Raw genomic sequence first — 143,812 nt, forward strand, 5'->3', positions numbered from 1 at the left:
TTCCCCTCGGCTAGAAACATCCCAGCTTTGGAGTTGAAGCAAAGGACTGTTAGAGAAGTAGGGAGGTTTAACAAGTTGAAGGAAACTGTTTGCAAAGCGAGTAAGAGTGAAAGCAAAGTAAGCTTCCAAATAACTGAGCTAAAGAGCTCACGCCTTCTGCCTTCTGACGTGCCCGGATGCCACAGTGAGGACCATCGCGGAGAGTGTTCTGCAGAATGCTGTCAAGAAGCGAATTGCCAGGACCCCCTCCAACCAAGATGTCGCCACCACCCTGAGCAGCAAACTGGAAGGTGAATTTGGAAGAGACTGGGGAGACTTTGCTTCACTCTGGACTCGTGCCCGCAATGCTACGCAATGACTGGAGAAGCGTATCGGTTGCCACTGGACGTGGTGCGAGGAACGCCAGGAGCTAGGAGTCCTGATGCCACAGGTGAAGAATACAGATCACATTATCATCACTCCAAGGGCTAGAACCATGCTGGAGAAGACCTTGAAGGATGCCATCCACTGCCAATACATGGAAAACCTGAAATGGAAGCCAGATCAGGGCAAGGCGTTCGAGATGACGTGCCAGCAACCACTTCCTCCCTGGGGGAAGCATCACCCGATTTGCCGACTGGAGGTTCATCCAACTACGTCCCACTGAACGGAGCCATCCGCCAAGGGAATCAGGACAAGTGATGCAGGAAGTGCAGCTATGTCAATGAGACGCTACCCTATGTCCTGTGTAGCTGCAAGCCCCATTCAAGAGCTTGGCAGCTGCGACACAATACCATCCAAGATCGCCTGGTCAGAGCCATCCCGCCACCTGTGGGGAAGGTAGCCATGAACTTCGCCATCCCCGGAACCAACAGCCAATTGCGACCGGACATCGTCATCACCAATGAGGACCGGAAGAAGATCATCATGGTGGACGTCACGTCATCATGGTGGATGCCTTCTGAGAAGACAGAAGGAAGCGAGTAAGAGTGAAAGCAAAGTTTTCCCGGTTCTATCTGAAACTGACATTCCCTGAGGTTTGCAGAGCACAACAGGAAGCATGTTTCCTCTCAGCATTATAGCACTCCAACTCAGAGCAAGGCCAGGAAAATCAGAGCTGAACAGCTGCTCATGATGCTTGATCAACTCCTACTTCATCTCTCTTTTTGCACTTGGTGTTAGCAGTCCAGGGGGTTCTTGTCTTGATGGAAACTTGGGAAAAAATGGATAAGATCTACGGGTATTTAGTAAGCCATTCATGACCCCAGACCTGTTTCTGATCTCATACTGACTTCTTTTGGAGTTCCTCCTGATTTACAGGAGTAAATCAGTGTATGTGAGAGGAGATTCAGCACTGTGGATGTTGGTGTAGAGGTCTGCAGACTGTTCACAGAATGGGCCATAGGAAGGGATGCATCAATTTTGACTGCTGAAGGTACAAGTTGTATGGGGATATGGGGTGACAACAAAGGGTCACTAGCCTCCTACTACAAAATTGCACCTACAAGCAATCACACAGTCCAGGAAGTATGACTAGAACAGATCCCCAAGTTATCTGCTTCAAATAATTGAAACTGGAATAAATTAGTGAAGCTCTATGTTTTGTGTGACACGGGAGGTCAGGCCAGATGATCACAATGGCCTTGGAATGTAGGAATCTATGAATCTGGGGAGAGCCACCGCTTCATGCCTCACCTGGATGCTATGGTCATCAGAAAACCAGACTAACCCCCTCACTTGTATGTTACTGGGTCTGGAGTCACATGGAGTTAATTTCTTAGGACCAAATTTCCAAAGTGGCCTCTATTCAGCTCTCAATTTTGGGTGTTCACATATTTTGAGTATCCAACATTTTAGTGCCTAAGCTTTGGGCTGCCACAAAATTTATGTGTCCAAAGTTAAGTGCCTACATTCAAAGCCAGTTTATAGAGCATTTGATCCATTACATGAGTGACACCCTGGCACCCCAATATTCACCACTATCATGTAATTAGGATATGTTTTGTACAAAATATGCCTTGTGAGGTATCATTCTAGAAGTCTTGATCTGCTAGACATTAATATCTTGTTGGATTGTATATGCTATCGTCGTATGTAAGTTATGGAGTTTGGCTGTATATGTGTTACTGAAACATGTTGTGAGGTTGAATACACCCACAAGCAGCCTTTCAGGTACAATAGTAAAAAGGCCAAACAATGTTAATGGCTTATTGAGGAAATGCACACAAGCACAAGGATTACCCCAGGAACTGTGTGCAACAGAAACCTCTCAGAGATAGCACTACACAATGGGAACTGTTTGACCCAGGTCACAGCAAAAGAGCTTTTCAGCAAGTGGGAAGCAAATATAAAAGGGAGACAATTACATAATGATGGTACCTCACTCTCAGAGGTGAAAGTAAGCTGGTACGCCCCGGTACGGTGTACCAGCAAGAGCCGGTGCACTGTACCGGGGCGGCCCGGCTTCCCCAGGCAGCAATTTAAAGGGCCTGGGGCTCCCAGCAGTGGCTGGAGCCCCAGGCCCTTTAAATTGCCGCCAGAGTCCCACTGCTGGAGCCTTGGGGTAACGGCAGCGGGGCTCCGGGGGTTATTTAAAGGGCCAGGGCTCCTGCTGCCTCTACTGCCCTGGGCCCTTTAAATAGCTGCCGGAGCCCCGCCGCCGCTACCCCAGGGCTCCGGGAGCTATTTAAAGCGCCGAGGTGGTAGAAGCAGGGGAGTCCCAGGCCCTTTAAATAGCCCCCTGAGCCCTGGAGTAATGGCAGGGCTGCGGGGGCTATTTAAAGGGCCCGGGGCTCCCGTTGCCTCTACAGCCCCAGCCCTTTAAATAGCTGCTGGAGCCCCGCCGCCGCTCCGCCAGGCTCCGGCGGCTATTTAAAGGGCCCAGGGCTGTAGAAGCAGGGGAGCCCCAGGCCCTTTAAATAGCCCCCGGAGCCCTGCTGCCAGAGCCCTGAGGTAGCAGCGGCAGCCGGGGGCTCTAGCAGTGGTTTAAAGGGCCTGGGGTGATAGCGGCGGCCAAGCCCTGAGCCCTTTAAACTGCTGCCGGAGCCCCCGGCTGCCACTGCTACCCCAGCGGGGGAAGGGGGAGGGCACTTACCAGTACAGGGTAGGCCGGGGCTGGCTCTGACACCCCCAGCCCCACCCCTTCCTCCCCGAGGCCCCGTTCCTTCCAGGCGCCAGAGCTGGCCCCAACCCAGTTCCATACTGGTAAGTTCCTGTTTCTACTTTCACCCCTGCTCACTCTCCCTACAACAACACACCTGGAAACACCTGAGGAACAAAGACTGAACTGTGGCAAGCAATGGTCCCAGGCTAGAGGGATTTTTAGCCTGTGTATGAAAACCTGGGAAAGCCAAGGTAGCTTGTGCCTTAAGAATCTGCCAGCCTGTTTATCACTCAGTGTGAAAATTTTCTAATTCATATCCTACCTATCTAGAGCGTTAAGCTCAGTTTGCAGTTTTGTTTATTTACTACAGTAATCTGCTTTGATCTGTTTGCTATCCCTTATAATCACTTAAAATCTTATCTTTTGTAGTTAATAAACTTGTTTTTGTTTTGTCTAAAACCAGTGTGTGGAAATTATAACTTGGGGCAGAAAGCTGTTGCATATCTCTCTCCATGTTGAGGGAGGGGGCGAATTTCATGAGCTTACACTGTACAGTTCTCTGTGCAGCGCAAGATGGTACAATTTTGGGTTTACCCTCCAAAGGGGGGTGCGTGCCTTAGGAACTGGGAGGTGCCTTAGCTGCCTTCCCATGCAAAGCTGATCTCAACATGTGTGTGTGTGTAGTGCAGCAGCTGGGTGTGTCCCTATCTGTGTGTATGCTGGTGAAAGAGCAAGCTTGGAGAGCTTAGCAACCTGTTACAGCAGCACAGTGTGAGAGGGAGCCCAGGCTGGTGGGTCAATGGGGATCAGTGATACCCCGGGTCCAGGTGGCACCCTGGCAAGGGAGGGAACCCATCACAACGTGTTTCAGAAAAAAAGACCCAGATGTTATGATTTTACAAATGTTATTGGCCATTCAATCAAAGGGCATAGGAAACATATAAGAGACAAACCAAATTACCACTCAAAATCAAAGCATACCACTTCCTTACAGCTGGGTAAAACTGCTATAGGGAAACAAGGAGAGAGAATGCAGTGTCCAGGAGTAATATAGCCAGTGCTATTAGGGTTCAAGCATCCCTTCAAATTCTCCTTTGAAACAACACCCCCTTATGCTAGCAGCACAGTAAGGCGCACAGCAAGCAGGAAGTCAGCCAGCATAACAATTCCAGCCATCAGCCTGGTCCTGCCTTACACGAAACCAAACAGCTTCAGAGGACTAAAAAGGACAAAATAGCAACCAGAACTTGTCCTGCTACTACACACAGAGAATGGCTCCCACTCACAGCTTTGTCATTGTAGTTTGGAAGTGCCATATTTCACCTTTCTAAACCCAGACCTTTGGGCTACAGAACTGTCAAAGAAACACCAGAAGATATTTTTGCTATACTAGAGGCTAGGTCTACACTACCCACCTGAATTGGCGGGTAGAAATCGACCTCTCGGGGATCGATTTATCGCGTCCCATCGGGACGCGACAATCGATCCCCGAATCGACGCTCTTACTCCACCAGCGGAGGTGGGAGTAAGCGCTGTCGACAGAAAGCCGCAGAAGTCGATTTTGCCGCCGTCCTCACAGCGGGGTAAGTCGGCTGCGATACGTTGAATTCAGTTACGCTATTCACATAGCTGAATTTGTGTATCTTAAATCGACTCCCCCCTGTAGTGTAGATGTACCCTTAGAAAGCAAAAGCATATACAATATATTGTTTCACACCCCTCCTATTCAAAAATGATGAAACCATTTTTGCTAAGTGTTCCCCTCCCAAAATCCACCTTTAGACAAAGGTCAAGCATGGAAAATTTCAGCCTAACAGGTGAAAGTTACGAGTGACTGAAAACAGAGAGTTGAAATGAAAATGCTCCTGCACCTTTAACTACAACAGTCTCTAGTCATTGGCATAGCAATGTAAATACATAGGTAACCAGAGAATGAAGCTCAGATACTATGGAAATGGGGGTTTGTGTAAGTACTAAAGATTAGATAGACAAGGTGGTTGAAGCAATATCTTTAATTTGACTAATTTCTGCTCTTGAAAGCTCGTCTCTTTCATCAACAGAAGTTGCTCTAATAAAAGATATTACCCACCTTGTCTCTCTAGTATCCTGGTACCAACACGGTGACAACAACACTGCAAACTAAGATTAGATAGATAGGTCTAGCCCCCACAGAGCCTTCCCAAAAGTGGAAGAGCCAGGGGCCCCACTCCCCTCCATGGCCCCACCCCTTCCATACCATCCCCCCAATGCCCTGCCCCCAGCCAGGCCGGAAGCTGGAGCGGGCTGGGAGCCACAGATCCTCCCCCTGCCTGGGGTGAGGTGGCCGAGAGCAGCCCCCGGCCCATGTCCTCGGCATGCCGGATCCCCTACCCAGGGCAGGTAGAGGGTTCACAGCTCCCCACAGCTGCCTGGCCACGGAGCTCTTACCCCAACCTGGCTCCAGCCGAGGGACGGGGCCTCAGAGCCGCAGCATGGCCATAGAAAGAGCCGCACAGTCAGGCAGCTATGAGGAGCCACAGATCCTCCATCTGCCCTGGGCAGGGGGCCTGCAGGGTGGGGACATGGGCTGGGGGCTCCTCTCGGCCCTCCCACCCCTGGCAGATGGAGGGTCCACAGCACAGTGCCCCCTGCTGCCTGGGCTCTCTGGCTGGGCTCCAGCTGCCAGCCTGGCCGGAGGGGCAGGACCTTGGGGGGTAGAGGAAAGGCGGGGGGCAGTGGCAAAAAATGGGCCCCTAGCCCACCCCATTCTGGCACCGATGGATAGATCTTGCTTTTCTATAGATCCCAAAGAATCTCAAAGCACTTACCAAACTATCATACAAACTATATACAGGGATGGCTTCACCTAGCACTGAAACATAGCTTCTGTTGGCATGAAATTTAGCAGCTGTTTAATACCACAAAGCAACATGGCCCATGGTTTAGGACAGGAAGTGAAGATTCTGTATCACAGTGAATCTGCAGGGAAGAATTTAGAGAGGCAGAATGGAGGTGACATTGAAGCAGACATTCAGAAGGGGTTAACTGACTCCTCTTGTCACCGTTCATACTTTAAACTGCTTTTACTTCAGTTATTGTTTTAAAATGCACAGGCTGGTAAACTCTGTCTCTCACACACACTTTGTTTTTTAACTATTGACAGTTATTTTTCTTCTATGGTTATTTAGATAGACTCAGCCTCCTGGTGACCAGATGGGGAAACTGCAGTCAAACATCCAGGCTGAGTGGGAAGGTAGCGAGCAGCATTGGTGTTTGCACGGCAGTATATATTTTTATTATTATTAATGATGACATTGCCAAACAGGCTGCAGCCCTTTTCAGGATCCCTAAAGCTGCTGCTTATGTTTCTGGGAATGGAGATGCCCTAAATCAAAGAGTTAATGAAATCTACCCAAACTGAAACTATCTGTGTCTTTGGCTGTATAGGCAACTGGTCCTCTGCAGACTCTCCTACTTCACCATGGTGAGAGGCTCGGGCTGGGTGTGTGGAGAAGATATGGGATATTTCTTTTGCTTTTTCCTCAAGGCAACAGCTGTTACTCTGCCATCCAAGTTAGGAGAGAGCCACACATGGGCAGTAGGGGAGGAGCCGTGATGCTTCCAAAGACCTGTTCAGGGCTATGACCTCCCAGCTCCACCATGGTTGTCCCAGTGAAGAGGAGAAGCCCTCTGTCTCCTTTTGCACTGGGCAGAGAGAGTATCCCCTCAAGCGGGGATTTCCCTGTGCCTATCCCAGACAGAGCTTAAAAACTGCAGAACTTAATGCACAGATATGCAGGATCTATACGATAACATTCTGTGGCTGGATCTTTTTAAAGGTTGGATAACTTTGTGATCAGGCTAAAACATGGTAATTAAAGCTCATTCTTCAGGAAATCAGCAGATCACATGCAGGGGCAGGAAGGAATTTACTCCCATATATATAGCGTTACCCTGCTGCCCAACTGCCTTCTGTGGTATGGGCGGGAGGCACCTTCCTCAGCCTATTACTAGATCCCTGAAGCAGCCAATTGATGAATAATTGCAATAGACCATCCCACCAGGAAGAATAAACCTTACCCTCTTCAGCACAGTTAGTCCTCCACACTAGGATGCCTGTCGACTGCTTCTCTGTATAGTCTCTTAGCCTTACTTCCCGTCTCCCTGATGCCGCTGGCATTTCAGGGCATCTTCCAGGACCCCAGGTGGGCTATGCACCTTCCCCCAGAAGCCATCATGCCCACAGCAGAGACCTCCATCTGCAATGCAGACGGGCTTCAGAAGAGGGGATCCCCTTTAGAACTTGCCTAAACCCCCAGAGGCCAGAGGCGCCTAATGCTATTGGAGGTCAATGGAGCTGTGGGAGGAGTTACCCCATTCATACAACTCACCTGGGACTAACTCAATGGGGGTCACTCCACTGGAATCAATAGGAGCCGAACCTCCTTATGGCAAGCCTGAATTTGGGCCCCTGGCTCTCTGCCCCCGCAGCCCAGCCCACCCCACCCCCACAACTGAGCCAGGCAGCCAGTAAGTATTGGGACTTGGGGTATCTCCACAAGGGAGAAGGGAGTGCTTCTGTCCCTGTGCCCTGCAGTCCCTTGCCCCAAGATGGGCCTGGCCAGGGCAGGGCGCTGAGCTGTGTCAGGACCCTGCCTTGACAGAGGTGTCTCTAGGGCTTTGGGGGTGGCTCTCAAACAGGTTGTGACAGGGCCACAGTCCCGAAAAGGTGAATGTGAGCCTGAGGACCAATGGCTGTGTTTGTTTATCAAACCAACAACAGCGCAACAAAAGGTCAAACCCTGTTGCCGTGGGAGATGATTTTTGAAGCCTCCTACAGTCCTCCCAGTGTCCAGCTGAGACTGCCCTGCTTGTCATTTTGAGTTACGTATGGTATTTATTTGTACTGGACACCCCAGATCCAAACACCGCCAACCTTTGGGGGAGTGCTCATCTAGATCCAAGCTCCACAGCTGGAGCTGTTTCTGTCGCAGACAGAACAAAATCCCTGATCCAAACACCCCCAAATTTCAGGGAAGTTCTGAGCTAGATACAAAAGCCATAGCTTGGTACAACAATCCAAACTCCAGATACAACCTGAGTCCATCTCAGTAAAGGACAGAACTCGAGACTCCAGATTCAAACATCCCCAGACTTTGGGGAAGTTCTGATCCAGACTCATGCACCACAGCTTGAATCCATCTCAGCACTGGACAGAACCAGGCCCACCTGTAGATTCAACTTTGGGGAAGTTCTGATCCAGATCCATACTCCCCGGCTTTAGCCCATCTCTGCAATAGAGAGAACCAAAACTGCTACATCCTAAATCCCCCAGTGTTTGGGGAAATTCTGATCCAGACATTTCAGATTGGACCCAGCTGATTCTTCTGGGTACAGGAACAGTCACAAGGGTGGATTCATGACAGTCATGAGTCTTTTCCTTGTTTGAGCTGAGCAAATGTACAACACTTTCACTAGGGGGCTGAAACGGCTCAGGTAAAGGTCCCCCCACTACATTCTTGAAACCAAACCTGAGCCCATGCCCTAGAAGTCTGATTGATTTGGGCCATTGGTTGTCTCTGATCTGCTAGTTTCCAGCCGGGATGGAAAACAGAAGGGCAACCATAATGCCAAACAGGGTATACACCTGGTCTTTGGAGAGCAGCTGGAAGTGGAGAAGCATGGTCTAGTAGTTGTTGCAGCATAAATCCAGGCATAAGGAGAACTGGCTTCTATTCCTGTCTTTGCCACCATCTTGCCATGTAACCTTGAGTAGGGTATTCCGTTAGAGCAAATCCTGCCTTTACCAGTCGGAGCCATGATGGAGGGGGTGGAGGAGAACAGACCTGCTTGTTAATACAAGAGTCATCCAGCAAGATGGAAGCATGAGATAGACTGGGCACTGGAGGGGCACCGAGCTGCTTCATTGACAATAATAATGCGTAGCAGCTTCTCATTCATTGATCTCAAAGCGCCTCGCAGAGTTGGGAAAGAATCACTATCCCCTATTTTATAGATGGGAAGCCTGAGGCACAGGGCTGGAAAGTGACTGGCCCAAGGTCACACAGTGAATCAGCAGCAGAGTCAGTAAAAGGACCCAGGAGTCCTGACTCCCCCAGCCATGTACTCAGTCTACCAGGGCACACCTGCCCCCCATGAGAAGGAGCAGCAAGCCTTCCGGCTACGGATGACAGCCCCTTTCCTAGCATTCTCTTGAGAGCTAGGTAAGAACCCTGTGCTGGTGCTGAGCACCCTATGCCCTCTTCTCCCACCAGCACAGCCCAGGGCAGGATTTGGTCTTTAACCTCCTGTGCCTCAGTCTCCCCATCTGTAAAATGGGGGTGATAATCCTGCCCTGCTGCAAAAGTTAACTCACTAATGTGTGCAAAGTGCTTTGAGATCCTCAGAGGAAGGTGCAAGTGATGGGACGATCCCTATTTCCCTGCCTCCTGGCCCTGCTCCCTACAGGTGTGGCACCCCCATTAGTGTGCTGCATTGCCTTTCCCAATGGGCCCGCTCTGCTTCCAAAGGCCCAGCCCTAGTTGGGTTTGGCAGCCCAGTCGTGTTGACACAGGCACAGTGAGTGGCTGAGTCGAGCCAAGTTCGGTTGCTAACAACAAAAGCAGCTCACAGCCCAGCTCATCCCTTCCTGCGAGACCTGCGCTGCAGGGAGGTGGGAAGCAACAAGGGAGCAACAAGCCAGTGGGAGGAAAAGCTCTCCACGCACACAGCAGAACAAAGGTATATGCAATGTATTTCCTCGGCTTTCCGTGGGCTGTGTTTTTGTGCCTTTGTTTAGGCCAAAATGGTCCCGTCTGGGTATCTACAGTCTGGCACCTCAATCAATAGTTAGGCCTCAAAATTAGGCCTGCATTTTGATGCTTCTGAAAAGGGATTCAGCTATGGAATTGTAAGCAGAGTCAGGATGAGCTCTACCCTGACATCTGGTGGTGAATTATGGGGAGTGTGGAAAAGAACTCCAGGGGCTGATCTTGTTTGCATAGGCACACCCACTCGCCTGGCAGGAAACAACAGCAACTCAAAGTGGTTACTTTGGCTGGTGTGGGATCCCCAGTTTCTCTGTTATTGGGGCAGGAAGAATAAAGTTTTGTTACCCTGATTCTGTGAATCAAGGCCAGTGGAACTGGTGTATGACAGAAGGACTGAGTGGGTCATTCACCATTACCTAAGTAGCATTTGCTTGTCAAGGGGCATGGGTTACAAAACCCAGTGAATTGAGAGAGGTTGGGGGCAGGTATTGGTACCTGGTGGTGTGGGTCCCTTTTGTGGGCCTGAAACACCAATTGCACCTCCTCCTCTCTCCACTGTTGAATGTCAGAGCTAACTTTGATTCCCTTAGGAGTCTAGTTACAGACTGCTGACCTGAATTCACTCTGGGCCAATAGTGCACCAGCACTGGGGCTCCCCTACTACTAGCTGAAATCACTAAGAGCTGAAATTGCAAAAGAGCTAAAGCTATTTAAGAGCTGAGATCACTGAGGCTGTGTTAACTAGTGGGGGAGCCTGAAGCTATATTGCTAAGCTAACTTAGCTTAGCGGGGGCAAGCGGAATGGCTCACAGGTTGGTGAGCGGAGCGGCTGGAGGAGCAGCTAGCAGAGCCTTGTGGGAGCGGCCCAAGGGACGGCTGGAGCGGAGCAGTGCGGCTCACAGGTCGGTGAGCGGAGCGGCCTGGCTCACAGGTCGGTGAGCGGAGCGGCGCGGCTCACAGGTCGGGGAGCGGAGCAGCTGCCAGAGCAGTTGTGGGACGGCAGGAGTGGGACTGCAGGTGGAGTGGAGCAGTTCATGGTAAGGCTGCGGTGGAACCCCATGGAGAAGCAGCCGGTTGGCCTCGGATCACGTAAGGTGCCCCTTAACACCCTGCTCACACCCCCCCCCTTTTGAACTCTGGGGCTGCACTGATCAGGGACAGAGACTTTGGGGGGTTGTCGGACTTTTGGGACTGTTGTGATTCTTGGGTTGCTGGACTCAAGAGACTTTGGGATCGGTGGACTTTTGGGACTTTGGTGATTCTTGGGTCGCTGGTTTCAAGAACCAACGGGAGAGGACACGGCCCAATTTGCTGGGGTGGGTCTTCGCTCATGGTTTGGTCTATGAACTCTAGTTGTGGTGTTTTCCCAATTTAATGCTATGTCGTTTACCTCATGTTATTAAACATTTTCTGCTACACCGAGGCTCTGTGCTTGCGAGAGGGGAAATATTGCCTCTTCGAGGCGCCTAGGGGTTTGTGTAAGATTTTCCCAGGTCACTGGGTGGGGGCTCGAGCTGGTTCTGTGTCACGCTGTTGGGAAGGGACCCCTATGTACTGAACCCGGCCCTTGCTGCTATCAACTTGGCCTGGCAGAAGGGTTACAGAATCAACTGTCCACGTTTAGCTAAGCAAGCTGGAAACCATTGACCGAAGTTGCTGTCTCAATAAGTGCCCAAGCTTGGATGTCACAACAAAGCTCTGGTTGTAATATGCTTATTGCTGTGATGACTGCTGACTCTGACAATCTTTGAGACAGGAGCAGGAGGGATAGCTCAGTGGGTTGAGCATTGGCCTGCTAAACCCAGGATTGTGAGTTCAATCCTTGAGCAGGCCATCTAGGGATTGGTCCTGCTTTGAGCAGGGGGTTAGACTAGGGTTACCATATTTTGAGCCTCCAAAAAGAGGACAGTCCACGGGGCCCCAGCCCCGCCCACGCCCCAACTCCACCCCTTCCCCAAAGTCTCTGCCCCCTCCCCTGCTTCCAGCGAACATTTGATTCGCGGGAAGCCTGAAGCAGGCAGCAGGTAAGAAAGGGGGAGGGGAGGAGGCGCGGCCCAGTCTACCCCCCCCAACTGAGCGGCTCCCCCCCGGCCCCGGCGTCTCCAGCCTGGCTTGGCTTGGGCCCTGGGGTGCCATGCCGGCCCGGCCCAGCACCCCCGGCCCCGCATGTCCCTATTTTCCCGGACATGTTCGGCTTTTTGGGATTTCCCCCCGGACGGGGATTTGAGGCCCAAAAAGCCGGACATGTCCAGGAAAATCCGGACGTATGGTAACCCTAGGTTAGACTAAATGATCTCCTGAGGTCTCTTCCAACCCTGATATTCTATGAAAGGTGTATATTGTATGAGCCTATGCTGTACACCTATGGGTGTGTGTATTTCTGTGTGGCCAAGGAGTTAGAATGCTGGACTTGAGTCCTGGATGCACTAGGACAGGAGTAGGTAACCTTATGGCACAGGTACCAAAGGCAGCACACATGCTGATTTTCAGTGGCACTCATACTGGCCACTGGTCTGGGGGACTCTGCAATTTAATTTTAAATTAAGCTTCTTAAACATTTTAAAAACCTTATTTACTTTACATACAACAATAGTTTAGTTATATATTAAAGACTTGTAGAAAGAGACCTTCTAAAAACGTTAAAATATATTACCGGCATGGGAAACCTTAAATTAGAGTGAATAAATGAAGACTCGACACAGCATTTCTGAAAAGTTGCTGACCCCTGCACTAGGACAAGGCACTTTATCTCTCTGTCTCCATTCCTTTATACCCAAAATGGGGGTAATGCCACTGACCTCCTTTGTAAAGTGCTTTGAGATCTACTAACCAAAAGGTGGTTATTATTGGCACCGTGAGCGAGCAGGGGGGCCAAGCTCCAAGGTGCACTGGTCACTGCATGGTGCTGCAATGTAGTTGAGCTGAGTGAATGGAAATTAGATGGAGAAGAAATCTGCAGCACTGCATTCCCAACCCCCAGATCCAAAGAACAACTGGGTTCGACCGTATTTGTGCCTATGTTTTTGTTGTTCCACAAACTGTTGCACAAATGGGATTTTTGTCTGCATGGCTGTATAGGGAATGGCTGGTTTTCATAGACATTCCCGTATTTGCATGCAAATAAGGGAAATTACACTCCAAGATGGATACTTGCACCTGAAGCCTTCCCCTCCTGCATTTGTTTGGAAAGTTTTACTCATCTAGTCAAGAAGCAGTGACAACATCATGTGCTGATGACCAGTCACATGCTACAAAGAACATAGTACAAGATCTAGCCAAAGTAATTGTTCATAAACAACCACTAACAGCTAAAATGGGTTCTCATTGAAAAAGTACAAATATGCAGAAATCAGAGTCTGTTCATGGAAATACAGGGACTTTTAAAAAGGCTACTTCTCTCAGATAAACTCTTCACTGGGCGTGTTAACTTGGCTCTAGTCGCTCAGCCTCACAGTGTGTCAGTTTCCTCTTATTTAAAATGGTCATGCAGTGAGTTTGTGTAATGTAGCCCTTTAGGTTACTATGGGAACCGTGGCCCTGATCCTGCAATGGAGTCAGCCTGTGTGGAACCGTAGGACTGGGGCCCATATCTTTAAATTTCCTGAGTTTTGTGCATTTAATTTCCTAATTGTCTTATTTTTTGAAGAGGTGAAGGAGAGAAAATTCCCAACCCCTATGTCTGATATCAGGTTCAAATAAAATTGTAACAACACCCTTGGCTGACTTGTCTGAATGTGGAACCTCTGGCTTTCAAATTAGGAGGCACTTCTGCTTTAGTTAAAGGAGCAGCTACAGTAGTTTAAGGGCAGCAGTAGCAGACATAAACCTCTCTAGAGGAAGACATAGAACCCCACTGTGTTAACATTGGTTACAATAGTATTACATATCTTTGAATGTCTGATTTTTTAAATAAATACACAGGCATTTATTTCAGAGTGCAAGTCACCAGATAAATCTCACACAGACGCTGTGTGCTTTTTCCATGCCTTCTGACTCTTTAAAGACTACTTTTTTTCACACTTGGCAAAGCTGCAGACTACATCTGAAACTGAAAACAAAACTGGTGTTGAGCAAACAGGGCAAACCCACATCTGAACAATCTGCCTAATTCTTTAAGGCCAGTGGTGCCCAAACTTTTCCTGTCGCACCTCCCCACCCCACCCCTTACCAGTAATGGAATCGGTCCACAACCCCTTCCATTACTGCATAGTTGGCTCAGCAGAGGAGCTTGGGCTGAAGGTGGAGCTGGGGGAGAACTGGGGATGGGGGAGGAGCTGGCCTGGGGATGGAGAGGGAATGAGGGCAGAGCTGGGCTGAGGGCGGAGCAGCAGAGCTGCAGCTGGGGCTGATGGAGCTGGGCTGAGAGTGGAGTGGAGCTGCAGCTGGGGCTGGAGCTGGGCTGGGGGCAGAGCAGGGCTGAGTGGCGCTCCCTCCCCAACCCCCTTAGTGTCTGGCCCGCGCCCCACCACACACCATCCCGAACATTCCTCTGAGCCCCACAGTTTTTGGGATCACTGGTTTAGGCAAATATTGAATGTTGCTTCAATAAATAGAGTTACAGAAAAAAATGAATTAAGTGATGCTGGGGCCAGCCCACTAACACAAAGAGTACCAGATGCAGAGCTGGTGATCCTATAGGCTAGCCTGCGCTGACACCACTGTGAATTATAAAAACCCTGCGCCAGATCCTCAGCTAGTGTAATCTTCACTGATGTCAATGGACCTATGCCAGTTTACACAAGCTGAGAATGTGGCCCTGTTTCTTAGGAAATACCAGAGTCTTGGATGGGTAACCCCATCCCTGTTTGCCTTTATTTCTTATATATATATATTTGTATAAGAGGTCAGAATCTGGTCTTAAATACATGGGTCCACTGAAGACAATGGAACTGTTCTGGATTTACACTAGTGTATCTGCAATCAGACTCTGCCCTCAGATGATATTGCTCAGTGGGGACTGAAATGATTGTATCACTTTTTCCAAACAGGAAGAGAGATTAGCCATGGACTATACTCTGGAGGCCACCCGGCGGAAAGAGAAACTTCTGAAGACTGTTTACACGCTCCAAATGAAATCAGACACTACACTCCAGAAGGCAAGCCCACTTCTGAGCAACCATCATGGGATGGGCATGGTGACAGAACATCAAGTCCACCAGCTGGTTGAGAAGGCCAAAGTCATCTGCCATGACCTGGACAACATCAGAAACCACCTCCACTACCGACAAAATGACCTGGTTCAGCAGATCCCCAACCCCAATGGCTGCCGCTATGGCGGACCAAGCGGAATCCATTGCTCGCTGGATGGCTCTATCTATGTGACTAGTGAGAATGCACCCTGGGTCCACATCCTCACTCTCTCGGGTCAGACTTTGCAGTCCTTGCCATGTGTGGTAAAGGGAAGGAAAAGTGAATCCTTTTTGCCAGAAGATGTGACTGTGACTCGGGCAGGGATGGTGGCTGTAACCGACATGATGAATGGAATCATCCACATCTTCAACCATCACTCCAAATTCTCCAAAGGGGAATGGATCAAAATCGGGAAGGTTGATTCTCCCAGGGGTATTGGAGTGGACTCCACAGGAAGGATCCTGGTAGCAGACTACACTCAGGGCAAAGTCCACAGTTTTGCTCTGGACCACACCTTCAAGATACAGAGTACCCACTCTGTTTCCAACCTGCGTGGACCCCGCTATGTCTGCTTGGCACGTGATGGTGGGTTCATTGTGAGCGAGGAATGTGGTGACGTCAAGCTCTTCAATAGCAGCCATAAGCTGGTGGGCTCCCTTGGCTGCAGATACGGGCACCGGTTTGGCAACCCAGCTGGGGTCTGTGCCGACGTAGAAGGCAACATCATTGTGGCAGATGAACAGCACCGAGCAGTCCACCTGTTCCCCAAGAGCGGGTCTCCCATCTGCCTGGTGTCTAAGGGGCTGCGGAAGCCTGCAGGAGTGGCTTGTTCCAATTCTGGGCTGCTTTTAGTAGCAGACTCTGGGGATAATTGTGTCAATGTCTTTAAATACCGTGTGAGGCCCCCCTATAGTCCCGATAATCCTTGGGCGGCCAGTGACAGTCCAAACCCAACTCCTAGATAGGGCTCAAGAGTTCTGCATTGAAACCATTTATTTCAGTTACTTAGGGAACCCAGTGCCCCGTGTGATTGCCTTACAGTGACATCTGCTGGCGGAGACAAGAACTGGGACCCCAGAATTCTACCTGAGTTATTTGGATTGGGTCACCTCCACTACAGTAGTTTAAGATGTGTCATGATTACTTAGAATTCCCTCTCATCCCTCCTGCACGTAAATGCTATTCCGTTCCAGATGCTAGTATAGCTACCTGTCATGAACACATACCAATCTCAAACTGACTGGGTCTTCACATTTATGGCATCAAGGAAGATGGTGTGAATTGAGAATCAAGTCTAGGTCAGAAACAGGGTAGCATTGTTCATTGTGTGTAGTTCACAATAGCCGTCATCAGGATGGAGTTAAACATTAAAGATAACTGATTATTTGTGGGTCAGATGGTTTTGTTTGGCCTTTATGTTTTAGACAGTATCAAGGGCATTGAGTACACTGCACATCCCAGGGCTGGAAAAATATTCACAGAAAGCAAGGAGTTCAGAATAGAGACACTAAAAAGATTACCATCTGAGATCACCAAATTTCTATAGTGATCATGACATACACGCACACACAACCAGGACTGAGCACCCCACATTTGTGCAGCAAGCATTCCACACACATACAATAACACACACATACACAACTGCACCATGGGGACTGAGTGTCTCACACTTTTGCAATGAGCATCACACACACACACACACAAAACTGTCATTGACTACCCCATAGTCCTGTAGTGAATGTTGCACAGACACACTCCACAACTGGCACTGAGTGCCCTACACTTGGTAGTGAGCATTGCAAACCCCGCAGCTGGGGTTGAGCCCCACACCTTTCTGTCATGCCACAATTGTCTGCCACCTTGGACAGCCAAGAGCAGGAGTCTGTGAAGGCACACATGAACCTTATCAGCAAAGGGCAACATGCTGCAGAAGTGGTGTGGGAGGGAAGGAAGAGGGTGTCCCACCCAGGAGGGGTTGTGTGGGTTACAGTCATTTCACAGCCCTCCCCAGGCTTTGTAACTGACGCACTGGTAGCTGGAGTAAGCTGTTCAGACGCCACTCACTCCCACATCACCCAGGCCATGGTGGAGTTACACCAGGCGCTAGATTTGACTCCGTCCGGCTGATTTAAGAGAACAGCCGATGCTTCTTTCACCCCAGGTGAATCATGGAGAGGACTTTCCCTCCGGCACAGCCAGGGCACCCACCAAGCTGCCATACTTTGGATCAGATCCCAGGCCCCCTCCCGATACGAGGACAGGATCAAAGAAGATGGGGAGATGGCCCAGGAAGAGCTAGGCAGGTAGCTAGGTGACACAATATGGGGAGGAAGAGATTATGAATGCCCCCCCTCACCACCTCCACATATTATTATTATTAATCATATTTATTACAGCAGTGCCTAAGGGCCATCCAATAATGGGATTCCATTGTGCTAGGCACTGCACAGTCCCTGTCCCAAAGAGCTCACCATATAACTAGACAAGACAGATCCAGGGCAGGGGACAGCATAGAATACACCAGCAGAGTGAACAATGTGCTGGCAGCAAATAGCAAGTTACCAGTAGTGCCATGGATTTTTTCTGGGTGGGCTTAGATAGGAGGAGACCCTCTAGAGGGAAAGGAAAGCGAAGGGAGAGGGGATATGGAAGGGAAGGGGAGCGAGGGGACAAGGTGGGGGAGAAGAGGGTAAGGGAGCAGGGGAGTGAAGCTGAGGTGATGAGGCCATGAAGGAGAGGGAGGTTTGGAGCAAACAGCCATTCATGTAGGGCAGAGAAAGTCCACTCAGAACTGTAGCGAGTTCTCTGAGATCCCTGCTTTGGGCTGCTTTTGCTCCTACCAGCTGGAATATCTGGCTGGCTCCTCTCTGCAAGCTTTTCCCCAAAGCCACTTGAGAGGTGGGGCAAAAGGGAAGGCAACACCTGGGTCCTCGTTTCCCCCAGAGTGTGTTGGAGAGTCTCCCTTGCACAGTTCTGGATCTAGGGGAGACCTGAGGGGAGGAGGTCCTCAGTGCTTAATTTGTAATGAAAGAGGTGCCAGGGATCAAGCAATTTTTTTTTACTTTCATAACTGACGCAGCAAGCCAGAGGTGCCGGGGCTCTGAACTGCCAAGCCTAGAAGTGCCAGGGCTCAGCTCTGGCAAGCCCTGGCAGAAATTAAGCACTGGTGGCCCTGACTAAGCCCATTTTACCCTCTCCCCCACAATGCAGCACACGTTCTCCCTAAAAACATGTTCTCCCATCCACTCCCCAGTTACATATTCCCCGCACCATATCCTTCCATTCCCCAGAGATCTGAACCCCAGCATAAGATCTTCCCTGTTCCCAAACACCTAGCTATTTTTCCCTTTACTCCCCAGTTATCCAAAAGCCCTGGGTATTCTCCACAGTCCCTAAGCCAGGCCAGCCTTCAGAAAAGAGTCTTGGTCTGGGATTCCAAAGACATGATCACTTTTTGAATGCGTGTACCAGTCCAAATCAGTCTGAGGAAGTGGGGATGGGGGTGGACTATGTGTATATGAGACAGAAGGGGTGTGAGTACATGGAAAAAGCTAGTTGGCCAAATTTGCCCCTGAGATGACTCCATTATCATTAATAGACTTACACCAGTGGCCCTATTCACCCACCACAAGGTGAGAGCAGCTCCCTTGAGGTCAATGGGAGTTACTCAGACCTTTTTGGGGGAGGGGAAGAAGTTGGCCCACTAGCTTTTTCAGGGATTCAGACATTGTTACACCAGTTGGGTCCAGCATTTGAAGAGTTAAGCCAGGCAGCTTGTCCTTATCAGTAGGTTCAGCCTGCTGTAGCAGAGCAGTTACATTTTGAATGTATGATGTAGTGCACTCACTGCTCTCAGGTATCCCGAGGCCTAGGAAAGAAGCAGGCAAGGGGGTAAGTTCTCTCACAGCTGTCCCTGCCTGAGTTTCTCTTTGCAGGGCTTGATACACTCATTTCAGTGGAAGTTAGAAGCCTAATACCTTTGAGGATCTCCACCCAGATGCTCAGGTGGATGTGGCTGCTAGGGCATCCCTCTCAGTTTGCTGCTCCTCTTAGTTGCTAAAATATGGGGGAAGAAGGAATCGAGAGATGCTGATAGAAAAGGAAAGAACAAGACTGGTCCAGTGTCTTGGGGCGGGATTCCACCTTACTATGCGGGAGAGACCTAGGTTTGGCACTGGGACTCCTGCTAACATGACTGGGGTGGGAAGTGCTGTCGTGGCAACATGCATGACAAGCTGAGAGGAATGCACAGAGGTAGAGGGGCTGGGTCACAGGACAGTGGGCTGTGCTAACAGCATTGGACACAGCAAGCAGAGCTGGTTAGAAAACTGACATTTTCCCTGCAAGAGAGATAAGATAGGTGAGGTTTTTATTGGACCAACTTCTGTTGGTGAGAGAGACAAACTTTTGAGCTTACACAGAGAGAGTGCCTCTCCCACCTTGTCTCTCTAATATCCTGGGACCAACACAGCTACAACAATCCTGCATTTCCCTGCAAGAAATTTTTAGTGACCAATCTTCATTCTAAATGTTTTGGTTGATTGTTTTCGGTTTGAATCAACACTTTCCCATGAAAAAATTCAGCATTTATAAAACCATATTTTGGGTCAGGAAAACTTTATGCACAAAAAATACTGACAGCTGTAACTGTGGGATACCTGCTCCCTAAGACAGATCTCCCTATGTGCTTGCCTCCAGAACCACAATCAGCCTTATTACTGTAACAGTGTAGCCTGCCCCTTTAAGAGCCATGGAGCCTGTGGCTAGCCAGCCCTATTCAATTATCAGACCCAGCTGTTGTAAAGGCTGAGCGTGCTCAACTACCAGGAGCTGCTGGAGGGAGATGTGCTCCTGCAGTAGGTTCTGGAGCGGGGGGGGGGGGTAGGGTGACCAGATAGCAAGTGTGAAAAATCAGGACAGGGGGTAGGGGGTAATAGGAACCTATATAAGAAAAAGACCCAAAAATCAGGACATTTGGTCACCCTGGGGGGTGGTGGTTTGAAGGGAAGGATGTATTGTTCTTTCAGCCTTGGGAGAGGCTGGGGGAAAACTCTGGGAGCTTTATGCTAGGGTTGGCAAAGGAACTGCTCTGTTTTGCCTATTTTGTGTTTGAGTTAATAAACTGAGCCCTGCAGGAAGGGCCTGAAAGAGACTTCTGTGTGGCAGTGAGAGCGTGTCCTGGGCTGGGGAGATAGGCCAGCAGCCTACAAGCCTGTATCCAGGGAGCTGCTACTTTGGAGAGTTTGAGACTGTACAGATTTGGGCACTGGGAAAACATGATGTTCACATTGGAACATTTAACATCATGCTGTGTCAGCAAATCACATTTTAATGTGAAGCTGGCATGACACAGTTTTGCCAGATCCTAGCATTCAAAAGTAATGTTAGCCCCTCCACCCCCCAAAAAACATAAGACTTGCTCTAAAATCGTGAGTTTTTAAATACAAAAATACCTCTTGAGGGTTTTTTTTTATTTGCCTTCTGGTTTTTGGGACTTCAGGGTGAAACTGAGTCACATTTTCAGGCTTTTCTCTGCAAGCATCATGGCTAGAAACTTTTTTTTTTTTAAATAAAAGGTGAGATTTGTACAGTTTTATAGACTATAAGGCCAGAAGGGACAACTGTGATTTCCTAGTTTGACCTCATAAAACAGGCCAGAGGACTTCCTTGAATTAATTCCTGTTTGAGCTAAGGCAGATCTTTTTAAAAAACATCCAGTCTTATTTAAAAATTGCCAGTGATGGAGAATCCACTGTGACCTTTGGTGGTTAATTACCCTTACCTAAAAATTTGCACTTTCTTTCTAGTCTGAATTTGTCTAGCCTCAGTGTCCGGTCATTGGACCTTGTTATACCTTTGTCTACAAGACTAGAGTGTCAGATATTTGTTCTCCAAGAAAGTAATTAAGCTGTGATCAAGTCACCTCTTAACCTTCTCTGTGTTGAGCTCCATGAGTCTATGATCAAGGACCCCAACTTATTATTTTAAAGCCAAGCTCTTGACTTTTGTGGCCTGACTCACAGTTTATGGTCATTGGGGGTGAGTGATGCTGGTGTCATCAGGCCTCTGGCACCTTCTCTTTGGCTGGGTGCCGACAGGCACCCCGGTCAGGGACAATGTATCTGTTGCCTATAGAGGGGCTTTGGGGGTGAAAGATGGCCCTGGGGGCAGAAGTGAAGTGCTGCAGGGTGCCTGTTCCCCTTGCCAAGGCATCATGAGTGGGAGCGAGTGGAAGCTGCTGGCCCTATATTAACCCCACACTCCCACCCCACGCACAGCTCAGGCCCCTCCTTCTATTCAGGGTTGCCGGGGTCGGGCACCGTATGCCTGGGGAGCTGGATAGCTCCCCACCCGCCCCACTGTGAGAGGGGTGGAGCGCTGCAGGCTGCGGAACCTTAGAGCCACGGCTTCCAGTGCCTGCCCGGGACGCATTGGGGAACGGAAGACACGGAGTTCTCCGAGCGGCAGACCGCGTCTCCTAGCAACTCGCCAGCAACACCCGGAAGTGGCTTGAATGTCACGAGGGTCCGGCCCGCTGTCTGTTTGACTGGGGTAGGAGAGGGTCACTCCCTGCGGAGGGGGTAATTTTGGGGGGGTGAAGGCGTGGACTGCAGGGAGGGGGGCTCGGGTGGAGACTGGGAGGAAGTCATGGTGGCGAGGCTGCAAGGGAAGGAGCAGGAAAGGTCACAATAGGGAATTATGAGAGGGAGAGGGTACGCTGGGGGGTTGTGGGAGGAGGCAATGGGGGGTCACGCTGTGACAATGTGAGAGGGAGGGAGCAGTGGGGGGGTCACGCTGGGGGAATGTGAGAGGGAGGGGGCATGCTGGGAAGAGGTCACGCTAGAGGATTGGGGGCAGTGGGGAGAGGTGGTGTTGTGAGGGCAGGCAAAGGGTGGCACTGTGTGGTGTGAACTATGGAGAGAGGTAGGGTGGGCTCACAGTGATGGTGGGGGCTGCAAGAGACAGTACAGTAACTTCTCACTTAACGTTGTAGTTGTGTTCCTGAAAAATGAAACTTTAAGTGAAACAATGTTGAACAAATCCAATTTTCCCATAAGATTTAATGTAAATGCGGGGGGTTAGGTTCCAAGGAAAAAAATTTGGGGCAGACAAAAGGCATTATATACTGTACAGTACTGTGGTTGGGACGTGCCCCTGGATTCCCTCCCCCCCCGGCACAGCCCGCTGCAGGCAAGGGTGCTAGGAAGCACCTTCGCAGCAGCAGCGGCAGCTTCGCCGAGAAGAACGGGTACCGACTTTGCTGGGAATGCTCCAGGTCAGCCTCTTCCTGTCCCCGCTCCACTCCAGGCCCACCTCTTCCTACCCCCACTCCACCTCCTCTCCGGAGCACGCCACATCCCCGCTCCTTCCCCCTCACCCTCAAAGTCCTAAGCACCACCAAACAGCTGTTTGGCAGCACTTAGAACTTTCTGGGAGGGAGGGGGAGGAGCGGAGACGTGGCGCTTCTCCTCTCATCCCCCTCCCTCCCAGCGTTTCCCTGCCGCCAAACAGCTGTTTGGGAGGTGCTGGGAGAGATGGAGAAGAGGAATTTGTGCAATGCTCCCTTGTAAAGTCTCTGCTCTTCCACAGAATCTTACAAGAGGTGGGCAGAGCAGGCAACCAAATGATGTTATAAGGGAGCATTGCACAACTTTAAATGAGCATGTTTCCTAATTGATCAGTGACGTAACTTTGAAACAACGTTAAGCGGGAGGACATTAAGTGAGGAGTTACAGTATGTGGAGTATATTAGTTGGGGAAAGGTTATTGTAATCTGCTCACCTGTGTTTCATTGCTCTGATGAAGGGCATGTCTCTCTCTCGGGTCCTTGCACCGTATCCTCCATTTCCTGATGCTGGCAGCTCCCCTGTATGCTCTGGCTACCTGGATGGGATCAGCGACACTGAGCACCCACAGTCAGGCTCCTTCATCCCCTGTGCTTCAGTCCTTTCTTAATCTGCACAGATCCCAGGGTCTGGTGCTTCCCCTACCTCTGGCAAGCTAAAGCCATCTGAGCTTGTGACAAGAACCCATTAAAACAAAGGGGCTGAAATGTGCCCCAAGTGATTTCCGCACCAGAATGAAATACTCTGGCAAGAGCCATGCAGTACATATATAGCCATGAAGGAGTTAAAATGAAGCCCAGTGAGTGAGCCTAGTTATTTCTGCCAGCCTGAAGGAAATTGCAGTGTACACCAGTTCTGTGCTTGTACATATTCCTTCTCCAGGCTGGCACTCTGCTTTAGATGCTAGCTAGAGAGTTTCCTCTGCCAATGGCTCCACAGCTTGTATGCCAGTTCTGGAGGCAGAGAACTCTCCTGCCTGTTGTAAGCTAGGAGGCAGCTTGGTGGCAGCCAGCTCACAGAGCAGTATTTGAACAAGGATCTCTCTTGCGGGGTTAGAAGTGGGGTTTGTGCTCTTGTATGGTTCTAGCCTGGCACCCCTGTGGACTGAAGTTCTTGTATTCATCTCCAGAGTGGGTACAATCTGCCAATGTTTCTCGCTCCTGTCCTGGACAAACCATGTCTCGGGATGAGAAGGGAGTTCAGGCTCATTTGGTCTTTGGCCTCTCGACTGAGAGAGATGACAAGATGGTTAAGTGATGCCAGTTGTTGAGGTGATTTTGTGATGTGGCCAGAAGTAATGCTAGGGAGGCAGAAGGAGGTCACAACATATTTCATAGAGGCAACTGAACATCCAATGACAGTAGCAGCTTTCACTCACTTCCAACCAGTACTGGATTTGAGCTGGCAACACGGTAATGGACATAGAGCATTACAAGTACTCTGACCCAGCCAGTCCTCTGGGAATGCTTTCTCTGAAGCTTAGATCCCTTAGGAAAGAGTCAGATTTGAAAAGCAGAAAATGATACCTTAAAATATCAAGGTTTTTAATGAGTTGAGTATGAATTATAGAATGAGTACTTTAACTTTTGTTTATTTTTATATTAATGCATTTATTATATGGTGTCCCCACATTTTCCATTTCCAGTATTCCAAAGATTTTCATAGTGGCAATGTATAACTGCATTGGAAAAGTTTGGGGGGTGGGGGAAGGTGGGGACACCTGAGTAGCAGGCATCTATGAGGGAGTGATAGGCAGTTTGGGATTTTGGTAAAATAAGTACATTTGGTGGATGTTTCTGCTAAAATGATCAGCAATGAAATACTAGGTCAGGGGTGGCCAACCTGAGCCTGAGAAAGAGCCAGAATTTACCAATGTACATTGCCATAGAGCCACAATAATATGTCAGCAGCCCCCATATCAGCTCACCCACCCCACTCCCAGCGCCTCCCACCCACCAGCTGCCCCACCAATCAGCGTCTCCTCCTCCCTCCCTGCACCTCCTGATCAGCTGTTTCATGGCATGCAAGAGGCTCTGTGGGGGAGGAGTGAGGGCACTGCAGGCTGAGGGGAGGGGCGGGAAGGGGTGGAGTGGGAGCGCCAGGTCTCTGTTCCTCCCCCTCCCTCCCAGAAAGTCCTAAGTGCAGAGCCAGGGGTTGAGCAGTGAGCACCCCCTGGCACATTGGAAAGTTGGCACCTGTAGCTCCAGTCCCAGAGTTGGTGTCTATACAAGGAGCCGCATATTAACTTCTGAAGAGCCGCATGTGGCTCCGGAGCCAAAGGTTGGCCACCCCTGTACTAGGTTGTGGTGACATTTAAAATCTTTAGTTTTCAGATATAACCTATTGAAATGAATGAGGCAGTTTACACTACAAGTCACTGGCAGAGTTGGAAATAAGTCCAGGTCTCATGAGTTTCCAGGTTGCTTCCCTGATTACCAAAATATGTTGTAGTAACATATTAACATGATACAATTTATTTTCCTGCTGTAGAGATATTACATGTCTCCTTAAAAGTAGTATCTGAGCTCCCTCTGCTCGATTTCCAGCAGTTAACAAACACACACATTCAGAGCTGTGTTGTTATTTATATTGATGCACAATTAAGGTAGTAAATAACTCCAGGTTAATTCTGGGTGGCAGGAGGAGAGAGGAGAGAAATACAATCAATATTTCCCAAATAGAGAAGGGAAAAATAGAGACATTTTACCTTCATTCTTCTTAGTGGGGGTTATAAAAAGTTGAGAACAAAATGAATGCTAAAGCTACATGAAACAGCAATCTGTTTCTAAAATGATGGTTGAATTGGCAAGGACTCTGTGGAGGGAGAGTAGCAGAGGACACTGGAAATCTCTTGCTATAATAGCACTTTTAAAACTGCTGACACTACCTGGAAAATTTAAAAATAGAAATTCAGCTTTAAAGATACACTGGCAGGATAAGTGTCACCATTTGAAGAAAAAAATATATATATATATAATCCTTCCAATCCTACCTATGTCATGTTACTAAAAATACCTTAGACTATTAAAACGGAAACATCTACAATCTTATTCACCTTTCACTAATAATTATTTGAGGTTCTTCTAAGATTCCACTTCCTCAAAGGCTCTACATAGCAGAAATTATCCCTCTGGCCCAAGAGAGAAGGATGTAACTCCCTCTGTGGCTTGTGAATGCTGCTCTTGCAGTCAGCCCAAGGGGACTGTCAGACAGCAAGGCAAGGAGCTCACTCCCCTCAGGAGCTAAGGGGACTGTCTGCTCTTAGCAACATTCAGAGTTCTGCACCTATGTTGCTACACTAAAAATCCCCAAAAACACGCATATGCACCCTGTTCAGTGCAGGTATTGAGGTGGCCTCAGCTGTTGTGAAATGACGGGGAAAATTCAGACCCGAGAGATATTTGCCTTTGATAGCAGCAATTGTGGTGCTTGCCCCACTGCCAACACATGCCAAGAAAACTTCACCTTTCTGCCTCAAGGGGCTGAAAGGAATTCATCCATGAGCAGTCAGTTCCTACCATTGCATTTGGCAGGCTGGGGGTTATGTGACTTGTCAAGTGACTTGACTTAATTGTTCCCCATCACCCTCCCCATCACAGACAAGTGTATCTTTTCATAGCAAATTGCAAGGTGCATAGATTCAGTAGATCAGTTAAACTTTATTAAATAGAGAGAAAAACACACACACCAGGGACTTCCCTGTTCTGTGTACTCTCAACATGTTATAAATATACTGTGTATTTCTCTTTCCAATTGACTGCTCCCATCACAAAGATGCCAGCCTGAGGGATTCATGGAGTTTTCACATCCCTAGCACAGCACTGAAGGACAGAAAAGGACAACAGTCACCGGATGCTGATTATTCTGAGGAAGCACCGTCCTTAATGCAATTATATTTCTATTAGATGCTTCAGCATTATGTAAAGAGACATTGTCAGCTAGTTCAAGGCTCAAAATGTATTTATTTATTGTTAAGGTGATTTATAAAACCATAGAAATGTGTTCTCCCTGAATTGGAGGAAAAAAACTACTTTAGATTGCAGGGTGGTCAGGGACTGCTGGCAAAACAGGGATAATAAGTGAATATAATATTTGCCCTTCTTTAGGACCTTCTATCAAAGGAATTAAATCAGACTTTAATCAGTTAAGCCTTCCAATCCTCTTGTGAAGTAGATCAACAGTTATCATTTTACAGGTGGAGAAGCTGGGACACAGAGAAGTTAAGTGACGTGATCAAAGTTACACAGTGAGTCTGTGGCAGAGCATATCTCCTGCTCCAATGATATAAGTGAGGATATAAGTCCTCGTGTTTCAGGGCATAAGTCAACTTCTAATTGAAGGAGTTAGGGAGAAACATTACCGTATCGGCAGGTTATTATACAACTATCCATGTCAAAGTTTCTGCTCCTTTCTTTGGGCCATGTACTGCTGGCTGCTGTCAGAGACAAGATACTGGACTAGATGGACCCTTGGTTGGAGCCTGTCCAGCAATTTGCATGGATTTTAGTGCAGAGTTATGAGAGGTGATTCCAACACTCGCAAAATGCCCTTGTGTTGGAAGCTCCACTACAAGGGCATTTGAAGAGCTTGTGTTTATCAGAAATGTGCCAAGTCCCTCTTTCACCTATTATTTTAAATGCCACTTGGCTAATAGTACCAATGTCAGCTTCTTAATCTAAGATGCAGAGGCAGGTCTCAGCTCGCTCTTGAATTTGGTGTTTTGGAACTTTACTGGATCTCCTAAGCAATGGCTTTCATTAAACTAAGGTTTTTTTTCTTTGCCTTTACCCACAGTCTCTTAAGTTTTATTTTTGTATTTATTGGCAGGTATTACATTCTTCCAGGATTGCTGTCATGGTTCTTAAGGTCTTTTTCCCCTCTTGCTGTGCCACAGCAGAAAGTGGCCTTTTGGTTGGCCGTTGGATCCCAGAACAGAACTCTGCTGTTGTCCTCGCTGTGGTCCACTTCCCTTTTATTCCTGGCCAGGTGAAGCAATATCTCTCTGAAGTCCAGCGGGTGACTCAGATCAATATGTGTGTGCTGGGCTCATGGAGTAACAGCAAACAGGAGAAGGAAGAGGTCCTGGACAAGTTCCTGGAAGATCTCAGCACAATCTTTTCCCATGAGCCCTGGATACAGCTCAGCAAAGAGAGAGACAGCAAGTTTTGGAGCTGCTGTATCTTTCAGAAATACCCTAGCAGCCCCAAGGAAGATGAATTCATCTTAGTATATTATGACCAGCGCAAAGTAATGCTTTCACAGCTGCATCCCACCGACAACCTGACCACATCTGCTGATCATAAGGGAAATGATGCCTCAAAACTAGGTGCTGTGTTTGACACCGTTGCAAAGAGCAAGGTACTGTTCATGACAGACAGATACGATGATGGGCCCATCAAGCTGACTCACTGGCAGTCAGAAGGAGTGGAAGCCAGTATAATCGTGGAACTGATGAAGCAGGCTTCTGTGCCTGTGTGTATGCTGCTGACATTCCTGCTTTCGCTTGTCTCCAGTGTCTGTAAAAGCAGGTATGTGATGCAAGATGGGGCAGCTTGTATGCTACATTGAAACGTAGTCCAACCCAAGACTATCAGTAGGGCACAAGTTTCCTGCTCAATCCCAGCAAGCAATGTGCATTGTGTTAAAATATCTCAGCCTAGGTGGGGGTGAGATAGTCTGAGTGGCCATCAGGGACCTGTTAGCCAACTCAGAGTCAATTTCCCCACAGTGAGTAAAGACCATACTGTATCTGTCTCAAAACAGCAATTCCAACCCTGAGGAGCTGCTACTGATAGTAGCCCTATCCTATTTAAGTGGAAGGGCAGGGACCTGCTGTCTGTGATAGTCTCCCTAACACCCGTGGGCCAGCCCAGTACAAGTTAATGCTGAATGAATGATTAGCCTGTGTTGGGTGGGATTTGAGCTGGTACTGATGCAAGGTACAATGTTGCCATATAGATAGTAACAGTTCCCTCAAACTCCAGGAGGTTTCTGGGCGAGCCGTGAGGTTTTGCAAGCTGAACTTCTTCCCTTTTTCACTGGGGGAAAACCCTCTGCCTCAGCTTCATGAGTTGAACCATGGGTTCTTCCAGCCACTGCTTGAATGACAGGATGATGTAAAGAGAGCTAACAGTTTGGTGTTTCACCCCAGTAGCTCTGTAACCAGGATGCCCTAATCTCTGTTTGCTGTGAAGTGCCTCTGTAGCTGAGGAACACTGAAATGTTGGCAAACTGGGCATCTAATTCCAACTTTTGACATCAAATGGCACTGCTGCAGCCCTGGGACTGGATAGCAGGAGGTTAATAGGAGCACACTGGATCAAATACATCCTTGCTGGAACTTTGTTAACTTTACTTACCTCATGTACTGAAATGGAGTTTCACAAAGATGAATATGATGCCTCCAGTGTAACATTCTGCAAGTGCTGGCACCAAAGGGGAAATCTGAACAGACCTGAAGGAAAAAAACTCTTGTATATAAAGCTTAGTACCACAGCTGGGAAAGCCGTCTAGTGAGATTGTGTTGTGTTGCCAAAAAGGGGATTGGTGTTCAGTGTTCAAGCTGGAAGAGGACAGTTTGATTAATCAGATTTGGATAACAGCTACTAAAGCATTCATGGACAAATCTTTTCAAGTATAGCCTTAAGCTATGGGGAATGGAATCTTTTATCAGGTTTCCAATTGTGTAATACTGTCATGAAAAATCACGGTGAACCATTTCATACAGAATGGTTTGTTGGATTTTCCTACTTGATGTGTAAAGCTGAAACTGTTATAATTTTTTCTAATTATCTGTTAGTCATTTTAGGGTCAAACTCAGACTTGGTGTAAGTAGATGGAACTCCATTGGCTCCAATGGAATTTCACTATTGTAGTGGCTCTGAATTTGGCCCCTTGATTATACTCATGGAATCATTATCTAGTTGGGTAGAGCACTCAACTAGGAATCATGTTCCAAGTTCTTTTTCCAGCTCTCCAATGATTCACTGTGTGGCCCTGGAAAAATCACTTTGTCTCTCTCTGCCTCAGTTTCATTATCTGTAAAATGGGCAGAACACCTATCTAGCAAAGGTATTTGAAGGTATTAGGCTGGAACTTAAGAAATTTGGGTTCAGTTCTTGGTTCTGCCACAAACTTCCTTTATGACCTTTACATATCACTACTCCTTGGGAAATTCTGCGCCACTGTGCATGTGCAGAATGTATGTCCCCCGCAGATTTATTTGCTTCCCCACAGAAAAATGACTTTCTGATGGGAAGCCACAAGAGCGGTCATGTGACACCCCCCCGGCAATATGTTTCAGGTGTCCGGAGCAGCCAGTAGAGAGGTAAATCACTGTGTGGGGGGAGGCTGGACTGGGAAGACCTGGCTGGTGACTCCTACCCTTTGCCGAGCTCAGCTGCTAGTCCCAGCTGGGCTGTGGAGGACGGGACTTTCTCTTCCCCTGCACGGCATCCGGAGCTGTGTCAGACCCACCCCCAGATTTCTCCCCGAGCTGTAAGAAGCTCTGCAACCTCTTCCTCCCACCCCAGCCCCCCCGTGCTTTCTGCATCCATCGCTTCTCAGATGCAGGGGGAGGGATCTCTGTACAGGGAGCTGCTCTCACATCCGCCCAATCCCCGTGCATCCAGACCCCCCCCCCCTATACCCAGACCCTCCCGCTAAGCCTCATCCACCCCCTTGCACTCAGAACCTCCCTGATGAGCCCCACTCTCCCTGCACTTGGACCACCCTGACAAGCCAACCGGATCCCCACCATACCAAGCCCCAACCAGTTGCACCTGGATCCCCACCCCACTGCGTCCCACTCCCCCAGCATCTGGACCCCCCCCCCGAGCCCCCCCCCACCCAGACACCCCTCCCATGCTCTATCCCCCCCACACCCAGACACCCCTTCTGCTGAGCCCCAACTACCTTCACCAGGACCCCCCTGCAGAGTCCCATTACTGTTGCACCCAGAAACCCCCAATAAGCCCCTGTGTGTCCAGATCTCCCCCCGCACCTGGATCCCCTACTGAGCTGCCCACACCCAGATTGCCCCACGCAGAACCCTTTCAACCCACACCTGGATCCCCCCACATTAATCCCCTCCATACTTGGATCCTGCCTTGCTGAGCCTGCCTGCCCACACCTGGTGCACCTGGCACAGAGGGGCAGGGGTCTGGGGTGTTTCTGGTGCAGGCCCGGTCCTTGCACTGTGTCAGGGTTGGGTGCAGCCTCACCACTGAGTCCGTGACCCCGGGGAAAGCTGCACAGTGATCTCCCACCTCTGTGCAGCCAGTGGCCTGTGTTCCCCAGTGCCATGCTGGAGCCTCGAGGTTTATTTGACAAATAAAATTTGCAGAATTTTAAAATATTGTGTGCAGATTTGTAAAAATTTTTGGTGCACAATGCCCTCAGGAGTAATATCACTTAATCTCACTGGGCATCTCATTGCTTAAGACTCCTTTGTGTCAGCCTACTTGGTGCAAGGGTCATAGGGCAATTGTAAGGCTTCTCTCCTCCCCACCCCCGGAATACTTCCAGTCCTGGGCGGGGGGCATCTATATCTGACATAGAACTGGCTCCACCAGGTCTGTGCTGCCTCCAGTCACTGAGGGCATTCCAGGGCTTGGAGCAGGGGCAGGCCAGAGGAGGGGAGGACCTGCAGCCTGGTGATTCTGCGTCTCTACGAAGCCTACTAAGAATCATTGAAGTCTGCCCCGCGAGCCCTTGCAGAGAGGAAGGGGGTGGTGGTGGTGGTGGTTCCGATTTTGTACAATTTGACTTCAGAGAAGCTGGATATGGCAATGACTTTTGGCAGTCACTATTGTCCCTGGGGTAATTCTTTTTGATAATCCCTGTCGTGATAGAATTGTATTTGGTGAAGACATATGTGGTGTCTTCTCTGCCTGAGCTGCTGCAAGTGTACCTCACTGAGGTTGAAAGGTGCTTGGGAAGTTTCAGTCTGCACTTTACATATTGGATGCTAGTTCCTTCCAGCCTGTTAAAATCAAACCATGAGGTGATGAGTCTGTTATTGAAGGTGTTGGTTTTGATCTATAAAGGTCAAATGATTTGGATCCTGGCTACCTTAAATATTGCAGCTAAGGGTACCTTAGTTACAGTCTTGTACCATAGTAGATGAGATCACCTGGGGTGCTTGAGCTAACAGTTCTCTGGTTTAATAAGAAGGGGCTTCTGGCAGGGTGATTTCGTGAAGGGACCTCAGTTCTGGAACTCGTGTCCTCGCCTTGTGCTGACAGAGACCAAGTTTGATGCTTTTTGGGGCATGCTGCAAGGCTTATCTGTCTTTCCAAGCTTTTGTGCAGTGAGTGGGTTAGAAGGGGTTATTAGTCTTGATGGGCTGGAGGATTTGATTACTGAAATCCACCCAAACTCAGGGCTTTTTGTATGATTCTTTACGAAACTATACCTGCACATGCAGATAGGATGGCACATGTAAAAATCTCATAAATGAGATTTCCCTGGCAACAACATAGGCTGCATACAGTGATTCAATGATTCAGACTTACAAAATGCCCACACATTCTGTAGCAGGTACATTGATCTGAAACATAGACATCTCTTCAGCACCACCCTGTGCCTAGCAGTTGTAATTGCAGCTTAATTTTTAGGGTTTGTGTGCAGAACTACCATTAACGCTGAAAGGTCTCCAGTGCATTATTAAGAGCATTAGAATAATTTAATATTGGGGCAGTAAATGCCACGTGTTCCTCTTTTTAAAAATAAGCTGCTTAATGGCTTCCTATTGATACTATCTGACTCAGAGTCGTCACCCAGTAGGGAGGCTTTGTTCCTGGAATTGTAGCACAGAGCAACAAGGCAGCCAAGAGGTTCTAGTTAATGGAGCTTTCACATTTGTGTGCAGTCCAGATTCAAATATATTGCTTTTCATCTAGAATCTGCGGTATCCATCCACAGTCTTGGAACAAATTATCTGAACTGAAAAATCGACTCTCTGTGCAAAGTACGTTAAATTATTCGCATTTGAAAACACCCCCGATATCCACACTCATTGCTCAGAACTTTTCCATTTAAACAGTGTAACGATATAAAAGCCAGTCATTCTGCTCCATATTAGAATTTTCTGATACATTTGTAAGAAACCAGTCTGCATCCTATAAGGCTGAAAAACAAACAGGAGCATTTGCGGCAACTTTCCTTACATTGCAGGGGTAACATAAAATCCTGGAAGTATTTTCGCTTTTCTTGCTTGGATATTATTACAAATGGAAATTTCCATAGCTGATCCTACAATCGCTTTATTGGTCTCTTTCTCTGTGTGTCTGGATTAGATATATTTTCAAGATTACTGCTTTTTCTTTCTCATTTCTTTTGGCTGGGAGTGAGGAGTGGAGGCTGGTTTTGATGAAGTTTAGTACTAAGAAAAGAGAGAGAATCAGGCATAGTACAGACACGCATTGCACAGACTTCCTCAAAACAACATTTTAAACATCCTCTGTTATTCCAGTGCTGGGCTTCTCTTGAACAGCGTCTGCAGGATGTAGTGGTTTTGTGATTTGGACAAGCATCCAAAATATAGTAGTATTCCTATCACCTCTCTTTGCTGCTGCATTGGGTACAGGATTAGATGTGACATTGATCTCTCACAAAGTTCAGTCACAGAACCCCCCTTGGAAGCTGCCAACTGATGTGCCAAGACTGCTTCTGCCCCTGCCTTCCTACCTTGTCAGCTTAGGACTTCAGTGCCCTGCCTGGTTTGAGCCAGACTTGCTAGCCTGCTGCAAACCCAGACCCAGGTCTGAATCATGTCCCATAACAGCTGTAGGCTTACCTAAAAGTAGCTAACAGAGGTGTTCTTGTCTTTAACACTCAGATGCCCAACTCCCAATGGGGTCTAAACCGAAATAAATCCGTTTTACCCTGTATAAAGCTTATGCAGGGTAAACTCATAAATTGTTCGCCCTCTATAACCCTGATAGAGAGAGATGCACAGCTGTTTGCCCACCCAGGTATTAACACATACTCCGAGTTAATTAATAAGTAAAAAGTGATTTTATTAAGTACAGAAAGTAGGATTTAAGTGGTTCCAAGTAGTAACAGACAGAACAAAGTGAATTACCAAGTAAAATAAAATAAAACACGCAAATCTAAACCTAATACAGTAATATAATTGAATACAGGTTAAAATCTCACCCTTAGAGATGTTTCAATAAGTTTCTTTTCTCAGACTGGACTCCTTTCTAGTCTGGGCACAATCCTTTCTCCTGGTACAGCTCTTGTTCCAGCTCAGGTGGTAGCTAGGGGATTTCTCATGATGGCTGCCCCTTTGTTCTGTTCCACCCACTTATATATCTTTTGCGTAAGACGGGAATCCTTTGTCCCTCTGGGTTCCCACCCCTCCTCACTGGAAAAACACCAGGTTAAAGATGGATTCCAGTTCAGGTGACATGATCACATGTCACTGTAAGACCCCAAGCCTTCATTCCTCCCAGCCTGACTCACAGGAAGGCCTGCCTGCAAACAGAGCCATCCACAGTCAATTGTCCTGGTTGATGGGAGCCATAAAGATTCCAAACCACCATTAATTGCCCACACTTTGCATAATTACAATAGGCCCTCAGAGTTATATTTCATATTTCTAGTTTCAGATACAAGAGTGATACCGTCATACAAATAGGATGACCACACTTAGTAGACAATAAGCTTTGTAATGATACCTTACAAGAGACCTTTTGCATGAAGCATATTCCAGTTACATTATATTCACTCATTAGCATATTTTTATAAAATCATATAGACTGCAACATCACAGTATTCTTATCACCTCTCTGCTGCTGCATTGGGTCCAGGATTAGATGTGGCATTGATCTCTCACAAAGTTCAGTTGTGACCGTGTCTCATAACAAAGGTCCATGGAGATGTCAAAGACATTGATGTCAATATCAACTGTCAAAGACATTGGAGCACCAATCTAGTTTCAAAATGGCTTGTTTCTCACATTTCTTACCGGTGTTCAAAGTAAGGGGTGAGGCAAGGGAGATTTCCAACCCCCAAATCAGTTATCTCCTGGGAGGAGCTTGCAGATGTTGACTGGAACAGTGGGTTCTTAAATTTTGGCCGCCTGTGGACAACCTCATTGGAAAGGGGAAGAAGATCTCTCCCTTTCTCCTGCATTTGTAGCAGGATTCTTTGCCTCAGCAAATGTTTTGTAGGCCTTAATTTTTGAACCATGGGGTTAGAACATGATCAGAAAAGAAAACTCATCTCCACTTGTGCCTCATTGCATCTGTGAAGTCAGGTCTGCGAGATCAGTGGCCAGTGTAATAACCTACTGTGCTTTTCCTCCTCCACCTGTTCTTTCCTCTGTCTCTTTGGATGTTACACCCTGACAGGCCAGTTGAACAGTGCATTAATTTGGCTGTGAGATGGATGGCTGTACTGAAGAGCAGAATTATTCAGATTCCCTGAATCGAGGAGAATGATTCAGAGTACACTGCATAGGATTCAAAGCCAGTGCATCTTACACAGGGGTAGGCAATCTATGGCACGTGCGCCAAAGGCGGCACGCGAGCTGATTTTCAGTGGCACTCACGCTGCCCGGGTCCTGGCCACCAGTCCAGGGGCTCTGCATTTTAATTTAATTTTAAATGCAGCTTCTTAAACATTTTAAAAAACGTATTTACTTTACATACAACAATAGTTTAGTTATATATTATAGACTTATAGAAAGAGACCTTCTGAAAACGTTAAAATGTATTACTGCCATGCAAAACCTTACATTAGAGTGAATAAATGAAGACTTGGCACACCACATCTGAAAGGTTGTCGACCCCTGATCTAACATCAAAATTGGCGGGGGAGGGAGGGATTAATCCCTCCAAGGCTCTGGGTTTTAAACTGACAAACCCGCTGTGGAGTGCAACTGAAAAGGACCAGAGGTGCACCTTCACTGAATCCTGCAAAGTTCTCAGCCAGCCACCCAGTTACTGTTTGTGGGTTGGATTACTCTCCTTGTGGTTGAATAGCTAGAATGATGTATGAATTGCAGCACAAGGCCCAGTTGATATGTTATGCTGTCCACTTTTAAACACATGCTCCTGCTGCTAGACCCCAGGCTAAATTCAGCCAACAGTATTTTCGAGAAAGCAGGTGTAAGCCCCATGGAAATCCAGATCCAGCAGTGATGTAAATTCAAGAGCAAAGTAGGGTAACTTGCACAGATTTGGCATTCAGTGGGGGTGCAGACTGAGTGAAGCTTACATGAACATACCAAGGAACTGGAACGGAGGGGTGATGTCCTTGAAAAGGCAACTAATAGGTGGGCATAGAGAAAGAAGCTCACTTACCCTTAATGTAATGTATGCTGCAGCCTCCCCAATACTCCCATGGCCAAACTAAGCTCCGATAGAAATGGGTGCAACACCTATTGACTTCAGTAAAGAACTGACCCCCACTGGATAATTTTTCCTGCTTAGCCATGCTGCAGTCAGACACTTTAGTAGACAGTCATGATAACTAAGTCTGGGATTTTCAAAGGCGCCCAGTTTTCAGTGAAATTCAGTAAGGGTTGGGTGTGAATAATCCCAACTTTAAAAGGTAGTTAATGCAAAAAGGCCATATTGTACCATTGCTCACTATGCAAACCTCCCATTAGTAGGAGATCTGCTGTGGATTGAGGGTTGTGTGCAGTCCTACACATACACCCTGACCCACAAGCCATTATTAAAAAATGGAATTCAGCCCTCTCTGAAGAATGAATTTGACACAAGGGAAGCTGGTAGACTGTCATCTTTATGGGGGCAGAGTTAAGGTAATTTGGGTGTCTTGTTTTGAAGGGCATTGCTTAGTTTTCTAATGGTAGAAGGTTTTTAAATCTCTAATTTTAAAAAAATTATTCTGCACCCAAACCACTTGTGTGTGCACAACTATAAATTGACCTGAAGTAATTGTTTGGTGTGGAAATTTGTACAAGCATCATATCACCTGTTTCACTGACAAAAGTATTAGAGAGGATTCCCCTTGTGTTTCTGCAGAGTGCTGAAGTTTTGGCCTTTGTCTTTCATCTGGAGTAAACTCTCAACTTGTGAACAGTTGGGGCACCGACTGGAGCACCTCCAGATCATCAGCAGCAACAGGAAGGCTCAGAACCAGACCCAGCTAATGAGGTATGCTGTGTATGTTCTGACAGCCCACTGAGTCCTTGACCCCTGAGGTTGCCACCCAGTTGTTTTCCTGCACTGAATGGTTGGCTTGTTTTTTATTGGAGAAGCATCTTGTTTTGTAGCAGTAATATGATTTTACAGGAATATGTGGGGGTGGCTTTACTTTTTTGTGGAGTTGCCGTGTGAGAGAGACTTTTACTATCCCATTAGTCTCTTCCTCATATAATCCCTTTCCCCCTGCCCCACAACACATACTTGTGCCTGCAGAACATCTCTGCTATTCTAAGAAACATTTAAGTTCCATCCAGAAACTTAGTGTCACTGAAGCTAGCCTGGGAAACAGGACAGGGATGCACTGGCCGAGCTGCACAGGGAAAACTTGCTCTGCAGTTCTGTAGAGCATAGGGTCTCAACCTTTTTCTTTCTGAGCCCCCCGACCCCCAACATGCTATAAAAACTCCACTGCCCACTTGTGCCACAACAACTGATTTTCTGCATACAAAAGCCAGGGGTAGCAAGCTGGGCAGTTGCCTGGGGCCCCATGCCACGGGGGCCCCTGCAAAGCGACGTTGCTCAGGCTTCAGCCCCGGGTGGCAGGGCTCAGGGCCCTGGGCTTCAGCCCCATGCAGTGAGGCTTCAGCTTTCTGCCCTGGGCCCCAGTGAGTCTAATGCTGGTCCTGCTTGGAGGCCCCCCTGAAACCTGCTCATGGCCGCCCTGGGGGCCCCGAACCCCTGGGTGAGAACCACTGCTGTAGAGCCTTTGCTTTCACAGGCATTGAATTAATCAGATGGGATATAAAATCAAGGTTCCATGGCACTTGCCACAAGAGTAAGAGTATCAATCCCCACCCCCTTATCCCAGTGTTCTGGAAGATCCATCCTCTGGTAACTGAAGACAAGGAGTGGCAATAAACATCCAAGTAACAGAAAAACCAAGCAAACACAAAACCCCACAGTGAGTAGAGGAGGAAGAGGCAAAGATCAGAGATGGATATAGACTCCTTAAGGCAGTCACTGTGCAAATCTTACTCTATGTGGTGCTCAGATATTATAGTCATTGACTCTGAGGGAATACTTAAAATACACTAATAGATTTTAAGGCCGAAAGTAATACTATGATTATTTAGTCTGATTTTGTGCGTAAGTCAAGCCATACAATTTCATCCAGAAACTCTTGCAGTGAGGGGGGAGTTATTCTACCCTACAGTGTAAGTAAACGTTATTTAGCTCAATGACTAGTGGTTGAACTGAAGCATACCTTTTAGAAAGGCCTCTGATCTCGAATTAAATACTCCAAGTGATGGTGAATTTATCATAGCTGAACCCCAACTTGAGTGCTTACCTAACATTCCTCTTGGAATTTCAATCCAACTATTCAGTCCCCCTGCGAAAACCTGTTGTGTAGTGTTCTGGCTTAGCATGGATGCTGTGTTTGACCCTAGAGACAGCAGTATATTAGTGATAGGAAAGCAGTCCCTATTCTGTGTATACCGGGGGGGCCAAACTCACTGACCCACCAAGCAATCTTCAGAAGCTCGAGAGCTGGAGCACACGAGCTGGGTCTCAGGGCTTCAGCTCCATTCCTGCTGAAGCCCCAAGCCCTGGCAGGTGTATCCCAGAGGGCTGAAGTCCTGAGACTCTCCTCCCCGCTGGACAGAAGCTCCTACCCAACCACCCGGTCCTAAGCTTCCCTCCCCCTCAGTCTGGTAGGTGGAGAGGGCTTGCACTTTAATAGTAAAAGAGGCTCGCGAGCCACAGTTTGGCCACTCCTGGTGTATATCTTCAGTAAAGAGTCTTGATGGCCTTCAGAAATGAAAAGCACTATGTAAATGAAGCTGGTGATGATTGTTATCCAAACACGAAACAGCCTTCTTCCTGTGCTCTAATTTTGTTGTTCTTTCTCCTGAATGCAGGAAAGCCAATATCTTTGTTTCTCTCCTCATTGACATGGCTCTGGGAATACTGCTAATGTCCTGGCTGTACAGAGAGAATCGGATTGGTCAGCTTGCCGACACTCTCATCCCAGTGGCTGATGTAAGTCTGCCTGGAATCGTTTGTACTTAATTTCTAGTGTAGAAAGTGAAGAGCAGTTTATGCTTGTGGTAATTGTAGAGAGGCAGGGCCTGTGTGTGAGGATTTCATGCAGAGAAGAAAAGCATTGACTGAAGTCACAAAAATTAGGTCTCCTTAAAAGCGATTAAATCTTCAAGCCAAACCTGTTGAGACTAATCAAATGTAACATTGCTCTCCTCTGAGTATCCAATGAATACAAATTAGATGTTTTCTGGAGGGCACTTCCTGCTCACAAGGTAACAATTACATCATGAGCACAGTAAATAACTCTAAGGCTGGAGAATGGTGTGCTTATCCGCCCAGGACACTTTTATTACGGAGTTAACAGGAAGTGCCCTCAAGCTGTTGTTCTAGTTGGGTATCTGGGAGGGGAGGAAGTTAGCCCAATTAGGTCTCAGAAATCATTAAACTGGGAACAAAATAGGAGAAGCTGAGGCAGCTATGTTTGGTGAGAGCATGTTGGTGGTGAGTTCTGAGGGCAGTAGCTAGTCAGGGTAGTTAACACTGAAATTCTCTCTCAAGTGTGCTAATGATAGATTGGGGAATTCACCTTCTCCTGTGCCATTCTCCAACCTCAGGCCCTCAATGGCCAGTATAAATTACCTAAGAACGAGCATGACACTTTTTACAGATTCAGACTAACACTGCTACCCTTCTGATACTTGACATAGCATCCTGTTTTTCTGTCACTAAGGACTTATCTACAAGGCTAATTAGTTCATGGCAGGGCTAGTGCACTGTATGTTCACACCCCAGCTTGCTGTGCACTAACTAGCCATGTAGACGAGCCCCTAATTTCTTATATTTTGAATGTGTAACTTGAACATATGTGCGGCCTTCGCTCCAATTTAACCTTTTATTATTTTTTTTCCTTTTTTTTTTGTCCTGAGAACATACTGTGTTTGTGTGTAAATTATTATCTAAGTAGAACTTACCTTTAATAGGTAAAGGACCATTTTGTCATTCAGTGGAGCTACAAAAAAACATAAAATGTGTGCATCCTGCTCTTGAATTGCAACATTTGTGTCATGATGTTGTGTCAATATGTGCTGGTGTTCCATCATTTTGTGACTCAGCATTGTCACATACTGATGAATACCGTGATAAGGCTGCACAACAGCATCCCTTCTCTGTCCCTTCCCTTTGGTTTCTGGGAAAGAGGGACAGATCTTTCCTTTTGTCTTACAGTGCCTCTGCTGCAGGAGTCCTCACTTTACTGTCTCCAGCTTCTGGATGGGAAGGGACTCCTAGTCCAACTTATGAGGAATTCCATCATCAACTTATTTTCTCTTCTTCATCCACTTACTGGGAGGAACTCACAGCTGCCCTGCTGTTGATCCCTTTGCTCAGTGCTTCCTCAACTAATAACATATTGGGCAAAACTAGTAGCACTCCTGTGATCATCTTTCTGCATGCGACGCAGACACAGCAAGCAAAGTGTCTATCATGCACTTACCACACAAGAGCTTAAAGCAGGGGTCTCAAACTCAATATACGTTAGGGCCAGTGACAGTCCTCAAATCCTCCCAGCGGGCCAATGTCACTCGTGCTGCCCAGAACCCACCCCCCCAAAACTCCGCCCCCCCCCCCACCTACCTACGGCTCTGGGATGAAGTTTGGGTTGGGGAGGAAGTCTGGGGTAGGGGATTCGGGTGCAGGCTCTGGGAGGGAGTTTGGGTGCAGAAGGGGTGAGAGGTTGGGCTCTGGGAGGGAGTTTGGGTGGGGGGGTCTGGGGTGCAGGCTCTGGGAGGGAGTTTGGGGGCTGGGGGAGTGTGGGGAGGGGGTGCAGGCTCTGGGAGGGAGTTTGGGGGCAGGAGGAGGTGTGGGGAGGGGGTGCAGGCTCTGGGAGGGAGTTTGGGGGCAGGAGGAGGTATGTGGGGAGGGGGTGGGGGTGCAAGCTCTGGGAGGGGGTTGGGGGTGTGGCGCTTACCTGGGGCTCTGGGGCGGGCCAGGGGGCCTCCATGTGCTTCTGCCCCCAGGCACCGCCCCTGCACCGCCCCATTGGTCGCAGGGGCGATCAAGGCGGGGGCAGCGTGCAGAGGCACAGCCCCGCCCTGCCCCTAGTCCGAAGAGACGGGCTGGCAGCCACTGGAGTGAACAGGCAGATGCCGCTCAGCTCCGCTGCACTGCCGGGGCCCCTGAGGGGGCAGCGCCTGAGGCAGGTGGGGCCAAAGGAGAGACCCAGCCCCAAAACTGCTGGAGCCCCGTGGGCCATATTGGGGAGGCTCGCAGGCTGCAGATGGCCCACAGGCCGGGCGTTTGAGACCCCTGGCTTAAAGTGTCTCATTGCTATTGTCTAGTCGAACTTTCAAGGGTGGGCCCAGTTTCAGCTGATCAATGTTGTGGGGAAAGGGGAAAGAGAGGGTGATGGTTGGAATACAAATCTCCCCTTCTAATATTTGATCCAGTGGTAGGATTAATATGAGGCATAAACTCTCAACCTTTTTATACATTATTATTCTGAAGTCTGTTCCCATGTGGAGATGTTTCAGCTGGAAGATCACCTGCCCTCTAATGCTCTCTGCAGTCTGCTTTCTTAGCAAGTGTGAGATGACAATGGCTTTGGCTCAGTTCCCATGTGCACAGGTGGACTCAAGTGTCAATGGCAGATGGACACTTTCATGCTCAAAGTGCATTGGACCACACCAGCATGCCTATTCAGGACAGGTGTAGGAGTTTCTCATTTTCTCCTCTTCAATCATGCAGATAAATCATTCACTCCCACTTGGATGTTGCAATATCCATTACTTCCTTCTGGCCCCTTACCTAAGTAGCCTATGATGTCTCAGAAATACAGAGAGGTGTGCACTCAAGAGCTTACTTCCCTGGAGATTTGAACTACCCCCTTGCTGAATATTCTTCTCAGTTTGCCCCTCACTGTTTGTCTAAGGTCTTGCTTTACTGGTACATCCATGATTATCGGTGAGGTTTCATGCCATTTACAATTTCTCCTTGCTTCAGGAACGTGGTTTCTTCACTGTGGGCTCCATGGGCACATAAAGTGCCTCTAAAGTCACTGGGAGCTCTTTCATAGACTTCAGAGGGCACGGATCAGATGTCAAATACACATAAAAGAGGCGGACCTGAGCCATCCAGAAATATCACCCTGATGACTTCAGCACATGTGGTGCAAGACAGCACCATTTTGTTTTCCAATATGACAGCAAAATCTCCTCTGATCCATCCTGCAGTGAGTTTCTGCTAGCTGCTGCATTTCTATCCGGCATTCATTATCCCCCACACTGGAGCTCTGTCAGGCTGGCTAAAAATTGCCAAGTTTGGTAATAAAAACTTTCCCAATGTTTTGGATTATTATAACTTTTCCCAGTGCACCATGCTATTCTAGTTCTGATATATACCGTGGGTCAGCTAATGTCATTGGTCTCTGGGCTTCTTGTATCAGTAGGTCTGACAGTAAAAATAAGACGACTTAATCTGTTACCACAGTTCCTGGCCTTGAGAGAAGAGAATTGTCTCAGCTGATTTTATCCATGCAAGCTTTTAACTGTGTGGGAAGAAGTGCAGTGGTTAGTTTCCCTTGCTTTCTCCTATTAATCCCATTCACAACAAGCCTCTTCTCTCTTGCTTCTCTCACTTCTATTGCATGCTAATTGGAATCCATCCAGCATACTGTAGATTTGACTTGCCAAACCTTCCATCCCTCCTTTGATTGGATACACCCTTGTATTCACATCCAAAACACTACTGTAATGACCTTTGTACAAGGCACACGTTGGGAGGCATCATTTGAAATCTCATAACATATTGTGGTAAAATGCTTGTGGAAACATTATGTGTGAAGTTGTTAACATAAGCTGACATCATGTCTGACGTGTGTTTCCCAAATCAGTTTGGGAAGTGGCTAAACCAGTTTCTCTAAGACAGAGGGCAAGCTGATGCCCCAGCCAGGTGTCAACAAAGCTGATGGGTCATTGTCAAGGCTGCTTCCCCACTCTGAACTTTAGGGTACAGATGTGGGGGCCTGCATGAAAACTTCTAAGTTTAACTACCAGCTTAAATCTGGTCCGCTGCCACCACTCCCAGTGTGCTAATTCCCTTCCCTGGGTAGCCTTGAGAGACTCTTCACCAATTCCCTGGTGAATACAGATCCAAACCACTTGGATCTTAAAACAAGGAGAAATTAACCATCCCTCCTCCTTTCTCCCACCAACTCCTGGTGGATCAAGATCCAACCCCCTTGGATCTAAAAACAAGGAAAATCAGTCAGGTTCTTAAAAAGAAGGCTTTTAATTAAAGAAAAAGGTAAAAATCATCTCTGTAAAATCAGGATGGAAAATAACTTTACAGGGTAATCAAACTTAAAGAGCCCAGAGGACCCTCCTCTAGCCTTAGGTTCAAAGTTACAGCAAACAGAGGTAAACACCCTAGTAAAAGGTACATTTACAAGTTGAGAAAACAAAGATAAAACTAACACGCCTTGCCTGGCTGTTTACTTACAAGTTTGAAATATGAGAGACTTGTTCAGAAAGATTTGGAGAGCCTGGATTGATGTCTGGTCCCTCTTAGTCCCAAGAGCGAACAACCACCAAAACAAAGAGCACAAACAAAAGCCTTCCCCCCACCAAGATTTGAAAGTATCTTGTCCCCTTATTGGTCCTTTGGTTCAGGTGTCAGCCAGGTTACCTGAGCTTCTTAACCCTTTACAGGTAAAAGGATTTTGGAGTCTCTGGCCAGGAGGGATTTTATAGTATTGTACACAGGAGGGCTGTTACCCTTCCCTTTATAGTTATGACAGTCATCATCTATCAAGTGACCATTGTTTGGCAAGAAAGAGGGGCAGGGACAAAGAGATCTGCATCTTAGGAAAGAAACAGCATGAGGTCTCCTTCGTCCACCAGCCCCTGTCTCTTGGTTCTCAGCTGGAAATGCTTTTCAGAGAGGGACTGACACTATAAAAAGAAGGGGCAAACACCCCAAGAGACCCCTCCTCTCTCTCCCTGTCCATCTCACTCTTTGCACCTGAGAAGACAAAAGAAGCAGCCGTTGGACTCTGGGGGAGGGGTCCTGACCTGAAGAGTTTAGTCAGTAATACTGTTGGAAGCACGTGGTGAGAAACTTTGTTTTCAATCTAATATAGTTTGTCAGGCACTAGAATGAATTTTATCTTTATTTTTCTTGTAGCCATTTCTGACTCCTGTACCTCATTGCTTGTACTCACTTAAAATCTCTCTCTTTGTAGTCAATAAACTTGTTTTGTTGTTTTATCTAATCTAGTGTGTTTAAGCTAAAGTGTCTGGATAACTCCATTTAGGGTGGCAAGTTGTGTGTATATTATTCTCTTAAAGAAATAATGGACTTAATATATTTGGACTGTCCAGGAGAGGCCTGAGCAGTATAAAGCATACATTTCTGGAGGAAAATCCGGGACTGGGGGTGTGTTGGGGCACCCTGCTGTATAACAAAGGCTGGTGAGAGTCAGGGTGTGACTGGCAGGCTGCAGTTACACAAACACATTTGGGAGGGACCTGCATGCTGGCAGGCTGTCTGTGAGCAGTCCAGATTGGAAGCTACAAAGTAAGGCATTGCAAGGCACCCCAGGTTGCATGGCAAGGGTGACATATCCCTCCCCTCCCCCACCCCCCACTGGTGTGGATTGCACTCTGGTATGTTACACCTTCCCACTAGCCCTGTCTATGGAGACAAAAAATAATAGGTATGTCACTTTCTCCTTTTCCAACTGCCAGCACTTTAAGCCCAACCTGCTGTGTGGAAATCAAGCTGTGCTCCTCCCCCATCATTCATTATCCCCAGCGATAATGATTCAGCACTTAGCTGACAATTGTCGATAATGCACAAGACATCATCCACTCCAGCTCCCTCTTTCACAGCTTGACTAGCTGTGCAGTGCTGACTATAATAACAAGTTGCTTTTGTCAGTAAATGAAGCAGATGTGATTCAGAGACATCTAAGGAATAGCTCTGTGCAGCATAAAAGGCCAGTTTTGGAGTCAGCTGTCTGAATGTATAGAGGAAAATAACCTTTCTTAGTTCCATGTCTGACCTCACCTCCTCCTACACACCTTCCCACTTTCTCTGTTCAACCCAAGCTTCCCTGCTGGCAGCTCCTGACTCTGCCTTCTTCCAAGCTGCCCCTTCTCCCAAAAGCCTCACAATGGATCTTCCCTGTCTGAAAAAGAAACAAAACCTTCTAACTCCCTATCTTGTCTATGAAGTGTTGTGGTTATAAAGGCCAATCCCCCACCCCATGCTGTCTGTGTTCTGTATTAGTTTTGCTCATGCATTTAAACTCTTTGGGGCAGACACCTGTTTATTATCTGTCACAGATCATGCCCCAATTAAACCATGCTGAATATTTCTGATCCTATACTGGTGATAATTGAATGCATCTCAAGTCAGACTTTAAAACAAGTCCCTTGTCAGTCATATTCTGCCAATCCATAAATAAAACAAGGAGAAAAGATGTTAATTTCATTATTATTCTTAGTTTATAGTCCAGTAGTGCCTAGAAGCCAGGGCCTGTTGTGCTAGGCACTGTACAAACATATCAGAAAGACAGTTCTTTAGCTTTTTAACAGCTATGGTTTGCTCTGAGTTTTATGAGACCACCCATTAAGAGCTCTTCCTTGCCTGTGCTTGTGCCCCGCTACCTATCCTGAACGGGCCTGTCATTCTCCTTTGATGCCACACCACCGTCAAAGTCTCTATTGAGAAGAACAGGTGCACTGCAGTTAAACAAGAAAATCATTCCAGACTGAGCTGATCTAAACCACTTTAGCTGTGTTCTCAAGGTTGGTGATGCTCCCACAGCACCTTAATGAAATGACTTCCATGTAATGCACTACATTTAATCTATTAATATCTGACACATTCAGTATTAACAATTGCAGCTAGAGGATCGGACTCTTAAAGTCATGTATTTTAGTCTATTTCTTCTTGCTGTCAATTGGCTCTAAAGCATCCAACAGCAAAAAAACCCCACAAGAGGCTACACCCCAGGGCCTACAAAGCAACGACAGCCAAGACACCATGCAGGAATGCTTAGCAATAGTCAGGATTTAACTACAAATTGAAGTCATCTAAGGACTTCAGTAATTTTCCATACCAGAAAACAACCTTGCAGAAGGACTGCTCTCAAACATTTAAATATTTAATTAAAATCCTTTTGCTAAGTTACAGCTGCAACACTTTAAATATTAACAAAGTTCTATTTATAAAGTATCTGGCACTTCTTTCTCAATGAGGGCCAGATTCATTGGTACAAGCCAGCCCTGGCTTGCAATGAGTGTTTTAAGAGATGTGAGGACAAAGGAGAGTGGATGAGATGAACAGACAATCCTGTTGGCAAGGAAAACTGTGTTCACGTTGAAAATGTACTGCTACTAAACTAAAAGTATGTGTATCTGTTATGTTTATAAATTCAGCAATGTCTGTGTGACTCTAGGTTGAAAAGACGTTATGCACATGCATCATTGGGAAATTAGGTCCATAATCCATCAATTTTGGGTACTAAATCTAGATTCTCCTGCATAATCCACCATTGTAGGCCTTTGTTTGATTTTGGTTATGTATGTGATTTGGGCACCTAACTCCCTTAGGCTTTCTCTTCACTGACACAAAGATGTTTTTTTAGATCGAGGTAACTAACGTGATAGTTATCTTGTTGTACAAAGTGGAGACAAGGCACTTGTAGTGTTACTGCCCTATGCCCCCCTCCCATGGCTGACCTCACCTAATTTATCTCGTGGGAAACACTACAAGTGCCTTGTCTCTCTACCGTGTTTTTACAGCAGGATAACCACACACCTTATTGTCAATGAAGACATAGCCTCAAGCTCTTCTGAAAATCCCAGCCTATTTGTGCAGCAATCTTCCTCTGACAGATTTCTCCACCCATCTTAACTATTTGATCATCTCTAATATATGTTACTTTGGGTAACCTGTTTACTCAGCTCTCAAGAGTTATCATTACCTCATGAGAGCCTTCTGTGAAAATCACTCAGGTTGCTCTTTTCCCTGCAAAAGAGTTGTCAGAAGCACAATCTGTGATCTAATTTCTGACAAGGCTTCTAAGGAGATCCTGCTCTTAGGTGGTGGTATCTTAAGATTCAGAAAGAGGTTCGCTGGCTAATCGTGAGGTATATGCTATTTCTAGTGTAACTCCTATAGTATTTTTTGTGCCTCTGAGGCAGTTTTCCCCCAAAGGTTTTAACTTCGGAAAAATCTCACCATTCCTCTATCAGTGCACGTGGGGAGTGTTGTGAACGTACAGTGTAATTGCTTTCCAGTAACTAACATTGCTTGTCTCCTTACGTTGTAGCATATAGCCAAAGAGCTCCAGGACCTGCTTCAGTGGCTAATGGGAGTGCCAGCCGGTTTAAAAATGAACCGGGCTTTGGACCAGGTGTTGGGCCGGTTCTTCCTTTACCACATTCATCTGTGGATTAGTAAGTGCAATTGTTTAACCTTTCGTCTTTCCCTCTCACTTCTCCCTCCCTAGTGTTTAAGATTGTCCTAGTGATGTATGATGAATCCAAATTTGTATTGCAAGGACATACTGGTCTGTGAATCTTTCTGGTCTGGGAACATGAGCCAAATTTGGATTCATGGAATCGACACAGGGAAATTATGCAAATAAGTACAGTGCTCACCTAGTTACTTTGCATGGTGGTGGGGATATTTTATTTGAGGGTTGAAGTACAGGACCTGTCCTGTAACTGACTTCTGTTTACTAACTGTCTCATGTTTGCATTCTTCCCCCCCACTTTGAAACAGAATCTCACTGGTCATAAAGATATTTTTTATGTTGGAAAATAGTCATGTTGGACACAGAATCTGTGACTGTCTCCTTCTGTTAATGAATGAAGCAGAGCTCTGGTTTTCCAAGGTTTCACCCTACCTTGATGATGATCAGAGAAGCTTTATGCCACTAAAAATGTTGCACAAACCATTTTCACAACTCCTTTGCGATGGTTTCTGTTGGAGTAGGAGATTTTGGTGAAAATGTATCGGTAATTGATTAGTATGTTTCTGAAAAATGTACCCCAGAGGATTAAAGGAATAACAAGATGACCTTGTCTGGACAGGGTGAGCAGGTGTTCGTGTGTCTCACTAAAACTGCCACACCTGGGCTGAGAAGATCGGGAAGGAAATGAGTGGTATTTGCCAGTCATTGTAGTTATACGATGGCAGCCTAACAGAATTTGCTGTTTTTACATTCATATGATCTTGATTCTGATCTCTGCAACAACATTCTGTGAGGGATGGGGGAGAGAGACGCTGAGGCCATCAAGAGTTTCATCTGAGGCTCCAGAGAGCAAATAATTACCCTTTGTACAGTGTTACTCTTCCAACTTCCACCAGGCTATATCCACCTGATGTCTCCATTCATTGAGATGATCCTTTGGTATGTTGGCCTGTCAGCCTGTCTGGGCCTGACTGTAGCGCTTTCCATCCTCTCTGACATCATTGCACTCCTGACCTTCCATATCTACTGCTTCTATGTCTATGGAGCCAGGTGGGTGTATTGACCTGTTTGTTTCTCAAGTATATCTGGTCCAAACATCATAGTTGATCCCTGGTTTGACCCCATTTATTTAACAGGTTTAAAGCAGAAATTAGTTTGGCCGGTTATGTTATGTCCAAATGATTGAGTCTCAGCATTGAGCTATAAGCATCCTAAGTGTCTTAGATATAAGTGTCTTCTCCCTTTCGACAGTGGCGGTTGGAAAAGTAAAACTATGCTGAGGAGTGGAATGAGAGAGATCAGTTTGCCCAAGAGTCCTAGATTTGAGGGGCTAATTTGTGTTTAAGGCTGCTCCAGAAGTGACCTTTCCGGGCGTAGGGTTGCCAACCCTCCGGGATTGTCCCAGAGTCTCCAGGAATTAAAGATTAATCTTTAATTAAAGGTTATGTCATGTGATGAAACCTCCAGAAATACATTCAACCAAAACTGGGACCCCTACCTCCTACCTTACTTCAGAGGATTGCATCCATATGGAGTAACCTGTCTGGATTTTCAACTGCAATATTCAGATTGCCCGATTTTATGGTTAAATTGCTGCTGTATTATTCCCTCTGCCCCACTAGAGGGCCATGTGCACTTTACAGTCACAGGGAAATGAGTATGAACTAGGAAGGCCAAGGATATGTGTGTAAATGGCTGATGCTCATTCTGCCTTTCATGTCACATTCTGTACTAGGTATGTCAGAGCTATTCTTGCAGTAAGAAATCAAAACAAAATATGTTCTGCTGATGATCTACATTAACGTGGGGGCATCCTTTAAATCACAAACTGCGATAGCGAATAGCAGCCTTATAGAGAAAACAAAAGAGCTGAGGGGATAAATAGGGAAGCTCCTGCCTAATAAGTATAGAGACAGCATTCTCCCAGCAGGACGGTGGGGAGGTTAGAGGTAGAGAGATGTCTAATTTAAGAATCTTACTGTTATAATTAGAGAGCTTAGGACTAATAGCAATATTGCCTAGTAGGAAACTCATCCACAGAGCTCTTTTACTTGAAGTCTCTCCTTCTGGCTGTAGAGAGTGCACGAGGGGCTCTGTTCCTCAGAGGGCTGGTCTACACTGGGGGGGGGGCACGGGATCGACGGCCGCGGGCCCCCTCATCAAGTCCGCTCCCGCCGCTCGCTCCAGTGGAGTTCCGGAGTTGACTGGGAGCATGTTGGGGATTGATATATCGATCCCTGATAAATCGATCGCTACCCGCCAATACAGCGGGTAGTCTGGACGTACCCTTAGGGACGAATCAGGGTGGGTGGGGCGAAAAAGGCAGAAGCTCTGTCCATTCCTAGCTCTTCTGTCTTGTGAGCTTTGACGTGCCAGTCTGCACAGTTCTGTATCCTTGTTAGAAGAATAGCTACACAAGACACTTCATCGTGAGGCCTGCATCAAGCTAACTCAGCTATTGAGAATGACCCCTGGTGCGGAGGGAGAACCAGGCAGTGAGCTCAAAGTACCCAAATAATAAAATTACCACAAAATCCTGGAATTTGAGCAACTGGGAGGAGAATTTCTGCAACAAATGAACGCTGTTTAAGTGGCAAATTCACTGGCCAAGGAAATATGGAGTTCTTGGGGGTCTGTTTCCAAGGTAGCCACATGGTGAATAAATGACACCACGCATACATATACAGATAGACACAGAAGGTGTGGCAATATCAGACAGGCAGGTCATTGACACTTGACATTAAGTCATTGATTGCTTGGGACTGGGCATGTGCAGTATTAGTCAAAGGAATGAGACGTGTGCACCAATCAGAGGAATTTGGTGCACAAAGGTTGAGTTGTCTTGGGAACATTGTAGCCTATGGATTACTGTGCTGTTCTGAGTATTACCAGCTTGTTAGTAGCATTATACTAGTCTCTTTAGGCTTTATGCTCCTTTCAGCTGTTTTCCTTTGTTTTATAAGATTTACCCACTTCCACTTTCACAATAGTGGTTTAGTGTTTTAACTTACTGTATATTTTAATTGCACTCACAAAACTATGCTAAAAGAACAGTAGGTTTGCAAAGTCAAGCACTCCAAAGTTAGGAAATGCGAGAACTAAGGTGGTCTGTGGAATTCTTGTGCATATGCATTAGGATAAACTCTTTACATAGGAATTATTATTAATTATTATAATTATTATCTCTTTTATATAGTGCTTTTTGTCAGCAGATATCAGTAGATTGCATTTTACAATCTTTAATGTATTTATCCTCACAATATCCCTGTGAGGTAAGTAACTAGAATTATCTCCATTGTACAGATGGGAACTCAGGCACAGGAAAGCTAAGGGTCTTGCCCAAGGTCACCCAGGAAGTCTGTGGCAGAGCAGAAAATTGATCCCAGGTCTCCCAAGTCCTAGGCTAGTGCGCTAACACTATTTTTCCCTGGCTCATTCAGTGCGCAGGCTGGACACTGCTCACTGAACGAGCAGCTATTCAATATTTTGTTTTATCTCTTTGGTCAGTGTGTTTTGTCTCCTTGAATTTGTGTGACTTCATTAGGTTCACATCCTGCCCCTGCTGAACTGAGAGTGTGTGTGTGTAGCAATGGCAGTTGCTTTGTGGTATAGCTGGGGATCTCTTGGTTCTAATTTGTGGTGCTTCTCCCCTTTGCACAGGCTCTACTGCCTGAAGATCTATGGCTTGTCATCTCTCTGGCGCCTGTTCCGCGGGAAGAAGTGGAATGTCCTGAGACAGCGGGTGGATTCCTGCTCCTATGACTTGGATCAGGTAGTGGCAGAGCATCAAGGAGGTGCTGTGCTACACTCTGGTCACAAACTCCTGCAGCATGACCTGATCTTGCCTCATTTAATATTGGGGTGTAGACCACCAACTGCTCCATTATATCCAAATTGAGTACAGTTCTTGGCAAGTTGTCTACATGGCTCCTCTCTGCTGTACCCCAGAGTCATCATTCCTCCCCAGATTCAAGGGAACTGATCCTGTGAGGTGCTGAGCAGTTGTAGCAATGTCAGTGAGAGTTGCAGATGCTCACCACCTCTCAGGGTAAGGGTAGAGGAGTGGATATGTGGGAGCGAAAAATAATTATAGTGGTGCCCAGCAGTGTTGCCATAGTAACATGCTTCTTAGTGTTTCTATTAAAAGACCCTATTTAATTCACATTGGGTTGCAGCTTGGCCCACACGTTTTCACCAGCATGTAGAAAACATTTTTCTGGAATAGTGTAAATCTGCCTTTTAAACTCTAAAATGTCACAGAAACAACATGAAAGTTGGTCAGAGCCAGGCTCCTCTGGCCTGATTTAAAAAGAATAATTTAAATGGTGCTGAGTAAAAAATCTTCTTGGCACACTATTTTGTATTTTCACTTACCTTGAGCTTGAGAATAATTGCGGGTACAATGATGAATACACTGAGAGAGTGGCTAGCTTCATTGCAGCTTCCGACCGTGCGTTCGTAATCTCTGCTGAAGTGCTATTTAGTAACTTCCGGGACCAATGCATCTCAGTGAATTGCAACAGATAATCTTAAGCCTCTTACACAATACTAGAGGAGCTATTTTTCCTCTTTTCCCCAATGACAGGAAAGTAAGAACGTCAGTGTCAGAAAGGCTGTGTGTGCTACTGCAGGTTTCTATCCCATTGTATATTGATGATAATGGGTTTGGCACTAAGAGCCTCATCCTGCTGACATTGAAGCCAGTGGGAGTTTTGTCATTGGCTTCTGTGGGAACAGGCTTTCAAAGCACAGACGTGAAAAGACTTTCTGAAATGCTAATACATGATGATTTTGCTAAATAAAGGTGGGGGATGAGAGATGAGCCTTTATTTGAAAAAAAAAAACAGCTGTAAACTAGAAGTTGGCCAGGAGTGAGTGATAGTGTATTTCTGGTTATGTGCTTAAATCCATGATGTTGATCTGCCTCTGGGGAAGGACCCTCTGGGTACTATACTGAAAAAATGATGATGCATTATTATTCTGTATCCTCTCTGTTATGGAAAATGGAATCCAAAGCTAAAGAGTCAGGTTGGAGCTATGTTGATTTATGCCAGGCATTTATTGACGGCAGGATCACTGGAAGTATTCAGAGTAATAAAGTATTATTCACCAACTAGATGGGCTCAGAAGCAGTAGCATGGGGAGAGAGGTATTGAGAATCTTCCACATGCCCACAGTCTAACCCAGGGGTCGGCAACCTTTCAGAAATGGTGTGCCGAGTCTTCATTTATTCACTCTAATTTAAGGTTTCGTGTGCCAATAATACATTTTAATGTTTTTAGAAGGTCTCTCTCTATAAGTCTATAATATATAACTAAACTATTGTTGTATGTAAGGTAAATAAGGTTTTTAAAATGTTTAAGAAGCTTCATTTAAAATTAAATTGAAATGCAGAGGCCCTCTCCTCCCCCCACCCCACCCCGGCCGGTGGCCAGGACCTGGGCAGTGTGAGTGCCACTGAAAATCAGCTCGCGTGTCGCAGGTTGCCTACCCCTGGTCTAACCACTTAATGCTGTCTAAATTTCTTGTGCCAGTACTCTACTAACAATAGTTTATTGTGTCTTTTTTTTCCCAGTTATTCATTGGCACTTTGTTATTTACAATCCTGCTATTTCTTCTGCCCACGACTGCACTGTATTACTTGGTGTTTACCTTGGTAAGATTCAACCCTTAGAGATGGTCACATCTCATCTATGTATGTGAGTGAAGTAAAAATAAGATTCCTAGTCATTTTCCCCCATCCCCATACAAATATATTCCTATGACTGTCCCAGGAAGGGTTCTTGCCCGCAAGCAATGTGAACCAAGCAGATGGAATTCAGGATACACACTTGTGTTTCTCTGAAGGGAATTCCCAGAAAATCAAAGTCATCAGGACAAACTGCTCCACTGTCTTTCCCTGGAGCCATGTTTAATCTTTCCCTCCCATTTCCTGGGGTGGCTGCACCTCTGGTTTGACCCAGAACTTTTCCATCTGGAAATTAACCTTTTCCATTAAAATCTACTTGGCAAGACTTTTGGGGAGGGAATCGGACTCTTTGTCCAATCTGACCAGTCTGATTTGGGACATGGATGCACATTTTTCCACTAAAAGCTGGAACCTTCACATTATTTTAGCCCCTCTTGTGAAAGGGAGAAGGTAAAAATAGTACAGGACTCAAATGAGTTTGACAGAAAAAATGATCGATAGTATGACAAAAGAAGGTGCTCAAATCAGCGATGGCGAGGCACTGTGTGAGGATACTAAGCAGAGAACTCATTTCTAACTGGCGTGCTCCTGCTTAAATGCTCTATAAAGGGATTCTTCAGTCACAAACAAGCTATTTCTAGAGACAAGGGTTTGCACCTATTTGCCAGCAGCTGCTAGACAGAGCGATGGATGCTACTGGAAACAGAAGCCTGAACTCCCCACATCAGCCTTTGATATGCTGGCCCATTATCTGAAAGTAGAGTATACCACATGCTTTTGCCACTGGCACCAAGGTTACTGTTATAGACTTAAGGCAAGAGTCTTAAGGAGCCTGACTCTGACAGGGTGGGTGCTTAGCACTTTCTGAAAATCTGACCCATTGAAGATGCCTTGTGGTGAGCATCCACAACTTGAAGACCCCCAAATCACTAGTCCCTTCTGATATTGTTAGCCCAACTGCTTACCTCAGTCCTGCCTGTTTACATCACTAACTGTTTCTTTTTAGCTCCGTCTGCTGGTGGTGGTTGTGCAGGGCCTGATCCATCTGCTCGTGGACCTCATTGACTCTCTGCCCCTTTATTCAGTTATCCTTCGGCTCTGCAGATCCTACAGACTTGCAGGTTGGTCCTACACCACTGCACTGGCAAAAGCACAGGCTTCTGCATTCACAGTGGTATTGTGAATGGGCGTGATCTAATACACAGGTAGCTTATTGCACTGAAAGAGGCAGGGTGCCTGAAAAGTACTCAGGTTCCTAATGCAAAATCCATGCACTTGTCAATACTATTAACCAGTTATCCTGCGAAGCCTGATGATAAAGTCAGTGGAAATTAATGTGACACTAAAGCTGAGTCATAAGCAACATTATACAGAACATTAAAACAAAAGGTGCCATTCTACTATACAGCTTTTAAATCAGTTCAGCTTATTCATAGCAGAATAGGCCAGCTGGGTCAAGTAAACAGGGACTGGTCCAAACCTCAAATCCTCTGATATTCAGATAAGTTGTTAACTTGTGCTTTTCTCTTTAATTTTCACCCATCCCTATGTGGCTGGGAACCAAGGTATAGATATACTTCAAGAGAATCTGTTCTTCAGAAAACTTAGACCCTCAGGTTGCATTGACTTCTATGGAGTTATACTGATTTGCATTAGCTAAGGATCTGACCTGTAGTTGCTAGCTTAATTTCAGAGCCCAAGAACTCTGGGTAACTTTCAGATAAGCATCCACCTTTCTGAGGTTAACCTGTCGCCATTTCAAAGTTACTTTCTGCCAAGCCACTGTTTGACAGCCATTTTTGGGACCAGGCTAAAGGATAGCACTGAAATGGGGTTAGCTGAAAACAGAGATAGCTCAACCAATTTAAATCAAGCAGGCTAAACCACAAGCCCCAAGCAAGTTTAAGAATATGAAGCACGGAGTTCTAAAAGCAAGAAACAGTGTGAAGAGCTTGATCATCACTGAACCAAGGCCAGTCATGAAATGGAAAGGAAGCCCGAGGCTGATGATAGTGGCCTTGTCTATTGGAGAGATGCCAGGCTCAGCTTTGGGAGCGAAGGTGGCGAATGCTACCAACAATGTTGCTTTCCAGTGCCTGTTGTCAGTCAGTCTCCATGTATTGCCTTGCAGGAAGTTCTTGATCTGCTAAGAGCTGTCTTTCTGGGACAGAAATGCAGCTGAAGAAAGTTGTCCAGTAAACTGCAAGTGATTAGCTAGAAGGAAATCATGTTGATATTGATAAATAATAGATAAATAACTTTTCTATGATACAATCCGGCCTTCAAGATGAAGGAAAATGAAAATATATTAGGACCTCTGTTCAGGAGGGACACCATGGGAGGTCATCTTTTAGGGTTTCTATGGTCTCTGACCACCCCCAACCCAGAACAGGAACGTTTTATCTGAGAGAAGTGGGGAGAGAAAGGATCTGATCAAAATTCAAAGCAGAGATAGCCCTTCAAGAACCAGCATTCTTTCATTTCCCTCCTTCTTGGTTTCTGTCACCAATTACAGAGTCATGTCCCAGTGGTATTGCTTTTTTGGCATATGTTACTGGTCAGTTGATCTTGGAAAGATCATGAAGGTTGTTTCAACACTCTGAATTTATTATTTTACTATTACTGAGGATTTAGTGCAGTGTTTAACTGCGGCTCAGTTCAGTCCTGACATCTGGCCTCTGATTTCCTTGGCTTAGACCAGGGGTGGCCATTCTGAGCCTGAGAAGGAGCCAGAATTTACCAATGTACATTGCTAAAGAGCCACAGTAATACATCAGCAGCTCCCCCACAGCCCCACAGCTCCCAGCACCTCCCACCCACCGGCAGCCCCGTCGATCAGTGCCTCCCCCTCCCTCCCTGCACCTCCCAATCAGCTGTTTCGTGGCATGCAGGAGGCTGGGGTGGGGGGGGAGCGAGGGCATGTCAGGCTGAGGGGAGGGGCGGGAAGGGGTGGAGTGGGGGCAGGGCCTGTGGTAGAGCCAGGGGTTGAGCAGTGAGCACCCCCCGGCACGTTGAAAAGTTGGTACCTGTAGCTCCAGCCCTGGAGTCAGTGCCTATACAAGGAGCCGTATTTTAACTTCTGAAGAGCCACATGTGGCTCCGGAGCCACAGGTTGGCCACGCCTGGCTTAGACTCTGAATTGATAATACTCTGGTATTCATGTCACCTAAACAAGTTTAGATGGGTAATGATCAATCCATAGGTTAGGAGTCTATAGATCTTACTCCTACACACTTAAAGTGAAATGTTTTTATAAAACCACCTGGAAATCTATCAGAGCTGTACGCCCAAGCAGTGACAGAAGAGAGAGAGACTGAAGCAAGCTGTCCTGAGTTGGGGTGGATATGCTGCATTCTGGGGTTAGAACAGTTTTTCTCTTGAAAGTGGCATTATGTAGTGGGTGAGGCACTGCACTGAGAGTCAGGGAAATTGGGTTTTGTTTCTGGCTCGGCCACTGACCTGCTGTATGACCTTTGGCAAGTCACTTCACAGTCCAGCCTGGCCTTCAGGCAGGAGAAGCACACGTGTTCTTGCTCTGCTAGTCCTCTCTCCTTTGATACTATTTGAACATTCCTGTCCCATCTCAAATAAGTTGCTGGCATGAATAGAAGTGCCCTGAAATGGCTCAGATACATCCTGTCAGACTGAACGCAGAACGTCACTATGAGCAACCGTTCTTCCTTCTCCAGAGCCCTCACCTACTAACACTCACAGGGCTCAGTCTTCTACTCGGTATTATTCACTATCTATATGAAACCACTGGGAGCCATTGAGGCAACATGGGCTGAAGTGCCAGCAGCCTGCAGATGGCACCCAGTTCTACATCTCCTTTGTGACAAATGTAAACAGCATCATTTCCCAGCTTTCATCAATGACTGACCGGAATAAACACCTGGATGACAAGTTCCTGGCTTGAGCTGAACCCAGACAAGACTGAGGTGATGCTGGCTGGCAAAGGGAAGTGCTTCAAAGATCTTGCCTGCTCTATAACGCTCTGCACTGTCAAGGGAATCTGCCCTCAAATTTCTTAAGTCCCCAGCCTTGGGGTCCTTTTGGATTCCTTGGTGCTATTGAATGCCTAAATAGAAACAGTAGCAAAAAATGCCCACTACCATCTGTGTCTGGCCAGAAGAGTGTGCCCCATCCTATTGGATAGAGACTTGCCCATAGCGATCCATTCATTCATAACCGCCAGGCTTGATTACTGAAACTCAATACATCTGGGAATGAAGCCACAGGCTACAAAATGTGGAAGCCTGTCTCTTTAGCAACACAGATCACCAGAACACATCACCCTGATGCTTTGCTTTATGCTGGTTCCCCAATTAAGCCAGAATCCAGTTCAAGGTCTCTGTCCTGATATTTAAAATGCCCCATGGGATTGGCCATAGCTACGTGAGAAACACCTCTCCCTCCATCACCATGACCTTCCACAACATTTACTTTCCACTGGAACAGTGAAACCATCATCCTATAGGGGAGGCTCATGTGGAGAGTGAATTCCCTATTCTAAGGTCCGGTTGCTGTGTAAATTCTGCTTTACACAGGAGCTGGACTTTAGACTAGGGAATTCACTCCAACAAGAGACAAGAATGACCACAGGCCTCACCAATTGCAGAACTTAAATGTCATACTCCTTTGACTTAGCTTTCCCTTAATTTCTACACACATAACTATAAACAAACAAACTATACAAACAAACTATAAACTAATCTAAAGATTAAGAAGGGGGAGAGGTTATTTTTGTTTTTAAAAAATTTGGGATGCACTTAGATACTACGGTGATGGGGCCATATAAGTACTTATATAAAGGATTTTATTTCTGATTCTGCAACTGACCTTGGGCAAGTCACTTGAGCTCTCTGTGCCTCAGTTTCCCCAACTGTAAAAAGGGATAATAATACAGACCTGTTTTGTAGGGGTGTTCTGAGGATTGATTTTTTGGGGGGCGGGAAGTGTTTTGAGAACCTCCAATGAAAGGCCCCTCTATAAAGTGCAAAATACTGTATTCTCCCTCTTTTAAATGTTAGGTTAAGCCTTGTTTATGTCAAATATGTCATAGCTTGGATCTACCACCTTCCCTGTCTGACTTTAAGGTACTGTGGGATTTAGTGAGTCCTGGAGGGAATACAGGAGTGAAAACTGGAGTGGCAGCTGCAGCGGTTAATAGCATGCTGAAAATGTATGAATGGCTTCATTGTGATCAATAGTCATTGATTGTTTTGAATTTACTCAAATGCCTTTGTGTCATCCACTATCACAGGCCTATCCCCACCTAGTCTGAAAGCAGAAGGGAAACATATACATGTACAGTAGCCATATGAAAAATGACTAAAGGAGAGCTTTCTCCCTCATTTACGCTGGGTAGAGCATTCCCCTTTTTTGTCGGAATGGTGGGAGCAAATATAGATCATTGTAGTTCCCTTGCCATGATCCCCAGGCTTGCTTTCTTGTGTGACTTTTAGGAAATCCCTTTCAACTCATTGATCCAAGAAGAGAATGGAGATTGTTCTCCTCCATCATGGTTCTTTGTTTGTTTTTCAGCTAGCGTGAAGTTCAGAGTCCTTGAACAGAAGGCTGGAAAACCCCTTCGACTCTTAATGCAGGTAAACCACAGGCTGCTTGGTGCTCACAGTTATGTCCTCTGCTATAGGATTGCCAGCAGGACTGTCTCTATGATTCTGACTGCTTTAGAAAGAGTTCTGATAGCTCTCCCAAGATGGAATTCTAGGGAAAAGCATCTCCAAAGTTCCAGTGGAGTTCTGGGATGTGGAGGTGGGGGAAAGTATTTCACCTCAGTACTGCAGTCTATCGCTCCTAGCTAGTGTGCCTTGTTTTTGTGTTCATCTGGTTGGCTTCTAATGAAGCATTATACATAAGAAGCAGCATTCTGTATGTTACAAAATGAAACTTGAATAGTTGTGAGTAATGATGGTCCATCACTTCTGTGCTTAGCATTATCTCACTGCCCTGGTATCTGCAGCTGTGCTTTAATAAATGCTGTGCCTTGAGAGAGGCAAAAAAGACTGACCACGCTCAACCAGAGTAGCAAACAGTTAAGGAGAACCAAAAGCCAGCTCTAGTAAGAGGGCCTTCCCTTCCAGATGAGCTGCTAAGCATGAGCTACCTAATGCACCAGTCAGCTTGGTTCATTGTAGACAGGAAAAGAAGGGTGGATGCCTTGTGAAATGTTCTTAGTTTCGGGATTGCCCTGTGATGAGCTGAGGGGAAGAGTCTCCTCCTTGCTGTCTTTCAAATCTTACATTTTCCATCCTCTAAGGAACAGGCGTTCAAGGAAGGCTTTTCTGAAAATGGGCTGATATGGTGGCGACAGATAATTTCTCATTACAAGTGCAGGAGCAATTGGGGGGATCTCCATTTCCTGATCACTATTTGCAGAGCTAGTACAGTCTGCTGGTCAGTAGAATAGCAAGAAGCAAGACTTTGACAACAGTGGGCCAGTTCCCTTGCTGCAGCTGAGATCCACTTGTTGCAGTAGAAGGGGGACCATCAAGAAGTCAGCTACAGCTCATCTATACTTTCACCTGGTTCCACCCCCGCTCTAACTCCTACTTGCATCTCCACATAGGATAGAGCAGCCTGGAGCTAGTCTAATCTGCACCAGCTGGCAACAGTTCTCCAGGTACCATCCACGAGCTGGGTATAGCAGAGCTAGAGCACGCTCTGACCATACTGCCTGTTTCCTCTGCTGGGGCCAAGGGATGGCATAAGAGCCAGCTGCTCTGACTACACTCACCGGGATCTCCCCCACAGGGAAGGTGTGCACAGTTTCAGCTCTCTTTATGCCACTGGAGAGATGCAAGGCAATATGATGGTTCTGAAGATGTGGCCCCAGTGATTATAGCGGCATGGTGGTGGCTGCTCCAGGTTAAAGGGATCAAGGAGTTAGTTGGGGAGCACAATAAGATCTTGATCAATAGGCCCATCACAGAAAGGAATCTTCCTAACATGTGGCACCATATATTGTATCAAGAGAGGTTCAAAAGAGCCTGGATAGACAGACCCTCTGTATCCTGGTCCCGCCCCGAAAGGTCAGCACACAGTAAAGGTGGCTTTCTGCTGCAGTGTGGGGGCAGTGATGCCAGGCAGGCCTGTCTCAGAAATCTGGTGGGCCTTGCCACTATCAGATCAGGATTTGCAGCATGAAAATCTGGAAAACCTGTTTTGACACAGATTAAAATTCACACAGTGCTACACTGAGCTCTCATGCTATTTCTGTCCCCAGCTTCCATGATAGTCTTGCCTTGTGTCACCTGCCTTTATCCCCATGTGCCTCATTACCCTGCGGAGCACTGCTTCCCCACACTGTGCCACAGGGGAGGAAGTTTGGGTGTGTGTATAATTGTGCGCACACGTACAAAATATAAGACCTGGACAATTGATGATTCTCCCTGTCTCTGGGCACTAAGCTGATCTAGGTGGCAGCAGATCAGAAACGTATGACAATGTCATGATAGAATAAAAATGATTAGTAGACTAATTTGAATTGGGCTGTCTCTGCAGCTGGTTTATGAGGATGCTTACCTCCCTTGGGATTCAGCAAACGATTGTTTTTTTTATTTTAAAAAAAAGTTCAGTGTCATCAGAATGTAGAATCCAAATACAAGTATATTGGTGAGAGCAGGAAGATTCCACGGGTGTTTAATTCACTCCAAAAAGCACTATGCAATTTAGTATTTACACAGGGTTTTAAAATGTCTTCTGTAAACATATCAAAAAATACTCCTGGTTACTAGCTATTGGCTTCCCTGATTTTCATGCAGCCAAGTTTTATAAAAGGGGATCTAGAGGAGTTGACTCCTTTACAACTTTGATCCCTCTCTGCACATTCACCCAGAAATGTCCTTTTCCACAACAACCTGTTTGGAAAGGGTTAAGCGAAAGAGGAAGGGAAAGGGGAACGATTCCATTATGAAACAAGGGAGGTATATTTTATCAGTTTATATAGCCTTGAACTACAGAGATTGTATAAAAGGAACTCACAACAGCAACTTCCCTAATAAAACTGTTGGTCTTTTTAATTTAAAACATGACAGTAAGACACTATTATGCTGTGCTGGGTTGAAAGCCATTTCTTATCCCTCAGTAGGTGAAATTCACTCCTATGCCACCAGTCCTCCACACAGATGTACATTTAAACTAAATGGGCATAGGAATATTGTGTCCAAATAGTCAGTGGCCACCAAGTGAATGTACAAGATGGCTCACTGCCCTAGCAACAATCCCTTGTCATCCCCACAATGGACCTGTTTCCATCTAAGACTTAACAGTGTGGATGGAGCTGTGTGAAGAGCTAGTAATAAAGTTATTCAAATGTTGCTTCTTTCTCTTTTGGCAGATTCCCTGTGGTCCCCAACTTGAACAGATTGAATCTATTCAGAATTACTCTCCAGTAACTTCAGTGATTAATTATTGGTCTGGAGATTGAGAGTATTTGAAATTTGAGCTGCATTAGTTATTTTGGGTTAGAAAGACAAATCACATAGTATGATTCTGTTCCCTGACTGGATGAGCACAGCTCTTAGATTTCTGCTGCAAATGCTCATCTTGACAAATTCAAACCTAGCTTCCTGTGAATCTGCTCAGTATTCACTTAAAATTATTTTTCCATGAACATGTCTCATTCTGTAGCAATTGGTACAAAGCAAATATGAAAGAGATGTGAACCCAGCTGAAGAGAATTAATTTTAAAGTGTTACTGACTAGTCATGTGAAATGTTCTGTGGCATGCATCCAGTTCTAATTGGACTTGATGCTGCAAAAAGTGGAATAGGTGCTGAGTTTAGTATATGTGTAGGTGCATTGCTGGATCGGTGCCATAGTGCTCAGCCTCTTGCAGGATTGAGCCAATAATTAATTAATCTTATTGGTATATTCCACAGAAGTGCTGTAAAAATGTGTCCCCAAAAGAGTATTCTATTGAATGCCATGTCTGTGGACATGGTTACAGTACAGTTCCATTTTGTCAGGTAGATGAAACCTTAGCAGTGCTCTAAAACAGGCTTATGACTTGGGCTGTGCCTCTGTTTCCCTATCTGTAACATGAAGGTAACAATTCTTTCCCCACTGAGAGATTGTGAGGCTAAATTCATTTGAGATCTGCAGGTGGAAGGTGCTGTAGAGGAACAAAGAATTATTACATAGCCAGCAAACTCTTTTAATCCATTAGCGTGCAGCAGTATAGCTGGGAGATTCTAATAAGGCGTTAATGTGATGGTACAAAGGCAGAAAGAATTGCACACACACCTCCTCGCTTTCCTCAGTTGTCCACAGTTCACACCATTGTCCCTCTTCCTTCTCTACTTCCAGATAAACCCTCTGTCCTATGGCAGCGTGGTGCAGACCTACAGGCTCACAACCTATGCTTGTTACCCTAAGGATTCCTGGAGCTCTCTGTGCAAGAAGCTGTTTGTTGGAGAGCTGATCTACCCTTGGAAGCATAAAGGGGAGAAGCAGGACTAAAGGGAAGCAAACGAGCCAGGCCTGAAAGAATGAGCCAAAAAACACCATTCAAACCCACTCGCTGCTCCCAGGACCAGTGAGCCTGGACCCAGCAGCTGCTAGCTGGGACAATGCTATCAAATCCTCTGTTGAGACTTTGGTAATATGCAAGGAGGGGCTGCATTTTAAATGGGAGTGTTTTTATATCAGTGGTTCTCAAACTTTTGTACTGGTGACCCCTTTCGCATAGAAAGCCTCTGAGTGCGACCCTCCTTTATAAATTAAAAACACTTTTTATATATTTAACACCATTATAAATGCTGGAGACAAAAGGGGGCTTTGGGATGGAGGATGACAGCTCACGACCCCCCACATAAGAATCTTGTGACCCCCTGAGGGATCCCGACACCCAGTTTGAGAATCCCTGTTTTATACAATTTCCTTCAGCTTTCCCCTACCTATATGGCCCCACCCAGCTGACTTGGTTTCCAGGCTGTTCTCTGTTAATGAAGTGTTATTCCGCCCTAGATTACACCGTTCCTGCCTGGCAGCAATAGGGACTAGAGGTTTAACCCTTCAGTACCTCTCCACAGTAGCATACCATGTAAGCCAGGGAGTAGCTCCTGATCAGCCTGATGGTCTGTTAGTCTTTCCATGCAAGTTCATGGGGCCTGGGGCCTGAGGGTGATTAAAGCCAAAACACTGAGGTGGATTATTACATCCAGGTATTCTGGACCTTTCATATTCACGTGTTCAAGCCAATTCATCAAATGCATGCTCTCAAACTGGACGGTCATCTTGGAAACAGTACTGGTATGTAGCCCACTGATTTGTCCCATTGCTTTTTCTTTGGTAATAGAATTGGCTTTTTTCCACTGCAGCACCACAGCAAGGGTGAGCATAGAAAAAATGTAGCATGGAGGCCAGAAAACACACACTGCTCTGGGACCATACCTAACCCACCATTTACAGCAGGAACAGACACAGGTAGGGTTTCACCACAAAAAATCATCTTTGGCCTAAATTTTCCTAACTGACTAGTGACGTTGGATGTGTCTGTTTCTCGGTGCCCAATCTGAGACCTTTTAAAGGGGCCTGATTTTTGAACAGTCCAGACCCTGTAACAGCTCTCAAAATCGGCCTCTAAAACTACTAGTCACTTTGGAAAATGTAGACTCCATTTCTTAAGAATACTTTTCTTGCTTACGGTACTAACCTCCAGATCACAATGAAAACAATGGTCTCTTTCTCTGTCAGGTTTTAAGTACATACACATTGTGGTGTCTGTTCCCCTTTCAAAGTGTTCCTCCTATTAACCCTAATGGGAAATACATTCATGGGTTGGCTGGGGAGTAGGTTCTTTAGTATGTACCTATCACATACATATCTGTAGTTTAAAATAGACTGTATACAGATGTGTAAGTACACTGTGCCTAGGTGTACAACCGTCACTTCCCATATCTTAAACAGGATATGTAGTGTTGCTGTGCACTGTTGCCAGGTTGCATTCCAGAGGTGGCTGCATTACATTGGTGGTGAAGCTATTCCTATGGACTAAATCCTGCCTCTTCTCCTTTGTGGCCGAAAGTTCTGCCTTTAGAGGAATCAGCATGGGAAAGCAGGGTAGGATTTCTGGTGTCTACGCTGCAGAGCTCTTCTCTGCATTCCTGTGTAGCTGCATACAGGGAGGAATGGGGTCAGGGTTGGCGGAGCCACTACCGCATGGCTCCACTAGCGATCGTCCACTGCAGGAGTCCAGCAGGAAGGGAGAATATTGCAGCTTTAGGGCTGCAGTAGTTGTCACAGAACATATCTACTGGCACTCTATAGCCAGGGCAGTGGTGGGTGAGGGATCTTTTGTCCCATCCCGGTGTTCAGCCTGATTACATGGGCTTGAGGGAGGAGGAGTTGTCCCCATGTATGTAATATTCTTTGAGCTCTTTCTGGGTGAGTAAGCACTTGTTACACTGGTGTACATGTAGGTTAAAATCTTCATTAAGGCTAGGTCTCTACTTGGAGCTAGGGGTGTAATTCCCAGCTCGCATAGACATACCCTGTTTCCCCGAAAATAAGACATCCTCCGAAAATAAGGCCTACTTACAGTTTTGCCTCTCGTTGTAATATAAGGCATCCCCCCGATAATAAGACCTCCCCGATAATAAGGCATCCACCGATAATAAGGCATTTTTCATTTCTGAAAAATAAGACATCCCCTGAAAATAAGACCTAGCACATCTTTGGGAGCAAAAATTAATATAAGACACTGTCTTATTTTCGGGGAAACAGGGTACTTGCGCTAGCTCTATGAGACTTAGTCCACTGAAAATAGTAGTGTAGCTGTGGTAACATGGGCAGCAGCAAGCGGCAGCATGGGGTAGCTGTTCTGAGTACAAACCCACCTGGACCCCATGAGTAAGTACTCAGGGCGGCTAGCCCATGCCACTGCTGCCTGTGCTACTGTGGCAACACTACTGTTTTTGGCACGCTAGCCCAAGTATATCTATGCAATCTGGGAATCACACCCCTAGCTGCCAGTGTAGACATAGCCTCAGAATGCAGTCTTCACCTTTACATCCACAGGCCTGAGCTGAAAAAACAAATTTGTTTACATAAATATTTGTTTAAGATGTTCTCTAAAACATTCCTTACTGGCAAAAGTAAAGTCTGCCAGTTTTACAAGACATTTCCAGGTCCTTAGTGAGGTCATTGCACAGGAGAGAGCATGTTACGCTGCCGGTATGGTTTGGGGATTAGTGCAATAAGGAGAATGTTTTCTGCTTGCATGGTACAAAATAAAGTATATTATTGAAAGCAACTAGTTTGGCAAAAATCCCTCTTATCACCCCTAATACTGCCAGGGGTTTTCAATTAAATCTTGATTTGTAGGTATGACATTCCCCAGGGTGCAATCTGGACTGCTGTGTCCCCTTAGCTCCCCAGCCTGTGATGCCATTTATGCTGCTTTGCTGGTGAACAGCAATCCCTCCATGCTCTGTGGGCACACAGCCACTAGCATGTAAAATCACTCCCAGATGAATACATGAAGGCTGTGCCCAGCCATCCATGAATTACATACAGGGTGACACCCACATATTCCTCAGTTCCAGCCTTGTCCCCAGAAATGTGTGTCTTGTACTGCTCATTAACCCCCGGATAGTACAAGCTCATAAATAGTTTGTCATTCCAACACTCGGTAATGATTATGCACCAAGCTTGTTTACCCTAAGTAGAGTTTCCCAAATACTTCAATCCAAACACGCACTGGTTTAGGTAAAACAATAAAACAAGTGTATTAACTAGAGAAAGGCAGATTTTATGTGATTAAAAGTGATAAGGCATAAAAGTCAGAATTGGTTACAAAAGAAATAACAAGATAAAACCGCAAGCTAATTCCTAAACTTTATCAAGGCTAGTAGGTTTAAAAGCACAAAGCCCGTCTCCCCATACGCTGTAGTGAAATTTCACAGGCTGCATCTCCTTCCAATCTGGGACTGTTCCCCTTCTTAGTTCAGTTCTTTCAGAGTCATTGATGTCCTGAGCAGAAAGCGGTGATATGAAGGTCACTTTCTCTTACTTTATACTCTTCTCCTCTTACCCCCTGCCGGATATAGACAAACAGGGGACTGTGTACATGAGATGTGAAACATTCCTGTGATGCACCATCATTTTTTTGTTTACACCTTCCCATTGCTGAAGAATGGCCAGTTAAACAGGTAATGGCTCTTTGACACCTGTTTGGGGTGCAAGTGTGTCTTTGTCTCTGAAAAACTGATTTGGACCTGCTTGTCTTAACCTTGGAGCAAGTTATAACAGTGATACATAGTATAATCTCATAACTTCTCATACACCATTGATACACACATTTTACCAGGACAACAGTATTCCGCAGATTATGAGTTTTCAACTGATACCTGGCAAGGCATACTTTGTACAAAATATATCATAACCATATAAAAGTGGTGAACAGGGCTACAGGGTGTCACAGTAAGTGGCTCCAGACACCATGGAGTTCTGTGCTGGTCTTTAATGTTCAGTGTGTCAGTCAGTTTTGTTGTTTTTTTTTTAGAACAGCGCAGAGCACACAATGTACAAACTGTTGTCTCCAGCATAGGTCTCATTAAGGCCAGATTGTGACCCCTTATGTTAGTGAACAGTCACAGTCAGTGGAACTGTTCTTGTGACCAAGGAGTTTAACAATCTGGCCCTTAGCGATTAAATAACCCTTCAGATTTGCCTCCTTGCTCTGTGCGTTTAAGGGCCAGATTTTAATGCCCTTACCTTCAGAAATACCTTACACTTCTTGTATTTAATCCCATTGAAACACCTATATCATGCCACTGGCAATCTGTAGGTTCCTACTTGGAGTTGAAGACAAACTGAATCAGGTAATTCCATAACTGCTTACTGCAGGGTTCCTTACACTTCCACCTAATCTGATATCCTATCTCTGACAATGGCCAGTAATAGCTGCTTCAAGGGAGGTGCAAGGAACCCTGCAGTAGGCAGTTATAGGATAACCTGCCCACAGGGAAAGTTTTTTCCTACCCTTTTACCCACCTGGACAGCCTTAATGTCTTCGCTGGTGGGAGGGCAGAATCTGAAGACAAGAGGATGGCCCAGCCACTGGAACTTTTCTGCTTGCAATTCTTTGATGCACAAATGCAAAAAGAATCCAGTGTGCTCTCCAAAAGCTCAGCTGGTCCTGCAGGGCTGACAACACTGCACAGATGAAACTGAATATGCACAGGAAGAAGATTTGAATTAAGGTGTATTTTTTCAAACATAGTCACTTTTCACACTAGAACCACACTTTACACTGCATCTATCAGCAGCTCTGTCACTAGGACTTTGCCTCTTCAGCACCTCCCACTTTTGCAAGCCTTCTTCCAAATCTTGAATCTAGCTGGTTAAGTTTGATTCTTGTCTGAGATCAGAAAAAAGTTTGGCCTTCTAAGGATCACTTGTCTACTGTAGTTAATAGATTATACTGCCCCCCCTTTCAGAGGTTGTGACCCTTCTTCTTGGCAAGTGCCAAATTTGCTAGATGCTCCAGTGTTAAATTAGGTCTATAAAGACTCTGACATTGATTTAAGAGTTGTTAATTATCAGTAGACCTGGCAAATACCCTCCTGATCAACCTAATGCACTGACCCTTCTGAGACACACAGGGTTACCCTGGTTTGAGCGAGACAACTTGGAAATGAAAACCACTTCTGGTCATGATCCCTACCTGGGCTCTCCTCACTGGGATTCAGGTTGCTACTGCCACCCCTAGTGCTCTCTGCCTTTGGTGGGACTTGAGCCTATGGAACCGCTATTTTCTCTGCCTGGTGTTCACCATGTACCTCCTTTCGGTTGCTAGTGTGTGAAAGCCATTTGTCAAACCTTTTTTGGTTACGAACAAAAACACATTACAACAAAGCAACATTTGTCCGGCTCAGGGCTTCTCAACCCCACTACAGCCACTCTGTATGTGAGCATTCTTCTGTGCTGGGATCAGCATCCTCTTCTACTCTAGCACAGGCTGTGTCCCAGAACTAATATTTCTTTGACTGAGAAAAAGAGCTGCGTGTACTGTCAGGCTGACTTAAACACCAAGAGCATGCTGTTGTTGAAAGGAAATAGCCCTGTCAGTTCTCCTGCACAAAAGACCTGGCTTGTGGTTTTGGGGTTTTTCCCCTAATGCAGTCCTGCAGTTGGACTCAAGCCTTGTTATGCAGGCCCAGCCACTGTATACAACTGAGATCCATATACTGAATGCTTTCATTGCATGCCACACCATCTCCAGTGATGGTAATACAGGTTCTAGATAACAGGAAATGGATCAGCCTGTTCCACAGCCCCACCGCACACACATCTCTTGCTAAAACCAATATCAATACAGCTCACAGGACAGCCCTTAAGGTAGCTACTGTAATTCTATACTAGATAGGAATGTATGCTGTATTAAAGTGAATTTTCAAAGCCTTTAGAAATAACCTATAAGACTCACACCACCCTACTCACTGGGACTGGAGTGGGTGTCTCTATGAGAGAGGTGCCATTTTATTGATACATCTCAGCAGGGGGAAAACACCTGAGGAGCCAGGTTATAGGATATTTCCTGATGAGTGGGGGCTGAGGAGCTGCCTGCCAGCTCTGATGTGGATTAGAAAGACAGAGGGAACCATTGTCTGCCCTGATGACACCACACCCCATCCCATTAAAGCCAATGGGGTTGCATGGCATGTAAATTGGTGCAAGGGCTCTGATTCCTACTGGGATGTATGACCAAGGAGGAAGGAGTCTTGGAGCTTGTTGTATGGCGAGTTAGAGAAATCTCCAGTGGTGTAACTAAATCAGTGTAGTTATACAGTGTAGCTACTTAACATAGACACGCAGCACCAATGTAAAGTGGGGTGCAATGGGGTATACAGACCGCACTCAGGCTGGAAAGGATTAATGAACTGCCAGGAGAACAATCAGCCCCGCCTGCTACACCTGTAGTGGGTGTCAGGCCTGTAGGAAGGGGATCGAAAGGGGAGAGCTCACTCATTTGTGGCTGGTGGGAAAGAGAGACCAGCTGCTCTCATTTGGGGAGAGAAGCCTGGCTGGAGCCAGGACTCAGTAGGACTGTGCTGGTTAGAGCCTCCCTGGCAGGCAGGCCTGATGCTGGACTATTTGGGTTTGTCAGGGACCTGCTGATAATTAAACCAAGCAGCAGAAGGTATCTCACCTGAGGGGAATGGTGAGATCTGTAAGCTGAGCCTGGGGGCAAGTTGGATGAATAACCTCAGATGGGCTGAGAACTAAGTCCACCTGGGATACAGGTGCCTTTATTTCATGTTTGTTTTGAGACTGTGACCTTGGGCTCTGCTCCCCCGGAAGGGGAGGAGGCTGAACATTCATAGTGACTCAAGCCAGAGCACTGAGCCTTAAACCACCAGAGTGAGCTGGAAACCCTGTCAGGGAAACTGAGGCAGGGTGGCTGCAGAACCATGCTTGACCTCAAGGATGCGCCTAGGGCTGGTGACCTAACAGCATGGGGCTCACACCAGTAACTTACCAGATTAAGTCTCAGTAATGTTGCTGCAATGTATCTAGGTTGGGGTTTGCACCAGCATAGTTACATCAATGTAGGTACTAGTGTCAATGTCTCTAAGGCCTGGTCTACACTACGGGTTTAGGTCGACTTTAGCAGCGTTAAACCGAATTAAGCCTGGACACGTCCACACAACGAGGCCCTTTCTTTCGACTTAAAGGGCCCTTTAAACCGGTTTCTTTACACCACCTCCGACGAGGGGATTAGCGATAAAACCGGCCTTTGCGGGTCGGAATTGGGGTAGTGTGGACGGAATTCGATGTTATTGGCCTCCGGGAGCTATCCCACAGTGCTTCATTGTGACCGCTCTGGACAGCGCTCTCAACTCAGATGCACTGACCAGGTAGACAGGAAAAGACCCGCGAAGGTTTGAATTTCATTTCCTGTTTGCCCAGCGTGGAGAGCACAGGTGACCACGCAGAGCTCATCAGCACAGGTAACCGTCATGGAGTCCTCCCAGGATCGCAAAAGAGCTCCAGCATGGACCGAACGGGAGGTACGAGATCTGCTCGCCATATGGGGAGATGAAGCAGTGATAGCTGAACTCCGTAGCAGTAAAAGAAATGGAAAAGTATTAGAAAAGATCTCCAAGGCCATGAAGGACCGAGGCCATAACAGGGACACACAGCAGTGCCGCGTGAAAATTAAGGAGCTAAGGCAAGCCTACCACAAAGCCAGAGAAGCAAACGGAAGGTCCGGGGCAGAGCCGCAAACTTGCCGCTACTACGCGGAGCTGCATGCGATCCTAGGGGGTGCAGCCACCACTACCCCAACCGTGTGCTATGACTCTCTCACTGGAGAAACACACAGGGAAGACGGTTCGGGGAACGAGGAAGATGACGATGGAGGTACTGTAGGTAGCTCACAGCAGCAAGGAAGCGGAGAAACCGGTTTCCCCAACAGCCAGGATATGTTTGTGACCCTGGACCTGGAACCAGTAACCCCCGAACTCACCCAAGACCCTCAGGGCACACAGGAGACCTCTGGTGAGTGTAACTTTGTAAATATTTGTAAACATTACAAAAAAAAAGCAAGCAAGTCTGTTAACGTGTATGGGGATGGAGCGGAAATCCTCCAGGGACATCTCCAGAAAGCTCTCCTGGTTGAAATGGGGTGATTTTATTAAGGGGGACATTCAGAGGCGCCCGTTCCTGCTCTTCTGACCAGAAATGTTCCCCGCTGTTAACCACGCGGTGGGGGGGAGGGGTGAAGTGATCATCCCAGAGAATCGTGTGTGTGTGTGGGGGGGGGGGTGGTTTACTTGTGTTTGTGCCGCATGTTAACCGGGAAACCGCAGCCCCCTCCTTTTACATTGAAACCCCATTTTAAATGGACAACCCAATTCATCCTTGATATGGGAAATGCGCTGCTGTTTGCAACCTTTCCCGCATGTTAAGAAGGTTAAAAAAGCCAAAACACTGTGGCCTACGATGGCTGCCTGCAAGCCGAAATATGCGACCTTGTAATGAAAGAGTGTACCCATTGTTCCCTAAAATGTGTCTTTTTTAACCACCTCTCCCTTCTCCTCCACCAGCTGCAAATGTTTCTCCTTCGCAGAGGCTCGTGAACATTAGAAAGAGAAAACGTAAGACGAGGGACGAGATGTTCACGGAGCTGCAGATGTCCGCCCAGGGTGATAGAGCACAGCAGAATGCGTGGAGGCAGTCAATGTCGGAGATGAGAAAAGCCCAATATGAACGAGAGGAGAGGTGGCGGGCTGAATCGCGGGAAGAACAGAGCAAGTGGCGGGCTGAAGACGATAGGTGGCGTCAGCTTGCAGACAGACGGCAAGAGGCAATGCTCCGTCTGCTGGAGCATCAAAGTGATATGCTCGAGCGTATGGTTGAGTTGCAGGAAAGGCAGCAGGAGCAGAGACCGCCGCTACAGCCCCTGTGTAACCAACAGCCCTCCTCCCCAAGTTCCATAGCCTCCTCACCAAGACGCCCAAGAACACGGTGGGGGGGCCTCCGTCCACCCAGTCACTCCACCCCAGATGATCGCCAAAGCATCAGAAGGCTGGCCTTCAATAAGAGTTAAAGTTTTAAAATGCAGTGTGTCCTTTTCCATCCCTCCTCCCCCACCCATCCCAGGCTACCTTGGCAATTATCCCCCTACCTCTGTAAGGAACTAATAAAGAATGCATGAATGTGAAAAAACAATGACTTTATTGCCTCTGCAAGCGGGAGGGGAGGGGAGGGTGGGGTGGGGTGGTTGGTTTACAGGGAAGTAGAGTGAACCGGGTGGGGGGGGGGGGTTGGAGGGTTCATCAAGGAGAAACAAACAGAAGTTTCACACAGTAGCCTGGCCAGTCACAAAACTCGTTTTCAAAGCTTCTCTGATGCGCACCGCGCCCTGCTGTGCTCCTCTAACCGCCCTGGTGTCTGGCTGCGCGTAATCAGCGGCCAGGCGAGTTGCCTCAACCTCCCACCCCGCCATAAAGGTCTCCCCCTTACTCTCACAGATATTGTGGAGCGCACAGCAAGCAGCAATAACAATGGGGATATTCTTTTCGCTGAGGTCTGAGCGAGTCAGTAAGCTGCGCCAGCGCGCTTTTAAACGTCCAAATGCACATTCCACCACCATTCGGCACTTGCTCAGCCTGTAGTTGAACAGGTCCTGACTCCTGTCCAGGCTGCCTGTGTACGGCTTCATGAGCCATGGCATTAAGGGGTAGGCTGGGTCCCCAAGGATCACGATAGGCATTTCAACATCCCCAATGGTCACTTTCTGGTCCGGGAAGAAAGTCCCTTCCTCCAGCTTTCGAAACAGAGCAGAGTTCCTGAAGACGCGAGCATCATGTACCTTTCCTGGCCATCCCACGTTGATGTTGGTGAAACGTCCCTTGTGATCCACCAGGGCTTGCAGCAGCATTGAAAAGTACCCCTTGCGGTTTACGTAGTCGGTGGCTTGGTGCTCCGGTGACAAGATAGGGATATGGGTTCCGTCTATGGCCCCGCCACAGTTTGGGAATCCCATTTCAGCAAAACCATCCACTATTGACTGCACGTTGCCCAGAGTCACTACCCTTGCTATCACCAGGTCTTTCATTGCCCTGGCAAATTGGATCACAGCAGCCCCCACCGTAGATTTGCCCACTCCAAATTGATTCCCGACTGACCGGTAGCTGTCTGGCGTTGCAAGCTTCCACAGGGCTATCGCCACTCGCTTCTCAACTGTGAGGGCTGCTCTCATCTTGGTATCCTGGCGTTTCAGGGCAGGGGAAAGCAAGTCACAAAGTTCCATGAAAGTGGCCTTACGCATGCGAAAGTTTCGCAGCCACTGGGAATCGTCCCATACCTGCAGCACGATGCGATCCCACCAGTCTGTGCTTGTTTCCCGGGCCCAGAATCGGCGTTCCACGGTATCAACCTGCCCCAGTGACACCATGATTTCCACATTGCTGGGGCCTGTGCCTTGTGAGAGGTCTATGTCCATGTCAGTTTCCTCATCACTCTCGTCGCCGCGCTGCAATCGCCTCCTCGCCTGGTCCGGGTTTCGCCTTGGCATGTTCTGGCTCTGCATATACTCCAGGACAATGCGCGTGGTGTTCATAGTGCTCATAATTGCCGCGGTGATCTGAGCGGGCTCCATGATCCCAGTGCTAGCTATGGCGCCTGGTCAGAAAAAAGGCGCGAAAGTAGTATCTGATGGACCAGGAGAAGGAGGGCGGGAGGGAGGGAGGGAGGGCCGAGTGACGACATGGCGTACAGGTACAGGAACAGGGAGAAACACAAACAACTGTCACACAGAATGGTCCCCCCAAAGATTAAACTGGAAACCCTGGGCTTAGCAGGCCGTTGATTTCACGGAGGAAGGGGAAGCAAATGAACACAGAACAAATCTATTTTTTACATCTTAAGGTGGCAGCCGACGCTGCAGCATGAGTGACAGCCATACCAGTACGATGACGATGGGTACCAATCATAATATACCATCATCTGCCAAAAGGCAAGGGGCTGCTGCTGTGTAGCAATGCAGCCCCACGTCTGCCAGCCCCACGTCCGCCAGCACCCAGCATCGCCCTCGGCCTCTTCTGGGTGCTTAGCAGACAATATTGGGCAATTGGCAGAAAATAGTATATTATGACTGGTAACCGTCATCATCAAAACAGTAGCATGTCTGCCCAGGTGGCCATGATTGACAGCCATACCAGTATGACGATGACGGGTACCAGTCATAATATACCATCGCCTGGAAGGGGCTGGTGCAATGCAGCCCTACGGCTGCCAGCCCCACGGCTATCACTCATGCTACACCGTCTACCGCCAAAAGGCAGTTAGCAGCTGCTGCTGTGTAGCAATGCAGTCCCACGTCTGCCGGCACCCAGAGGACATATGGTGACGGTGAGCTCAGCTGAGCTGAGCGGGCTCCATGCTTGCCATGGTATGTTGTCTGCACAGGTAACCCAGGTAACCCAGGTAAAAAGGCGCGAATCTATTGTCTGCCGTTGCTGTGACGAGGGGGGAGGGGCCTGACGACATGTACCCAGAACCGCCCGCGACACTGTTTTGCATCATCCGGGCATTGGGATCTCAACCCAGAATTCAAAGAAAAGGCGCGAACCGCTTCTCGGCTCGAGCTGTGGCGCAAACGTAGTATCTGACGGCCTAGGGGAAGGAGGGAGGGGGGCCGAGTGACAACATGGCGTACAGGCACAGGGAATTAAAATAAAGAACGGTGGCTGTGCATCAGGGAGAGACACAAACAACTGTCACAGACTGGTCCCCCCCAAAGATTAAACTGAAAACCCTGGGTTTAGCAGGCCGTTGATTTGACGGAGGGAGGGGGAAGCAAATGAATACAGAGAAAATCTATTTTTTTACATCTTAAGACGACGGTGCAGCGTGACTGATAGCCCTCGGCATCTTTCTGGGTGCTTGGCAGCAAATACGGGGCGGTGTATGACGATGGTCTTCAGGCCTATTGTACGAGCTGCTGCTCAGGGAAGACTCTGCTAATGTGCGATGACCCGACTTGTAATAGGCCGGCTAACAGTCATAATACACCATTTACTGCCAAAAGGCAAGCCCCACGGCTGCCAGCACCCAGATCGCCGATGAAGGCTACCAGTCTACTGCACCGTCTACCGCCAAAAGGCAGTTAGCAGCTGCTGCTGTGTAGCAATGCAGTCCCACGTCTGCCGGCACCAAGAGGACATATGGTGACGGTGAGCTCAGCTGTGCTGAGCGGGCTCCATGTTGTCTGCACAGGTAACCCAGGTAAAAAGGCGCGAATCTATTGTCTGCCGTTACTGTGACGGGGGAGGGAGGGGCCTGACGACATGTACCCAGAACCGCCCGCGACACTGTTTTGCATCATCCGGGCATTGGGATCTCAACCCAGAATTCCAAGGGGCGGCGGAGACTGCGGGAACTGTGGGATAGCTGTGGGATAGCTACCCATAGTGCAATGCTCCGGAAGTCGACGCTAGCCTCGTACTGTGGACGCGGTCTGCCGACTAGAGCACCTAGAGCATTTTATTGTGTGGACATACACAATCGGCTGTATACAACCGATTTCAATAAAACCGGCTTCTATAAATTCGAACTAATTTCGTAGTGTAGACATACCCTAAGGTAGAGTGGGCCTTAGGGACCAAAGGAGGAGCTAGCCCCTCTGTCTGCAGTGGTAGATCCAGGCTGCTCAAAGGAGTTGAGAGGTCAGAAGTTTTCCTTTAGTTTAATGAGCAACCTTAAAGCAGCTTCCTGCTGTGTCCTCATAGAGACAGTGAGCTGTTTTCTTCCACCCTACACTGTATAATTGCCCTATTGTGCTTCCACCTTCCCGCTTGATTATCTTTAAAACACTTTTAATTACTTAGTGATTTACTCTTTTCCATGGTTAGACCTAGTTTTTGGAACATCGTGTATGTTACATTGGATTAGAGATGGACCTGAACCAGAACCTCCAATCAGGAATCGTGTCTTTTTCTCCCCTTCCAAATCTGCCTCTCTGGTTTTGGGTCTGCATCAGACCCAAAGAAAGAGACCTGTTCTCTGGATCTGGTAACAATGTGATCCAAGATGACAGAAGCCTCACAAAACAGTTGATCTCATGCAATTCTGATTTGTCATATGTATCTAGATGCTTATAATGCATCCACCAACATGGTATTTGATTGCATATTTCCACCATTTTGCATTGAAATCTCAGAAGAGGAGCATGGAAGAGGTCAGCTTCCCTGAATCTCAGCCCTGGTTCAGCCTTGAACCTGATCTCCAAAGCTTCATCCATCCAGGTCCTAACTGAATGAAGAATCCATAGAATGCTCGTGTATGTGATTATAACTGCTGGAGGCTACAAAAGATGAACCTCTACAGTTATCAGCAGTTATGACGTAGTTCAGAAAGCACGCTGCCCATGTGAGTCCTGACGGTGTCTATTCTGTGAGGCAACAAACCCAGTCAATGGGTGTGTGTTTGGGGACCTATGTATCTCTGCTGTGGTTTTGTAATGTACTCAAAGAAACACATGATGTTATGAAACTGTGTGAAGATTTCCCAGTGACTGTTGTATTTAAACCTCCAGTGTTTAAATCTTTTTCTTAACAAGAAGATACCAAAAAGGGTTGCACAAACCCTTGGAGCTTATTCTGAAATGCTGCCGTGTGTGTGTGTCTGAGAGAGAGAGGGAGCTATTTTAAAAGTGTCAGTCAGTTTTGTGTTTAATGGACATCTGCTGCCTAGCTGCCAAGCACAAACAAAATGTGCACATACAAACGAGACTGGTGTTTGTTTTAAAATGCCACTGTTATGCCACTTAAAGCCGAGACTTCCTTTCCATCGTGATCCTGTTTTAAAATGCAGCAGACTGGCTTACTAGTTCAATGAGCAAGTCCTGGCCTAATAAATGTAATTGACTAGTGCTCACTGGAATAAAGTTTGTCACAACAAGAATGCCTGGCATGGTGGTGAGGATCTTAGCTTGACTGACTCTACTGCCATGGTGGATTCACATACAGCTGGGGCTGAGAGAGGATGTATAATAGAACTGCATTGTACCAATGTCCTTTGATTTTGAAAGCCTGATGTTTTGTGTTTGCATTATATGACCTAGTGGTAGGGATCTTTGTACTCCAGGCAATCATTTCTTAAATTAGCTATTTTAATCAGAACTTACAACTTATTTTGATTACATTAGAATAAAGATGTTTTTAGAAAAAGTATTTACTCGTTGGTCCTGACTATGATGCTGTGGTGGGCGTGGCAAGATTGGTAGCCCCTAAGTTCTGCATCTGTAACTATTCAAGGTAAGGCAGATGAGAGGTGAGCCTTGCAGAGCCTGGCATCTGGACTCTGGTCATCTTTGTGATTGGACTGCCGTTCTTGGTCCTGAGCATCAGGAACCAACTTGCTCTGCGTCCACTGTCCATGATACAGATGGTGATCTGGCTGCTGAATTGCTTAAACCCTCAGGATTTGTGTGTCGCATAAAGGTGACTCACTCCCTAAACCCTGCACTTGCTGTCACCGAAATCAATGGCAAAATCCTCACCAACTTCCATGAGAGCAGGATCAGACTCTATAATGCTTTATTCTTTTCAATGGGTGCTCTTGAGCCTGCTGGTAACTCAGTGCTTAGTGGAGAGGATTGTGTTGCCTTTGTCCTGCTGCTTTTTCTCTCCATGGTGTTAGAGCTCCTAAAAAAATTGGAACTCTTGTTTCCCTGATAATTTGAGACACTTGCAAAACACTGATTTGCTTCCTTGTGGCTATATGATGCCAAAGCCGTCCTGCCTTCTCTTGATTCCTTTCTGAGTGCACCATCCACACCAGTGATGGCAGCAGGAACCGGCACTGATTGGGTAATTGTTTGGGTGAAGGGAGAAGGATCATGACTACTCCACTCACATAATGGTTTTATTGGGTGGGGCCCATTTAAATAATGTTGGCTTTGTTCTAACTGTCACGTCAACCCTCCTCAACCAGGTCTGTGTCCTGGGGACCATGATCTGAGGATTACCTGGATGATTTCAGAAGGGTTTGCACACTATTCTGATTGGAGCTGAGTCTTTGGGAGTTCCAAGGCCTCAGCACCACTCTGGATCAGGCCCTGAATGTCTTGTGGCTGCGGAGTGGTGCTATGGGAATTCTGCTGTTATCTAGCATTGTTTCAGGCCCACTGACTGTCAAATGAAAACAGTTGACTGCATTGATGTGACACTTCTCCTCACTCCACAGGTACAGTCTCTGCTGGGATTTCCCTGTGCTTTTATAGAACTCTGAGGCTGATGTCTCTTTCCCAACACACTGTAGTGAGTTTCTTAAATAACTAAATCTCTCTGGGGCACATCCCCAGCTGGTGAAAACTGATGCAGCTCCAAGTCAATGGAGCAACACTGATTTATGCTAGCTTAGGATCTGGCCATCTTATTCTTTCTCTTGCACTAACCCCCTAGGAAACAAGTGATTGCGTGAGTTCCCACAATTCATGGAATTGGGGTTGGTGCTTGAGGTAAAAATGTTTGGGTGTCCCTGTGACATTACCCAGGGTACAATCTGGACTGTTGAACAGCTGTGTCCCCTCAGTTCTCCAGCCTGGGGTGCCTTTTACACTGCTTCACCATGAGAGCAACCACTCCTGGCCTGCTCTCACACAGCCTCCAGCATGTAAATTACTCCCAGCTGAGTTATAGGAGTGCTTTTAGCTAGCCACACCTGAATTATATTGCAGAGTGACACCAGCAAATTCCCAGTTCCAGACTTGTCCCCAGAAATGTGCGTCTTGTACTGTTCAGCTCTTTCCTTCTGGACAATACAAGCTCATAGAAAATCCATCATTTTATTAATAGAAGATGATATGCACAAATCTTGTTATACCAAATGAAGTTTCCCAAACACAAACACACACTGGTTTAGATAAAGCAATAAAACAAAATCTATCTTTCTGTCATTAATATACTTAAGTGATTACAAGTAATGAGGCATAAAAGTCAGAATTCGTTACAAAGAAATAAAAGGTAAAACACAAACTAATACCTAACTTAAGAAGCTAAGTGAACTTAAAACAAAAAGGTTTCTCTCACCACATGCTCACAGCAATCTGGCTGGATTCCTCTCAGCCAGAACCCTCCCCTAGTTCAATGATGCTTCCTTTTCTTTCAAGGGTTGTTGATGCCATGAGTAGAGATGAGGGGAGAGAGGTGATTTGGGGCCTCTGTTCCTCATTTTTATCTTTTTCCTTTTGTTTGAGAATCATCTCCAGCAGGGGTTCAGGACACAAAGTCTGGGGCTGGGAACTTCCAGCTGTGTCTTTGCAAGATGTAAATTTATCACTCAGACCCTTTTTCCTGGCAAAGAATGGCCACTTAACCAGCTGATAGTCTATTTGATTTTTTGACACCTGGCTGAGGCATCAATTTGCCTTTTTTCTCTGAGGAACTGGTTTGTGTCTGCTTTTCTAAATTTGGAGCATGTCTCAGTAACTTTATATGATAGAATCTTAATATTGCCACACGCATTTTACCAGGAGAATAATATTCAACACATTATGAGTTTTAAAATGATACCTCACAAGGCATACTTTGTATACAGATCCATTATAGTTTTGTAAAAAGGGTGAACATAGTCCCCACTGTAGATAAAGACAGGATTGCTGCATTGTAGCGTGTGGAAAGAAGACCTCTAGGAGAACTCTACACTGGTTTAAACAATCCCTTCCGATTCTCCAGCTCCTCCATTCAGATCCCAGCACTATTTTGGCTTTGGATCAGACAATTGCAGCTTAATTTGGTAAATGACCTTTCTTTTCTCCTCTGAAATTCCGACACATGCGCCTGCATGCGCTCTGATTTCACTTCAATCCCTCTCCCGCCTTCCCCACCCCTCATGTTTCAACGAGAGTTTTATATGCAGTCTTTAATCTACAATCCCACAGGTCCCTGGAGAAGGTTATTGGCAACAGTGGGAGGGAAAAAAATAGCAGCAGCAATGCTGGGTGAACTCAGCAGGACATCTGCTGTTTAATTTTTCTTTTGTACATGTTGTGATGAGCTGTTGACGTTCAGGAAGTATGGGTGGATGGTGGACATTTTTGGCTGCTGCTATTCAGATAGCAGAAGAAAAGAAACAGTATTAATTATGAGCCATGGAACCACCACCAAAACACTGCCTTTTGCAGAACGATTGGAGAAAGATGGGTAACTGGCTAGATTTTTGACCATCTCCTTGTACATGAAACGCTGGATGAGGCCATCTGTCAAAGCTGGTCTCTTCTATTTGAATCTCTTCATAGAGCTGGGTTTCATTTTCATTAACATAAACTCTGCCTCCTGGGAAAAGATTATTTTATTTAAACAAAATTGGCCCAGGTCCTCAAAGGTATTTAGGCACCTAACCCTCATTGAAATCAAACTTTGAGGATCTGAGTAAAAACCCTTCCCAGACTAGGCCTGCCCATAAGAACTAGAATTTCCATGGAGCACATCAGCAGTTGAACTGCACCGAGAATTTAAGTGCCCACTTCATGAGGCATAAACCAAAATCAAAGCAGCTTTTGAGTCATTTGACAGGTCAGTACTTTGGCTTGCAGTGAATGGAGTTGGTTTTCCAAATGTTCTGCTAAATCTAGTGCACTGTCTTCACACCAGCACCAGTTCAAGAGTGTGCATTGGTTCTTGGCTTTTGGTGCATTTCTGCATACCCTCAGGTGTGCATCAGGAATCTGTTCTTGCCCCAGCGCTATTCCGTTGAGCTATCAATTAGATATTAGGACTTGCTGCTCCACATGTCAGAATCAAGGTGGGTCAAGAAGAGTTTACCAACCAAGACTATGCCAATGATGCTTTCCTGCTTGTGGAGAAATCAGGGAATTTCAGCCTGCCTTCCAAGGTCTCCAAGACACCACCTGCACTATATGGTTGAACGTCTCATGGCAGAAGACCGAGGTCCAGAATCTTGGAGCTGGGCCACAAGAACCCTAGTGCAGTTGGGGTTGAGTACCGAGGAGAGAACTGATAAGTTCATCTACCTAGGCTGCAAGCAGAGTTCAAGCAGTTGCCACAAACTGGACATTCTTCAACAAATAGGTCTTGCTGCCTCCTGCATGAAGCCCATGTCTTGTTTATGGACGCAAAAACATCTTTGCAGTGAGACAAAGTTTAGGGTCTATCAAACCTATGTGCTACCTGTATTGCTATATGGGTCAGAAATCTGGACCCTCTTACAGGCAGACTTGGAGCAGCTGGAGGCATTCCATATGCACTGTCAGTGACAAATCCTCAGCGTAAAGTGCTTTGTGCGAAATGTCACAGTCTCGCAGAGATCTGGCCTTCCTTCAATCACTCATTATATTCAAAGGCAGCGGTGCAAGCTCCTCAGCGATGTTACCAAGATGGACAAAAACCACCCCAACACACCTTACCCCTAAACTTTCCATCAACGTGAGAAAGTGGGCATCCCTTGATCCTACCTAGCGCCATCCGAGATTCGTGGATTCACAGGATAGAGCCAGATTTGTGAATGTCACTACGTGATGCCTGGACTTGACACCCTCAACCATGGTCATTTTGGCTGGTGCAAGGGTACTCAGCAAACTGTGTGTGTTTGATGATGACATCAGTGTTTGGGATGTGGGGCTGGCTGGTTTGCACTGATAAGTGGGCAGGAGTCTGCTGCCTGCTCTCCCTTCCCCCTCCAGTGTTCTGCCATCTTATAGCATGTGGTAACTGTACGTGCCTTGAAGAGAGGTCAATTCTAGCATTGAGGAATCCACTTCTGATCTCCCCAGAGGCCATTTCCAGTCCGCCTGATCTTCCTGCCTCCCTATTTCCCCTGCAACTGAGACCCTGCTCAACCTCAGCCTTACTGCACCCTGAACAAAGACAGGGAGTGCACCACATATCTGCAGGCTAACTCCTGTTTAATCCTTTGCTGCACCCACCTCCCGCAAGTGGTAGCAATGGGAGAGGGGTAACTGCTGTCAAGCTACCATATGGCAATTGGAATGTGTGGGGTTTAAATGTCTGGTTGAAATACAGTCCCTCTTCATTAGAGGGAGAGACTTTAAATATTCCTCAACTGAGTGATGTGAGGCAGTGGGTCTTAGTTGAGGGATTACTTACTAGGAAGGGAGTGTGACCTAATGAGCTGGATACTGGACTAGGAGGCTGGAGCCCTGGACTCTGTTCCTGGCTTTGCCACTGTTACACTATGTGATTTAGGACAAGTCATTTTGCTTCCCTATGCCTCAGTTTCCCCGCTTGTAAAATGGGGAGAATGATACTCCCCTCGGCTTGTCAGCTGCTTTGAAATCTGTAGAGGAAAAGCACTCTGTAAAGTGCCAAGTGTTATTCGAGTACCTACTTGTTCTAGATTAACAGCTCTGCAGCACGCATCCCTGTGTCTCTAGACCTTCAGTGGACAGACCATATCATCCCACTGCTTTCTCTTCCTGGGATTTATTTTAACTAAGTGCATTAGTCTGCATCTCCCCTGGAGGTACCAACAATAAAGTGGAAGCAGACAGTTCTCTGTTGTGCAAAACCCTCCTTTAACCCACTGTCTCTCCCGGGACAGAGAGCTGAATGAAACTGGCTGAATCATTGACTGTTGTTTCGCAGCGCTCTTCTCCTCTGTCCCTCTAGCTCCTGCTTTGCAAAAAAGCCAGGGGTGCGTGCACTCGCCTGACCAATCTGTGCTTCGTCATTAGCCTGACATCTTTGATGTGCCTTTTAAGTGTCAGGAAGGTGCTGTGCACAGGCGATGGCTTTGCAAATGCTGTGTGCATTAGTGCATTGATCCCTGGTATTTTGATGTTCAGAGTTCCAGTCCCAGCAGGCTCTTGATATAGGATAGAAATAGCCTTGGCCCTAGCCAGGAGCTGCGTATTATGCTGAAATGTCCGCTCCTCCTTAAACATCCATTGATCTCTTTTGGGGAGCAGGGCAATATCTGGGATACACTTCCTTTCGTTAATCATGCAGCTCAGGTGCTCTTGTCCAGCTTTTTCGCAATGGCTAGTGTTTATTCAAGCTGTTATGAATGGTTCTGCCTCTCTTCCACATGGCACATTTTGCTCTTCCTGTTTAGCAGCTTCAGCTGCTCATCACGGTGGGAGCAATGACAGCATGAAGGGCCCCTCAGTAACAGCAGGGACAGAAAGGAAAACTCCAGGTTAGCCATCTGGCACTGGAAATACAACACCGTGGCACTGCGCTCTCCCAAGATGAGCTAGCTGGCCGCACCACCTCAGGGAGACAACAGGCTCACATTGAAGCAGACAGATGCTTTGCTCAGTCCTTATGCTGATATTCCCAGCACCAACTCCTGACGTGGTTTGAATCTCAGCCACTTCCTTTCAGACAGAGCCTACTGGGAAACAACAATGACTCTAGTGGCCTGAGTCATCTTGGACCTGAGAGACGGGGCAATAGACAGTCGGGACCTCCAGGCCTGCCTCTGCCATTGACTTGAAGGGTGATCTTGGGCAAGTCACTGCGGCTGAAATATTCAAAAGTGGCTCTGAGTTTGAGTCCTTCTATATCTGGTTGCCCAAATCTAGTCACCTAGGGCGTGATTGTTAGGGGTGCTGTGTTGCTAAATTTGGGCACCCGAGAAGCCAGACACCACAGAGGTGACCATTAAAATTACTTTGCGGTTCCAGTCCAGTTCCAGGTGCCAATGCCTCAAAAAACACCATTCTAGCTGGCGTTAACTGGCATGGTGGCACCCTGTCAGCAGTCTCTGCGAAACAGGCCTGTACGCACCCACACACATCCCCATGGCACAAGGGTGTCTCTGGTTACTTTCCACAGCCACTCCGAGACCAGCTGCAGGAACCTGGCAGACAATGTGCAGGGAGCAGGAGCTGCCCATGCTGTACCTGCTCTGTGGCTAAGCAGAGGACTTGAGGTGCTAGGGCTGGTTGCTCTGGCACCTTTCATCAGGACTGAATTCCCACACTCACTTAGGCAAGGCAAGCAGCTGCCAGGAGATGCTTTAGCCATGGACTAGCTTGCTGGGTTCAGTATTGAGTGTTGTCGCATGGGTCTTGCAATGGGAGCTGCAGGCTCTTATGTAATTGGATGGGGCAGTTTGTCTGGTTCTGTTTGGGCTCTTACGTCGCAGTATCAGTGTCACTGTCACGTCTGGCTTCTCTGCAGGATGCTGTTTGGTAACTCCCTCCAGTGCAGAGCCAGGCAGTCTGCCCATCCCTGCACAATCCACAGAAACACAGGACTGGGGCCACGTTCCCCGTGTGGTGGTGGAATCGATCTCCTGGGATGCCGTGTGCTGCAGCAAACTCTCCCCTCCTTGTGCTCAGAGTGCTGACCTAGTGGCTTTTGGAAGCTAGCTTGAATTGGCTTGGCTGAAACATGCGCTACCCCAAATGCAGAGCTAGTCCTGGGGCTGGCGAAGGGCCTCTCCATTCGGCCTCCCAAGTCCTATGGTTTGGAATCTTTGGTGTTTTCCTGCCCGGCGCAGAGAGCTCCCTGGAGGAGGAAGGTGAATCATCCATGCAGTAAAGGCTGCTTTGGGCAGCAATTAATATTTCATATAGGTAAAAAATCCTGCTGCTACTGCAGCAACTTCAGGCGTGCAGGCAGAGAGAAATGAGTATAATGAGAGAAGCTGGGTGGGAAGCGGAGCTGAGTGGCTGACTCACCACCCCAAGGGAAGCGGGGGTTGGATTGAGCTCTGCAGCCTGATAGTTTAGCGTTTCCAAGCTACTGGCCGAGGCAAGGATTACAGGCAGGAAGTTTTCCAGGCCATCATCCCACCTGCCAGCGATTATGGTCCGCCATTGGTCAGGCTTTTGAGGGCTGACCATGCCCCACAGAGGTGCTGAGCCCCCATGGAAGGAGAGCTGAGGATCAGGCCCTTACTGGTACAGCGAGAGAACTCGCAGGAGGAGGCAGAGGGAACTGGGAAGAGACTGCCTGCTGCTACTTCAGACCACAGGGAAGATGGGGCTTTGAGATCGGCAGCCAGGCCCATTGTCATGAGGGGTAGAGGGGCCTCTGGGCATTCGAAGTTTGGAGACAGCATCTTCGGCGTGTGGCACTTAGAGGGAGGACTGGAAACAGCCCCCTCCTCATGGGTGGCGTGTGGGATTCTGACAGCTGCGAAGGGCAGGACGGAGACTGCACTACTGGGGCGGGGTCACAGCAACGCTGGGGGGCTCATGCACTGTGAGCTTGCTGAATGAGCGAGAGGCAATAAGGGTGGGATGCAGAAGGCTGGGGTAGCTGAGGTGCCCCCGTCCCACGCAACACATCCTTCCCCTCATACACAGCTGCAGAAAGCTCTCTCTGGTTTTTCAGTGCAGTGGGTTATAAGTATTTAATGAATTGCCAGGTCACTTCCCAAGTAGGTTATGAATTATTCACTGTCACAACACTCTGTCAGACGCCCCTTGCCTTTGACTCCTAATCAGTGTCGAAATGATAAAATGCAGAGCTCCCCGCGCCCATATCTAGCACTCCCTCTGCCTACTCCCTCCCTCTCTCCCCCCCCCTCCATTCCTGCCTGTTTCTCTGCTGATTTGGTTTTAAAATGTGGAACGGGGAGGGGGGGATAAATCTCTCCATGGCCAAGGATCCCGGCTGTGCAGAGAGTGCAGCTCTTCAGGCACCATCTTCTCTGCCCTCCCAAACCTCTGTGCTGGGCCAGGGGTCTGCCTGGAGTCTCTCAGAAGGTTTTCTGCAGCGAGAGGAACTCTTGTAAGTGGCATATTCCTGTGTTTGCCACATAGAGGCTGGGAGGAAAAATACAGGCCTTCCTGCCCAGCCCTGAACAGCCACATGCACTTAGACATCCCTCACACACCAGGGTGACGAGCCCACAGAGCCAGAGGGGCAGCATGAGCCATTGGTAGGGCCTTACCAAAATCACCATCCATTTTGGTCAATTTCACAGCCATGGGATTTTAAGAATCGTAAATTTCATTTTTCAGCTATTTAAATCTGAAATTTCACAGTGTTGTAATAGTAGGGGTCCTGACCCAAAAAGGAGTTGTGGGGGGCCACAAGGGTATTGTAGGGGATGTTGCGATACTGCTTCCTTTACTTCTGTACTGCTGCTGGCGGTGGCGCTGCCTTCAGAGCTGCACAGCTGGAGAGCAGCGGCTGCAGGCTGGGATCCCAGCTCTCAAGACAGAGCCACCGCCAGCAGCAGTGCAGAAGTAAGGGTGGCATGGTATGGTATTGCCACTCTTACTTCTGCGTTGCTGCTGGCAGGGTGCCGCCTTCAGAGCTGGGCGCCTGGCCAACAGCCGCTGCTCTCCAGCCACCCAGTTCTGAAGGCAGTGCAGAAGTAAGGGTGGCAACACCGCAACCCCCCTAAAATAACCTTGTGACCCCCATGCAACTCCCTTTTGGGTCAAGGACTCCAATTTGAGAAACACTGGTCTCGCCCATGAAATCTGTAAAGTATAGGGTAAAAGCACACAAAAGACCACATTTCACAGGGGGAGACCAGAATTCACAGTCCGTGCCACATTTTTCATGGCTGTGAATTTGGTAGGGCCCTAGACAGTAGGTAGAGGGCTGGGCTGGACTTCAAGACCTTGATTCTAACGCTGACTCTGCCACTGATGTTGGCAAGGTGCCTTGCTGCTCGGTGCCTCACTGCTGGCTGCCTCAGTTTCCCTTCCCACCCTTTGCCTTTTTGGATTGTAAGCTCTTCTGGGTAGACTGGCCCTTGCTGTGTGTCGGTACCATGCCTTGCACCATACAGCCCTGATCTGGATTGGGCCCCCTCGGTGCCACTCTAATGCAAATTATTTGCATAATGAATTTTGGCTGATCCATATTGTGGACTGCTCCCCTGGGGGCTTGGGGAACTCAGGGAGGGGCCCCTCAGGAAGTTTCCACCAGATTACTCCTCGGGGGATGCTGGTTTGAAACCCCACTGGCTGTGGAACAATTGGGGGGGGGGGCTGATACTGGCATGTGGCTATTAAGGGAGTGCACAAAGGCACAGGTCCATCTGCACTCCTTAGCTCTCTGCAGGTCTCAAGAAACATGACTCCTCAGCCAACCACTGCCCCTGGGCGCCCCTGAGCCCCAACAGGTGGCTCTGTGGGAGGCAGAGGAGGGTGAGTTAGTGCTGACCAGGCTCCCAGCAACTTCCTCACACAAATCCCATGGGCTGAAGTAGAAGATCATTGGAGCCTGCTTGTCGCAGATCCTAGCGGGTGCCCCTTCCTGGCCACCCACTAGGGCTGCTGTGAGGGGCCCCCAATTCTCTGTGCTCTGAATTCCCCGCCTGTTTCAAGCTCCTGGAGCCTGAACAAAGCCCAGCCATTGCACCTGTCTCAGGGTCCCTAGGCACACTGAGGGCACAGACCTTCCAACCGGCACCCCTCATGTGGGTCGAGACCCACTAGACACCACCTGGCCCCTCGGGCACAGCACTGACCCTTCAGACTCCCCGGAGCATGAACCACATCCCAAGGGGTTAAGCTGCAGACTAGAGTTTAATGCAAGGGCACCCACAGCAGTTGTGAAGCAGCCAATGCACACAGGCTTTGGACCTGCTCACCACTGTATGTTGCTCTTTACAGTTCATTGTGGAAAGCACAGCACAGGACAGGACAGATCACACAGAACTATCTGTGATGGGTTCTCCCCAGGGTGCCACCTGGAACCGGGGTACACTGAGCCCCCTGACCCACTAGCCTGGGCTCCCTCTCATACTGTATGACTGTGACAAGCTGCAAAGCCCTCCAGCCTGCCTTTTCACCAGCATCCCTACAGGTAGGGACCAGGAGCGCCGCCACTTTTTTGCCACCCTAGGCAACAGAAGGTCCCACCCCCGAAATGCCGCCCCCGACAGAGGCGGCGGAAGGTCCCGCCCCAAAAATACTGCCCCCGACAGAGGCGGCGGAAGGTTCTGCCCCCAAAATACTGCCGACGACCAGGGTGGCCGAAGATCTGGCCGCTGCGGTCGCCACCCCCCAAATGTTAGTGCCCTAGGAGACTGCCTAGGTCACCTAATGGGATGCGCAGGCCCTGGTAGGGTCACACCCAGCTGCTACTTCCACTCCATAGGCACACCTCCCCTCTAGAGTATAAACCCAAAATTATACTGTCTTGTGCTGCACAGGGAACTGTACAGCGTAAGATCATGAAGTTCACCTCCTCCTTCAGTGTGGAGAGGAATATGCAACAGCCTTTGACCCTTGAGCTATGATTCCCAGACACTTCACTCCGACTCACTGGTTTAGATAAGGGAAAAACCAGTTTATTAATTACAAGATAGATTTTAAGTGATTATAAGTGATAGCAAACAGATCAAAGCAGTTTATCTAGCAAATAAATAAAAATGCAAACTAAGCTTAATATACTAGATAGATTGGATATGAATTAGCAGATTCTCACCCTAAGAGATGATACAAGCAAGCTGCAGGTTCTTAAGGGGCAAGCTGCACTTGCTTTACAGCTTGGAATCCACAGGTGTTTCATTCACAGGCTAGAAATCCATTTAGCCTAGGTCCAGCACTTCCCCCAGTTCAGTCTTTGCTCCTCGGGTGTTTCCAGGAGTCTTCTTGGGTGGGAAGTGAAGAACAATGGATGATGTCACTTCCTGCCTTTAATAGCTTTTGCATATGGCAGGAACCCTTTGTTCCAAAGCTTGGTTTCCAGGCTGGTTTGTGGAAAAATACTGACATCCCAAGATGGAGTCCAGCATCATATGGCCTGGTCACATGTCCTTGTAGAGTCATAGCAGCCACTATTTACACGCTGTTTGGAGTGTTCACAGGAAGGTTCACCAGGTGGGAGATAAGCTTCTCCAAAGGCCTATTTTTCTCCCTAATGGTCCATTGCCCTGAGTAGGCCCTTCCCCACCCACTATCTAGACTAAAAGCATCTTGTCTAGAGGGCGTCACCCAGGTGTAACTACATTTTAAATACAGATACATAGTGAATATTCATAACTTCAGATACAAAAATGATACATGCACACAAATATAGGATAATCATATTCAGTAAATCATAACTTTTCCAATGACACCTCACATGACTTACCTTGTATAAAATGCATCATAATTATGTCATAATCATATCATAATAACATCACTGAAGAATATGGGGTGCAGTGTCACACCACTAGCCTAAGCGCAACATCCCTCACTGCTCCCCCATCCCTTGGGGGATCAGCTGTGTTCCATCAGGCAGGCAGGGGCCTCTCACCATTTACCTGCCTTAGCCCTGCAGCAGCCTCCCACTCAAACTGGTGCAAAATGGCTCCCTTCCCAGTCCCCACCTCCCTCCCAAGTGCTTTTATAGACCTAGTTGGGGTCACCTGCTGCTTTGTTCTACCTTCTGGTAACTTTCCAGTACTCCCAGCCCCGCTGCCTTCAGGCCACAGGAGGAAGTGTCTTCTCCTGGCTGGAGCACCATTGGCCCAAAGTGTTTGATTCTGCCTAGGCCATCCTGGCATGCTGATCGTTCTGGGTATGTCTACACTGCAGTCAAAAGCCCATGGTGCCAAGGACCACAGCTCAGCTCAGTTGACTCAGGCATGGGCTGCGGGGCTAAAAATAGCAGGGTAGCTGGATCCCTGCTTGTGAAACCTGGGGAGGGGGTGGGGCTCAGAGCCCAGGCTCCAGCCCGAACATCCATACTGCTATTTTTAGCCCTGCAACTGAGTCAGTTGCCCCAGGCTCTGAGACTTGGTGCTGTGGGTTTTTCTTTGCAGTGTAGCCACACCCTCCCCACCATTGGCTCTGGCCTGGCAGAGACATGACACAACTTGCCAACTCGCAGGGAATCCACATCCATATATGCTTTCCATGCCCCAGTAACTTCCTGACACAATTCCATAAACTCATGCACAATCCCGAATGGTCACAGTGCATTGGCCCCATGCCCACAGCTAGGGTGCCTGACCCACCTGGGGTCTGGAGAGCAATGGAGGGGCTTTCGCGTGGTCACAGAAGGGGAAGTGACAACACAGAGGTACCTCCCTATCCTACTCCCTATTTTTCTGATCCCCATAGACAATGCAAGCAGAGGGATGATTAGAGCCCAGTGTGTTGTGAAGGCTAGATGCTGGTCCCTGGATCAAACACTCAGCGCAGGAGGAGATACAGAAAACATGTATTAAGGCCCAGCTCTTCAAAGGAATGTAGGCTTCTAACTTCCACTGAAATCAGCCTAAATAGCTTAGAAGATCTGGGCCAAAAGACCAATCAATCGGCAACTCCCCTGCCCCAATGTCGTCAGCCATGCACATGCTACCCTAGCCCTCCATCTCACCTCATTTCAACACACCTTTCTGCGATGCACATTCAAATCCCATAGGCGTTCTTGAACATACAATGGCATAAGACAGACATAAAGAAGACTTGGTAAATTGCTAACCCACCCCCAAGGAAAATATGGCTCATCCCATGCAAACCTTGGCGAGCTTTGAGCTAGCATTCCTTAAGCCACAGAGCCTCTGCTCAGCTCACGAAGCCATGACTTTTCCATCTTTTGGGTTTGATACAGACAAACATACCCATAGCCATCCAAAATAAGCCGGAGCTTTCACAGGATTCGGTACAGCCCCTCATGTTCCAGCATTAGAAAATGCTGCTCTGCTGGTTTTGAAATATGTCTTTCTCTGCAGATCCCCTTTTCCAGACAGCACCAGGCTCGCAGCCTAACTAGCATGTGTTTGGATTACAATAGTAGCCAATGAGCCCAGGCAAGAATGGGTCCCATTCCATTGGGCTCTGTGGCAGCAAACAGTCCCTTCCCAAATAGCTTACAGTCTAAAGAGGGACAAGATGCAAGTGGGTGGGGGGGAGTGGGCAGCAGGGGAGAACAGGGCTGTGCTAGGGAGACAAAGCTGTATATTAGCTGAGGGTATGTCTCCAGTGCAAGTTTAGCCCAGGCTCCTACTCGGGTGTTGCTCCTAACCTAGCTCCCACACACAGCCCTCTCAGCCAGATTGAGTGATGCTTTCACCCCTTGGCCTGGCTGGGGGCTGGATTAGAACCTGTGTTCTGCTTTCCCTCAGGCTGGTAGCCCACCTGCTTTCCAGTGAGGACACAGGCTAAACCATTCCAGTGCGGCTAGTTCTCCAATGCCTTCCCACAATTCCCCCCATGTACCCAGAAGGACTGACAGGTTCCCCACAATTCACTAGGAAAGCCTCAAGAGTGGCTCAGCCCACTGCAGCACAAAGCACCATGGGATGGATCCCCAGAAGTCCTAGCGACACACAGAGAGCGCAGCACCAGTGAGGACCCAGTAACTTGGGCTGGACTCCGCTGTGTGGCTGCTCGTACCTGGGCTAGGCTTCCCTGGGAGCTGATCACCCGGGATGACTGCAGTGAAGACACACTCTGGGATCGCTGAAGTGATTGGGTTTGGAGATTTGAGTAAGGGCCCCATCCCTCTGACTCACTGGGGCCTGGGGCTGCAGCAGCATTAACACTGCCGAAAACATTCCCTACATGGAGAAAGAACAATAAGGAACCAACACCAGGCCACTGGCTGCCAGGCAGAGGCAAGTTGTTATGGATGTCGTGGCAGAGGGAGATCGTAAGAAGGGATTTGGAAGAGGACAACATGGCTGTGGCAATTGATATGGAGGGTGTCCAGTCCATGCACAAGGGGCAGTGAGATGTCGGCGAGGAGGGGCCCTGGCTGCTTTCTAACCATGGGCAGTCAGTCCCGCAGTTGGGGCAGGGGACTGGAAGCTGCTAGCCATGAGCCATCACTTATTTCTATCAATGGGCTGCCGTTGACTGGCTCCTAGCCATGGCCAAAAGGGCTGTTGTCTGAAGCCCCACACATTCCAGGATCACATCATTGCTGAGGTGTAGGGCAGGTACAGGTACAGGCCCATGGCCTATCCCAACACCTGCATGTGGCCCTGCTCCATCCCTCGAGCACAGAGGCAACCAGAAGTGCCAGCAAGCAGATGAATGCAGCCTTAATTTCCTGCTCACACCCCCTGATTCATTCCTGCGGTCCCATTATAAAGGAACTTGGCTTTGGCAGCCTGTTTGGCAGCATTTACCCTAGTAATTCCAGATGCAACGAGAAGGCTCCTATGCCTAGTAAAGGCCCCTTAGCCCGCAGCCAGCGGCTTTCCTTGGTAGCCTCTGCCCCTGGAGGATTAAATTATTTATTGAGAAAGGGAAAAAAGGATACTGCATTAGAAGTCAACAGTTTGCTGCTCTGCAGCAGCTAAAGGTGCAGGATAAAAGTCAGATTGTGAGGAGTTGCTGCCTACACACATGCAGACACATGCACACACACGCACGCTCACACATGCACACGCACAGAGGAAGGTCATTTAGACGAATGTTGCAGAGGCAGAAATGGAAAATTCCCACACAGCGCCCAATCTAAGTGAGCCACCATGAAATCGTTCTCAAAAGGAGGGCGTTACCTACCAGACACGATGCCAAGGTGGCGGGATCCTCTCACAAGGATGGAACTTGGGTTCGGGGGAAGAGGCAAGAGCTAGGGCTGCATTCCTTCTGTGGCGATGCTGAACTGTGACTCCAAGGTGCTGATCACTCATGGTCACTAAAGATCCTAGGGTACTTTGCACCAGCATCGGGGAACGGGAGATTGATTCTGATCTTACGCCCGTTAAATCAGGAGTAATGATACTGACATCAGAGGGGCTGCACCGGTATAAACCTAGTTGGAGAGGAGAGTCAGGCCCAGGGCATGAAACCTGATGTGCCTCCTGGTTGAATTCCAGTTGGGTTTGTTACATTGCTCCCCCCTAAATTCCCCTGGCAGTTTTAGTTTGAGGCAGCAAGCCAGCTCTTCAGCTGGTACAAACCGGTTCAGCTCCACCAACTTCAATGGCATTCTGCCGCTTTGCACCAGCTGGGATTCTGGCCCAGGATCTGCTTCACTTCCTGTTCTAAAGTGCTGCCATGAGCTAGCAATCAGCTGTCACATTCCACCCAAGACTGGGCTGCCCTCCAGCCCTTGGGGATGAAAGGCATTCTGGCCTCATTCAGGAAGGTACTGAAGCATGAACTTAACTTTAAGCATATGAGTAATCACATGGAAGTCTTTAAGTGCCCTTCTTTATGGTCCCCTATAACATCATTTTGCACTTGCAGCACATCGCTCCTTTCAGCTGAGGATGAGCATCTTTCATTTCCCTTCTCCTACAGCAGCATTAGTTATATTTGTCTGTCGTGTTCAGTTCCCCCTGCCCAACCACCATGCTCCGAGACAGTGAGTGAATTGAGACAAGGGTGAAGCAAGTAACTGTATTTTAATGTACTAAGGAAGATTTTGAAACAATATATAAATAGGAATTAGATATAAATCTTTGCACAGCCTCACCTATCTAGCTAGCTTCTCCATACATGCATACCTAGCCATCCAGGTAGACAAAGCTAGATAGATAGCCAGCTGTCTGTTCTGTGGTAGCTGTCCATTTATGCCATATTGATCATAGTTTTATCTAGGTGCCTAAGTCACTGGTTCTAATCCAGCCTGGTTTGGTAGTGACTGGTGATAATTATTATCCAACACCTGTGTGGTGTCCTGTGTAGAATGAGTTTGGGGAGGGGCTCAGTCCAGTTCTTGCACACAGATCTCCTCATCCCAAAAAGCACCACAGTTGTCACCTATTAGCAACTTTGTTTGCAGAAAGGTCAAGGTCCAAACAGGCCATTGGTTCAGAACTCCCCTCTGCTCCCTCCAGGTGGGCTGTGCAGATCACGGCTGAGACAGGTGGTAGAAGTGGGAATGCCCACCATGCTGCTGCCCCAGCTGGGCCTGTCCTGGGAATGAATACAGGATCTCAGCCTGCAGGGCTTCTGGTCTGAGATGTGCTTTGAAAATCCCTGCTGCTCCGCATTCACAGTTTTAATTTAAACTTTAAAGAGCAAATCCATACTCCCTGGTGAGCCAGTGAAATATCATGTGACTGGGAGCCCAGAGCCCTGAGCCCTGGAACATATGGATATTGATCGATGGAAACAATTACACCGATCACAAGTGGTAAACGAGAGGAAAGTGTTTTTGGCAGCAGGTCCCACTCCCTCCTTAGACCTTCCTGTTTTTTCTCCCATCCCTGAAGTAACATTTCCAGACCAGGCTGCACTGTCCTGAGCTGAGGGGAAGAATGGGACATATCCCCCACCAGGCCAGCTAAACCCAGCAATGTGAGAAAGCGAGGAGATGAAACTCACACGGAAAGGTGCTGGTTCAAGCCGGTTCCAAGCAGCATGTAATAAACATGACTCAGAACAGGGGTCAGGACCTGCCCAGCCTGCCCAAAGGAGCCCCAGTGCCCCTCACCCAGCCAGGCATAACTGGCTAGATCACTCACTGGGGACCATCCAACGCTTCATGGCAATGTTTCCTCCCCCAGAAAAACAGGATCTACCAGCAGCTGTTCGATGGTCTGTAAAATTAACTAGTGAGCGTGCTCCATTGCCAAGGGAAGCAGTGTCCACCTCCCAGGCTCCCATCATAGCTGGGGCCCCTCCCAGTCAGGGATGCGGCACCTTGGCACAGCAAAGGAAGGATGGCCTCATCATAGTAAGGAGCTGCTTGGGGACTCCCAAGGCCTGCATTAGCTTCCTGACTTTGCCACAGGCTCCAGGTGTGACGTTGGGCAAGTCCCTTCATCTCGCTGGACCCCATTGTGCAGCCGTGACTCACACGAGCAGTCCCTGTGAACTCGGCAGGTCCTACCAGTGTAAGTGCATACCAAAGATGCAGAACATTGCATAGCTCAGCCCTGCAGTTCCCAGCTGTAAAACAGGGACCTCGCAGGGTATGCGTGGGGATAACCGCACTGATGGTAGGGAAGGGCTCCGAGGGCAGGAGCCGGAGCAATACAGAACTAGATAGGGTAGGGGCAGCTTGCCCTGCTTGACCTTTATGACTGGGGGCGATATGCCCTGCCCTCACACATCCAGGATCCCTACAGCTCTCCTCTTAGCAGCAGACGTTGTCTGAGGTGCTCTCCCCTGCCGGCCTCTGACTCAACCCTCTCCCTGCACTCCCGGTGTTGCCGATCCTTGTTGCTTTATCATAAGTCTCTTGACATTTGAGATTTGACTTAAAGCCCCCATGCTGGAGTCATGTTATTTTGTGATCATCTCCCTTTTTGTGAACAAAACCAGAATGTTCCTGGCCTTCCAGGTGGCAGAGAAAAGCTTGACCTGTAACAGCTCTAAAACCCAGGAAGCAGAAAAAAAAAAAACACAAGTGTGTTAGTTTTAACAACCTCATGATTTTGGGGGGCCCAACTCATGATTTGGGGTTGGCACCCCCACAATCTCTTGACCCCAGTTTCCTATTAGTCCCTCCCTTTTGAGGGAGCGTGGTCAATTTCCCTTCACTGGGCAGGGCCTCCCAAGACACCTCCCTCCGCAACTGAGCTCCAACTGGCCAGCGCTCACCACAAGTGCTAACGCTGCTTTCAACAGAAGAAGGAGGAGGAACCTCTTTCCCGGTGGGGGACTGAGCCCTTCAGATGCTGCAACATTGTGCTGCTGCCCGGAGCCTGCAGTGCACATAGCCAGCCAATATTACAAGCCAACTGCAATCCCAATGTTACCGCAGCGAGTTTCCTAAACTCCCCCTCCCACCACAGTAAATCTATAGGGCTGACCCCTAATGTTATTTTAAGTTAATGCAGCAGCTTTACGGGAAATCGTCAGCCACTTTCAGCCTCTGCAAATGCAACGAAACAGCCTGCTAAAGCTCTAAGCCAGGGCCTGAAATGACAAATAAAGTGACCCTGATGGGAATGCAGATGAGGCAACTATCACCATCAGGGTTCGCAGCCCAGTTGTCTCCCAGCCAGGGGGAGTTTTCTAGACGGCAGTAATCGTTAAGCATGGCGGGGCAGCCTGATGGTGGCGCGGAATTAGCCGGTTGCATGAGCTATAAAAGGATTAGCCCAAATCCATTGTTTGTTGTGAGATTTGTCACTGACACTCCCGGGGGATGAGGCCTTGAGTACACAGGTCCCCCGCTGCAGGACTTCTCTTTCGGGAAGGGGTTACTGCTACCCGAGGGCCCGATCCTGCTCCCCTGGCGACCAGGGGCAAAGCTCCTACTGAAGTTCTGTTCTGAGCAGTAGCAGGAGCTGGAGGGATTGGCCTGTAGGGAAGGTCATTCAGGAGATAATGCTGGGGACCAGCCTCCTGGCCTTGCCCTGTGATCCGGGCCAAACATGCCTACTGATTCCAGGTATCTTGATTTTTGGCTGCCCAACTTGAGACATCTTGGGCCCGATTTTCAGAAAGGGACGAGCACCCACAGCTCCCATTGGCTTTGAGTGGAGACGCTGCATCACCAGAAGAGGGCGCAAGCCTTACAAAGGGGCACAATGCCATTGCAGGGAATGCTCTCTGTCGCACGTGTAGCTGTCACCTGTGGTATCTCCACTGACACCTCTCAGGGACATGAGTTGTTTCTTCTGTGAGGTGCTGGCTGGACACCCTGGGCACCCAGCTGTAATCAGAATAATCCCAGCAAAAATCAGATGGGGACAACACTACTCCCTAGACTAGCCCTATTCCTGTCTGCCCCTTCCCCATGGGCCACCCAGTCCATGGGAATTATGGCAGCCCTAGGGCTGGATATCACTCCCCCACAAGAGAGAAAACAAGCCAGCTCTCAGCCTCCCAGGACTCTGCTTGCAAAGCACACAGAATACAGCTCAGAAGCAATGGACAGGCCCTTGCTGTGTGTTCCCAGAGTCCAGACAACAGCCTTGCTGTGAAATAGCTGGGAGTCAGAAGAGCATTCTGGGCATTGAAATGCAAATTAGCTCACCAAGGGAAAGGGAAAGGCGGAGGCTATGGGATATAACTGGATTTTTAAACAGGGGAGGAAACATTCCATCTCAGCTGGAAGGGTGGAGGAGGTTCTTTTTGCTCAATATAATGCCTGTGCTTAAACCTGCAGTGTAACCCAGGCCCCAGGTAACCTGCAATTCTGAGGCCAGCGAATCCATCACAAACTCCAGCCTCGCTGCAGAATCTAGCTCCAGAATGAAAGCCTTTCCTTGTTTTGTAAAACTAAAGCTCCAGCCCTCATCAGTGCAAAGAAAACCTCTGAAATGTGAACTGAGTGCAGCAATGCAGCAACATCTGCTGGAGTCTGCAGACAGCCTGGAACAATAGTGTTATGAACTGCCCTATTTATATCACTTGGTTGTTAACTCTGAAACATAAGGATGACATTTGGAATGTCTGCATTGTTAGCTATTTCACTGCAGATCATATTAGCAGAACCATGCAGTTAATGTACATACCACACACGACTCCTCAGATGTCATGAAGCCCCAAGCACCTCCTATCCAGCTGCCCCAATGTCCACCTTCCCCCTAACAACTTTAATAAGGCATCTCTGCACTCTCAGTTCAAATCTCTGCAGCACACTGCACATGGAAAATACAGGACTGCACCAAATAGATTCATTGCAATAGGAAATGAATTAACATCAAGCTATGCTAATCAAATGATTCATTTCCATATTGAATTTGATTTTTAAAAATCAGTGTTCAATTTCTCTGGAGCTGCATCCGAGTCTCCAGCATGGAGTGATGCAGGAGAGGGGGCGTTGCTGCAGAACTGAGGTGGTACTTGCTACGGAGTAGCTGGGGACATCAGTGGAATGATGATCACAGCTAGTTTCCTCCCTCCATTTCCCTCCGTAATAATCCAATTCCCTCCTTGCCATAATAAGCCACTTGGCCTTGGATTATTGCCTGGTAAAATGAATGCCAACAATTCCCCTCCGATTAGCCTTTATCTGATATTGTCTTACGGTAATAACAGTATTGCACTAATGTCCAGTGCATTAGCCTGCTGTATACAGTTGGTTTCATTCTCATACTTTGATGGATTCTCCATCGCTTGCAGCCTTTACATCACTGCTGGGTGTCTTTCTGTAGCTCAAACAGAAGTTATGGGCTTGATGTAGAAATTACTAGGTGAGGTTCTCTGGCCTGTGTCATGCAGCAGATCAGACTAGAGCAGTGAGACTTGGACTGAGGCTCGGGAGCCGCCAATGGCTCTTGAATGTGTCTCCTGCGGCTTTTTGCAGCATAGGATACTGAAACACTGCGTGATTTAATTATTAACCAGTCTGAGTTATTAACCAAGCAGGATGCTTTTTCTATGTTATTAACCGACTGTAGAGAAAAAATATAGAGATAGATAAGAATAGTAAATGAACCAATGAATTCTCACTCCTGTAGGCCTTTTGGGTAATGCTGATCGCTAATTTGGCTCCTGAACCACTGAGGTCTGAGTTTCACTGGCCTAGATGATCATAATGGTCCTGTAACGGAGCAGACTCACCCCTGCAGCACCTCCTGCTGGTCATCCAGGGAATTAGCTCTCCAGCCTCTGGAGCGCCCTCTGCAGGCCAGTGATCCACCCGTCCTCTTCTTCTGGGCTCCCATGTCCCTCCCAGGACTCCTGCTCCAAGGGCCCCAGCCACTGGAACTAGAGGAGAATCAACACTAACACTAGCAGTAGAGGACCAATGACACACTCTTGAATGTGTCTGATTTCCATCCAGCAAGGGTCAGTGAGGGTCATATTAGCAATTATATTACACTGGGTATGAGTCATCAGTGTGCCCTTGTTGCCAAGAAGGCTAACGGCATTTTGGGCTGTATAAGTAGGAGCATTGCCAGCAGATCGAGGGATATGATCATTCCCCTCTATTCAGCATTGGTGAGGCCTAATCTGGAGTACTGTGTCCACTTTTGGGCCCTACATTACAATGTGGAAAAATTGGAAAGAGTCCAGCGGAGGGCAACAAAAATTATTAGGGGGCTGGAACACATAACTTATGAGGAGAGGCTGAGGGAACTGGGATTATTTAGTCTGCAGAAGAGAAGAATGAGGGGGGATTTGATAGCTGCTTTCAACTACCTGAAAGGGGGTTTCAAAGAGGATGGATCTAGACTGTTCTCAGTGGTAGCAGATAACAGAACAAGGAGTAATGGTCTCAGGTTGCAGTGGGGGAGGTTTAGGTTGGATATTAGGAAAAACTTTTTCACTAGGAGGGTGGTGAAGCACTGGAATGGGTTACCTAGGGACCTGATCTACCTTTGTATGAGTCCGTACTGACTATCCTGTATTAGTTCAGAGATTCCTAGGTGTTCCCATGTCCTCCGCCTAATCCGCCATTCTCTGGGTCTTCCCCACTGCTGACTGGCATCTAGTTGCTTTGATCTCCCTTAGAATCCCATCTTATATTCATGTGTGGCCTCTCTTCACAACACCAGTCCCTCTCTTGTTGCCAGAGAGTATAGGGATCTATATCTTTTGCCACCCAATTTGCTCAGGCGTGGCATCCTCCAGCCCTGAGGTTTTACCAGTTTAGCCCTGAGGTTTTACCAGTTTACCAGCCTTAATAACTAAGTGCTGTTCCATTCTTTAAAAGGACTGTGTAAAAATGTAAGAGATCTGCTCCCTCAGTGTATAGTGAGGGACAGATCCAGGTACATTAGTGGCATAAATATGTTTTTCACTGTGTTTCACTTCTGTCCCCACAGAGCTGGCCTGGAGTCTATTCCAGCTTGTGCCTCACCAACAGGATTGTTTACTACATTCCAGGTGCATGGCCAATGCTTGTGCAATGCGACTGAAGACATAGGGTTGCACAGGTGTCACTGAGAGCAGAGTAAGGCCTTGCAGATCTTACATCATTAGTGATGGTGCATTAAGTGGAAAGCACATAGCTTGAGTCTCAGTCAGAGCCCAGACGGGAATGTGCAGAGCCAACAGTTAGAAGAAACAGCTGTTTACTTGTAAATTATGTAAATTTAACCTGGAGACATTGACACAATGAACAAGAAACTCCGCGATCAGTGCCATTTTTACAGAATCACTTTTCACAACAGAGCTGAGTTTTAAGTGCCTGAATCAAAGACTGTTGTAATCAGTGGACAGACTTTTATGGCTTTGGATCAGACCCTAGATCACCTTCTCTGGTATAATCCCGTTGTCCAGCAATATCCCTTGTTTTGCTATACAAAATATGTGTCTGTTTCACATCTTTCCTGCCCTCCTCTCCATCCTCCCTCTTTTGTGCAAACTAGGGCCCTGAATCAGCAAAGCATGTTCGCCTGCACTTCACTTTAAACATCTCCTAAAGTCCTTAATCTGGCCCAACACACAGAATTCATTTGTTTTTTTTAATCCTATCTGTCTCTTCTGTCAATAATTTCCACCTCAGGTGTCAAAAGCCTGATTGTCAACTTCCTTGATTTCTTAATCCTTGTGCACTGAACAGACTGGAATATGATTGATAGGCAGCTAGTACCTTTGTCACTGAAGGTATTGTGACACAAAATACTGCAGTTACATTAATGGGAGCTGTGGCATTTGATCCATTACAATACTTGGTATTTATATAACTACATCTGTATTCTTCCATGCTTTCCTTATTTGCTTGATTGTGATTCCTTAATGTCATTCTGTAATTTCTCAGTTCTTCTTTGTCCTGGATACATGCCTTTTTTTTTTTTTTTTACCCAATATTGCCAACCCAAAAATCATGAGTCAGGCCCCAAACAATCATGAAATTACCTTAAAAATCATGAGACTTTAAAAAAAAATGCTTGGTCATTTTTATTTATCCCTTGAATTTAGGATGCATTCAGGTCACATTTTCAAGCTTTTCTCTGCACCCATCAGGGCTAGAAACTTATATTTTTAACAAAAGCTTAAATTCTCATATAATCACTAGACTCCAGAAGCTGGGGCTTTAAGACAAACACCAAATATGTTGGCAACACTGTCAGGTTCAGCCACATTACCCATGTTTACACCCCATAGATATAATGCACTAGCTGCACTCCTTTGCTTCAATAATAATAATTAATCATCATTTATTAATACCTTATACAATGTGTAATTGCATTCATAAACAGGAATAAGTTACAGAATTTAATCTGGAACAATTTCCATTTCCTGTCTGTGTCCTTCCCCTGCCCACCACCACATCAGCAGGATTGTGGTGCTGTTAGGGTGACCAGATGTCCCGATTTTATAGGGACAGTCTCAATGTTGGGGTCTTTTTCTTATATAGGCTCCTATTACCCCCCACCCAGTCCTGATTTTTCACACTTGCTGTATGGTCACCCTAGGTGCTGTGACAGAATGACTGTGGGGACCAATAGAATAACATACAGCCCAGATCCTCAAAGGTATCTAGGTGCCTAACTCAACTCCTATTGAAATCAATGGGAGTTAGGAGCCGAAATACCTTTGAAGGTCTGGGCCATCCCTTTTCTGATTCCCATGCAGTAGGACACTGATGCAATTTTGAATTGCAAATATGTCCATATGTTTAAATAAAAATAACAATGAAACTCTTTTACTTGACATTTAAAAAAATTCTAACTAACATGTATGCACGATTTGGGTCTAAAGGACCAGACAGTTCTCCTTTAACTGTACAGTACTCACTGAGACTTGGTTTCTGGTGGGCTCCTAAATGATCCCCAGATTTTAACTTCCCAGCTTCCAGAGGGAAACTCACTATTCCTCTCTTTTTGTGAGTGTACAAGGAGCTTTATGATGCTTTTCAAGCCAGGCGGACTGGGCTTAGAATTCAGACTTTAGCGATGGAAATTTGCCATCTCCTGAAATTTTCCACTGGGGACAAACACATCTGAGTCTCACTGCTGCACAGCACCGGTTCCCAGTCACGTGCAGAGCCGCACTGCTCCCAGCCCTGCCTGTGGGCAGCTTTGCAGTCTCAGAGCCTCCCTTCTCCATCTGTAAAATGAGGATCATAAAACTTCCCTTGCCCGGCTTAAAGGCGTCCCAACTCGCCCTGCGTGTAGGTAGCCTTGCAGCCCAGCACAGCTACCACCCTGCCCGCAGGAGCCACGCTGCTACACACCTACTAACCCTGCCTGATGTCTCCAGCTGAGACTACAAATCCCAGCATGCTGCGCACAGGCCTGACCTGGGGCAGGGCGGCGCGTTGCATGCCGGGGTCTGTAGTCCTGCCCTACGCCCTGGATGGGCTCAATTTTCCGCAAATGAGGTAGAGCCCTCTGGCTCCTGATAGGATGATGCCGGAAGAGGGCGGGGGAAGTTCGGAAAGGGGCGCGGATAGGGCGGGTGTGATGTTGATTGGCGGGGGCGTTGGCCTATGGGCTTGGGGCAGTGGGCGGGCGCTGCGAGGCGGTGGTGAGGAGGACCGCCAGGGCTTGTGTCGGAGTCAGCAGCCGCCGCCTCCTCCGGCCCGTGTTAGCGCGGTGAGTCCGGCCGGACGGTGAGTCTCGGCGGGAAAACCCTAGGCCACGTCGGTTCGGGGTGGGAACCCCCTCCGAGTACGGCTGGGTTCCAGACTCCGCCCCCACGGGCTTGCCCCCCCCGCCGCTCCCTGTACCCCTCCCCCCCCCCCCCCCCCCCCCCCCCCCGCCCCCCGGGGCCTGCCCCCCACCTCCCTGTCCCCCCCCCCCCGTCCCTCGGGGCCTCCTGCCCCCCCACCTCCTTGTGCCCCTCGCCGTTGGTCCTGGCCCTCTGCCACCTTCTCGGACCTCTTCTCTATCTGGGTCTTGCCCCCTGGCAGCCGCTCCCCCAGCCTGGCATTGCCTCACTGACCACCCCCTTTCCAGATAGCCCAGGAACCTGGCACCCAGCGGCCCCACAACAGCATCTGGCCATGCCCCCATCAACCTCCCCTCTTAGCCTCCCACTGCCCTGAGGCCTGGCCCCTGGAACCCTCCCATCCTGTTTAGATCAGTCTCAGGCCTGGCACCCCAATCCCCAGCCTGCCCAGACCCTCTCTTCCCTAGGGCCTGTCACCACCAGGCCTGGCTCCCTGCCCCAGGGTAGAGACCCCCTCCCAAGCCTTGGGAGCACCCCTCTTGTTATACTTCCCTCTATTTCCCCATCCCCTGGGGCTGGTACTCCCCATCCCTCTATCCTTGAGGGCTGGCATGCCAAATACCCTTTACCCCTGTGTCTTGCTACCCCAGGGGCTGGGTGCTCCTGGTCTCCACCCATCTCTGTGGTGCCTGACATTGCCCCAGCTGAGCTGTCCCTGGCACCCTCAGCCCTGCTGCGCTGGCTGGGCCTTGCACTCTCAGCTGGTGTCTACGGTGGCTGACTCCCCTTGGGGCTTGTCTTTTGGTGTCCTCATCCCTGTCCCATGTATGGCTGTGCCCCCCCCCCCCCCCTCTACCTGACGAGGAGGTGTGAAAACTCTGCCACTTCATTTCAGCTTTCTGAGTGCCTGGGCTCTGGTCTCCTGACTCAGACTGATGTCTGTAGAGGGGATCCTCTGTTTTGGAGGGGGGGGATTAGGCACCTTTAATTGGGGGAGGGAAGAGAACAAATGAGGTGGGGATAGCACAGCTGCTGGGAGATGGGTGTGAATTTAAATTAGCCACTTTATTGATCTGGCCACTTAACAGATCTGATTTCCCTCAGCATTTAAAAACAACCACCCCAGGTTTTCTAAAGGTGGGTGTGGGCTGGAGAAGGGGGTAGTATGGAGGGGGTGGGGGAAAGATGGGAAAAGCTTAAGAAGTTAGCCATCTGCCTGTCTATTTCTACCTATGCAAATTGCTGTTTTATTTTGCTGGCGAAGCTCAGCCCCAGTGGTCCAGGAATGGTAGGGAGAGGCCACACTTGCTCCCCACAGGCCTGACTGTTTTGTTTGTATCAGAGGATTTGTGCCTTTTCAGAATAGGTAAACCTCTGACTCAGAGGCTTTGAGCAGTGTTAGCTTCTTGTGTGAGCGTTGTACCAATAATTGCCCCTTCCCCCAAAGGGGTGTAGCAGTCTGAAGGGAAAACAACTTTTATGCTAGAACCTTGTATTCTAAATTAGCTTCCTTTAAAAAAAAAAAACAACCACCACCAAGTGTGGGTTCTTTGTTGGCAGCTTTGAGAATTTAACCATATTTTTTGTCTGGATATTGAAAAGGTGCTAAAAGCAAGCAAAGAAATGAGGACCCTCCTTTTCTTTTCTCTTCTTTTAGGCTCCCAGCATATCTTGGTGCAGAAGACTGGACATAAGGTGGAAAGGATGAAAGGTTCATTCTGAGGTTGACTCATTGTTCCTTAGCCTTCCTGCCCCCCTTTGAAGGGGGAGACAAAAACCTGTGCTCATAAGAGCCTCTCTAAAAGCGAGGAAGCTGGCATTCGTGCTCCTTTCAGTCTGGCTGCATGTTTAGTATGCGGATTGTGCCTCTTCACTAATGAGAGGGAGAATGGGAACCCAGGGAAGCCCTGTGAAGAGCTATGATTATCTGCTCAAGTTCCTGTTGGTAGGAGACAGTGATGTTGGGAAAGGAGAAATCCTGGAGAGCCTTCAAGATGGAGCATCGGAATCCCCTTATGCCTATAGCAATGGTAAGGATTTTGGAAGGGGTAGGGGGAGAATGCTCCACTCGGTAAAAGTGCAGCCATAATTATAAAGAAGCTATTGATAAAGCTTTTTTCTAATTGTTATTGAGCTGCAGCTCTAGTTTTTCTTACAAATAGATTGACTTTTATTGAGGAAGGGAATTGTACAGTACATGATGCTCAATGGATGTATCCCATGTTTTGCATTGTACTTTGCTACAGTTTGGCTTGGTGACTTATCAGTTCGGCTTAATGGGACTTTCATTAGTGCTAATGCAGGGGCGGGCAGACTTTTTGGCCTGCGGGCCACATCTGGGTATGGAAATTGCATGGCGGGCCATGAATGCTCACGGTTCCCAGCCAATGGAAGCTGTAGGAGAGGCGCTTGGGGCAGGGGCAGCGTGCGGAGCCCCCTGGCCGCTCCTATGCGTAGGAGCCAGAGGGCGGACATGCCGCTGGTTCCAGGAGCCACACGGAGCCACAGCATATGCGGAGCAGGGCAAGCCCCAGACTCCGCTCCCCGTCAGGAGCTCAAGGGACAGATTAAAACATCTGATGGGCTGGATGCGGCCCCCGGGCTGTAGTTTGTCCACCCCTGTGCTAATGCAAAGGTGTTGTCACTTTATTCCTTAAAATCATACGAATCTGCCTCCCAGTGTCATAGTAGAGAAATGATCGGAAACATGTACTCTGTTATCTGACACATTCGTTAGATGTGCAAGAAGCATGGCAACACTTATACATCGGTTTAAAATAAGTGTGTGTGTGTATATATATATATATATATATATACACACACACACATATATTTTGGAGCATTGTTGAAGGGTTAGTACAAGCACTGAACTATACTCACAGTTAGTACTCAGGCACTTGTACCAAAAGAACTATGAGATTAGCTCATATCTAAAGCTTTTGGTGAGTTGCTACTTGGGTACTCAGGAGCCTAAACTTAATCTCTACCTCCTGCAAAATCAAGGTTTATAATGGAAGCCCTGACAGACCATTAACTATAGTGTCACAAGACTATAATTAAGAACCAAGGAGTGGCGCTGCTCTCTCTCCTGCATCCCCTCTCAGTAGTTAAAATGTAATGCTGCCTGGCAGGGTGCAGGTCCCGTGGTGACTTGCAATCTGTCATACTTCTCGCCATTTTCAGTGCAAAATGTGAATCTAAGGGCTTGACAGAAGCAATCTAATTCAGACCCTGGAACTCGGCATCTTCGCCAAGACCAGCCTGGGGGCAGTAGTAGCTGGCACTTGCAGACAGGAGTCTGAGAGAATCAGGCGCTTGTTAACATTTGGGGTGAGACAGATTGAATTCAGAGTTTGGAGGAGCAGTACAGCTTGACTCCTGACAGTGCTGAGTTCTCTTTGTGCATAGTCTTTATAAGAGTTGCTGTACGAGTACATGCACTGTTGAGAAGATGGCTTGGAGAGGGCAGGATAGCTGTGAGATCTAGACTCCTAGTAGAAAATTACAGGGCTGTAGACAAGACTTGACATGAGCGCTAGCATTCGTATATTAAGGATTGCTTCTGTGAGGTACTGGGTATCTGCAAAAAGGGCTCCACACCCAGCATTAAGTGAGAGTGGTGTGTCATCGAGAACTGGTGTACTTTGCACCTAGTGTTGACTGACAATTCCTGCTGTATCCTTCATTTTTTTTTTTTCTTATTGTTGATACCATTTCAACAGGTGCTTCTATGGTCTGAAAAATGTAATTAAAAACCTTTTATTCGATAAGGCAATTCAAATCAGTTGGAAGCCAGTAATGTAGGAAAAGAACTAATGACTCAATAACTTGGACTGATTTTTACATTATAACCATAACAGTAAATATACGAAAGAAACCAACAGATTAGGAATCGATCAATACGGGCTGTGCCTCCTGCACTCTGAACTGTACCCCAGAAAATACCACAACTCTTTATTTTAAAGAAAACCCAAAATACCTCTAATAGCTTTAAAATTTCCCATGGCTGCTTTCTGTGTGCTCTTGAACCCATTTTTAACCCATTTTTAACCCAGCTAATTTTAGTCATATTTTGAGTTTTACTCAGTGCTATTGCATTTTTGATATTTCCACTACTTAGTGGCTCATCTTGCTAAATTGAATACCCTGTGGATAAAGGGATTGGATAGCCTTGCAATTTGAGTGAATTTAACACTCATGGAAAGTCTTGACAGTCCTGGCAATCAAATGCCTCTGGCTCCTGAGCAGCCAGGGTGCACTCACAAAATCCTGCCAACATGCCTCAACAGTCACCAGGCAGGGACCATCCCTAGCTGTAAAGGAAGTTAAGCTTCCATGTGTGTTCAGGGCTTCTCGCCTGAAACTGGCAGCTAAGGTTAATTTTATATGTTTGTGTTGATAGTGCTTGTCCACTGGGAACTGGGCTGAGATCACTAAATACTCTATACATGCTCCCTGAAGAGCAATCCAGTTTAGCCAATACTGATCCAGATTCAAACCAGTGATCTGTAGGTGAAACACTGCATATTCCATTACCAGCCCCTCAAACCATCGGATTTTGTCTATCATAAACTTGGGACACATTTCTAATACTGTCCAAAACCCACCAAATTGAAATGTTATGCAGAGGCTCTTGTGTAAAACATAGCAATTTCTATACACATCCTCTTTTTTTCTATAAACAGATGTTCATATTGTGCCATCCGTTTCTCATTTTAATTGCCCAGAAAACGGATCTTACCATTATCTGAGAAAAAGGAGTAAGTTTTGATGCGCTAACCACAAGGCTAGCTCAACAGCTCATTTCTCAAGCTTGATTTCTCCAAGCCCTGGCTGGGTCCTGGGGTGAGTTCTGCAGTGCCATGTGCTTAACCTCTGTTGGGGAGTGGCCTTCCTGGTAACTACTGTTCCTGAGCAAGGAGCAACAGGGAGTTCCACATCCTTTGCCAAGGATGGCTACTGTGATGCAGGACTCTGAGATGGGAAAACCTGGGGGGGGAGGAAGGTGGGGAAGACACTCAGATATTGAGAGAGAAACTTATAGAACTTAAAAAAAAATAATTAAAAAAAAATCTGGAGCTGATCATTTCTTTTTGTGGCCTAGGACCAGAGTCTTCTATGCAGCTGAGCTTTGGCTTGCCCTTACCCTATCTGACTTCAGCAAAGGCCTGCACCAGGAGAGTTCTTGGCAGTCTATAGGAGTGATTTGAAATGGGGTCCAACTGAGCAGGGGGGTCTGCTTTCTTTGCAGTTGACTATGCAGTCCATAAGAGAGGCAAAGAGCCTCTGAAGCTGCAATTCCTGCTTACGTGCAGCTGCTTAAGGGACTTTGATATGTAGAATGGACTGCATCCTTCCTGAAAGCATCGTCAGTATAAAGACTTTTTTTAATCCCAGGAAGCAGAGTCCAAAGGTTGCTCCTGAATATAGGTCTGTAGTTGGGAACCTCTTATCAAATGTGAGTTTTATTCTGAATTACTTTTTATTTTTTTCCAATGCCTAGCAGATTCAGCAATAGCTCAGTAATGCCTCTGTTTCAATATTTCACACTCAAACTGACAATGTGTTCATGCAGTGACATAGTTGTTAAACTCTGGAGGCTGGCCTCCATGAAATGAATTGGTGGGTTTGACTCTAGCTCTGGACAGGTGGCCCCATCACAGGTTACTGCTGTGAATTGGCACTGACACCCTTGAGCAGCCTACGACTGAAGGATCCAGGGCTACTGAACCTCCTTTCAGTGCCTAGAAGGTGGCAGCTTGATATCGGGGCTGAGGCACGCTGATGCAGAAGCTTCCCCTGGGGTTCCCTATGCTGTTCATCCTCAGTTAATAATTAAGACGTCAGCCACGAGGAATGTAAGGCTGATGGTGTTTGCAGCACCCCCTGCTTCCTCTGGGGCAGTTGTATTCCTAGGGCCCTGGCCTGCTCACTGTGTGTATGTACTGGCATCCCTCACCAGGGCTGATTTCATAAAGGAAATCCTTTAAGTGAGGATGAGTTCATAGAGCTCATCTTCTGCGGGCGTGGACTGCATTCTGACAGGCTGCTGGTCTGGTCCAAACCGAAAGGCTTTCCTTCCAGGATGTGCTGTTCAGATACAAAGGCTCTGAAGCAATCTCCTCCCTGGAATGTTTGGGCAAAGAAAGCCCAATGCAGACTATTTTGGGGAGGGTGTACATCTCAGCAGTCCCGGGTTTCAAGGGACTGAACCGCTTTGACTCCCCCCACCCCCAAACCCATTATCCCAGTTGGAGCAGCTCCTGTCCCGTGGGGCTGGCTGGGCTCAACTCCCTGCTCTGGCTTTGTGACCTGGTCCCTGGCACATGGGGTCACAGTGCCACTCAGGTTTCTCCTGGCCCCCCAGGGTGAAGTTATGATGCCCAGAGTCGGGGAAACTGAGCCCAGCCAGCCTCACAGGACAGGAGCTGCCAGCACAGGGTGGGCTTACTCTGCAACTGTTCCACCCTGCTCTGGGTCTCCCACCCCCTGTGGGCAGTCCCACTTTAGTCACTTGAAATGCTGGGATGTATGGAGGGAGTGTGTGGTCTTTCCTCCTATTCTCCCCGATTTACCCCCCAAAACGATTACAGGCTGCCTTCCTCCTACTGCAGAAGCAGGACTCCCTGCGAGCCTACCTGTCCTGTTTCCTTTCAGGTAGAGGGACCTGCTGAGAGGGGTACAAAGCCTACCCTTTCCCTCAAGGCTGAGCATGCTCCTTCCTCTATGCCTTCTGCTCCTGCTACCTTGGGCAGAGAAAGGCTAGCTTGGCACTTGTACTCTGAGCCCTGCTTAGCAACCTGTGCTGCAGCTAGACTAGCTGAGACTAAATGCAAAGCTGCATGCCTTGTCCTGTGTGACTGATGTGTGTCCTGAACATCTGTCACTTCATAGAGTTTGAGATCAGAAGGGGCCATGAGATCATCTAGTCTGACCTCCTGTATAGTACAGGACCCCAGTTTCCACACACAAAACCCAACAGCCACAATGAGACCAAAGTATTACAGCCCACAGGAGACTAGAATGTTCTGTGCCCCAGGAAGAGAACAGGAGGGACCAAGGTGCACCAATGTCTGAGGCCCCTGCAGTGGCAGGGAAACGATTAAGTGAGATATATCCAGATGATCCTGGCAAGTGACCCGCACCCACTGCAGAAGAAGGCCAAGGTTCCTGCCAATCTGACCTAGGGGCAAATTCCTTCCTGACACCACGTATGGTGATCAGTTAGACCGAGAGAGAATATGCTCTGCACCACCTCAGAGTCCTGACCCTCCTTGTCCAATGTCCCATCTCCTGCCATGACCATCCCTGATGCTTCTGAGGAAGGAGATTAAACAAAAACCTAGAAGACATTGGTGGGGGAAGATCCCTTCCTGACCCCTGCAGGTGACTGGCTGAAACCCTGAGGCAGCGTATTTAGGACAGTGGCGCCCAAACTTTTCCTGTTGTATGCTTCTTATCAGTAATGGAATCTGTCCACGTCCCCCTCCATTACTGCACAGTTGGCTCAGCAGAGGAGCTTGGGCTGAACTGGAGATGGAGGAGGAGCTGAGGCTAAAGGCAGACATGGTCTGGGGGTGGAAAGGGAATCGGGCAAAGCTGGGCAAAGGCCGGAGCTGGGCTGTATGGCGTTCCCTTCCTGCTCCCCATGGGGGCTGGCCTGGGCCCTGCTGTATGCCCCCCTGAACGTTCCTCTGTACGTACCTTCCTAAGGTGGCATGCCCCACAGTTTGAGGACCACTGGTTTAGGAACATAAAACAAACTGGAAATGAGTCCCATGACGGTTGAGTCCTGCCCCTATCATCACAAGCAACTTTGTAATACAGTGCATTTATAAATTTGTCCAGCCCCCTCTTAAAACTAAGTTGTTTGCATTACTCGAATCACACAGTTGTCTTGTCCTTGTCCTCCCCCTAAATGTTGCAGTAGCCAGGAGTACCAAAGCACAGCAGAAATGCCCCGATTGTATTTCTTGACTGTTCAGAGCTCTCAGGTGTCTGGGCAAGTGGATGCAGTGTGTGTATAGCCCTGAGCCAGGGTGTGAAAGGCAGATCTATTCAGCTGGGAAGATGCTTGTTCCTTGCAGGAATGCATGTCATTTAGACAATGCTGTGTCACAAATCAAATCTCTTCCTGAAATTCAAGCTGCTCATATGCTTGCACTTAAATAATCTTGTCCAGCCCCTTCCTTTGGCTGAGAAGTCTGCTCTGTTATGTGCTGTGTCACAACCAGATGAGACTTGTGAATTTCTCTCTCAGGAATACTTGACAGTGTGCACAAGTGACAGTGCTGCCATGTGAGCAGGTGATCAGCATTCACAGGAAACAGGGTTTGTCTTAACACTGGTGAGGACCTGCCTGCAATATGCTTTGCTGGTCGCACGTGCTTCAAAACATTTTGCACGCTCCCGTGGAAAAGGGTGCTTCTCCTCCCTGCTGCTAGCCCCCACAGGGAACCCGTTCTTCTCTGTCCCTGACTTATTCTTTCATATACAGATGGGCTTGGACTGGAATGGGATAAGAAGCTTTCTTTTCCTACTGGATCAGAGTGGGGACTATCAGTTTGAACAGGTTTCAGGAAAGAGGTGTCTGCTAGACATAGTAACCCTTAGTTGGGACGACACTACAGAGAGAAGCACCGTTTCTAAGTGCTCTAGAACCCCATACGGTATCTCGCATTTATTCAGAGGAGGGATGTAGTGAGCTTTCCAGCAGGGTCTTTGTTATAAAATGGGCAAAGGTGGAAGTGTGGGGGGAGGGGGGGAAACTAAAATAAACCTAGAGTCAGATCTGACCTTCCACAATATAGTTGTTCATGGGTTCCATTGCTCTGAGAAACTGTTCAGTCTTTTATGAGGTCTAATCATTTAAAAGAGATATAATTGAGCTTAGGGGGGGTGCTATTTTTGATACCCCTCTTCTTCTCTTTCCTTCTCTCTGCGGGCTTTCCAGTTTCAGTAATTTTCTGGTAAAACTCAGCTGAATGAGATAAGGGGATTTAAAATGAGATTTCCCTGTTTCCATCCCATGCTACTTTCTCCACTCGTATTGAAGTATCCAGTGTAGGGTCTGGTCATAGTTCTAGACAACTGTGTATACTGCTGGCCAGGACTGGGGTAGGAAGAGAAGCAGGATATAGCGGTGGACTTGCCATTTACAGAAATAATAAAACTCACCACAGGGTGGACACAGATGCCACTGGCTGAAACTTTGACTTCACTAGGTGCAAGAATCCAGGCCAGTGTTTCTCTGGGTAAGAGGGCAGAATCTAATGCCTGCCCTCTTACCCAGAGAAAGCACAAGCAGCAATGCAATAGATCAGGGGTTCTCAACCTTTTTCTTTCTGAGGCCACCCCAACATGCTATAAAAACTCCACAGCCCAGCTGTTCCACAACTGTTTTTCTGCATATGAAAGCCAGGGCTGGCCCTACAGGGTAGCAAGCAAGGCAATTGCTCAGGCTTCCACCCTGGGTGGTGGGGCTTGGGGCCCTGGGCTTCAGTCCCATGCAGTGAGGCATCGGCTTTCTGCCCTGGGCCCCAACGAGTAGAACGCTCGCCCTGCTTGGCGGATCCCCTGAAACCTGCTCGTGGCCCCCCAGGGGGCCCTGGACCCCTGGTTGAGAACTCCTGCTATAGCAGTGGTTCTCAGACTTTTGTACTGATGACCCCTTTCACATACTAAGCCTCTGAGTGCGACTCCCCCTTATAAGTGAAAAACACTTTTTAATATATTTAACACCATTATAAATGCTGGAGGCGAAGCGGGGTTGGGGGTGGAGGCTTACAGCGCCTGACCCCCCATGTAATAATCACATAACCCCCTGAGGGGTCCTGATCCCCAGTTTGAGAACCCCTGTGCTATAGAGAATAGATGGATGTGCTGGTGAATCCTCAGGAGGGGGTAGGGCACTTCACTGTGATACACCTGTACCCCGATATAACGCTGTCCTCGGGAGCCAAAAAATCTTACCTCATTATAGGTGAAACTGCGTTATATCGAACTTGCTTTGATCTGCCGGAGTGCGCAGCCCTGCCCCCCCCCGGAGCACTGCTTTACCGCATTATATCCGAATTCATGTTCTATCGGGTTGCGTTATATCGGGGTAGAGGTGTATATGGGATTTCCCCCAATACCTACAGATCCCTCCACGCTATCTTTAACCCCATACACTCTTCCATTAAAGTTTCCTCTCCTTTAAATCAGCAATAATCCGTTTAGGTTGTTCTCCAGAGCAGACCTTGTCTTCTGTCCAAGTCACATGCCAAAGTACTCCCTTTGTCACATTCTCTGACCCGTCTCCATGTCATTCCCTGCTCTTGGAACTACCCTCTCGACTAAGTCTTATGGGCTTTCACCCTCTGCTTCAAATCCTCCTTTGAAATGTCCTGTAAACAAACACAATCTAACCTGCAGCACCCCAGTATCCTTCCACCTTGTCATCACTCAGTGCATTAGCTGCATATTTCGATTGTCTATGTAGCAATCCTATAGGTCCCTAGCCAAAAGATGTATTCTTCTTGCAATCAGTGCATCCAGGAGTAGAGTGGAGGGAAAGATTGTCTCCTTATTTCCTCCTCAGTAAGGACAGAAGAACTTCATCCTCCCCTCCATGCTCCTATTTTTGCCGAGCTTCTGAGATCCACAGGACAGAGGCAGCAGCCTCCTCCTCCCATTGCACGCATTGCCCCTCCTTCCCCCCAAATCAGGTCTTCCTGGGGCAGAGTCCTGCAGTGACAGGGAGTGCTGCTCTTCCACTGTTTGACTTGAGAAATGTTAGCAGACAAGTGAAATTGTTTAAGATTGCTTCCTGGACTGCTAACTCTTTCAGAAGAAGGCCTTTGTCTCCTTTTTTTCTTGTCAGCATGCAGTTAGTCTAACCTTCCCCTTTTGGGGTGCTCAGGAAGTATCTGTCTGACTTACACCCAGTGTTTACTAAAATCTTGGAATGGGGTAATCAAGATATATCGCCCTCTCCTCTGACCAGCACCAGTTCTCAAGACATAGATGCTGTTGCATTGCTTGGGAAGACTTGTATGTACAAGGCCCAGATTTTTTGAAGGTATTTAGGTGCCTAATTCTGATTAATTTCAGTGGGATTTGGGCAACTAAGTACCTTTGCAGATCTGGACCCAAGTGAATTTTGCTTTACAATGTTGCAGTGATACATCAAGGACACATCAGCAGCACGTCCGAGAGGTGGGAGAGAACAGTTATCTTGACTCCTGTTCTCTGTTGCTTCCCCATCTTTCCCCCCCCCCCCCCCCCCCCCGCTGCATGCAGTTGGGTGTGTTTCATGGTATCTTGACAGAACAGTATTTTCCATATCAATATAGACATCAGCTGTCAGTTTGGGCTGGCCCACTAACAGATGCCACACGCTAATAGAAATGACTGTTCATTCTCTGGCATGATTTTGTGTTCATGGCAACAATGTTTCATACTGAGGTTTCAAGTTCCCTCAGTGGCTGCAGAATTAATAGGCAGGGAACTCTTCAGTGCGGCTGCATTGGCCATGCTGCTAGGAATCTCCTTCTCTTGCAATCGCTTGAAATACAGTACAAGTGGAGAGCGATTGTTACAGTAATCCCTTCCATCTGCTAGCACTCGCTCCAGTCCCCTACCGGAAACATTTATCTCCACTACAGTAGGGGACAGAGCTCTAATCTAATCAGAGCGAGCATTGAATCCAACCACTTCCAGCACCTCTAGTTTTTCCTTGTCTCCTTTTTTTAGTTCTTTTTGTGAGCAAATGTTCCTCAGATTCTGCACTCCTTGTGTTAGTAAGATCTCTTCTCTGCTTGATGTGAGTCAGGTGGGGCTAATTCTAAACTGGGGTTATAGGCAATCCTGTTCCCACTTAAGTTATTAGGAGTGTGATCATGCAAGGTGCTGAACATCTTCTAAGATCCTGAACATCTTCAACTCTCATTTAGGGTTTTTGAGGGTGCTCAGCACCTTATAGGACTGGGCTGAGGTTACCTCTTTGGAAGGGATTGGTTAGAAGTAGGCTTTAGAGTTACGGAACAGATTTATAATACAGGGGATGGGGGAAGTGCTCTTCAAAATGCTCCATGGATGCTTGGAAATGCTAATACAACTGAATCACAGATTATAACACACCTCCTTTTACATGTCTGTTTATCTGTGTGTTTAAGACTCCTGCATCTTATCACTATGGATTTATAGCTTATAAATCTGAAGTTAGAGGTGTATATTTAATAAGGAAAAGTGGTGTTCTTTTGTGTTTTTGTTTTTGCTATCTTGCTCTTACAACAGGTTTATTAACCAAGCAGTGCTTGTTAGGTTTGGCTTTCTCATCATTGTCCTGACATAGCATTGCCCAATTCTTTGTGGAAAGGCTGCAAGCTCAATACAAAAGTTACATGCACTCTGCTATGGAAAATCTTTGTCTTCCTTCCCAGTGAGCTTCTGTTACCAAGCACTTCCTGACACACTTTCCTCAAGTTCTACTCTTTGCAGAGGGAGGGGGAAGGCATCTTCCTGTTGAATCTGTAATGGTACTTGCAGTAGCCATGCAGAAAGCTTGAAATACATTTGTGGGTAGTAATAAGTCTGGCTCCCCGACTTCCCTTCAGCTCGCTTCTGCATTTCCTTCCCCTGATAAGTCTGTCTCTCTCTCTTTCTCTCCTACCTTCCATTGCCCTCCAAACTTATTTCTCCAGAAACTTTCTGTATGTTATCTGTTTCCTTAGCAGCAGCAGCATTACGTCACTTGGGCTCCTAGCCTATTCCAGACTTTGGGTAAGTAGGAAGAAGCTGTCTAACTTGGAAAGCATTGGAACTGGTGTCCCTTCCCTTCCTATAAATATTCTGGTGCATGCCAGGGGGCACCTGAAACCCCATACATTAAAAGGGATTTCCTTAGAGAATGGAGGTGGGAGTCTGAAGTCTGGTGATTGCATTTGGGGCGAAGTTCTGTTTTGTGGGAGGCTTTTATTTTTTGCAGATCTCATTTCCCCCCATTAATTAAGGTATTAAAATATAATGTTAAAACATACATGATTCTTAAAGACCTCTTATTTCTTTGTTTACACTTCTGACCAGGTGTCTATTGCCATGTCTAATATTTTGACACATTAAACTTGTACCCTTTTTACAATGTTGGGAGCTGATGTTCGCATTAAGATGTATCATGAAGAGATTTGTTTGTCATCCCTACTATGTGATGTGGTGATCATCTCAACATAAGACATAGTATTTATTGCGATAGGATTTTGTTAAGATTGACACAATATATTTACTGTTAGGCCATTCTAGGGAGGGAGGCACACTAAAAGAAAAAGATACATTAAACAAGTGACAATATTTAAATGGAAGGCAACAATGCAATTCTGGGTTCATGCTTAGTTACTCTGTCAATCCCTTCAGACTTCTGTGTATTCCTAAAGGGACTTCAACTGAATCGAGTTAAGAGTTAAATAGTTCCAGGTTCTACACTAGAATCACCTGCCAGCACTTGTGGTTTTACAATCCCACTTTACTATCTTAAAATGTTGATTTTTTTTCTCCCTTCTGCTGTTTGAGATTGACACACAAGAGAAGCTACAAAGTTTTTGATTTACAGAAGAGTCCAGAGACTCCAGTTGGGATCGGGACCCCTTTTGTCAAGTGTCTAGAACAGAGATATGCAGTCTGCACCCCGAGGAGCTTGGGGAAACTGACTAAATACAAAGTCTTATTTAACAGCAATGCACTTTGTATCCTCTCTTTCCGGTTTGTTTCATCTTAGACTGTTTCCACTGCCAAAAAAAGGTGTTTTTTTGTTTTGTTTTGTTTTGTTTTTTACAGAGAGAACTAATATGCATTAGTTACCTTGCTGGAAAGTCCAGTGGAAACAATGCACAGGTAGTTTTTACAATGATGTAGCTGGGTGAGGTCAACACTTCCCCACTCCCATACGCAGATGACCTTGCATAGCTTCATCATGGTAAAAATTAGAGCTTTGTTTCCACAAGGATTTTACAGTGAGATAGCTTACATATTAATTATCTTACTGTAAAAACACACCTTTTTGGCAGTGAAGCCTTAGCCTCTATCCTCATAGGTGTTGCTTTTAACATTAGGTTAAAAACTCATAGTACAATTTTAAAATATACAATGTCCCTTTAAAACTTAAAACTCTGGCATCATCTAGACTTGCAGCCAAATGAATGTTTAGCCTCTCAAATGAGGAAAGTAATTAGGGAAGTAGTTCCGTGTTTGCAAGTATGAGTGGCTCTTTTTCTCTCTGCCTGCCCCCATGCATCTTAATTCTCTCTGTTCTTTCTCTTCCTTGACACTACTGCATCCCTAAAGAGACCTTATACTTTCCATCCTTTTTTTTTTTTTTTTTTTCTTTTAACCAAAGAAAACTGGACTGACCTCTTCACAGGCCAGAGCTGTGCACTGACTATAGATCAAAAGGAGGGCTCATTGGGGTTTTAATTAACTGTGTAGTCTCTGCTTGAGAGTAGCTTGCTTGGAAACGAAGTCTCTCCTATTCAGATCTGAAGCAATATTGCTGGAACACTGCAGAATTTATAAAGGCGCGTACCTTTAATTTTAGAGCAAGTTGGGAGGGTCAGATACCTTGGGAAGTGCTGTATGCAGTGTTGTAGCTGTCAGCAATTGGAAATGCAAACTGATGTGCGAAACTTCAGCGCTTGAGGGTGCTATAAGGAGAACTGCAGCCAAGAGTAGGGGTCCCAACCTCCTCCTCTATTCATTATGAACTCTGATCTCTCCATAATTATGATTGGACCATTGTAAACCTGATGTTTTTGACACTTTTAACTTTTCCAGACCTAACCAATTTACCTGGAATTCCCCAGGTGTGATTCAGTGCCGCAGTTCTTTTTATTTATTTATTTTTTCTTGGATAATTTGGGGCAAATTGGGTCAAGGAATTTGGAGATAATATGGTCCAAAAATTGGGCTGTTTTCACTACTTGAATGCTTTCCTGGTGTGTTGCTGGAATGTGATGATTCAAATGGTATGGCTTAGAAATACTGAATTTGTTTTAAACAGCTGGCTTTGGTGAAGAGTAGTGCCTGTGAAAATTCTTCATACGTGTTTTAAGTTATTAGAAGCTATGTCCATGTGCATCTAGAACACCCCAGCATTCTAAAATCTGCAAGCTGCTATGTTTGCACTCTAGGAAACTTTCATCAGCTGTGTTGCCCAAACTAGGCATTGATGCCATACACAGGTTTTGAAGCGTACATCTATGAATTCTGCATGGTGCCTGTGCTCCATACTTCCAAAGTACTACCTGCTATCCAGGATTAAGGGTGTTTTTTTGTTTTTTGTTTTTTAAGAAACAGAAATTTTATCTCTAAAATTCCCGGCTTTGGAACATAGCTTTTCCCCAAAACACAATATTTGTGTTCCCCTGAAATGATTTGGACTGTACTGAATATTTGTCTCAGAGCAGATCTATAATTGCATCTGTGACGTTGTGCAGTCTATATGGTTTTATAAAAACTTGATAATAAGTCAATATAATGTAACTGAGATAGTTTTAGAGAAAATACGGTAATAAGTGAATGTAACGTAACTGGGATATGCTTCATGCAAAAAGGTCTCTTGTAAGGTATCATTACAAAGCTTATAATCTACTGAGTATGATCATCTGATTTGTATAAATGTACCACTCTTGTATCTAAAACTAGAAATATAAAATGTAACTCTGAGGGCCTACTGTAATTGTGTAAAGTGTGGACCATTAATGATGGTTTGGAATCTTGATGACTCCCATTGTCTGCAGATGGCTGTATTTACCTGCGAGTCTTCCTGTATATGTGTGTGCTGGCAAGTGAGTAATGAAGTCTTGCAGTGACATGTGATCATGTCACCTGAACTGGAATCCATCTTTAACCTGGTGCTTTTCCAGGGGGGGGGGGGGGGTGGAAACCCAGAGGGACAAAGAATTCCCGCCTTATGCAAAAGATATATAAAGGGGGGAAGAGAACAGAGAGAGGGAGGAGCCATCATGGAGAATCCCCTAGCTACCACCTGAGCTGCAACAAGAGCTGTACCAGGGGAAAGAATTGTGCCCAGGCCTGGAAGGTGTCCAGTCTGAGAAAAAACTTATTGAAGCATCTCTGAGGGCGAGATTATCTGTATTCAGTTTGATTAGGCATAGATTTGCGCATTTTATTTTATTTTGCTTGGTGACTTACTTTGTTCTGTCTGTTACTATTTTGAACCACTTAAATCCTACTGTCTGTATTTAATAAAATCACTTTCTATTTAGTAATTCAATCAGAGTATGTATTAATACCTGGGGGAGCAAACAACTGTGCATATCTCTCTATCAGTGTTATAGAGGGCGAACAATTTATGAGTTTGCCCTGCATAAGCTTTATGCAGGGTAAAACGGATTTATTTGGGTTTAGACCCATTGGGAGTTGAGCATCTGAGTGCTAAAGACAAGCGCACTTCTGTAAGCTGTTTTCAGGTAACTTGCAGCTTTGGGACAGGAGATTCAGACCCTGGATCTGTGTCTGGAGCCAGACTGGAGTGTCTGGCTCAGCAAGACAAGGTCCTGGAGTCCTGAGCTGGCAGAGAAAACAGAAGCAGGGGTAGTCTTTGCACATCGGGCGGCACCTCCCAAGGAGGTTTCTGTGATCCAACCCGTCACAGCATCTGTATTGTAATCTAACAATGCAGATTGTTATGATGCCCTCTGATTTCCCTCAGTCTTTGTTACCAAGTGCAGCTGTATAATTTTATGGCTAACTGAACTGTAAATCATGAAAACTTTTGTCTGTGTTGCTTCTATGCATAAAATCAGTCTTGATTTTCTTTTAAAGACCAAATCCACTTAACATTCCCAGTTCTAGACTGAGTCTTGACTGTTTCTCTGGCTTCCTGAGTGTTCATTGGAATTGTTTGGAACTTTAGGAACAGATTTGCTTCTGGCTCAGAACACAATTTTCAGATGCAGTTGCTATCCTTAAATGAGGCCTTGAACAAAGTTCTACTGTGAATGGAAACTGTAGCTGCTTAAGTTCTCTCTGCTTGATTGCAGAGAGAGAAGCTGAAGAATGAAGTATTCTACAAATCTGGACTCTTTGCAGGTGTGTCAGAACATGAATTCTGCTGCTGTCCATGTACAAAATCCAATTTGCAATACTTATTTGTATTGTACAGTGCCTCGGAACCCCTGTCATGAAGCACAACCCCATTGTGCTAGGTGCTGTACACTCACCAAACACACAGTCCATGTGCCAAAGTTTACATCGGGGTAGGCAACCTATGGCATGCATGCCAAAGGCGGCACGCAAGCTGATTTTCAGTGGCCGTCACACTTCTTGGGTCCTGGCCACTGGTCCGGGGGGCTCTGCATTTTAATTTTAAATGAAGCTTCTTAAACATTTTAAAAACCTTGCTTACTTTACATACAACAATAGTTTAGTTATATATTATAGACTTATAGAAAGAGACCTTCTAAAAACATTAAAATGTATTACTGGCACGCGAAACCTTAAATTAGAGTGATTAAATGAAGACTCGGCACACCTCTTCTGAAAGGTTGCTGACCCCTGGTTTACATTTTAAGTGAAAGATGGAAAAAAATTGTTGGATATACACAGGGAGAGAGTTCAGAGCAAGTTTTGTTTAAAGTCTTTCATAACTGTAGTAACTGCAAGTCAGCAGGTAAGTTGTTTTCCCTCATTTTCAGGATCTTCTGATGCCCCGATGCTAAGCCTCTTGTCAGTTCGTTCTGGGTACCCCAGTTTCCCAGACCCAAGCCCACTTTCTGCAATGTAGTCCAAACCATTTACACTTTAGTTAGAGGCAACTAATATGAAGCTTCTGCAGATCCTTCCCAAACATGGGTATGCTGCTGCTTGACCACTTCTAGGGATAAATTCCTAGACTTAAAAGAGGAAGAGTCATAACCCCTAATGGCCACATGTAGTAACAAAGAATTTAAGAGTGAAGAATTAAGACTCAAAGCTCCTTGCAGCTGCAGCCCATCATGACCTGCAGCAAGAATAGATCTTGCATTTGATGTTCTGGTGAGCAGGAAGTGCCACAGGCTTTAGACCAAATGGCTACTGGATAGACCAGGCAAGAGACAGAAACCAGCATGCTGCACTGTAAGAGAGCATAATTGTCAGTCACTATGGTTCTTCCAGAGTGCTTGGTGTAGACTGAGACCTTCCCTTGCTGCTATCAAATTAAAGAGGCTTCATTAACTGTTTCCAGTGTAATGACATTATCAGTAAATAGTTTCCACTCCTTCTGATCTGACTGGTACTTCAGTCCTAGCACTTCATGTACCATCGGGCATTATTCCGATATTATCCTACCTGGGAACTTTACTATATCTTTTAAAAATGAAATATATTGACCATAGAAAGCACAGGCCTGAGTTGACTGGTTGTGGTTGTTTACCTCTCACCTTGCATCTTTTAAACAAGTTATATCCCTATTATTTGGCAGTGAAGATGAGCATTTTTATATCTACTAAATAAGATATTTAAAGAATACACAAATTGGATGAATATGAAAAGCTTCTGTCACGCTCTATATCCGTTGGAAACCCCATCTTTCCATGGCTTATAATTCTGAGCTGAGAAATTCCTTACCACTGGTAAATCTAGGTTCAGGTGTCTTCTGTGTTTATCCATTGTTTTAACATAAAGCTTCACTTTTTTTAGCTCAAGACAATGTTTATTTATTTGTAATGGATTTTTCTGGAAGACTTAGGGCCACTTACAGTTTGTGATCTATAGATGGAAAGTAGCTCCTCAAGGTTAACTGCATTTTCTTTTGCTGTGCATTTATGCCATGGCAATATTTTCTAAATACCATTGTTACTACATTATCAGGGATCCTAAATACCTGCATCCTGTGTGCACGTGGGGTATTTCTATACCATTCCCATCAGCTGTTTTCATAGCTGATAGAAAGTTCTGAATGTATAACTAGCACTCATTGCATACCATAGTATAAAATACCCTTTAAACTGATAGCAGGTAAGCTACATTGTCAGTGTGCAAGAGTGAAGAAGGCCATATGGACTCATTTGATGGTTTTGTTAGAGAAATGGAATGAAAAACTGTTAATGTTTGTGTTAACTTATGCAAACAAGCAAGAAACCATTCAAAGCTCAGTCTCACAACCAAGACTGATAACTCCGTCCTTCACTCACCTTCTTGTGAAGACAGGAAGGGAGCAGTTAAGAGTGGAAGGTCAGTCAGAATTTTGAGCGTTAACTCTATCCTCCTGATCTTTTAGGGTTCACCTTCTGTTTTGTAAGCTCTAATGCATCTGTTTTACTTGAGTGAATCTTACCATGGACCTTTCTGGCTATAGATCTGTAAACAAGCAAACAAAGCTCAGATGAAAATGTATAAACCTATATAAAATAGGCCATATTGTGTGCCAGGTAATACACATTGAAACTGTTCCTCGGAGTGAGAATGTAAATGCAGAGGAAGGGCAGATGAGTGGCCATTTTTTAGAATCTGACTTCATGCTTTATTTTATAGTCCCTGAGGGCTGTGGTACCACGGTGTGTCTGTCTGTCGTGGTGCAAAGGAAGATGACTGCTAAAACAGTGCTAGGGAAATAATAATTACAAGGAACTTTGAAGCCTCCATGGACCTTTTGGTGGAGAAGGTAGTGAATCTTTCCTGCTGCCAATGCAGAAGGTCCCCATAAAGCAGACATTGCTTCCTGTTGTTCACTGCATGCCTGTCTGACTCCATGGGGAACAACCATCTTTTCACAGCAGCCCTCTGTTATAGCTTCCACTTCCTTGTGGAATACAGTCATTATGCAGGAAAATGGGTCCCAGGTGGCTTCTGCCTGCTGTAGTGTTTCAAATTAAAGGATTTGTGGGGAACATGATCATTCCATATAGATGACATGGGAAATATTGCTTCATTGCTCTCATTTGTGTTGCATGTATAATTTTGCACCCCTTCTTCCCCAGCCCACTTCATACATTCTTATTGGAGCATCTTTAAAGCTGGATATGATAGAGAAGCTAGGGCCAGGACTGCTGCTTGTGGATCAGCCAATGTCCATGGCTTTTTGTAGGCCAGCTCTGCAATGAGCGTCTCAGTTCCTGGGTATTGGAATTACTGCTACCAGCTACTTTAATAATCTCTGCAGAGAAGTTTTGTTGAATACTGAAATCTAGAAGTGGAAATGTTGCTTTTGTTACAAGGTCTGTGGGACGGTGCTTTGTAACAACACAGATTTTAAATTACTATTCCTGTCTCTTAGTTTCTGACTTTTAACATGCAGTGACCCATCATTCTCCACTCAGAGTATAACCAGTTAAGTTGTTGGTATTTTAGGGGTCATGATCCTCTTCCACGAATGGTCAGAGGGGGTGGGGCAGTCTAAGCCAATGTGCAGTCCAGGAGAAGTGACTGAGTTTGTCTGGGGCAGAGGAAGAAGACAATTGCAACTCTTGACTGTCAGGAAACTCCTGTTATCCAGCCAGCTGCAGGAGGGATCATTGGCCTAATCTGGAATCAAAAGGCTATTGCTGTGGGTCACTCACCCAAATTAAAGTTTTGGATGGACAGTCTCTGCATTTTGCTCTGCCATCCAGAACATGGGTCAACGTGTGGCGTAAGGAGTCTGTCGCTGTGTGCAAAGCATAATTAGCCTGTGGAATTTATAACCACAAGATAGTCCAAGATTTTAGCACGGTTCCACATAGACACTTTGTGGATAATAAGAACCTCTGCAGTTGCATGAGAATAAAAAATAAGGGATATAAACACTCATGCTTCAGAGCATAAGCTAGTCATTAAGTGGACAGATAACCCCTTTCACTGTGTGCGAATATTCCTTATCAGGTTTCTTGCTCTTCTCTCTGACGTGTCTGATATTGGCCACTTGTAGGGTATTGGACTAGACAGCCCATTGGTCTGATCCACTATAGCATTTTCTATGTCCCTAAGCAGAGCCATTTTACAGCATTACATGTAAAACTCACTCAAATTCTGTGGGCTGCAAAAATGCCTTTTTAAATTACCCTTTCATGTTAGAAAAGGCATTCTGAACCCAGGTGTGTAAATGTCACCTATTATATCCACTCTGTCCTTCTGCCATCAGCTACTGAATTGGAGAGGTCTACAACCAGATTACTTTACTGGCTGCTCAGGACTAATTCATATTAAGTGCTCCTATTGAGGATCAAGCATTTAAATTTTGCTTCTGGAACTTGTCACACAGTTACAAGACCTATGAAGAAGACTGGCTTGGAGGGAAGATACCATCAGTTTGTTAATAAGGCAAAGTTATTGGCTTTATGGAAGCCCATCCAGAACATCACCTTTGCTACAAGCCTGACCTTCAAATAATCTTGCTACTCTTACCCACACTAGTGAAACTCTGTGTTTAACATCTGAACAGCAGTAGATTGTAAAGCACTTGGGAATATTTACCTATCAGACTGCCGGCTTGCTTGACTGAACATTCCTAACATTGCAATCTCTGAACAGAAGGCATCTCCTGCATTTGACACATTCTGTTAACAGACCTTCACAATGGTGCTGCACCTGCAAGAAACACTCAACATGCTCTATATTGAAAAAGCAGTTGCTTTCTCAGAGGTAGCCTCTTTCACAGCTCATCGAGAGAGAATCACACCGCCTCCTTTTCTGGTCCTCATCTTGATTATGCTCTGCTTGACACCAGCACCTCAGTACAAAGCCAGGTAGCCTCCACACACCGCACAGTAATTCTAAGCCTAATACTCTGTAACCTCTAGTTCTTGTAATCTGAATAAAAGGCAGTGTTGAATTTGTGGAGAGTTATCCCTGGTTGCTCTATAATTTGCATTGGACAGAAAATAGTTAAATATAGCCTACATTAAAGCAGAAATTTAAAACTGAGAACAAGTGATTGCTACAGTGCTGTAGCCTTTTAGATATGCAGGCGGAGCTAGTTCAGATGAAGTTTGTTTTTAATAAGTACTCTTGTGGGAAAGGAGGGGAGAGAATTTTCAGCTGCTTGAATGTAGTGCATACAGTAAACGTACATTTCCCGAAGGATTCTGCCAAGGCATAGTACACCTCTCAAATGCAAGCATATATGCCTTTTGTTCCATCAATTGCTTGAGCTGTACACACTGTTTCCTTGCTCAAGTGATTTATTCCCAATTAGTGACAATATTATCAGAAATCTGAAGGAAAAGATCTAGTCTGTAACTCTCTGAAAATATAAAATTGTTCCCTCCTGTACACTTACTAATATACTGTCCAGTCCATTGTTTAAATGTCTCAATAGACTGGTCTTTCACTCCTGATCTTAAGTACTGTCTAATCAATTTCACTGTTGGATAGCTGTAAAAACTTCCTAACCTAAATTCCTGTTTCTTAATTTCATCCAGTTATTCCTAGTTAATTCCCACTGGATCATCTCAATTTCCTCTCTTCTCAATGTTTACATGATTCAAATAGTTGTAGTCCTATGTCAATCTCTTCTTCCTCACTCCTTCAACTCCCAAATTGACCAGGATCCGAAGTGTGTATCATTAGCTCTTTTAATCTAGTCTCATTCATCAACCCAGTCTCCTGACTTTTGTTCTTTTCTGAATTCCCTTAAATTTGTCAACCTTTCTGCTAACGTGGTACGTAGAACTGAATGCAGTATTCCAGATGCTCCTGCTCCAGAGCCATATGTGGTAGAAGCAGGATTTGTCAAACCCTTTCATGGACCATATATTGTCGTCCGGTCTTATGGCTGCTTCCGCTCCCATTTGCAATCAGATGGGCTGCCACTCTTCCTGTTCGCTGTCAAATCATATAACGTTTGTGACAACTACAGAAATTACCTACAGGGAAAAGTTACATCAGGAAAGTATGTGTAGCTGCTTTAGTGCACTAAGTGTCCTTTCTATAATCTCCCATGTATACTCTATCTGTTCTAGAAACCAGGAGTTTTTGTACCATGTGACCAGCCAGTTTCCCATGGATCACCAGTTGTCCACAGGCCACAGTTTAGGAAACTCTCTGTCTTAACTTCCTTCTTCATGACGTTCCAATGGAGCCCAAAATTGCATTGGTTTCTTGCTGTCACACACCTAACATGCTCGCTATTATTTTTTGGGCTCTAGGGCTAGAAATTAGGCTTTTCTCTCCCATAGAATCTTTGAAATTGCAAACCACGCTACATGGAAAGTCTCTCTTCCAAAAATGTGACTATCTACTTTCTGTTCATATTTCTGATTTCCCTAGCTGCTCTCTTGTATGTGTCCTCCCTGAGACCGACAGTATCTCCCATCTTAAGGATGTGAATTTTAGTAACATTTCAGATGTTCATGAAACCTTCAGTAGAGATCTAACTTGAATCCCTGTTTGTGCCCCACTTGGCACTTCCCCCAACTTGATATATCGCTACTTTTTTTACAGTTGTACTGCAAGTTTTGACTCTAAAGAAATTTTTGTAACACTATCAAATCTATATAATGTTCCTTTTAACCTCTAATTCTGTTGTTCAGGTCAGGGGGTAATAATGGGAGAACTGTCAAGGCTTACTGATTATAAACCTGTCCTTACTGATCACAATTCCATTAACTAGATATTCAGAGACTTTCCCATTTGGTTCATTGTATGGTGCATGCCTCAAAGAGTTTACCCTTAGACAGATGTATTCTGTGAATATATTCCTTGTAGTGATGAATTCAGGTAGCTTGTAGTCACTGGTAGCAATTTTCCATGTGACTCTGAATCAGTTCTTCCTTGTAAGGAAAAAAATAGATCCAGGATCGCTTATCCTTTGTGATCCAGAAAGTATGGAATCCCAATGTTTTCTTTGTGATTTTAGCTCTTTGCATGTTTGATTTTATGTTAACATGGTTGGGTACCTGAGTAGGTTTAAAACAAAACAGAGGAAATGAAACATAACTATGTTTAATGGAGAGTTTGGTCCAGAAATCCTTTCTTCTTCCAGTGCTAATGGTCTGTACCAAGGACCCACTGTCACTCTTATTTTCATACCTTCCTGAGAATTTCCCCATACTCTTAACTGCAGAATGGTAGCTCATTGGCATTAATAACATAACTATCCTGTCTAAGCAAAGTTCAGAGACACAAGGTGGGTGAGGTAATATCTTTTATTGGACCAACTTCTGTTGGTGAGAGCTTGTCTCAAAAGCTTGTCTCTCTCTCACCAACAGAAGTTGGTCCAATAAAAGATATTACCTCACCCACCTTGTCTCTAATATCCTGGGAAGGACATGGCTACAGCAACATTGCATGAGCAAAGTTCAATCATCTATATTCTTCTTACCCCGTGTCTCTTCCTCCTTTGCAGCAGAGCACTGCCACAGCATCTCTTGTTTCCTCTTGTGACTGAGACTACTAGATGGATTGTGAGGCAAGGATAATACATCCCAGTGCATCTGATTCCTTCTCCAGAGGCTCGGTGGGCTAGCCACATGTTGTTCATTAGTCTTTGCCAGCTGAGAGTCCAAATCCATTCCAGTAGCTGTCTCTAGAGTCCTGGAGTCGTGCACCTTCTGCTCTAATTATGTCTGCTGTTTAGAACTAGCAGATTGCTGTTCAGAGAGCCATACGAGCAAGACTAGGTTACAGAATTCTACTTAGCTTACCTTATTTCCCATCTGCTTACTGATGCTCTGAAAGGAGTCGTCCTTTGCTCTTCTATGGAGGGTAGAACAATGAAGCTTTAAAATGTTGACCCTATATAAGATAAAATCAAATGGGCAAATTGAATTTCCCCTTCTTGATATCTAACTGATATCTAAAACGAATAATAGCTTATTTATGAAGCTCAACTATTCTTATTTTGCAGATGGTGTCTTTGTATAACACTTTGAAATCTACTTGTGAAAAGTGATATGTAGGACTTAGGCTTTTTATTTTTTAATGAATTTTAGCAGAGATGTTTCTTTTGGTTTTGGCTTTTTTTTTTTTTTTTTTTTTTTTTTTTTTTTTTTTTTTTTTTTTTTTGCTAGAGCAAAAATTTTAATAAATAAACTACTATGAAGACAAGATTCACCAGCCCCTGAGTGGTAAAAAAGCGTATATATGAACATATGTAATGAAGCATTTCAGATCAACGTACAATTCATGCAACAAATATACATACATACATCTCTAGCAACAAATGACTAAGAATTTCTGGGATGAAAGCAAGCATATGTTAAAGCTATAAATAAGCCAGTACAAGGAGGATTTGTCGTTGTGTTTTTGGGGTGGGGTTTTGGGGATTATTTTCTTTGGTCCAGAACATCATGATACCTAAGAGCCTCTCCAGGCCCAGGCTTATGGATAGATAAGCTATAAAGCCTTTTCCATTTTGCTCAAAGAAACTTCAGGCTATGGCAGCATTCAAACACTGTGCTGTAATTGTTTGTTACAGTGTTTTGTAGACTAATTATAGGCAGTGTGGTCCTGTAGATCAAGCATGGAGACCACCGTTCATTTACTCTTTTTTTTTTTTTTTTTTTTTTTTTTTTTTTTTATTAATAATTTGGCATGTGCATAGTTGTCTAGCCAAGCGATGGCATCTTCAGTGGCATGATGCAGTTCTTCTAGGCCACGGCTGAACCTAGTCAGCAGGCATTCATCGACAATGTGCGTCATCGTCTGTATTGCGCCGCAGCTGCACAAAGGACTGTCACGAAAGCCCCAGCGATACTGGTTAGCTGCACAGAGATCTTGCCCGGTCCAAAACCTGTTCAACAGGGACCATTGGCGAGGGGGCAGGTCAAAATCAGGCAGGCAAATTGTGGGGTCGGCGATGAGGGACTGGTTGCTTACTCTATGAGCTTGTCTAAGTCACTTCACCTCTATGCATGTTTCCCTATCTGTAAAATTATATTTGCCCTCCTCTGTAAACATGCTGTGTAGATATAATTGGGAAGTATTACCTAGGGCTATTAGCCTTCAGGGACTGGCTTAGCACAGCCCTTGAGGGAGGGAAGAACAATCTGTTCACATTGATCCAAAAAAAGCACTATCATGCTGCTAGTCACAGTCATGTTTAAACAGTGATATAGTGTTGTTCTGATTCTGTTGTGAATAGGGCTTCCAGGATGATGTACAAAGGAGAAAAAGGGCATGCACTCTTTTCTACTGCTCTGGCCGTAGACTTGGACAAAAACCTTTTCAGTCCTAAAAGTTTAATTTGCCTTTTTTTTTTTTTAAAGGGAAGAGGACCATTGCCAGGTCCCTGTAATAAGAAGCAGTAAAGGCTTGGCAATGCCAATTCAACAACAAAATCGTTGGTAGTACACCTTTTAAAGCATCCTAAGTTTTAAGCATCCTAACTGCCCCCCAGGACCCTACCCCCTACCCAACTCGCCCTGCTCCCTGTCCCCTTACTGCCCCGACCCCATCCACCACCACCATCCCAACAGACCTCCAGAACTCCCATGCCTACCCAACCCCCTCCTCCCCATCCCCTGACCGCCCCCCCCAGAACCTCTGCCCGATCCAACTCTCCCCCCAAGCCGCTCCCTGTCCCCGGACTCCCTGCCTTATCCAGCCCACCCCCGGCCTCTTACTATGCCACTTGCCAGGACTGGGGCCCAGGCCAGAGCCGTGCCGCGGGGCTGGAGCCACTTGGCTGGGGCCGGGCCGGAGCTGGACTAGGCTGCGCCGCGCCTCCCTGGAGCTCTCCTCGCGCCCCCACCCCCACCCCAGCTTACCTGCCGCTGCTTGTTTCCAGGCTTCCCGCGCGAACATCTGATTCGCGGAAAGCAGGGGAGGGGGAGGAGAAGGGGGGCGGAGCATTCAGGGGAGGAGAGGGAGGTGTGGTGAGCTTGGGCCGGGGGCGGGGTGGTCAGCTGCCGGAGCTTGGGAACCGGCTCCAGCTCACCACTGGGCGTGGGACCCTCTTAGGTGCAGATCCCGAATCGGGGGAGTCGGCCTAAAGCCAGCCCTGCTGCAATTTATGACTGATCCCGCTCTCCTGAAGGTGGCTGCATTTTCCCATGAAAAATGCTGGCTTTAACTTTCCTTATAGCTAATGGATGTTCTTATTGCAGAGAATCGAAACAAATCACATGGGTTTGGAATCCTTTAGGAGCAGCTTCCATAATGCTAGTAATTCCTGGTCCACCTGAAAGTGCACCAGGGATTCAAAATTTACTACTCAAGGGGGAGGAATTAGGGTTGCCAACTTTCTAATTGCACAAAACTAAATACCTTTGCCCCACCCTGCCCCTTCCCCAAGGCTCCATCCCCACTCCCTCTGTCACTTGGTCTCCCCACCCTCACTCACTTTCACTGGGCTGGGGCAGGGGTGAGGGCTCTGGCTGGGGGAGTAGGCTCTGGGGTGGGGCCAGAAATGAGGGGTTCAGGATGCAGGAAGGGGCTCTGGCCTGGAGCCAGGGGGTTCAGACTGCAGGAGCAAGCTCAGGGCTGGGGCCGGAGGTTGGGGTACAGGAGGGGGCTCAGGGCTGGGGCAGGGTATTGGTGCGGGTGGGGGTTCAGGATGCAGGCTCCAGTCGGGCAGCGCTTACCTTAGGCGGCTCCCGGTCAGCAGTGCAGCAGGGCTAAGGCAGGCTCCATGCCTGCCCTGGCTCCACACAGCTCCCAGAAGCAGCCAACATGTCCAGCTCCTAGGCGCAGCCAGGCGGCTCTGTGCAGTGTGTGGTATGAGTTGCCCATGCCCACAGGCGCCACCCCTGCACCTCCTATTGCCTGCAGTTCCCGGCCAGTGGGAGCTGTGGAGCCGGCGCTCGGGGCGGGGGCAGCACGCAAAGCTTCCCTGATCACCCCTGTGCCTAGGGGCCGCAGGGACATGCCAGCTGCTTCTGGGATCTGCGCGGAGCCAGGGCAGGCAGGCAGCCTGATATGGTGATCTATTTCACCTTCAGTTACAGCATCTTATGCCAAATAGCTTTAGTTACTTACAAAATCTCAAGTTGGGCTAGTATCTAACAGGCTATAGTTGAGTTAGAAAGATTGCAGAAGAGCTAGAATGCACTCTGGCCTAGAGACAGCAGCTCACACGGGTTTTCCAGACTTCATCCATTGCAACATGTCCAAAATATTTTCATCAAGATATTAAGTGATCTCGTGCTCAACCAATAAAAAGACAAATAAGCCCTACATCAGAATATATTTTTCTTAGTATTGTGCATCCTGAGGGTAGGACAAGGTTACCTAGCCTATCGGACTAACTCTTTCATAGATATTGCATATGCCACAATAGTAGCAAGTATGGGGCTCCTTAGTAGATATAATAATAACAATAATTAATGAAGATATCCCATCTCCTAGAGCTGGAAGGGACCTTGAAAGGTCATCAAGTCCAGCCCTGCCTTCACTAGCAGGACCAAGTACTGATTTTGCCCCAGATCCCTAAGTGGCCCCCTCAAGGATTGAACTCACAACCCTGGGTATAGCAGGCCAATGCTCAAACCACTGAGCTATCCCTCCCACCCCTTGTTCGGCATGGAATTGAAACTAATTCTGGCTAACCTATGAGACATCTATTTCAAAATGAGCTGTACTGTGCTACTGGTAGACTGTACATTCAAAGGGGGGAAAACTCTGTAACCACAGTTTTTTAACTCTCTCAGAAATCAATTTCAAACTTTCTTTAGAAGCTGACAAATTAAACTGCAAAAAGACCCGAGAGAAGTATTGTCATGGCTGAGCAGTAGGTTGTCGCATTGCCAAAAGTTTCTGTGCGACAGTGGCATCTAGTGGCCAATGAACATGAAAATACTATGTCCTGACTCATCTCTCAGTTGCAAAATCAATGGGACAAAAAAGAAAAGCATAACCCTGCACACTTGAACTGGGGATCTGTTGTAGCAAATGTGCAGCGAATCAAGCATGACTCCACCTGGCTCACTTGTCTGTTCTAGCCTGGTGCTTTCAATGGGGAGCAAACTCCTGATAGCTGTAGTTAGACACATAATGCCTAAGGGAATGTCTCTGCTCTAATTAAAACATGTATAATCTTTTAAAATTAAAATGGTAACTATTGATTATGGGTGAGTGTGATGTGTGTATCGGCTTCAGAAGGGAATGCGGTAGTATGTACCGGTAAATGTATTCATGGAATCATAGACTTTAAGGTCAGAAGGGACCATTATGATCATCTAGTCCGACTTCCTGCACAACGCAGGCCACAGACCCACTCCTGTAACAAACCCCTAACCTATGTCTGAGCTATTGAAGTCCTCAAATCATGGTTTAAAGACTTCAAGGTACAGAAAATCCTCCAGCAAGTGACCCGTGCCCCACGCTGCAGAGGAAGGCGAAAACCTCCCAGGGCCTCTGCCAATCTGCCCTGGAGGAAAATTCCTTCCCGACCCCAAATATGGCGATCAGCTAAACCCTGAATATGTGGGCAAGACTCACCAGTCAGACACCCAGGAAAAAATTCTCTGTAGTAACTCAGATCCCACCCCATCTAACATCCCATCACAGGCCATTGGACATATTTTCCACTAATAGTCAAAGATCAATTAATTGCCAAAATTAGGTTGTCCCATCATACCCCTCCATATACTTATCAAGCTTAGTCTTGAAGCCAGATATAGCTTTTGCCTCCACTGCTCCCCTTGGAAGGCTATTCCAGAACTTCACTCTACAGATGGTTAGAAACCTTTGTTTAATTTAAAATCTAAACTTCCTGATGGTCAGTTTATATCCATTTGTTCTTGTGTCCACATTGGTACTTAGCTTAAATAATTCCTCTCCCTCCCTGGTATTTATCCCTCTGATATATTTATAGAGAGCAATCATATCTCCCCTCAGCCTTCTTTTGGTTAGGGCAGGCTAAACAAGCCAAGCTCTTTGTGTCTCCTTTCATAAGACAGATTTTCCATTCCATATTGAACAGGGCTGCAGATTCCAAAATCTTAAAGGAGTGTTCTGCTCTGTTGTGCAGTAGTGAGACTTTAGATTACTGCTACAAGGTTGTGTCAGTACCAGTCTAGCAGTTCCCCCATGGCTCACATGTGGACTCTGTCAGTTATTCAGCTGTATGCCCCGTCTGCTGCCTCTGGTTGTGGTCTCTCTAAAAACAAATAATAAAGTACAGATGGGTGGGTCCTGCACCTAGCTGTGGCAGTGCCAACAGTGTTGCAAGATAAGACTTCAGGTGTCCCTGTCATGACTGTAACTCCCAGGAGCAGTAAAGGGTACCCATGGATTTGATGAGGCTGCCAGTGTTCCTGTACGGTTGTATGAGCATTACCCTCCCACCAGTCCAGCAGGAAGCTGCAGGCATATGCAACATACTGCTCAAACAGACTGACCTACCTACAACAAGGACATAAAATGCACAATCTCACAGGCTAACGCTCTTAAAAGAACCTTATTGAGTGCTATAGGCCAGACCTGTACAGCCCTGTGCATATGTACGTGTTTTTTCAAATGACACCTCTGAAATGTTGCCATTGCATATAATATATATTTCCCCACCCCCATTAACAATGATCAGGTACGTTTAGCATGGTGTTGATACAGGATGAGGAAATTTCATGACTGCCAGTCATGATTAGTGGTAAGGTCAGCAAGAGAACTTGAATTTATGCAAGCTGTAGTGGTGGTTCAGTTTACCAAGTCTCAAGTTACCAGTTAAAATATATTTGATGTCTAAATACTAATAGAAAAGTCTAGCAGATATAGAAGTGTCTTGATTTTAACTTGGTTTAATACAAATTCCTGACTTCTCAAACTTGCGGGGTGCTGTGATAGTGGTCAATGGGTGTGGCTGGTATACAACCCTAAATGCAATTTCCCTTTCCAGCACTTAAATACCAAGGAATAAGCACCATAGAAAAATATATGAGCTGCCTTTAGGAGTTAACTAAACTGTTGTAAACAGCAATTATTGGGCAGCTGCCTGAAACTTTAAGTGCAGAGTTGGAGGCAGACTTGATACTTTCCTTGCTGTGCACCATTGCATAAGACATTTAAAATTAGACTGAGCAAAGCACTAGAAATACTCTAGGGACCCTTCCTCTGTTGGCAGGAATGGGACTCCATCACCTAAAAAGAGAGGAAACAGTCTAATGTCTGGTCTGATTCTATTTTAGTACAGTCTTAGGAGAGTGCTGTCACATTGTTCACCAGCTAGATCCCTGTTACACATTTGTTTTTTCTATTTTACTTGTTTTAATGAGTGAGACTGCCATTTGCCTAGAGTCAGGCTTAGTGGGAGCAGGTGCTCTGAGCTTCTGCTACACGACTTTGCCAATGTACCTCTATCATGGCCCATTCTTTCAATTCTCTGCTTGAGTGAGGCCCGGACTGCCAGCTGTGTCTTAGCAGTGTCTGAAGAGACTTGCTGGGGTGGGGGAGGGAATGCAGGCTAAAGTGAAACCCCCAAACTCAGTCATTTGAACAAAGGCTTTGAGGTGAAGGGCTACTGCTTTAACCCTCTGCCTCGATCTAAGCTTCTAACACACCCATGTCTGAAGTAGGAGTGCAAGAGGCTGCTAGGTAACCTCCTGATAGAGATGTTTGCCCACTGCTTAATGCTTTTATTGTAGATGTGCCCATGCCCAAAGACCTTCTTAGTCTGTTTTGATTCTTTAAAGTACACAGACTGTTTTTACATAGTACTGCAGAAAGCACTGCTGCTATGACTAACCAGCATAAATTCACAACAGGGTAATTGCTGCCTGTTCAGAATGTACTAGGAATTTTTGCTCATGTACAGAGTAGGCGGCTAATGAAAGTGGAGACTACATATACCTTTTTTCTTCCTTTTAATAGGCTTGTATTTTTGCGGTTTGTATTCAAGCCTGCATTATTCCACCCTCCCTGAGCCAATCAAGCACTGCTAGCTTTTAAAAGAAACAATAGCCAAGTGATTAGTTTCACCCTGGCAAAGGTATTTTGGAAGCACATGGCCTTTGCGCCCATAAGAATATGCTGCTATTCCCTGTAGTCAGCTTGGTTTAGCACTTTTACAAGTGTTCCATTAATTCAATTGAACGCTGGCACAGAGAGCTTTCCGTCTGAGTGCTTTCCTCATGCAGAGAGCTGTGGCGCATGAAAAACAGCAGAGCACCTCTGTATGAAGCAGAGCCTCCAGGGGCATTGCAGCTGAAACAAGGCAGCATTCTTAATTAGTTCTGTCCCCCAACAGAACCCACTCAGAGCAATGCTGTGTCTGGGGTGGTCAATGTTCCATTAAGGGATATTTGGTTGGATGTTTTCTTACAGTGTCTTTCCTTTATGGGAGGGAGCAAGTTTTCACCAGCATTAATGCAGGGACTGGACTGACTGACCTCAAGTAGCTTGTGGATTGGGACTCTAGAGATCTTTATCTATGGAAGTAAATCCAGATCGGTGGCTTGTCTTCAGGTGAAGCTAAAATATAAACTGTACGTACTGTGTGATTAAGTACTGGAAATAGCTGGAATTCAAGATAACTATCTTTATGTTTTTTTATAGCCCCCCAATCAGAGCTCAACTTTAACTTTTCATCAGCAGAAATCGGATGGCTGGGCGGGATATTTGCTTTATTAACCAAACTTGTAGCTATTAATAGGTTATTGGGCAAGGACTTTTGTTGCAGGAGAGAGGAAATGTACTTGGTAACTTGACAGTTGGCTGTTTTTTAATTCCAGACTTGAGAAATCTAGCTGGAGGGGAAGAAAAGGTTGAGCCCTAACATGGTAGGTTGTGTCTGTGAAGATGGCACTCTGCTTGGTTAAACAGTGTTGGACTGTAGCCTAAGCTCTCTTTACAGCACTGCCACTGGGAATGTAAACTTCACTACACTCCTGGCTCCCTAAATCCAGAGCACTGAAAAGCACACCTGAAGCTACCTGGCTTTGTGGGGTGCACTCTGTTCCCCACATACCTGTGGTGTGATGAACAGCATATTAGCTAGTTTTAAAAGGGGGTGTGCTCACTAGGAATGTTGTAGCCTTTTTCATCCAACCTCTTTGGAAGGAGATCCAGCTTCCTCTGAAACTGAGGCAGACGGCAAGCAGACTGGCTCCCTGATTTTTAACAAAAATCCTTGTTTATCCAGAAGTTTTCAAACACCTTCAAATAAATGGGACTTAACTGTTAACATGGCCTACGTAAGGAACTTTTTTGGTATTTCTATGCTGTTAAGCCTACAGCTCAATAGAATTCTGGTTCAGATTTTTAGCAAAATTTATAAACTGTCCTACTTGAGACTGATCCTTTTCCAAGCGTCTCTAGAGGAAGAGTGCTCATTGCCCTACTTGACCCAAATAGCATACGAGTCACATGGTTCATCTTAGACTAACAACTTTCACTTCCAAGTGACTAAACTTTGAAGAGTTTAAACAATGTTTGTGTTGTAGTCTAGGTATTGTGAACACCTCCTACTGGTGAGTTCTTAAAACTTAAACAAGGAGCAGGCAAGGTGAAATGGTATTGCCACCTGGGCAATGCATGAATAGCCTGGAAAAACACTCTTCCACACAAATCTGGGAAAGCATAACTTTGAATTGAGCTCCCCATTGTAAGGTGTCTTTGAACAGAAGAGATTCCTTTTTAAATGGATATCATTTTAAGACTTCATCAGTTAAGCAAATGAAAAAGAAACACAATTCCTAGTTGCATCAGCCACCACCAGTCCCTGACATTTACCTCTGACATTTACAAGACATGATATGACTCTCCTACAACCATCCTTTCTGCAGAAACAAAGAAGCTGTGAGGTGCTGCAATACATTTCTGACTTCTCAGCAGATTTAGCAGGGGGAGTTTTTGGACTTGCCCCTTGTGGTTTGGAGCATGGTTCTCAAACTGATTTTGATGTAATGCTGTATGTGTGTGTGTGTATATATATATATATAATATATATATGTAGGTGATAAGGGAGGAGGTAACTGTTCTTCTAATACAGTGAAATTTGAGAGAGTGCCTTTGTCACTAAGTCTGACTTATTTTTTAGTGAGATAAGAACTCATTTTTCTTATAAGTACATTTGCTATAGTAGGTTCTCTAAGAATATTCAGTTCTGTTGCATGCTCCAGTCTCATCTTTTTGAACATGGAATCAGTCTCCATGGTGAACCTCTCAGCATCAATTTTAGATCATAGTTCCACTTAGTGGAAGTTGCAGGAGGTGATGTTCTTTCACTGAAAGGAAGATTCTTGGTTCTCAGGCTAAATAAATTAAAAGCGCCTTTGATGTAAAGTTGCCAACTCTCCAGTTAATCAGTGTAAAAGCTTGAACTTAATACTCAGCACTGCCGTTCAGGGTAGTGCTACAAGTCAATAAATTCCATGTAACCAGGATCTTCAGTTTTTTTCTTGAAGACTGGAAGACCTGGTGTGATGTTGCAGTCTATATGATTTTATAAAAATATGCTAATGAGTTAATATAATGTAACTGGAATATGCTTCATGCAAAAGGTCTCTTGTAAGTATCATTACAAAGCTTATAATCTACTGAGTGTGTTCATCCTGTTTGTATAAATGTATCTCTCTTGTATCTGAAACTAGAAATATGAAATATAACTGAGGTCCTATTGTAATTATGCAAAGTGTGGGCAATTAATGGTGGTTTGGAATCTTGATGGCTCCCATCAACCAGGACAATTGACTGGATGGCTCTGTTTGCAGGCAAGCCTTCCTGTGAGTCAGGCTGGGAGGAATGAAAGCTTGGGGGTCTTACAGTGACGTGATCATGTCACCTGAACTGGAATCCATCTTTAACCTGGTGCTTTTCCAGTGAGGAGGGGTGGGAACCCAGAGGGACAAAGGATTCCCACCTTATGCAAAAGATATATATAAGTGGGTGGAACAGAACAAAGGGGCAGCCATCATGAGAAATCTCCTAGCTACCATCTGAGCTGTACCAAGAACTGTACCAGGGTAACGGATTGTGCCCAGACTAGGAAGGTGTCCAGTCTGAGAAAAGAAACTTAATGAAACATCTCTAAGGGTGAGTTTTTAACCTGTATTCAGTTATATTACTGTATTAGATGTAGATTTGCGTGTTGTGTTTTATTTTATTTTATTTTATTTTACTTGGTAATTCACTTTGTTCTGTCTGTTACTACTTGGAACCACTTAAATCCTACTTTCTGTATTTAATAAAATCACTTTTTACTTATTAATTAACCCAGAGTATGTATTAATACCTGGGGAGGCAAACAGCTGTGCATCTCTCTCTATCAGTGTTACAGAGACAGGTTTCAGAGTAGCAGCCGTGTTAGTCTGTATCCGCAAAAAGAACAGGAGTACTTGTGGCACCTTAGAGACTAACAAATTTATTTGGGCTGTAGTCCACGAAAGCTTATGCTCTAATAAATTTGTTAGTCTCTAAGGTGCCACAAGTACTCCTGTTCTTTTAGTGTTATAGAGGGCGAAAATTTATGAGTTTAGCTTGTATAAGCTTTATACAGGGTAAAACGGATTTATTTGGGTTTAGACCCCACTGAGAGTTGGGCATCTGAGTGTTAAAGACAAGAACACTTCTGTAAGCTGCTTTCAGCTAAGTCTGCAGCTTTGGGGCAAGAAATTCAGACCCTGGGTCTGGGTTTGCAGCAGGCTAGCGAGTCTGGCTCAAACCAGGCAGGGCACTGAAGTCCTAAGCTGACTGCAGGAAAGTAGGGGCAGTAGGTCTTGGCCCATCAGGTGGCAGCTTCCAAGGGGGATTCTGTGATTCAACCCGTCACACCTGGATACGATGAAAAGGGTTAAACATGGTTGGGGGAAGGGTAATTCTTGCATCAAAGAAAGTGCTTTCCAGTGGAGCTACTTGAGTGATCACTCTTCTACTTCCAAGCACTCCATCTGTACTTGATAGTGTATTGGGATGAAGCAGCATCTTCTATGGTTCAAAGGTTTGCAGAACTGTCAGCAGCTGGGGAAAGTAGATTGCATGTTTGTGTCTCTAAAGACCCGCTCAGTGTTTGTTCAGCTTTTGTTGGTTTCTTTGCAGGAATTGACTACAAGACCACCACTATCTTGCTGGATGGCAGAAGGGTCAAGTTGGAACTCTGGTGAGTTTACCTTTCTAAGCTATCTTGGCAGCAAGCCCAGTGTCTCCGAACATGGTGAAGTCTCTGTGTGACTGGAGAGAGAATATAGATAGCTTTTGAAAGCATGCTTCAATTCACTTGTAATGCTTTTCATTAGAATCAGAGGGGTAGCCGTGTTAGTCTATATCCACAAAAACAACGAGGAGTCTGGTGGCACCTTAAAGACTAACAGATTTATTTGGACATAAGCTTTTGTGGGTAAAACACTCCACTTCTTCAGATGCATGGAGTGAAAATTACAGATGCAGGCATAAATATACTGACACATGAAGAGAAGGGAGTTACCTTACAACTGGAGAACCAGTGTTGACCAGGCCAATTCAGTCAGGGTGGATGTGGTCCACTCCCAATAACTGAGGAGGAGGTGTCAATACCAAGAGAGGGAAAATGGCTTTTGTAGTGAGCCAGCCACTCCCAGTTCCTAGTCAAGCCCAAATTAATGGTGTTAAATTTGCAAATGAATTGTAGCTCTGCAGTTTCTTTTTGAAGTCTGTTTTTGAAGTTTTTTTTTTTTTTGTTGAAGGATGGCTACTTTTAAATCTGTTATTGAATGTCCAGAGAGATTGAAGTGTTCTCCTACTGGCTTTTGTACGTTACCGTTCCTGATGTCTGATTTGAGTCCATTTATTCTTTTATGTAGAGACTGTCTGGTTTGGCCAATGTACATGGCAGAGGGGCATTGCTGGCACATGATGGCATATATCACATTTAGTAGATGTGCAGGTGAATGAGCTGCACATGATGGTGTGGCTCATGTGGTTGGGTCCTCTGATGGTGTCGCTAGAGTAGATATGGGGACAGAGTAGGCAACAGGGTTTGTTACAGGGATTGGTTCCTGGGCTAGTGTTTCTGTGGTGTGTGTGTGTGTGTGTGTGTGTGTGTGTGTGTGTAGTTGCTGGTGAGTATTTGCTTCAGGTTGGGGGGCTGTCTGTAAGCGAGGACTGGCCTCCCTCCCAAGGTCTGTGAGAGTGAGGGACTGTTTTCCAAGATAGATTGTAGATCCTTGATGTGCTGGAGAGGTTTTAGCTGAGGGCTGTAAGTGATGGCCAGTAGGTGACTTCTGGGTACCCGTCTCGCTCTGTCAATCTGTTTCCTCACTTCCCCTGGTGAGTATTGTAGTTGTAAGAATGCTTGATAAAGATCTTGTAGGTGTTTGTCTCTGTCTGAGGGACTGAAGCAAATTCAGTTGTATCTTAGGGCTTGGCTGTAGACAATGGATCATGTGATGTGTCCTGGATGGAAGCTGGAGGCATGTAGGTAAGTATAGCAGTCAGTAGGTTTCCGGTATAGGGTGGTGTTTATGCAACTATCACTTATTTGCACTGTAGTGTCCAGGAAGTGGATCTCTTGTGTGGACTGGTCCAAGCTGAGGTTGATGGTGGGGTGGAAATTGTTGAAATCCACGTGGAATTCTTCAAGGGCCGCCGGACTCCTCGTTCGTTCATTTCATTAGAATAACCTGGTGATGACCAGACCGTTTCCTGTTTAGTAAGTAGCACACCCAAAGAGAGAGTTGAAATGTTGCCGATATAATGTAGTACTTTGCTGTGGTCCTGTTGAAAGCTTTGCACCCTTAGTTCATGAGATTTCAGTGCAATATAAAGATGACATACCTAATCTCCAGGCACAGTTTACGTAAACTGCTTTGGTGCAATTAATGCCCCTCTTCATCATAGTAACTCACATTGCAGCATTAATACAGATCCTCTTTTCGGTGTTTGGCCCATGAAAATTTGGGATACATAACCAAAATTTTTTGTTGGCTGGATTCCCACACTGTAAAACTATAGTCAGCCTACACCATCTGCACACCCAGTCCCAGCAACAAGACCACCATCCTCTATTCCCAGTGTGGTCCTATTTGCTCCTCCTCCAGCATGTCACTCAATTCCCACACAACCTTCCTGCACTAAAAAAAAAAAAAAAAAAAAATCCTTTCAGATACAATGCCTGGTTTCCCAAATCACACAGGGAAAGAACTACATGAGGGAAAGAAGGAAAGAAACCTGGTTGTGGGGCTCCACGTCTGTTTCCAGAGAGCTGGCCCTGGATTTTGTTGGGTCCTGGCTTCCATCCTTTAGTTTAAGAGTTGGACTGAGGGGGAGCCCTATGATGAACAGGGAACAGACCCCAAAACTAAAAGGGCATAGACTGCATTCAATTTCTTGGGATCAAGGCTTACTGCAATAACATGACTCTGTAGCAGAGAACAATGAGAATGGAGTGTGATATTTGCATGAAGTGTCCTCGGTGGGAAGGTAGGAATTGCAAGACTGGATCAGACTTGTGGTCCATCTTGTCTAGTATCTTGCATCGGGGTGTGCACCAGGTGCTTCAGAGGAACGTGTAAGACCTGAGGCAGGAAGGTGAGGGGAATCTGCCCCCCATATAGGTCTCACCCTGATCTAATAGAGATTGACTTAAGCCCTGAAGTATGAGGTTTTAATACCCCTTCCACAAACCGTGTACCATTATGAAAACACTGGATATTTGAATCCTGTTAAGTTCTTGGACTCCACGTCCTGTTGCACTGAGTTCTGTAGTTCAATTACATGTGTGAAAAGATGTTTCCTTCTACTGGCTTTGAATTCCCCTTTTCGTTTGATTGACTGTCCCGTTGTTGTTATGTGACAGGGAGAACAGAAGTTCCCAGTCTTCCTTTGCTGCTTATATAGATAGCAATCCCTATCTACCATGTCCCCTCTTACACCTCTTCTTTAAAAGGTAGCAGTCCTAGTCATTTCAGTAATTCTTCAGAGGAGAATTTTCCTAGACCTTTTGTCTTTTTGGTTGTCCATCTGTGAACCCCTCTAATCCTGAAATATCTTTTTGTAGATGCAATGAGCAGTACTGTACGCACTATCCAGATGAGGCCACACCTTTTGATTTATATAATGGCATTATAATAGTCTCAGAATTAATCACCATCCTACTCCTTATGCAATCGAATATTTTGTTTTTGTTTTGACCATAGCTGCCCATTAAGCAGAGGTCTACATTGAGCTCACAGTGATGCCCAGGTTCCATAATGTGACATTTCAAAGCTTAATCTGAGTGCAGTGCGGTGTTGAAACTTAAAGCACATCTGACTCTATCATGCAGCTGATGAGAGTCTGAAATTGAGTCTCTCGGAAACTTGATCCAGGGTGATCAGAATTCGCATTGCTTGTTGATGTGCACCTCCTAGATCAGTATCGAATGGACACAACAGTGCACTGTCTGGTTAGCCTGACCTCGGATTGCACTTCAGTAGACACTGCTTAGATCACTGTGCTGTGCTCCAGCATAATCTCCCAGATGTCCACAAATGCTCATTGAAATTCTGTGTTTATTTAAAACTTGACATTAACTTAAAAGAATGACAAATAGAGTTGAGGTGTTTAGTGTCTGTAATGCACCCTGTCGTGCCTGTGTGCTGCAGAACATGCTGTACTGCTACGTGCTGTTCCCAAGGATGGTGTGCTGTGAAGTATCTGCACACATAGTGGCCAAGGAGGATTGGGTGTAAAGGTCTCTCCTACAGCCAGAAAGGGTCACTGATACACCTTCCCTTTAGTAAGGGCTTCTGAACTGATGAGCTCAAGAAGGACTCTCTCATTGGCCCTTATTTTTATTTAAACTTTTAAAAAAAAAAAAAAAAAAAAAAAAAAGGTAGGCTAAGTCTGCACCATTGCCAGAGAAGGGATTCCTAGCCCAGTCTCACTCGGAGCTGAGCCAAATTAAAGAGAAGATGCCTTGCTCTTTTGAATAGTGACTCGCTTTGTCTCTTGGTTCGTCATGGAGAGGGCTGCAGGTTTGTTGTGGATACGCTGATTTTCCTGTTTTGTCCATGACTTGTCTTTGTCTCTGTGACTTACCCTGCAGCGATTGCTCCTGTCCCACAGGGCTGGGCCTGGCTCTTCACTCTGTGTATGGTGACCTGGTGTGCAGGATCACAGCACCGCTCATGTTTGGCCCATCATCATGACGAGGGAGCAGCCAGGCCAAACCTGAGTGATGCTGTGACCCTGTGTGCCACGTCACCATGCTCAGAGTGGGGAGCCGCCTGCAGGGTGAGTGCAGGATGGGCTTGCTCTTCAGCCCCCTTGCTGCGACCCCTCCTTATCAATCACAGCATTGTCTATTAAAAATCCCCAAATCCATGATTTTTACTAAATTTACCATGACTGCTTTGTAATTTTTGATAAAAAAATGCTGTGACAAATCACCAACCCTAATCCTGGAGTAGTGCTGAGAAGGTGCAAATAGAGAACTGCTCCACAGGAAGGATGATGACTGCAGCAGGGGACTTCCTGGTATATCCTAAAGGTGGTCACCTACTGGGGAGGAAAAACTTTCCAAAATCATGTAAAAGTATCTTGCTGAGCAGCCAGGTACTATGCACGTACAGAGAGATCAGGTGTGACTCACTGATGGATTGGTTCGTACTTCAGTCTCCCATCAGCAGTGTCAGTAGGGGTTCTCCAGACTTGTCTGTCTAACTCTTCTCAATTTGTTGGATTTTCTGTTTCAGGGACACATCTGGCCAGGGGAGGTTCTGCACCATTTTCAGATCCTACTCCAGAGGTGCTCAGGTAAGCACTACCAGCAGTGCTACGCTGGACTGGGCCTGCTCACCATCAAAGTTCTCCAGACTAATGGGAAGCAAGTTAATGCCCAACAGCACCATCCAGCATCTTGTGTTTCCCTTCCAATGTCCTGGCTCTGCCCTTCTGATCAGCATATGCACAAATGGGAGTGTCACAGAGCGGGACTCACCAGTGCGGCGCCTCCTGCTGGTCATCCAGGGAATTAAGATTTCCAGCCTCCGGAGTGCCCTCTGTAGGCCAGTGTCCCGCTTGCCACTGGGCCCGAGTCCCTCCTGGACCCCAGTGCCCCTTTCAGGCCAGGGTGCTGCCCCCTGGCAGTAGCCCCACAGATCTAGGTTTCCCCTCCCCGGGGAACCCCCACCCTCTGTCCCCACCTCGCCTCAGACTATAGCTACTGCCAGTCTCGATCTAGCCCCCGTTCACTGGGGCAGACTGCAGTGTAAATGCCACTCATCACCGGCCAGGGGAGTTTGGACCTGCTGCCTCTGCCTACCCTTGGGCTACCCCTCTGCAACCCCAGTACCCTTTCTGGCCTTTAACAAGGCCTGCAGCCTGGGGGGTTTCTAGGCTGGAGCTCTCCCAGCTCCTCTAGCCATCCCCCAGCCCTGCTCCACTTTAGGTACTCTTTCTCAGCTCCCAGGCAGCCAGGCCCTCCTCTCTCAGCAAGCTAGAGAGAGACTGTCTGCTCCTGGCCCACTGCCCTCTTGTAAGGGCCAGCTGGGCCCTATTGGGGTGTCGCCACAGCTGAGGCTGCTTCCCCAATCAGCCTTTCCCCAGCCACAGCCCTCCCCAGGGCTGTTTTTAACTCCTCCGGGCAGGAGCAGGATGACTTTCTCCAAGGAGCTGACTTACGCTATTGCGGTGGAATACAAACAGTGCTCCACTATACTAGGTAGCACACTGTAGGTGTGCTGAAGCGGCATGGTTACTAGTATGGATCATGTGGGGCAGTCTTTGCACAGGATCTGGATTAGGTTTAGATTGGAGTTCAGGATTTTGGCTGAAAGCTGATTTGGGAAGCCTCAAATGACAGCAAACTCATGAGATCAGCTTTCCCTAGTCTGTGCCAGTTCCAGAAAATGAGCCTCTTCAGTTTATGTACTTGACCCAGGCCTTAAACGAGAAGGGCTGGTTCAGATCTGATATCTCAGTCCTTAAAACACGGGAGATGAAGGCTTAGAATGTTAATGCTGGGGGAATTTTACGCACAATATTTTAAAATTCTGCATATTTTATTTGTCAAAATAACACAATATTATCATTCCAGTTTCAATTATTTTGGTAATTTATTTCAAAATACCTGTCAACAAGTATGTCAACAATACAGACAACAGCAAAAAAGATTTCCCTCAGGAGTAGAGAGTTAACTTAGGCTGCTCAGTTCTCTGGCCTAGAGGGGCTCTGGAAAATATCCCTCTGACTTCTTTTCAAGAACCAGTTGCTCTCTAAAGGCTCACTGACTGGACGAGTACATCTAGCAATTATCTAAGGCCTTCTCCTCTGAATTTCTGCCTCTTCAACTTAATCTCTCACTGTTTTTGCATTTCACTACCCACAGCTGTAAGCTACTTTTCTAGCTGGGAAGGCCATCGTGCCTTCTTTCCGTAGGACTTCCTACAAATGTACTTGAGATCTAGACATGCGAGCACTAGACTGCATACCATGTGCGGTCTCCTCCAAGTGTCACATTTAGTTCTTGTACGTACAAACTTCTAGTGTTGTGGATGGTTCTGTGGGTGCCTCTTTGGCTGCTGCTAACTCTGTGGTTCTCTCAATGAGGAGCAGCAGCACTTAATGCTGTGATTTTTGGGGGGGGGGCACAGA

At 46.6% G+C, this 143,812-nt stretch overlaps 3 protein-coding genes and 1 long non-coding RNA gene across 8 annotated transcripts in view; 3 read left to right on the top strand and 1 right to left on the bottom strand.

Annotated features, from left to right (window-relative positions):
- Positions 1–9,723: 9,723 nt before the first annotated feature.
- NHLRC4 (NHL repeat containing 4) lies at positions 9,724–16,450 on the top strand. Its single transcript, XM_034784318.1, has 2 exons — positions 9,724–9,802; positions 14,820–16,450. Exon 2 carries the CDS (start codon positions 14,835–14,837, stop codon positions 15,924–15,926), a length of 1,092 nt encoding a protein of 363 aa, XP_034640209.1. The 5' UTR covers positions 9,724–9,802; positions 14,820–14,834; the 3' UTR covers positions 15,927–16,450.
- Positions 16,451–21,396: 4,946 nt separating this feature from the next.
- PIGQ (phosphatidylinositol glycan anchor biosynthesis class Q) lies at positions 21,397–62,824 on the top strand. Of its 4 annotated transcripts, none has more exons than XM_034783941.1 (11): positions 21,397–21,513; positions 27,135–27,835; positions 36,308–36,439; positions 38,350–38,470; positions 46,809–46,935; positions 47,852–48,005; positions 50,616–50,727; positions 52,531–52,611; positions 53,651–53,765; positions 58,189–58,250; positions 61,975–62,824. In XM_034783941.1, the coding sequence occupies exons 2-11, from the start codon at positions 27,162–27,164 to the stop codon at positions 62,125–62,127; spliced, it is 1,731 nt and encodes a 576-aa protein (XP_034639832.1). In that variant the 5' UTR covers positions 21,397–21,513; positions 27,135–27,161; the 3' UTR covers positions 62,128–62,824. The 4 variants fall into 4 exon arrangements, with proteins under 4 accessions (XP_034639832.1, XP_034639833.1, XP_034639834.1 ...); XM_034783942.1 differs by having other exon boundaries at positions 21,477–21,542; XM_034783943.1 differs by lacking the exon at positions 21,397–21,513 and adding an exon at positions 21,606–21,644.
- Positions 62,825–65,419: 2,595 nt separating this feature from the next.
- On the bottom strand, positions 65,420–91,825 carry LOC117884335. The gene is made up of 3 exons (XR_004647547.1): positions 91,526–91,825; positions 66,664–66,839; positions 65,420–65,704 (listed from the first exon to the last, which is right to left on the bottom strand). It is a non-coding gene; the product is annotated as an uncharacterized LOC117884335 (long non-coding RNA).
- Positions 91,826–101,269: 9,444 nt separating this feature from the next.
- The window catches only part of RAB40C (RAB40C, member RAS oncogene family), a 60,523-nt gene continuing 17,980 nt past the window's right edge, over positions 101,270–143,812 (top strand). The window contains exons 1-4 of one of the 2 annotated variants that reach the window (XM_034783359.1): positions 101,270–101,378; positions 103,095–103,467; positions 137,300–137,360; positions 141,913–141,973. In XM_034783359.1, the coding sequence (XP_034639250.1) occupies positions 103,314–103,467; positions 137,300–137,360; positions 141,913–141,973 (276 nt within the window). In that variant the 5' untranslated portion in view covers positions 101,270–101,378; positions 103,095–103,313. The remainder of the gene's footprint in view (positions 101,379–103,094; positions 103,468–137,299; positions 137,361–141,912; positions 141,974–143,812) is intronic. The other variant, XM_034783360.1, reaches the window with a different exon arrangement.

The sequence above is a fragment of the Trachemys scripta genome, chromosome 10 (genome assembly GCF_013100865.1).
Source record: "Trachemys scripta elegans isolate TJP31775 chromosome 10, CAS_Tse_1.0, whole genome shotgun sequence".
Lineage (NCBI taxonomy): Eukaryota > Metazoa > Chordata > Testudines > Emydidae > Trachemys > Trachemys scripta.

Excerpts from the sequence above, each read along its gene's own strand:
- NHLRC4 (XM_034784318.1), top strand. The coding sequence starts at position 14,835 with ATGGACTATACTCTGGAGGCCACCCGGCGGAAAGAGAAACTTCTGAAG.
- PIGQ (XM_034783940.1), top strand. Across the intron at positions 48,006-50,615 it reads TTCTATGTCTATGGAGCCAG|GCTCTACTGCCTGAAGATCT; the intron begins GTGGGTGTATTG and ends CCCTTTGCACAG. Across the intron at positions 50,728-52,530 it reads GCTCCTATGACTTGGATCAG|TTATTCATTGGCACTTTGTT; the intron begins GTAGTGGCAGAG and ends TTTTTTTCCCAG.